Source organism: Salmo salar, chromosome 06 (genome assembly GCF_965601325.2).
Source record: "Salmo salar chromosome 06, fSalSal1, whole genome shotgun sequence".
Classification (NCBI taxonomy): Eukaryota; Metazoa; Chordata; class Actinopteri; order Salmoniformes; family Salmonidae; genus Salmo; species Salmo salar.
Window position 1 is genome coordinate 36,080,318 of NC_138296.1, and position 140,185 is coordinate 36,220,502.

At 43.7% G+C, this 140,185-nt stretch overlaps 10 protein-coding genes and 2 pseudogenes across 24 annotated transcripts; 11 read left to right on the top strand and 1 right to left on the bottom strand.

The window, feature by feature from the left end:
• Positions 1-3,280: 3,280 nt before the first annotated feature.
• LOC106607012 (phosphoinositide 3-kinase regulatory subunit 5-like) lies at positions 3,281-21,061 on the top strand (annotated as a pseudogene). Its single transcript, XR_014392528.1, has 16 exons — positions 3,281-3,311; positions 5,980-6,134; positions 6,256-6,324; positions 6,469-6,607; positions 6,945-7,014; positions 7,170-7,347; positions 9,806-9,974; positions 10,395-10,924; positions 11,382-11,507; positions 11,614-11,742; positions 13,475-13,563; positions 13,696-13,772; positions 13,870-13,963; positions 14,163-14,243; positions 18,438-18,550; positions 18,665-21,061. The product of XR_014392528.1 is annotated as a phosphoinositide 3-kinase regulatory subunit 5-like (transcript).
• Positions 21,062-21,226: 165 nt separating this feature from the next.
• On the top strand, positions 21,227-35,786 carry LOC106607060 (phosphoinositide 3-kinase regulatory subunit 6). Of its 5 annotated transcripts, none has more exons than XR_014392641.1 (20): positions 21,227-21,433; positions 24,654-24,742; positions 24,954-25,040; positions 25,200-25,291; positions 25,423-25,491; positions 27,379-27,514; positions 27,667-27,736; positions 28,021-28,198; positions 28,342-28,486; positions 30,992-31,078; positions 31,193-31,550; positions 31,830-31,923; positions 32,052-32,171; positions 32,352-32,462; positions 33,332-33,437; positions 33,550-33,618; positions 33,862-33,952; positions 34,049-34,101; positions 34,369-34,469; positions 34,622-34,685. XR_014392641.1 is itself a non-coding variant. In XM_014203630.3 (20 exons), exons 2-20 carry the CDS (start codon positions 24,706-24,708, stop codon positions 34,776-34,778), a joined length of 2,166 nt encoding a protein of 721 aa, XP_014059105.3. In that variant the 5' UTR covers positions 21,227-21,433; positions 24,654-24,705; the 3' UTR covers positions 34,779-35,786. The 5 variants fall into 5 exon arrangements, 4 of the variants coding, with proteins under 4 accessions (XP_014059105.3, XP_082832636.1, XP_082832635.1 ...); XM_014203630.3 differs by having other exon boundaries at positions 33,550-33,623; positions 34,622-35,786; XM_082976510.1 differs by having other exon boundaries at positions 32,355-32,462; positions 33,550-33,623; positions 34,622-35,786.
• Positions 35,787-40,998: 5,212 nt separating this feature from the next.
• Positions 40,999-43,800, top strand: LOC106607011 (major facilitator superfamily domain-containing protein 6-like). The gene is given in 3 exon segments (XM_082976145.1): positions 40,999-41,391; positions 41,543-41,813; positions 41,816-43,800. Coding segments are annotated over 3 exon segments (1,620 nt in total). The 3' UTR covers positions 42,772-43,800.
• Positions 43,801-44,690: 890 nt separating this feature from the next.
• LOC106607059 (bMERB domain-containing protein 1) lies at positions 44,691-56,172 on the top strand. 2 transcript variants are annotated; one of them, XM_014203626.3, is made up of 6 exons: positions 44,691-45,079; positions 49,539-49,659; positions 52,109-52,182; positions 53,268-53,382; positions 54,156-54,226; positions 54,386-56,172. In XM_014203626.3, the coding sequence occupies exons 1-6, from the start codon at positions 45,001-45,003 to the stop codon at positions 54,487-54,489; spliced, it is 564 nt and encodes a 187-aa protein (XP_014059101.1). In that variant the 5' UTR covers positions 44,691-45,000; the 3' UTR covers positions 54,490-56,172. The 2 variants fall into 2 exon arrangements, with proteins under 2 accessions (XP_014059101.1, XP_014059099.1); XM_014203624.3 differs by having other exon boundaries at positions 44,694-45,079; positions 49,536-49,659.
• Positions 56,173-61,829: 5,657 nt separating this feature from the next.
• LOC106607057 (target of Myb1 membrane trafficking protein) lies at positions 61,830-68,760 on the top strand. 5 transcript variants are annotated; one of them, XM_014203618.2, is made up of 16 exons: positions 61,830-61,953; positions 63,404-63,488; positions 63,595-63,673; positions 63,785-63,934; positions 64,050-64,184; positions 64,340-64,471; positions 64,730-64,846; positions 64,995-65,128; positions 65,212-65,239; positions 65,349-65,472; positions 65,562-65,625; positions 66,153-66,222; positions 66,572-66,640; positions 67,294-67,353; positions 67,595-67,634; positions 67,810-68,760. In XM_014203618.2, the coding sequence occupies exons 1-16, from the start codon at positions 61,902-61,904 to the stop codon at positions 67,905-67,907; spliced, it is 1,437 nt and encodes a 478-aa protein (XP_014059093.1). In that variant the 5' UTR covers positions 61,830-61,901; the 3' UTR covers positions 67,908-68,760. The 5 variants fall into 5 exon arrangements, with proteins under 5 accessions (XP_014059093.1, XP_014059094.1, XP_014059095.1 ...); XM_014203619.2 differs by having other exon boundaries at positions 64,739-64,846; XM_014203620.2 differs by lacking the exon at positions 66,572-66,640.
• A 19,560-nt stretch (positions 68,761-88,320) lies between these two features.
• On the top strand, positions 88,321-93,880 carry gcat (glycine C-acetyltransferase). The gene is made up of 9 exons (XM_014203534.3): positions 88,321-88,643; positions 89,362-89,492; positions 89,590-89,691; positions 89,824-89,970; positions 90,200-90,354; positions 90,506-90,588; positions 92,063-92,234; positions 92,802-92,923; positions 93,367-93,880. Exons 1-9 carry the CDS (start codon positions 88,424-88,426, stop codon positions 93,516-93,518), a joined length of 1,284 nt encoding a protein of 427 aa, XP_014059009.1. The 5' UTR covers positions 88,321-88,423; the 3' UTR covers positions 93,519-93,880.
• A 230-nt stretch (positions 93,881-94,110) lies between these two features.
• Positions 94,111-99,040, top strand: LOC106607002 (DNA replication licensing factor mcm5). Its single transcript, XM_014203533.3, has 14 exons — positions 94,111-94,428; positions 94,730-94,856; positions 95,061-95,189; positions 95,329-95,501; positions 95,632-95,787; positions 95,922-96,091; positions 96,190-96,361; positions 96,464-96,575; positions 96,801-96,944; positions 97,034-97,276; positions 97,553-97,665; positions 97,815-97,943; positions 98,040-98,310; positions 98,519-99,040. The coding sequence occupies exons 1-14, from the start codon at positions 94,259-94,261 to the stop codon at positions 98,618-98,620; spliced, it is 2,211 nt and encodes a 736-aa protein (XP_014059008.1). The 5' UTR covers positions 94,111-94,258; the 3' UTR covers positions 98,621-99,040.
• Positions 99,011-101,819, bottom strand: LOC106607056 (heme oxygenase). Its single transcript, XM_014203617.3, has 7 exons — positions 101,679-101,819; positions 101,521-101,572; positions 101,227-101,338; positions 100,837-101,052; positions 100,470-100,742; positions 99,467-99,515; positions 99,011-99,383 (listed from the first exon to the last, which is right to left on the bottom strand). The coding sequence occupies exons 2-7, from the start codon at positions 101,568-101,570 to the stop codon at positions 99,268-99,270; spliced, it is 816 nt and encodes a 271-aa protein (XP_014059092.1). The 5' UTR covers positions 101,571-101,572; positions 101,679-101,819; the 3' UTR covers positions 99,011-99,267.
• Positions 101,820-103,241: 1,422 nt separating this feature from the next.
• On the top strand, positions 103,242-110,015 carry LOC106607068 (FAD-dependent oxidoreductase domain-containing protein 2-like; annotated as a pseudogene). Its single transcript, XR_014392642.1, has 10 exons — positions 103,242-103,363; positions 103,790-104,006; positions 104,211-104,521; positions 104,640-104,891; positions 105,062-105,397; positions 105,576-105,742; positions 105,934-106,099; positions 106,453-106,670; positions 106,885-107,055; positions 107,341-110,015. The product of XR_014392642.1 is annotated as an FAD-dependent oxidoreductase domain-containing protein 2-like (transcript).
• A 494-nt stretch (positions 110,016-110,509) lies between these two features.
• On the top strand, positions 110,510-113,064 carry LOC106607054 (ankyrin repeat domain-containing protein 54). Of its 3 annotated transcripts, none has more exons than XM_045720326.2 (8): positions 110,510-110,600; positions 111,480-111,527; positions 111,641-111,739; positions 111,868-111,939; positions 112,106-112,153; positions 112,241-112,365; positions 112,461-112,568; positions 112,723-113,064. In XM_045720326.2, exons 1-8 carry the CDS (start codon positions 110,525-110,527, stop codon positions 112,795-112,797), a joined length of 651 nt encoding a protein of 216 aa, XP_045576282.1. In that variant the 5' UTR covers positions 110,510-110,524; the 3' UTR covers positions 112,798-113,064. The 3 variants fall into 3 exon arrangements, with proteins under 3 accessions (XP_045576282.1, XP_014059090.2, XP_082832637.1); XM_014203615.3 differs by having other exon boundaries at positions 110,540-111,178; XM_082976511.1 differs by lacking the exon at positions 112,723-113,064 and having other exon boundaries at positions 110,540-111,178; positions 112,228-112,365.
• A 228-nt stretch (positions 113,065-113,292) lies between these two features.
• Positions 113,293-118,853, top strand: LOC106607053 (HMG box-containing protein 4). The gene is made up of 13 exons (XM_014203614.3): positions 113,293-113,376; positions 114,107-114,188; positions 114,339-114,475; positions 114,563-114,638; positions 114,754-115,347; positions 115,482-115,685; positions 115,818-116,014; positions 116,238-116,319; positions 116,421-116,485; positions 116,629-116,728; positions 117,938-118,113; positions 118,292-118,414; positions 118,584-118,853. The coding sequence occupies exons 2-13, from the start codon at positions 114,152-114,154 to the stop codon at positions 118,626-118,628; spliced, it is 1,836 nt and encodes a 611-aa protein (XP_014059089.1). The 5' UTR covers positions 113,293-113,376; positions 114,107-114,151; the 3' UTR covers positions 118,629-118,853.
• Positions 118,854-120,377: 1,524 nt separating this feature from the next.
• Positions 120,378-124,156, top strand: LOC106607051 (GTPase IMAP family member 6). Of its 2 annotated transcripts, none has more exons than XM_014203612.3 (3): positions 120,378-120,529; positions 122,359-122,513; positions 122,620-124,156. In XM_014203612.3, exons 1-3 carry the CDS (start codon positions 120,424-120,426, stop codon positions 123,502-123,504), a joined length of 1,146 nt encoding a protein of 381 aa, XP_014059087.1. In that variant the 5' UTR covers positions 120,378-120,423; the 3' UTR covers positions 123,505-124,156. The 2 variants fall into 2 exon arrangements, with proteins under 2 accessions (XP_014059087.1, XP_014059088.1); XM_014203613.3 differs by lacking the exon at positions 120,378-120,529 and adding an exon at positions 121,422-121,700.
• The last annotated feature ends 16,029 nt before the right edge of the window (positions 124,157-140,185 follow it).

Below are 140,185 nucleotides of genomic sequence, written 5' to 3' on the forward strand. Positions count from 1 at the left end.
TTAAGTTTCAAAAGATTGCGACCCCCCCACCCTTTGCCTCACAATGGTTTGATCCACTGCCAGTTCCTTAGTTGGCAAGGTAACAGAGGGGTCTTATCTACTGTCTGAAAGGCACTCAATGAACGTAACTGACGTGAGGTTAATCTAGTCAATCGCGCACACACACTAGCTGAATATGCAGAGCTAGTGCGCAAATATGAACTATTAAGCTAGCTAGTACCTATTCCATTTATGTGGCGTCGTCAAAGATGGAATCTTTGCTATCGTCAATTTATTCCAAGATCAGCATGCAGATGATGTAAGTTAGTGCTTCAAAGTCCCTGTGATAAGGTTAGCGATAAACTGAAGTCCAAACTGAACAGAACTACACTCTCTTCTACCATTGTCTTAAATATATTTAATGGTCTCGTTGCAAAAGCTAAATTGTCGCAAGGGAACTTTTATTTATTTATTTTATTTCACCTTTATTTAACCCGGGTAGCAAAGATTATAGCAAACACCACTGAAACTGAATTGGTGCTCGCTAGCTTTGCAAATTCAGCTATTGTTGGAAGCCAGCCAATATGAAACAAACTATTTAAATTACAAAAGGTTGCAGCATATGTTGTGTAAATGGTGAACTCATATAGCTGTCAACTTTTGTCATTTTAATCCGTTTCACATTTGCTAGCTACCTTTTAGATCGAAGCCCAAATAGAATGATAGAAGATGATAGAAGCCCATCTCCTACTGTAAATAACCTACACACTGTGTATGTAGCCAGCCAGCCAGCCAGGTAGAAAAATGGCAGAAAAGTAAAAGACGGACATCAGAGTATTTTTCAATACACCAAAACGCATAGTAAGAACCCTAGTAGCCTAATATCTCAAAGACTAGTTGATAAAATGTTCATAAGAAAGAAATGAAATTCTAATGGAAATGTTTCACAATGATGTCATTAGGCAGAGCAGGCAACAGATGGCACACAGACAGCAGAGTTGGGGACAGATATGCAGGGACAGACTGGCAGAGACAGGGAGTCTCAGGTAAGTTTCTTGAGTCTTTGTTTGGCAACATTATGAAAGGTTCTCAATTTTTTTGACTTGTAAAATAGGAACATAATTGGAAAATGCCATGGATACCCCCACTCTCAACTTAAACTGGTGACTGAACTAAGATTTGTTAAATGCAATGGTATTGCTGTTGTGATTAGTTGTGTAGTTTTCGGTATTGGTAGTTAGGAGTACGGCAAACACCTTATTTCTTTGGTTCCTCAATATACATTTACCATATTACAATGTAGGCTATGTGTTACAGCACTACTTTTGGTGTCCCCCTCAGGAATTGCTCTTGAGAAAATTTCATGTAATTGTCCCCTCCAAAGTTGATATCAGATTTTCGCCCCTGATCTAGTTAAAACCCAGATATTGAGAGGAGCGAAATGCAAGACTTCAATCTCCAACAGTCACACACAGCGCATGTGCATGGGTTCGCTTCACGCTGCTCACAACGTACTAGCCAGGGCACCAAAACAGCAGAGCAATTGAGCCTCGCACTTCAACGATCTTAGTTGTTGCGGAAATTGACCCACTGCTGGTCATCACTAGTTACCACAGCCACAAAGTCATAATTATGGCTAAAACACCTCCTATTTTAAACCATACCATAACGTTAACCTGAACCTTAACCACACTGCTAATGTTATGACTAACCCTAACCTTAAATTAAGACCAAAAAGCAAATGTTTGTTTTCATGAATTTGTATAATATAGACAATTTTGACTTGACTGTGCTATCTTGTGGACACCCGCTATGCTGTTGATTTTCTCCATCTACTTCATATTTCATATCGCTGGGTCTAACTTTAAGGCTTCAAATATGCTTTACAGTTTCGGTTGACCAGAAGTTGTCAATGTTATGCAATTTTTCAGACATTATAATCTGTCCAATACTTAGATAGAAGTAGGCCTACTTAATAACTTTGACAAGCTGTCAATCTCTTGACAAGATGTCAAATGAGGTAAATGTATTTGAAATGCCCTGCCCTCATACCACCACAATGCCAACTACCTCCTCAACATGGCTTTCATTCAGTTCCTGTTTAGCTACACATGCTCACTTGACTTTGCATTTGGATCATCTATTTTCGTTTGGCCTGTGACAGCACACACAATGAAGGATGTGGTTCCTGTATTCGTTTCCCTTCCATTAGTGAGCCACAGCTGTATGGAAAAAAACTCTGGGATATTAAGCACTACTGAATGACACATACCCTTCAGGACAAGATTTAACAATCTTCACTCAAGTGTCTGGTCTACTGCTTTGATGAAATGTCAACAGGTCCTTTCTCCTAGAATAATTTAGACACTGTGCAAGAACTTGTTGGTGTGTGTCTTGACCCAAGACTTGGGAAAGGAAAATAATTGAGACTCAAGATTTAAGTTTAAACTGCAGTTGAGTGTGTGTGCAGTGTTGATACACTCTGTACCCAACAACAACACTGATCTCACCTCTGATGCAAACCAAGATCAGTCACTTAGATTTCTTAGAAAACGGGCCCATTTTGCTTGTGAAATTTCTAAAACTTCCAAAAAAAATAGCTGCAAAGGCAACGTGTTGCTAAAGCCTTCGTTTCCTGTTCCTGTTCCTCTTTCAACATATCATCGACACAATCTGTCAACAACAGTCTTAACCAAGTCACAAAATAATCGTTGTGGTGTTGCTTCATGTACTCCAACACACTCAGTTATTTTTGCTCCCAGTACAATGTTGTTGTCCCTGTGTTATGTGGGAGTCCTCCGGCCGGCACCATGGATTACAGGAACAGTGTCACAGGGTGACAATAGGGTGACACCTGCTTCCTCTGCTGAGGTTGGAAGTCTGGCCAGGGCCAGTACAGTAATGTCAAGTAGAAAATTGTCAGTAGAATAACCTTACGGAAGAGCTCAGAGACTTTCAACGTGGCACCGTCATAGGATGCCACCTTTCCAACAAGTCAGTTAGTCAAATTTCTGCCCAGCTAGAGCTGCCCCGGTCAACTGTAAGTGCTGTTATTGTGAAGTGGAAACGTCTAGGAGCAACAATGTCTCAGCCGCGCAGTGGTAGGCCACACAAGCTCATAGAACGGGACCGTTGAGTAGTGAAGCACGTAGCGCGTAAAAATTGTCTGTCCTCGGTTGCAACACTCACTACCGAGTTCCAAACTGCCTCTAGAAGCAACGTCAGCACAATAACTGTTCGTCGGGAGCTTCATGAAATGGGTTTCCATGGCTGAGCAGCCGCACACAAGCCTAAGATCACCATGCGTAATGCCAAGTGTCGGCCGGAGAGATGTAAAGCTCACTGCCATTCAACTCTAGAGTAGTGGAAACACGTTCTCTGGCGTTATGAATCACTCTTCACTATCTGGCAGTCCGACTGTAACGTGGGTCGTCTAAAGGAGACCAAGGCGCAGCGTGTATAGTGCTCATTCTTTTCTTTAATGATGAAACACTTAACAAAAACAACAAAATGACCACCAACAGTTCCGTCAGGTAACACATGGAAAACAGGCTGACTAAGTATGGCTTCCAATCAGAGACAACGATAGACAGCTGCCTCTGATTGGAAACCATACCTGGCCAAAACGTAGAAAACAAAAACATAGAAATAGAAATCTAGAAAACCCCACATAGAAACAGAAAACCAAAACCACCCAAAACACCCACCTGTCCCGCCCTGACCACTCACTATGGAAAATGACCTCTTACAAGGGTCAGGACGTGACACAGACGGACTAATCTGGCTTGGCGGATAGCAGGAGAACGATACCTGCCCCAATGCACGGTGCAAACTGTAAAGTTTGGTGGAGGAGGAAAAATGGTCTGGGGCTGTTTTTCATGGTTTGGGTTAGGCCCCTTAGTGCCAATGAAGGGAAATCTTAATGATACAGCATACAATGACATTCTAGACGATTATTTGCTTCCAAATATGTGGCAACAGTTTGGGGAAGGTCCTTTCCAGTATCAGCATGACAATTCCCCCCTTGCACAAAGCGAGGTCCATACAGAAATGTTTTGTCGAGATCGGTGTGGAAGAACTTGACTGGCATGCACAGAGCCCTGACCTCAACCCCATCGAACACCTAATCACCCAATAGCAGTGCCAGATCTCACTAATGCTCTTGTAGCTGAATGGAAGAAAGTCCCCGCAGCAATGTTTGAACATCTAGTGGAAAGCCTTTGCAAAAGAATGGAGGCTGTTATAGCAGCAAAGGGGGGACCAACTCTATATTAATGCCCATGATTTTGGAATGAGATGTTCGATGATCATGATCTCAGTATATATACACCTGTTCTGAATGGCCCCAGAGTCTGCAACAGCACTAAGCAAGGAGCACCACCAAGCAAGCAGCACCATGAAGATCAAGGAGTTCTCCAAACAGGTCAGGGACAAAGTTGCGGAGAAGTACAGATCAGGGTTGGGTTATAAAAAAATATCAGAAACTTTGAACATCCCACGGAACACCATTAAATACATTATTTTAAAAAAATTTAAGAATATGGCACCACAACAAACCTGCCAAGAGAGGGCCACCCACCAAAACTCATAGGACAGGCAAGAAGAGCATTAATCAGAGAGCAACAAAGAGACCAAAGATAACCGTGAAGGAGCTGCAAAGCTCCACAGCGGAGATTGGAGTATCTGTCCATAGGACCACTTTAAGCCATACACTCCACAGAGCTGTGCTTTACGGAAGAGTGGCCAGAAAAAAGCCATTGCTTAAATAAAAAAATAAGCAAACACGTTTGGTGTTCGCCAAAAGGCATGTGGGAGACTCCCCAAACATATGGAAGAAGGTACTCTGGTCAGATGAGACTAAAATTGAGCTTTTTGGCCATCAAGGAAAACACTATGTCTGGCACAAACCCAACACCTCTCATCACCCCGAGGTTACCATCCCCACAGTGAAGCGTGGTGGCAGCATCATGCTGTGGGTTTGCTGTTTCTCATCGGCAGGGACTGGGAAACTGGTCAGAATTGAAGGAATGATGGATGGTGCTAAATACAGGGAAATTCTTGAGGGAAACCTGTTTCAGGTTTCCAGAGATTTGAGTTTGGGACGGAGGTTCACCTTCCAGCAGGACAATGACCCTAAGCATACTGCTAAAGCAACACTCAAGTGGTTTAAGGGGAAACATTTAAATGTCTTGAAATGGCATAGTCAAAGCCCAGACCTCAATCCAATTGAGAATCTGTGGTATGACTTAAAGATTGCTGTACACCAGCAGGAACCCATCCAACTTGAAGGAGCTGGAGCAGTTTTGCCTTGAAGAATGGGCAAATCCCAGTGGCTAGATGTGTCAAGCTTATAGAGACATCCCAAGAGACTTGCAGCTGTAATTGCTGCAAAAGGTGGCTCTACAAAGTATTGACTTTGGGGGGGTGAATAGTTACGCATGCTCAAGTTTTCCGTTTTTTTTGTCTTATTTCTTGTTTGTTTCACAATAAAAAATATTTTGCATCTTCAAAGTGGTAGGCATGTTGTGTAATTCAAATGATACAAATCCCCAAAAATCTATTTTAATTCCAGGTTGTAAGGCAACAAAATAGGAAAAATGCCAAGGGGGGTGAATACTTTTGCAAGCCACTGTATATGGCCAAGGGCTGTTCTTACGTACGACGCGTCGCGGAGTGCCTGGATACAACCATTAGCCGTGGTATATTGGCCATATACCACAAACTCCCGAGGTGCCTTATTGCTATTATAAATTGGTTACCACTGTAATTAGAGCAGTAAAAGTAAGTGTTTTGTCATACCCATGGTATACGATCTCATATACCACGGCAGTCAGCCAATCAGCATTCAGGGATGGAACCACCCAGTTTGTAATGTGATATAAGTACTTTACATTTGTACACATCCCCTTAAATAAACTGGTATTAAATATGGATAGCACAGTGTCAATTGTATGTACACAGTGCGATTTTGGGGGATTTGACCACCATTCCTACTGAAAGGGGAGGTAAAGAGAGTATATTTGTCCTACATCGTGTGTTTGTCTGAGTGTTTTGCTGGCCTGTGCATAAACCGCTGGAGTTTAGAGGAACTAGTGAAGAGAGATCCACGAAACTTCATCATCCTGCTGCAGCAGATTCTGAGGAAAACACGGGAGGTATGGCTCTCCATGTAATAAACTGTTCTACATCTGTGTCATTTACTGTAGCTGTAATGTAACTGTAATGTAACACTAATGTAACTCTAATGTAGCTGTAATGTAATTCTATATTCTGTAGGTTCTAGAGCAGTCCCAGGATGAGCTGGTGGTCCCACTGGCCCTCCTGTTCTCTTCCACTCTTCTGCAGGTGAGCCCAGATACAGTAGACCGCCACAACACAGAAACTCATCATCACCAACCATGACCAGAAACCCACGTGTGGACAGTCTCAGTCCAGTCCAATGTACCGTAGTTCTCAGATGATCCAGTAAGTATCTCTCCTCTGTTTCAGACCCCTCACTTCTCCCCTGACTCTGGAGTGCTGCAGGAGGCCAGTGAGGTGTTCCACTGTTTCCTGTCCTGGTCAGAGCCCTGCTTCAGCGCCAGCCGACACCTGCTTTCCCTCACCCAGCAGGAGCTCAGGGAGCCAGGTATTGAACCCTAGACTCTATACAGCCTTCATGTTGGTCTGGGTCTCATTTCATCTGTCACTTGTCACTGTCCTGATTCAAGTTCCATTTTCTTCCACATGGAGGCACTATTGTTTAAACCAGGGCTCTCCAACACAACCATCCTGTAGGTTTTCACTCCAACCCTATTCTAGCACACCTGATTCTAATAATCAGCTGGTTGATAAACTGAATCAGGTTAGTTACTGGGGTTGGATCAAAAACCTACAGGAGGGTAGTTCTCCAGGGATAGGGTTGGAGAGCCCTGGTTTAAACAATACAAGAGGTAACACCATCCCTTATACTGTATTTCCACCAGGTATCTCATTTCAAAGACTAGTGAGAGAAGAACAGGGCTTGACCACCACCACCAATCACTCCAAAACTATGTAAGTCAACACAGGCCAACAAAGACCATCCGTGATTAAATCATTCAACATCGCTCCAACTTGAAACATTTAAACACAAACCACTGTTCTCCTCTTTGTTGTGTGTGTGCTCATAATGTATGTGTTCATATTGTGTGTGTGTGTGACTGTATTAGGACGGTATTGTTAATGAGCCCAGGCGAGGATGTCCCTCCCGAGCTCCTATCTGTCTCTGAGCAGCTGAGTGGTGTCTGTCACTCCCAAAGGGACACCTCCATCACCCTGATCAAACATGCCTTCCAGGCTGCCTTGGGGACCAAGTACCCCCTCCAGATACTGCATCATGCATTGCAGGTATGTCCTATTGTATGTGATTCCTAAATGATGTGTTCACAGTGTCACGTCTGCTCCCGCTCTTCCCACCCCTGCTCTTGAGGGCGCCAGGCTGCCCTGCATCACGCACTCCTGCCATTTATTACGCACACCTGCCTTCCCTCATCACGCACATCAGCGATATTGGACTCACCTGTTTATTACCTCCCCTATATTTGTCAGTTCCCCTGCTCTGTTCCCGGCTGCTGCATTAATTGTTTTTTGTTTGTGTTACTCATTTGCTGACGCTGTTCCTGTCTCATTCCATGTCCATTCCTTATTAAATGTTTGACTCCCCGTACCTGCTTCGTCTCTCCAGCGTCATTCCATGTGACAGAATGCAGCAGCCAACATACGAAGCATCGGGGAGTACTGGTGTTCCGGTTGGTGGTGACTTCGGGTCTGGGTCGCCACCGATGGAACCGGGGGTGCCTAGCCAGCTCGTCGGGCTTCCACGCCCTAGCTGGCTCGAGAGGTTTCCTTGCCCCGGTTGGCTCAGAGGGCACCCATCCCACGTCGGGCCTCAGCCGGATCGTCAGTTCTTGTTCGCCCAGCCGGCCCAGGAAGTTTTTTTGTTTTGTTGGTGACGTCGGGGTGGATTCCGCCGCCGATGGAACCGGGGGTGCCTAAGCCAGCCCGTCGGGCTTCCACATCCTAGCTGGCTCGAGAGGTTTCTTTGCCTCGGTTGGCTCGGCAGGTTTCCATCCCACATCACACTCCACTGGATCATAGGGCTCCCTCGCTGCAGTGGGATCGACAGGCGTCTTGCCTCAGCCGGATTGTTGGGCTTCCATGCCTCAGCCGGCTCGCCAGGCTCCCACACTCCTGCCGGTTCGTTGGGCTTCCACGCCCCAACCGGCTTGCCCAGCGCCCATGTCTCGGCCTGTTCGCCCAGGTGGCGCCCCTAGAGGGGGGGGGGGGGGTAAGGTCATGTCTGCTCCCGCTCTTCTCCCCCTGGCGCTTGAGGGCACCAGGCTGCCCTGCATCACGCACTCCTGCCATCTATTACGCACACCTGCTTCCCTCGTCATCAGCGATCAGCGCATCAGCGATATTGGACTCACCTGGACTCACTCATCACCTGTTTATTACCTCCCCTATATTTGTCAGTTCCCCTGCTCTGTTCCCCGCTGCTGCATTAATAGTTTTTTTCTGTATTACTCGTTTGCTGACGCTGTTCCTGTCTCGTTCCATGTCTGTTCCTTATTAAATGTTTGACTCGCCGTACCTGCTTCATCTCTCAAGCGTCATCCATTACATTACATTTACATTACATTTAAGTCATTTAGCAGACGCTCTTATCCAGAGCGACTTACAAATTGGTGCATTCACCTTATGATATCCAGTGGAACAACCACTTTACAATAGTGCATCTAAATCTTTTAAGGGGGGGGGGGGGGGTTAGAAGGATTACTTTATCCTATCCTAGGTATTCCTTAAAGAGGTGGGGTTTCAGGTGTCTCCGGAAGGTGGTGATTGACTCCGCTGTCCTGGCGTCGTGAGGGAGCTTGTTCCACCATTGGGGTGCCTGAGCAGCGAACAGTTTTGACTGGGCTGAGCGGGAACTGTGCTTCCTCAGAGGTAGGGGGGCCAGCAGGCCAGAGGTGGATGAACGCAGTGCCCTTGTTTGGGTGTAGGGCCTGATCAGAGCCTGAAGGTATGGAGGTGCCGTTCCCTTCACAGCTCCGTAGGCAATCACCAATCACCAAGCCAAACCATTACCTAGCATAACTATAGTTATTAGATAGCTATCAAAACATGTCACCTACTGTACACACACACACACACACGGTTATCTGACCAAATTATATGGGGTAGTAGTATTTACCATTTCTATTATTGTTTAATTGACATACACACTAACACGCTTTCAAACATGATTATTTGGGAAAGTTATCAGGGGTAGTAACTAGCATAATTTATATAACTATTTATTTCACACACACACACCTCATTGGCTAGGTAAGCAAGCTAGGCTAGCTAGTTAGCTAACGTTAACTAGCAACATCTAGCACAAGCTCACTACTAAACTGACCTGGCAATCCTACTATCGTGGACACTTGTCTCCAAGCAGCATTTTTCGTGTTTTATGTCCCTGTAGCTGTCAGCAGTTGTGTCAAAAAAGACAGGGTTTTGAAGATACTGCGAAAATGATTCTCTCCTCTATGTGTCCAACCACATGCGACCATCTGCAAAAGATCCCATGTGACACTTTACCTACTGTCACGTAGGTATTTCTATATGATTATCTGTACTCCAGGGTCATAAATTACCTTTTTCCATTAACCATTTTCTAGCTCCATGGTTTGTTAATGTATTTTGGGTTGTTCATTTTGGATTTATGCATATATGCATGGCGCACCAACACTACTGCAGATAATCTGTGTCATACATATACTGCTAGAAAACAGATTATACAAGATCTGTATTTGTCTAACAGTCAAAAGGACTAGAGGATCTGGAGCAGCTTATGACAGCAGTAACAGAGGCCCTGGAAACAGCAGCCTCTACACGGGACCCAGACACAGCCAGAGAGGGTCTACTGCAGAGCCTGAAGGGGCTGGTGGAGAGCATTGGCATGTCCCCTCCAGACTGCCATACAGGCCCTGGTGAGACAACTTTACTACATGCTTCATCATAATCTCACCATCTGAGGTGTTCCTGGAACAGATAAGCTGGTCAGCTTTGGGCAAACAGGACTGACTGGAGATGATTAGAGCGAGACAGATGAGGAAGTCAAATGTTGAGTAATGACTCTGAGAAACTCAGTGTCACATACAATGCTTGATCCTACTTGATCTGATTTAGTCTTGGTTCTTTCTCTTATTATTATGAAATGTCCATTCACTGACGCTGCCCTTAGCCAAATGTCACATGTACTCCTGGGATAAGGACAACATCGGTAATGAGATTTTCCCATTGCTTCTTTCTCCATATTCAAGACAGTATATTTCAACCCCATACTGTCAAATCTGTATAGCCTTTGTGTCTGTGGATTGTCAATGATGTAATTCTGTGTATTCATTCAGACATTTTAAATGACATTCTTCAGAGTGAGCTGGACCAGCTCCCAGTCTTTAACCTTTCCAGAGACAAGGAAGAGGAGGATGATGAAGATGAGGAAACAATAAAGAACCGATACACAGACCACCGGATCTCCACTGTGTCCACCTGCTCCAAAGACTCTATGTTCTCCAGCTACTCCCTGTCCTCCATCTTGCCTGTGCCCTCCACCCTATCTGAGTCTTCTGGGGTGGACAGTGACTTCAGCGAGGACTTGGAGACCGATGACAGCCAACCAGAGATCAGGATAAGACCCAAGTCAAAAGTCCACCTCAGCCAACGTTTCTCCATGATCTTCAAGTCCCAACGCAGCTCCTCCCTCTGCCGACGCGCACAGAGCATGGGCTCCCGTGGTGATGTCATTAGAGACGGCCCATCTGGGGCGCTGTTCAAGCGCTCCAAGTCCTTGCCTAGACAGGTCCGCCTGCCCCGCCTGCCCCGCAGTTCAGGGGTGCCTGCCCCCACCTCAGATGGACCGTTTCCCCAGAGTCACCACGTGTGTGGTGGCCCATCTTGAGTTGTGAAGAGGGGGATGGGGTGGAGATGTCCACCCTGGTCAGGGTGGTAGTGTTTGGGGGGGACCGGGAGGCTGGCCAGGGCCTACACTGACCTACAGCAGAGGGAGAGCAGGTGTCCTCGCCTCACCAGGGCCTACAGGCTGCAGTTCTACGTTGTCCCTGTGAAGAGGGGGAACCTGGGAGGTCCAGGAGGAGTGTCCACAGTGCCTGAGGGTCACCTAGGGAGTCTACTGAAATGCCCAACATCTATGGTGAGAATAGCCAGCTTCTTGGTTCTTCCAGAAGAGGATAAGAGCATTATCTACAGCTGACTTCATAGTTGTGTACAGAAGACAAAAACATTACGACATTCCATTAGATATGACAATGAGGGCATATAATCACTCCCTAACCCTAACTTTGTACAACTTATCTTATCTTTGCTATCACATCCAGAAGTCAAATGGAGTTATACTTGAGGACAGTACCACTGACATCGCCCAGTTGATAGGCATGACTGACCCGTGGTACAAACAGAGCGTGCTCAGTCTCCTCAGCCTGTCGTCTGATGTCCTGTGCCAGGTACCACAATTACAACTTCACCTGGGTTCCTTTTCAAACAGACCATCATGTGCCCTTTAATTACCCTAACTGGGGATTGTATTCCTATATGAATATAATTTCCCAGACAATTTCTAAAGAGGATTGTGACTCAGATAACAGCTCCTCTGAGCGCCTTCTCCTCCTGGCAGACCTGGTGCTGTATTACTGTTGAAATGCAGCACAGCCTGTTCTGATACAACTCTACCAGGCTGAGGTGAGCCCGGTCCTACTTTAACTAATACATACAGTACCAGTCAAAAGTTTGACAAACCTACTCATTCAAGGATTTTTCTTTATTTTTACTATTTTCTACATTGGAGAATAATAGTGAAGACATCAAAACTATGAAATAACACATATGGAATCATGTAGTAACCAAAGAAGTGTTAAACAAATCAAAAGATTCTTCAAAGTAGCCACCCTTTGCCTTGATGACAGCTTTGCACACTCTTGGCATTCTCTCAACCAGCTTCATGAGGTAGTCACCTGGAATGTATTTAAATTAACAGGTGTGCCTTGTTAAAAGTTAATTTGTTAATTACTATCCTTCTTAATGTGTTTAAGCCAATTAGTTGTGTCGTGACAAGGTAGGGGGGTATACAGAAGATAGCCCTATTTGGTAAAATACCAAGTCCATATTATGGCAAGAACTGAAGGTCAGTCAGTGCGGAAAATTTCAAGAACTTTGAAGGTTTCTTCAAGTGCAGTCGCAAAAACCATCAAGCGCTATGATGAAACTGGCTCTCATGAGGACCGCCACAGGAAAGGAAGACCAAGAGTTACCTCTGCTGCAGAGGATAAGTTCATTATAGTTACCAGCCTCAGAAAATGCAGCCCAGATAAATGCTTCAGAGTTCAAGTAACAGACACATCTCAACATCAACTGTTCAGAAGAGACTGCATGGATCAGGCCTTCATGGTCGAATTGCTGCAAAGAAACCACTACTAAAGGACACCAATAAGATGAAGAGACTTGCTTGGGCCAAGAAACACGAGCAATGGACATTAGACTGGTGCAAATCTGTCTTTTGGTCTGATGAGTACAAATTTGAGGTTTTTGGTTCCAGCAGCCTTGTCATTGTGAGACGCAGAGTAGGTGAATGGATTATCTCTGCATGTGTGGTTCCCACCGTGAAGCATGCATGGAGGAGAAGGTGTGATGGTGTGGGAGTGCTTTGCTGGTGACACCTTCAGTGATTTATTTAGAATTCAAGGCACACTTAACCAGAATGGCTATCACATCATTCTGCAGTGATACGCCATCCCATATGGTTTGCACTTAGTGGGAATATACTTGTTTTTCAACAGGACAATGACCCAACACACCTCCAGGCTGTGTAAGGGCTATTTGACAAAGGAGAGTGGTGGATTGCTGCATCAGATGACCTGGCCTCCACAATCACCCGACCTCAACCCAATTGAGATGGTTTGGGGTGAGTTGGACCGCAGAATGAAGGAAAAGCAGCCAACAAGTGCTCAGCGTATGTGGGAACTCCTTCAAGACTGTTGGAAAAGCATTACAGGTGAAGCTGGTTGAGAGAATGCCAAGAGTTTGCAAAGCTGTCATCAAGGCAAAGGGTGGCTACTCTGAATAATCTAAAATATAACATATATTTTTATTTGTTTAATACTTTTTGGTTACTACATGATTCCATATGTGTTATTTCATAGTTGTGATGTCTTCACTATTTTTCTACAATGTATGAAATAGTAAAAAATAAAGAAAAACCCTTAAATGAGTAGGTGTGTCCAAACTTTTGACTGGTACTGTATTTCAACACTGTATTCAGACACACTGTGAAACATTGTAGGATACAAGGAAATTCTATACAGGCATATCTGTCCATACCAGTAAATGGATGATTGAATTCACATGACTGATGTTTTTCACACCTACCATTCAAAGTGTATGCCATTCAAAGTACTTTAAATTATGTGTGTCATAGCTGACCCTGGCTGGGGGAGAGAAGAGAGGTGTTTATCCATTCCTTGGAGCTTGAACACACAGCAGGGACACGAGCCGTCAAAGCCATGGGTGAGTTTGCCCACCTCAAACACGCACACATATGCATGCACGTGCACAAAAACACACACACCACTCTCAAAGGTTATTTAACAGTGTATGTCCTTCTACTGTAATATCTAGTTATGATTGCCTCTGTTACAGGTGCAGCTAGCAAAAGGTTTGGGATTGATGGAGATCGTGAGGCCCTGCCATTAGCACTAGATGTTGTTTATAACAAGGTATTATATAGCACTTTTTCAAAAATACTAAGTAATCAACACAATTACAAAATTACTTGAGACATTATTTTCCAACCCTTCCATCATTCTCTTTTAGGTTTGTGTAAGTGGGAGGAGTCAAAGGACAGAAACAGACATGGTTTGCACCTCAATAAACTTGAGGAAAGCCTGCAAGGGACCTGAGCAGCTAGGTATGTGGCTTACCGCAAGCTTGGAAGAAGATTAATTGAGAAAGATGAACACAGAAATAAATGTAATATTTTACACATATGACTAAATATCTTTCTCTTGACATTAACTCCCATGAAATGTTATTTTAATCTTGGTAGTTCCTGTGCAGTTGTTAGAAAATATGACATGAACTACTCAAGATAATGTGTTTGTATCTAGATTCTAAAATGGAGAGTCTTCACTTGACAATGACAGAGGTGTTGAAGATAGAGCTCCAAATCCAAGAAAAACTACAATCAGGTGAAGTAGAGACACATTGCTTGACACCTGGGCATAAGAGACATAAGCGACCACTTAGGGGCCCCCCAACCCAGAAAAACTACACACACACACACACACACACACCGTACCAGTTAATAAAAGTTTGGACACCTACTCATTCCAGGGTTTTTCTTTCTTTTTACTATTTTCTACATTGTAGAATAATAGTGAAGACATCAAAACTATGAAATAACACATGGAATCATATAGTAACCAAAAAAGTGTTAAACAAATCAAGATATATTTTATATTTGAGGTTCTTCAAAGGAGCCACCCTTTGCCTTGTTGACAGCTTTGCACACTTTTGTCATTCTCTCAACCAGCTTCATGAGGTAGTCACCTGGAATGCATTTCAATTAACAAGTATGCCTTGTTAAAGTTAATTTGTGGAATTTCTTTGCTTAATGCGTTTGAGCCAATCAGTTGTTGTGACAAGGTAGGGTTGGTATACAGAAGAATTCAAGTCTCCTCTGAACAGTTGATGGTGATATGTTTCTGTTACTTGAACTCTTTGAAGCATTTATCTGGGCTGCCTTTTCTGAGGCTGGTAACTTTAATGAACTTATCCTCTGCAGCACAGGTAACTCTGGGCCTTCCTTTCCTGTGGCGGTCCTCATGAGAGACAGTTTCATCATAGCGCTTGATGGTTTTTGCGACTGCACTTTAAGAAACTTTTAAAGTTCTTGAAATGTTCCGCATTGACTAACCTTCATGTCTTAAAGTAATGATGGACTGTCGTTTCTCTTTGCTTATTTGAACTGTTCTTGCTATGATATGGACTTGGTCTGCTACCAAATAGGGCTATCTTCTGTATACCACACCTACCTTGTCACAACACAACTGATTGGCTCAAATGCATTAAGAAGGAAAGAAATTCCACAAATTAACTTTAACAAGGCATACCTGTTAATTGAAATGCATTCCAGGTGACTACCTCATGAAGCTGGTTGAGAGAATGCCAAGAGTGTGCAAAGCTGTCAACAAGGCAAAGGGTGGCTCCTTTGAAGAACCTCAACTATAAAATATATGTTGATTTGTGTCACGTCCTGACCCTTGTAAGAGGTAATTTTCTTTAGTAGATGGGTCAGGGCGTGACAGGGGGTGTTTGGTTGGTTTTCTTGTTTTCTATTTCTATGTTTTGTGTTCTAGGTTTTCTATTTCTGTTTTTTTTGGGGGGTTGATCTCCAATTGGAGGCAGCTGGTCCTTGTTGCCTCTGATTGGAGATCATATTTAAGTAGGGGGTTTTTCCTTTTGGGTTTGTGGGTTGTTCATTTTGAGTAGTGTGTTTTTTGTATTTCAAGTATTTGGTGTATCGCAACGTTTCACTATAAATTAAAAGATGTGGAACTACAACCATGCTGCGCGTTGGTCCGATCATTCTGACAGACGTGACAGAACAACCCACCACAAAAGGACCAAGCAGCATGGTAAGGAGTATCTGGAGGAATGGACTTGGGAGGACATTTTGGATGGAAAAGGACCTTGGAGGCAGGCTGGGGAGTATCGACGCCCGAAGGAGGAAATTGAAGAAGCAAAGAGGGAGCGACGATACTACGAGGCGCTATATCTACCAGTAGGCAAGGCGGAGCGGCAGAAAGAGCACTACGGAGCGGGCGTGCTGAGGAGCGAGTGGATGAACGAGCAATGGGTTATGGTGTGATGCGCAATATATCGCCCATACGCATTCACAACCCGGTGCGCTCGGTGCCAGCTCCTCACCGGTGTAGGGCGAGGATGGTCATTCAATCAGAAAGGAGTAGGCTTGCTCAGCATGCCCGGTCTCCAGTTCGCCTCCATAGCCCGGTACGTCCTGCTCCCTGCACTCGTCCTGAGGTGCGTGTTACCAGTCTGGCACCACCTAAGCCAGTTCCACGCATCAGACCTCCTGTGCGCATGCCCAGTCCGGAGTGTCCTGTTCCTGCTCCCTGCATTCGTCCTGAGGTGCGTGTTACCAGTCTGGCGCCACCCATGCCAGTACCACGCATCAGGATTCCAGTTCACATTCCCAGTCCAGAGCTTCCGGCGACAGTTCCCGGTCCAGAGCTTCCGGCGACAGTTCCCCGTCCAGAGCTTCCGGCGACAGTTCCCCGTCCAGAGCTTCCGGCGACAGTTCGCCGTCCAGAGCTTCCGGCCGTTTTTCAGTCCGGAACCTACTGAGACAGACCTTAGCCCGGAGCCTCCAGTGACGCTCCTCAGTCCGGAGCCTCCAGCGATGCCCGGAACCTTCAGCGGCAGCCTGCTTCCCGGATCCTCCAGCGGCGGTCTGCAGCACAGAGCTTCCGGTAATGATCTACAGTTCGATTCTTCTAATAATGATCCACAAGTCGGTGTTACAGAAGCGGAGGGATCTACAGTCCGGAACCTACTGAGACGGCCCACAGCCCGGAACCTACTGAGACGGCCCACAGCCCGGAACCTACTGAGACGGCCCACAGCCCGGAACCTACTGAGACGGCCCACAGCCCGGAACCTACTGAGACGGCCCGCAGTCCGGAACCTTCAGCGGCGGCCTGCAGCCCGGATCTCCAGCGGCGGTCTGCAGCACAGAGCTTCCGGTAATGATCTACAGTCCAATTCTTCTAATAATGATCCACAGGTCGGTGTTACAGAAGCGGAGGGATCTGCGGGCGGAACGGGGGTTACGCCCGGAGCCACCTCCGTTGCTGGAGGATCGGAGGGATAGGAAGGTTCTGGGTTTAGCACCAGAGCCGCCATAGACTATTGTCACCCTCCCTACCCTCCCCTTGCGTTTTTGTGGTTGTTTTGTTGTTTTTTTGTGTGCAGTCGGGGTCTGCACCTTTGGGGGGGTGTACTGTCACGTCCTGACCCTTGTAAGAGGTCATTTTCTATAGTAGATGTGACAGGGGGTGTTTGGTTGGTTTTCTTGTTTTCTATTTCTAGGTTTTGTGTTCTAGGTTTTCTATTTCTATGTTCTTGTTATTTGGGTTGATCTCCAATTGGAGGCAGCTGGTCCTCGTTGCCTCTGATTGGAGATCATATTTAAGTAGGGGCGTTTTCCTTTTGGGTTTGTGGGTTGTTAATTTTGAGTAGTGTGTTTTCATCTCTGCGTCATGTTTTGTTGTTTATTGTCTTTCAAGTATGTGGTGTATCGCAACGTTTCACTATAAATAAATAAAAAGATGTGGAACTACAACCAACCATCATTCTGACAGACGTGACAGATTTGTTTAACACTTTTTTGGTTACTACTGGATTCCATGTGTTATTTCATAGTTTTGATGTCTTCACTATTATTCTACAAAGTAGAAAATAGTAAAAACAAAGAGAAACCCTGGAATGAGTAGGTGTGTCCAAACTTAGAATACACAAGGTGCAATACCGAAATTTGGTTTTGCAAAAGCAATTTTTCTCTTGGTGCTGTATATCAGTTACTCAGTTTGATTGATAAATTAGTCTAGCCAGCTATCTAAACTTGTAGTAATCATGGTCGAATTCCGACCCTTTACTCGGGCCCCCATTGGTTCTGACGGTTCTGACTTAGCATATGTGGACAACTACAAATACCTAGGTGTCTGGCTAGACTATAAACTCTCCTTCCAGACTCATATTAAGCATCTCCAATCCAAAATTAAATCTAGAATCGGCTTCCTATTTCGCAACAAAGCCTCCTTCACTCACGCTGCCAAACATACCCTCGTAAAACTGACAATCCTACTGATCCTCGACTTCGGCGATGTCATTTACAAAATAGCCTCCAACACTCTACTCAGCAAACTGGATGCAGTCAATCGCAGTGCCATCTGTTTTGTCACCAAAGCTCCATATACCACCCACCACTACTAACAAATTGATATTGTTAGTCACTCTATCTCAGATATCATATTAACATGGCATAATTCATGGCAAAATGTGTAGAAATGCAGGAAATTAGCTTAAAAAAATGACAAATGTTTCTCCACCCTTTGGGAAAATGTGTAGAATTACAGGAAATTAGATCTAAAAATGCCAATTTTTCTTTCCACCACATGGCACAATTTGTAGAATTGTATGAAACTACAGATGTAGGATCTTAATTTGACTCTTTTGTTGCTGAGAATTGTCCTAACAGCACAGTTCATGGAAATTGAAAAAACATTGACCCACGAACAGTCATGTATAGTGGCTTACCTTGACTAACTCGTGTCCCTTTCATCCTTGACCTCTCCCCTCAGCATATCTCCAGGTCAGATGTGAAGGTGGACAAAGTTCAGGTGAGTGGTGGCAGTGGGACCACCTTCCCTGCGTGTCTGGACCAGGATGAGAAGATCATCCAAAGTGTCAACAGGTATTGTGTCAATTAAACCAACCACAGGCCTGATCATGTGCTGCCAATATACAGTATATTACAGAATTATTTTACATGACATGTTGCTGACCCAATAATTATTCTGTTGTGTAGGTGTGAGGTGTCATTGTGCTGTAAACCAGACGGCGGTTCTGACTGGAGGTCTCACAGGAGCCGACCTGGTCAGGTCCAGCCACTGCACCCCTTCTTCTGCTCCCTGCTCTGCCTGCCCATCACCTCCTTCTGTGGCTCTCAACCGTCATAAAACACTGGACCAGGCTACAATGTCCCTCTCCTAAACCACTCAGACATAAACACCCACATGATGTCCTGATAATAATGTATTCCATTTAGCATGAAGCTTTAATCCAAAGCAACATACAGTCATGTGTACATACAGTTGAAGTCGGAAGTTTACATACACCTTAGCCAAATACATTTCAACTCAGTTTTTCACAATTCCTGAAATGTAATCCTAGTAAAAAGGCCCTGTCTTAGGTCAGTTAGGATCACCACTTTATTTTAAGAATGTGAAATGTCAGAATAATTGTAGAGAGAATTATTAATTTCAGCTTTTATTTCTTTTATCACATTCCCAGTGGGTCGAAAGTTTACATACACTCAATTAGTATTTGGTAGCATTGCCTTTAAATTGTTTAACTTGGGTCAAATGTTTTGGGTAGCCTTCCACAAGCTTCCCACAATAAGTTGGGGGAATTTTGGCCCATTTCTCCTGAAAGAGCTGGTGTAACTGAGTCAGGTTTGTAGGCCTCCTTGCTCGCACATGCTTTTTAGTTCTGCCCACACATTTTCTATAGGATTGAGGTCAGGGCTTTGTGATGGCCACTCCAATACCTTGACATTGTTGTCCTTAAGCCATTTTGCCACAACTTTGGAAGTATGATTGGGGTCATTGTCCATTTGGAAGACCCATTTGCGACCAAGCTTTATCTTCCTGACTGATGTCATGAGATGTTGCTTCAATATATCCACATAATTTCCTTCCCCATGATGCCATGTATTTTGTGAAGTGCACCAGTCCCTCCTGCAGCAAAGCACCCCCACAACATGATGCTGCAACCCCTGTGCTTCACGGTTGGGATGGTGTTCTTCGGCTTGCAAGCCTCCCCCTTTTTCCTCCAAACATAACGATGGTCATTATGGCCAAACAGTTCTATTTTTGTTTCATCAGACCAGAGGACATTTCTCCAAAAAGTACAATCTTTGTCCCAATGTGCAGTTGCAAACTGTAGTCTGTCTTTTTTATGGCAGTTTTGGAGCAGTGGCTTCTTCCTTGCTGAGCGGCCTTTCAGGTTATATAAATATAGGACTCGTTTTACTGTGGATATAGATACTTTTGTACCTGTTTCTTCCAGCATCTTCACAAGGTCCTTTGCTGTTGTTCTGGGATTGATTTGCACTTTTCGCACCAAAGTACGTTCATCTCTAGGAGACAGAATGCGTCTCCTTCCTGAGCAGTATGATGGCTGCGTGGTCCCATGGTGATTATACTTGTGTACTATTGTTTGTACAGATGAACATGGTACCTTCAAGCATTTGGTAACTGCTCCCAAGGATGAACCAGACTTGTGGAGGTCTACAATTGTTATTCTGAGGTCTTTGCTGATTTCTTTTGATTTTCCCATGATGTCAAGCAAAGAGGCCCTGACATTGAAGGTAGGCCTTGAAATACATCCACAGGTACACCTTCAACTGACTCAAATGATGTCAATTGGCCTATCAGAAGCTTCTAAAGCCATGACATCATTTTCTGGAATTTTCCAAGCTGTTTAAAGGCACAGTCAACTTAGTGTATGTAAACTTCCGACCCACTGGAATTGTGATACAGTGAATTATAAGTGAAATAATCTGTCTGTAAACAATTGTTGGAAAGATTACTTGTGTCATGCACAAAGTAGATATCCTAACCGACTTGCCAAAACTATAATTTGTTAACAAGAAATTTGTGGAGTGTTTGGAAAACAAGTTTTAATGACTCCAACCTAAGTGTATGCAAACTTCCGACTTTAACTGTACATTTTATGTATGGTCCCAGGAATCAAACCCACTACCCTGGCATTACAAGTGCCATGCTCTACCAACTGAGCTACAGAGGAAGTTGTATTGTTTTGCTCATCTGGGGTTCTGTGTACTGTAATAGTCAACTCAGTCAAAAATATTTTGGCTGCATTATCTTTTCTCCTGTTTTATTTTTTTGACAACCTTGAGTGGATGCCTTGTGATGCATTGTACTTGTGTGAGGGTGTCTAGACTAGACAAAGGGGATTTTACTGTTGTGGTGCTGTGAGAAAATGTGTTTCACTCAGGATATTGTACAGTCACCATGGGCTTCCATGGGCATTGCTAGCAGTGCACTGTACATTTTTTGTCATTCTTATCATGTCTGAAGATTCATTCATTGAAATGTTCTCTATGCCATGAAGTCAACATTTTAATTTTTCAACTATGAATGGCCCTGTAGACTCCTCAGTCCTCATTGACAAGTGTATAACATGAATAAATACATCGATTTATTTAAATAAAGAAATCATATTTAACAGGATTCCATACTGTTGAATTTATTTTAGCTGAGCAATAACATGAAGGAAGTGAACATTGGGTCGCGCGTCAACTTGCCTACATATTACAAAGAAGGTGTGGCCAAATATACAGTTTAAGTTTCTGTAGCCTACTCGATTAGCCAGGAGGGCTGACGTGCGACCCACGGACCTAGAGAGGCTACATGATAGAATGTGGTTAATGAATTGTCTTTTTTACCAAACGTCCATCTACGAAAACAACGGTGTACCGTGTAGCTGCTGCTGTTCATCAGTCAATTCGTCCACATCCAGTGTCAGCGTACAGTGACAAAATGCAAGGCAGGTGCGTCTCTGTAGGATGGTTACTGTATCATTGTATTATAGGCTATACTGTAATAGTAAAGTGTATTTGTACCACCTGTAAAGCAGACTTTTGCGATAGTGTTGTAATAGTGATTGCTGCAATGTAGAGTTTGCTGTTTTTACATCTAGAACTCTAATACATATATGTTACTTTTAATGATCTCAGTCATAGATCACTGCACATTGATATCAATGTCACTGTTGCTTATGAGCAGTTTTTTGTAAATAGCCTAGGTCAGCAATAGTTTACATGTAGGCTTATGCTGAGCCAGTCAGCTGGGTTCTCTAGGGAGTTTATCACGCTAGGCTTGCTCTTTTGAAAGTTTACTTCAGTGACAAATTACTTAAAAGTTTTATACAATTAGACTAGGATTGATTGAAAGAAAGCAACTTGAAGTCAACTTTGAAAGTAGGAAACATTGCTAGCGCAACGACAGTGAATGATACTAAACTTGTATCTGGAATTTGGTGGAAGGAGGATTGACTGACTGTAATGTGTCATGCGTTCAGTATTCACATGTGCATTATGTCAATTGCATAGAGAACTCAATAGTTCTGAAAATCGTTGTCATAGCAGAGGAAGTCTCGCATTCATCCAGAAATCATTCTGATCTGTGTAGTTAATAAATATCTTCATTATTGGTCTTTCTGCCTTTCAGTTTGTCAGAGATTACTTCTCAGTTTATAACTAGTCGCCATGCTCTCTACACCCACACATTTCTGTAGACAGGAAACAGGTTAATTCTGGCCTCAAAGTGTGATCTGAGGAGGCTTACTGTCAGGGGCGAAAATCTGATATCAACTTTGGAGGGGACAATTACATTACATTTTCTCAAGAGCAATTCCTGAGGGGGACACCAAAAGTAGTGCTGTAACACATAGCCTACGTTTAATATGGTAAATGTATATTGAGGAACCAAAGAAATAAGGTGTTTGCCGTACTCCTAACTACCGGTACCCAAAACTACACAACTAATCACAACAGCAATACCATTGCCTTTAACAAATCTTAGTTCAGTCACCAGTTTAAGTTGAGAGTGGGGGTGTCCATGGCATTTTCCAATTATGTTCCTATTTTACAAGTCAAAAAAATGGAGAACCTTTCATAATGTTGCCAAACAAAGACTCAAGAAACTTACCTGAGACTCCCTGTCTCTGCCAGTCTGTCCCTGCATATCTGTCCCCAACTCTGCTGTCTGTGTGCCATCTGTTGCCTGCTCTGCCTAATGACATCATTGTGAAACATTTCCATTAGAATTTCATTTCTTTCTTATGAACATTTTATCAACTAGTCTTTGAGATATTAGGCTACTAGGGTTCTTACTTTGCGTTTTGGTGTACTGAAAAATACTCTGATGTCTGTCTTTTTTCTGCAATTTTTCTACCTGGTTGGCTACACACACACAGTATGTAGGTTATTTACAGTAGGAGATGGGCTTCTATCATCTTATCTTCTATCATTCTATATGGGCTTCTATCATCTTATCTTCTATCATTCTATATGGGCTTCGATCTAAAAGGTAGCTAGCTAGCAAATGTGAAACGGATTGCAGTGACAAGAGTTGACAGCTGTATGAGTTCACCATTTACACAACATATGCTGCAACCTTTTGTAATTTTAATCGTTTGTTTCATATTGGCTGGCTTCTAACAATAGCTGAATTTGCAAAGCTAGCGAGCACCAATTCAGTGGTGTTTGCTATAATCTTTGCTACCCGGGTTAAATAAAGGTGAAATAAAATATATAAATAAAAGTTCCCTTGCGACAATTTAGCTTTTGAAACGAGACCATTAAATATATTTAAAACAATGGTAGAAGAGAGTGTAGTTCTGTTCAGTTTATCGCTAACCTTATCACAGGGACTTTGAAGCACTAACTTACATGCATGCTGATCTTGGAATAAATTGACGATAGCAAAGATTCCATCTTTGACGACGCCACATAAATGGAATAGGTACTAGCTAGCTTAATAGTTAATATTTGCGCGCTAGCTCTGCATATTCAGCTAGTGTGTGTGCGCGATTGACTGGATTAACCTCACGTCAGTTACGTGCATTGAGTGCCTTTCAGACAGTAGATACGACCTCTACGTTACCTCGCAAGCTAAGGAACTGGCAGTGGATCAAACCATTGTGAGGCAAAGGGTGGGGGGGTTGCAATCTTTTGAAACTTAAAAACGAGCTATTAAGTGTCTATAATCAGCACAATTGCTTTCATTGCGTATTATTAATATTATTTAAATTACATAGTTATGTTTCAGTGATATATTGGGGGGGACAAATCATATTTTTCCCAGGATGGGGGGGTCGTGTCCCCCCGTCCCCCCCGGGATTTCCGCCCCTGCTTACTGTACTGTACGCTGTGTGTTGATGCGGAACGGCAGCATTAGACCGTTTTAGTTTGTATGAATGTAATAGGGGTTTTCGTGTACGTTTGTAAATCAATTCATCTTTATAATTTGTCTATATAGTTTCTCCCAAAGTGTCCCTGTATGTATCGACTTTGGTGTCTGATATGTTAGGTGTCTCTTATCAAGTGAATTATCAGAAAGTCTTCATGTTTTTATGAGTTGAGGAGAAGGCCCCCCACCTTCCGTTCCTTGGTTGTCTTAGAGTGCATTTGGAAAGTATTCAGACCCCTTGACTTTTTCCACGTTTTGTTACATTACAGCCTTACTCTAAAATGGATTAAATAGATTTTTCCCTCATCAATCTGCACATAATACCCCATAATGACAAAGCAAAAATAGTTTACAAAAAAATGTTTGCAAATGTATTGTAAATGTGAAATATCACATTTACATAAGACCCTTTACTCAGTCATTTGTTGAAGCACCTTTGGCAGCGATTACAGCATCATGTCTTCTTGGTTGTGACGCTACAAGCTTGGCACACCTGTATTTGGGATCCTCTCAAGCTCTGTCAAGTTGGATGGGGAGCGTCGCAGCACAGCTATTTTCAGGTCTTTCCACAAATGTTCAATCGAGTTCAAGTCCGGGCTCTGACTGGGCCACTCAAAGACATTCAGAGACTTGTCCCAAAGCCACTCCTGCATTGTCTTGGCTGTGTGCAATTTTTGAATAAGGCTGTAACATAACAAAATGTGGAAAAAGTAAAGGTGTCTGAATACTTTCCGAAAGCACTGTAAATCCACAGTATACAGTACATGTGGTGTCATCAACCTCTGCTCCTTTATCTAGGTGGGAGCCCATGATGCTGAAATGTGATGTTTGACCTCCAAATTCTCTTGGGATGAATAAGGAAACAACCCCATGGAACCCTCCAGTAGGTAAACGTTCACTTACTCAGTCTTTGATCTCATACAGTATTTAAATGATTTCTATATACTTTGCTCTTTACTGTTGTTTGTCCCTTTTAATGACTTGGGTAGACTGACGTCTAGTAGTAAGAATCCCCACACATAGGACCACTGTGTTTTTAAACAGAGCTGCTATCTTGTCAAAATATGACATTTGATGTTTATAACTCTATTATTGTAGCTGCCAGTATGTCGTCAGCAGTGGAGGCCAGTATGTACAACAGTATCCAGGCCATCCTCAGACAGGCTGCCTCCTCATGCAACAAAGGTACATTATCAGTGCATACAACAATAAAAAGTCAACGATTATCACATTGATCATTATGTGGCATAATTATCTATTATACAATATTAATAGTATTACACAATTTAATAGACTTGAGGACATTATGTGGTCAATTCAGCAGCCTTGTATGACTTCCTGAAGGTATGTTGAGGTGGACTCTTCATAAGAAGGTGGAGACCCATCCATCTAACAGTGTCTCACTGGTCAGGGTTCTGGTCAAAGAGCTAGAGAAGGTTGGTCTGACACTACTAGAGTATTCTGTTCTTGCAGAATGACACATGGCATGCCCTTTGTCTTCAGAAGTACAATTGGCCATTTTAATTGTCAGTTTGATGATGAAAGCTTCCTTCATTTGTTGATTCAGGTGGAGAGGCTTGACTATAAGATGCATGTCATTCCATTGCTTCACACTCTCAACTATGTTATTATTCAGGTCAGATTCATTTACCTTACCTTCATCTGAAATAACCTTGATCAGAGAGTAGCTGTCCTGTATTACTGACGTCTTGTTCACTGTGTTATTTCCACATACAGTGGGGGAAAAAGTATTTGATCCCCTGCTGATTTTGTATGTTTGCCCACTGACAAAGAAATGATCAGTCTATAATTTTTAATGTTAGGTTTATTTGAACAGTGAGAGACAGAATAACAACAAAAATATTGAGAAAAACGCATGTCAAAAATGTTATAAATTGATTTGCATTTTAATGAGGGAAATAAGTATTTGACCCCCTCTTAATCAGAAAGATTTCTGGCTCCCAGGTGTCTTTTATACAGGTAACGAGCTGAGATTAGGAGCACACTCTTAAAGGGAGTGCTCCTAACCACAGCTTGTTACCTGTATAAAAGACACCTGTCCACAGAAGCAATAAATCAATCCGATTCCAAACTCTCCACCATGGCCAAGACCAAAGAGCTCTCCAAGGATGTCAGGGACAAGATTGTAGACCTACACAAGGCTGGAATGGGCTACAAGACCATCGCCAAGCAGCTTGGTGAGAAGGTGACAACATTTGGTGCGATTATTCGCAAATGGAAGAAACACAAAAGAACTGTCAATATCCCTCGGCCTGGGGCTCCATGCAAGATCTCACCTCGTGGAGTTGCAATGATCATGAGAACGGTGAGGAATCCGCCCAGAACTACACGGGAGGATCTTGTCAATGATCTCAAGGCAGCTGGGACCATAGTCACCAAGAAAACAATTGGTAACACACTACACCGTGAAGGACTGAAATCCTGCAGCGCCCGCAAGGTCCCCCTGCTCAAGAATCCATATACATGCCCGTCTGAAGTTTGCCAATGAACATCTGAATGATTCAGAGGACAACTGGTGAAAGTGTTGTGGTCAGATGAGACCAAAATGGAGCTCTTTGGCATCAACTCAACTCGCCATGTTTGGAGGAGGAGGAATGCTGCCTATGACCCCAAGAACACCATCTCCACCGTCAAACATGGAAGTGGAAACATTATGCTTTGGGGGTGTTTTTCTGCTAAGGGGACAGGACAACTTCACCGCATCATTTGACGGGGCCATGTACCATCAAATCTTGGGTGAGAACCTCCTTCCCTCAGCCAGGGCATTGAAAATGGGTCGTGGATGGGTATTCCAGCATGACAATGACCCAAAACACACGTCCAAGGCAACAAAGGAGTGGCTCAAGAAGAAGCACATTAAGGTCCTGGAGTGGCCTAGCTAGTCTCCAGACCTTAATCCCATAGAAAATCTGTGGAGGGAGCTGAAGGTTCGAGTTGCCAAATGTCAGCCTCGAAACCTTAATGACTTGGAGAAGATCTGCAAAGAGGAGTGGGACAAAATCCCTCCTGAGATGTGTGCAAACCTGCTGGCCAACTACAAGAAACGTCTGACCTCTGTGATTGCCAACAAGGGTTTTGCCACCAAGTACTAAGTCATGTTTTGCAGAGGGGTCAAATACTTATTTCCCTCATTAAAATGTAAATCATTTTATAACATTTTTGACATGCGTTTTTCTGGATGTTTTGTTGTTATTCTGTCTATCACTGTTCATATAAACCTACCATTATAATTATAGACTGATCATTTCTTTGTAAGTGGGCAAACATACAAAATCAGCAGGGGACCAAATGCTTTTTTCCCTCACTGTATCATATATCCGTTGATTTCCTTGTTGATTTCCTGGTTATCTTTATCCTGCTGAGAATAATTATATTGTTCCTTGTTTGTTTTATTTTTGGATGCCCTATTCAAACTATGTGATGTTTGTTTTTACTTTCCAATCAGCTCTGATATATGTGTCTGATTGTGATGGCTGCTCTTTTTATTCCGGTGTATCGGCAGCAGTCTGGCCACATTCCATGTAACCTGTTTCAGAGAGTGTATGAGTGCTTCAAAAGGCTGCTAACACTTCCAGAGCCCTACTGTACTATCGCGCTGAGATACATGAGAAGCATAAAGATGGAGCAGATCACACCAGGTACTCATCACTAGCACTTTACATAGTGGCATGTACTGTAGCACAAGCACATTTTAATCATATGAATACAGTATACAGTTCTCCAAGCATTTATTTACCTTACACCCTTTGTTCTGCTAAAGCTCCCTCCCCTACAATAACTTCCTCCACAGGAGCTTTGTATCAGAGAAGGGTAATTGCTGAGCAGAGCCTAAGGAACAAACATTTTCCCCAGCAGGAAAAGTGAGTTTCAAACACCCACGAACACATATGCCATCAGAAGATATTTTACACTTCCCACTGAAGTCAGTTTGTAGTCACTAAGCAACAGCTGACTAATTTAATCATGGTCATTTCTCATAAGGTGAGGGTGGGGGTTTGTTTGCTTATGTGTGAGCTTGGGTGTCACTTTCCCTTTCACAAACTGATGCTTGTAAATGAGTACTTTCTCGTCAGCTACTCTGAGATGATGCTGTATCCACAATAGCTGTGCTGACTGGCTGCCCCTCTGACTGTGTCCACTGTAGGGTATTTGTGTTTGCAGACCCGGCTGTGTTCTCAGGGTCCCTGTGGCAGGCGGTGAGGGCAGACCTGGTGCTGGCCAGCCCCCAAAGTGACACACTGGCAAGACGGGTGCTACTGCACACTCTGCAGGCTGGACTGGTGAAGGCCTGTCATGGTCCCATACTGACTCAAGCTCTGGAGGTGAGGGAGGTCAATGGGCTGTGATGATATGAGACGTTTGGATTAATTGATTTCATATCTTGGTATTTGTGTGCATCAGATGGATAATGAAATCACGTGTGTGCCTGCGTGTGTGCGGGCGTGCATGTGTGTGTGTGCCGCAGGATCTAGGAGAAGATGTGGAGCACTACTTCCAGGAGGTGGTGTTAGCTGTAGAGCAGAGTATAGAGAACGGCGAGGCCGGCTATGACCAGTACCAGACCAGGCTACAGCACATCTACAATGACATCCTGACCTCTGCTAACCAAGGTGTGTGTAAAGGAGGATAGGGTTGGGTGGTATCCAGATTTTCCTAACGGCATGCCATCCTTATGGTATTACAGGTTTAGTACACAAGGGGGCACCAGAAAACCCATTGGGCGTCTATTACCGTAATGCTAACTAAATTAGCACAAGTCATAGCGAATTTCCATGAAGGCTGCTAGCTAAATATGCTAACAAGCGCAAACGAAAATAAACGAATTGCAAAGACAGGCAATCCAGCTCATAAAGTTATACATACAGTACCAGTCAAAAGTTTGGCACCTACTTATTCCATGGATTTTCTTTATTTTTACTATTTTCTACATTGTAGGATAGTAGTGAAGACATCAGAACTATGAAATAACACATATGGAATCAAGTAATAACCAAAAAAGTGTTCAACAAATCTAAATATATTTTATATTTGAGATTCTTCAAAGTAGCCACCCTTTGCCTTGATGAGAGCTTTGCACAATTTTGGCATTCTCTCAACCAGCTTCATGAGGTAGTCACCTGGAATGCATTTCAATTAACAGGTGTGCCTTGTTAAAAGTTCATTTGTGGAATTTCTTTCCTTCTTAATGCATTTGAGCCAATCAGTTGTGTTGTGACAAGGTAGGGTTGGTATACAGAAGATAGCCCTATTTGTTAAAAGACCAAATAGGGCAAGAACAGCTCAAATAAGCAAAGAGAAAAGACAGTCCATAATTACTTGAAGATATGAAGGTCAGTCAATCCGGAAAATGTCAAGAACTTTGAAAGTTTCTTAAAGTGCAGTTGCAAAAACCATCAAGCGCCATGATGAAACTGGCTCTCATGAGGACCGCCACAGGGAAGGAAGACCCAGAGTTACCTCTGCTGCGGAAGATATGCCCAAATAAATGCTTCACAGAGTTCAAGTAACAGACACATCTCAACATCAACTGTTCAGAGGAGACTGCGAGAATCAGGCCTTCATGGTCAAATGCCTGCAAAGAAACCACTACTAAAGTACACCAATAAGATGAAGAGACTTGCTTGGGCCAAGAAACACGAGCAATGGACATTAGACCGGTGGAAATCTGTCCTTTGGTCTGATGAGTCCAAATTTGAGAGCTTTGTTTCCAACTGCCGTGTCTTTGTGAGATGCAGAGTAGGTGAACAGATGATCTCTGCATGTGTGGTTCACACCGTGAAGCATGGAGGAGGAGGTGTGATGGTGTGGGGGTGCTTTGCTGGTTACACTGTCAATGATTATTTAGAATTCAAGGCACACTTAACCAGCATGGCTACCACAGCATTCTGCAGCAATACGCCATCCCATCTGGTTTTAATTTAGTGGGACTATAATTTGTTTTTCAACAGGACAATGACCCAACTCACCTCCAAGCTGTGTAAGGGCTATTTGACCAAGAAGGAGAGTGATGGAATGCTGCATCAGATGACCTGGCCTCCACAATCACCCAACCTCAACCCAATTGAGATGGTTTGGGATGAGTTGGACCGCAGAGTGAAGGAAAAGCAGCCAACAAGTGCTTAGCATAGAGTGGCTACTTCGAAGAATCTCAAATATAAAATGTATAGCGATTTTTTTTTTAACACTTCTTTGGTTACTACATGATTCCATATGTGTTATTTAATCGTTTTGATGTCTTCACTTTTATTCTACAATGTAGAAAATAGTAAAAATCAAGAAAAACCCTTGAATGAGTAGGTGTGTCCAAACTTTTGACTAGTACTGTATATAGGTAGGAGCTACCGAATGTCATTTTCGTGAGTTTGGACATTGTACAAGTGAATGTGAATGAGAGACGTGTAAATGAACAAAGTTTTGATGCATGCTTGTTTGAAGGAAGAACCGTTCTGGCTCTGGAGCAGACTGTGTCTGTGTGGAGTCTGGAGTTGCTAGGGCAATGGGCCTGCCTGCTCTGGTCAGAGAAGTGGGAAGAAGTAGTAGATAGCCAAGAACGTAGAGGAGAAAAAAACGCAAAGAAATCACAATAGCATTGGCAGCTGTACAGGTTTCTCAAACATGGCAGAACGCTAACACCATATGATTCCCTGTCACCTTCTTAATTCAGCCACTTACTTAGATAACTAGCAAGTTAAACTTAGGGGTCGCGTTAACAAAGAATTCTGCGTTTTTCACGAAGAAAATAAAAAACGCATAAGAAATACCTTGATGCGTTTTATAAACGCAGATATAAAATGCTTCTTAATGTCATTTCTGCTCGGCATCAGACTAATTTTGTGCTTCAGTTGCACTTCTCCACTTGGATGAGAATTCACAAAAGGGCATTCTATCAGCAGACAGCCTAATGTGTAGCTACCTTTCTCTGGTACTTTTCATTTTAGCCTACATTTCTCAGGTAAAATGCTAGAATAACTTTAAGCAAACATTAGGAAATGTAGCTGGCTACATTCTTTCTATGATAAGCATTAGAAATATGTTTTAAAAGACCTTGATTTTTAATACGTGACAAATAGGATATTCACTGTTTATTGTGTTATGTTCACTCTCTCTCTGTTCAGACCCAAAGGCCCGTGGCTCTCTTTCTAACACTCCATTGCCCTCTCCAAAGATTCACTTCCACCTGTGGACAAACGAAGAGGAGCTGTGTGAGTCAACATTAGAGAACCTTAGTTTCTAGGGTATTATAAAGACTTGAAAATTCTGTCAAATCAGACTAATAGATAGTGTGGCAATCTTGAACCTTTCATATTTTTCTATAGGGAATGAGCTGGTGAACTTCACCCTAAACGTTTCCACCTCTGAGCGGAACTCTATGTACCAGGAGGAGGAAGAGGAGGATGTTTCTAAGAGGGTTTCCCTCCTGTCTGTTGATAGTGGAATAGAGAAGGACCTGTCTGACATGGAGGAGCGGGAACAGAGGAATCCATTCACCCGGTCAGAGGGTTTCAGAGGGAGAATGAAGCCAGAAGATAAAATGGCTCTGGTACAGGAAAACATCAAGGGGCCCACCAGTAGCACCCCTCTCCCTAAAGAGGAGGGGAACCATACCGCACGCATAGTGATGATGGGAGACGACAGGGTGCTGGGGAGACTGGCCAAGGCGTATCACTCCATCCGGTAGGAAGTACTTCTACTGTTCCTTAATGTCCCTTAATACCTAGTCTCATCCTCATACATGTGAAATTCTGTTTTTATCCAAAGTGACTTACAGTCATGCGTGCATACATTTTTATGTATGGGTAGTGCTGGAAGTTGAACCCACTATCCTGGCGTTGCAAACACCATGCTCTACCAACTGATATACAGAGGACTACTGTACCCTGTAATTACACTGTAATTCTGTCATTTAGAAATGTGTGTGAACTGTTTTACAATGTGCATTGCTTTTGTGTGCAGAAAAAGGGAGGCAAAACATCACATCTTGACCAAGAGAGTGAACGTACAGATATACTACATCCCTGTCACTGATGAGTCTATCGTCAATTCACCTGTGAGCAATAATCCAGTCCAAAATCCAATAGTACCAATAATGTAAAATAAACATCCATCTCATGCTGCACATGTACAGTAACCGGTATGATTTGCTAGGTTATGGAACCAGTCTTTTCTCTTTTTCAGGAAAGCACATCACAAGTTGGAGACAGGTTGTCTCTAGCTTCGTTCTTAGGAAGGGTCGATCCCTGGTACGAAAGCAACATCAACAGTTTGGGAGCCATGATTCCAAAGCTGGCAGGAACGGTAATGAGTACTAATACATGCATTGTTTTATAAAGTCATCTAATTCTGATCATGATTGTCCAGAAAGATTCATCAAATGGGTTCAAGGATACCTAAATAGAAAGGGGTTTTAAGAGAGAACTAGACATCCAGTCATGTCACAGTGAGACCTAATACTGTGTCTACTATGTGCCGTTGCAGCAGTCCAGTCGCAGCAGGTCATCAGAACCCAATCACTTCCTTGTGGACGTCCTCTCCTACTACCTTCGCTGTGGCCTACAGCCTGTCCACTTCACACTCTACTCTGTCAAGGTCAGCTCCCAGAGATACATCCACATGTCATAGTCACGTGTGTGTTAGCAGCAGGATGATACACAAACATATGGCAGCCCATGAATAGTTCATACTGAAGAGTTCATAGCCCAGTATAACATAATGATGACGGTTATCATCAGGGGTTATATTGGGAATTTGGAGGTTGGAAAGCCCTACTTGATGAAGGGGGGGTTGGAGTTGAAGTTAGGGTTAAGGCTGGAGCTAGGGTTAAGTTTGTCGTTGAGGCTAGGTTTGGGGTTTAACCGGGATGTGGACATGAAGCTAGCATTATGGTTAGGGTTGAGGCTAGGTTTAGGGTTGAACTAGGATGTGGACATGGGGCTAGGATTAGGGTTGTGGTTGAGGCTAGGTTAAGGGTTGAACTGGGATGTAGACATGAAGCTAGGGTTAGGGTTGTGGTTGAGGGTTAGGGTTTAACAAGGATGTGGACATGAAGCTAGGGTTGTGGTTGAGGGTTAGGGTTTAACAAGGATGTGGACATGAAGCTAGGGTTAGGGTTGTGGTTGAGGGTTAGGGTTTAACAAGGATGTGGACATGAAGCTAGGGTTAGGGTTGTGGTTGAGGGTTAGGGTTTAACAAGGATGTGGACATGAAGCTAGGGTTAGGGTTGCTGTCATCCTAGGGTACCCAAGCCTTTATCCTAACCTTGGTTTATCATACGTTTTATCCTACTTTGTTCTTTGGACCTGTAAATTGCTGGAGTTTGGCTTTCCCTTTGACCCAAGGTGCAGGAGCCCTGCTTCGAGTAGCTCCGGCACAATTTAACCACTTGTTATTATTAAGAAAAAAACAACACAATTTCTCCCCAATTTGAGCTTGTTCTTGTTGCCCTATTGTGGTTTTAGATCTCTGTCTCTGGCCAGACTGGCAGCCCTGTGGACGAGGTGTTTGTGTCCCACCTGGATGCTGAGTTCCCGGAGTTTAAAACACTCAGAGAAAATCTAAGACAAGGTACTGTTGTCACAACTGTGAATGCAGCATGAACCGTGTTGTCAGGACAGGGACAGAAACTAAATTGTCCTGTTACTGCTTCTGTTGGTGATTGCATAATGTCTCTCTGCAGAGAGATCTAGTAGGCGACGAACCAGGAAGACACATGGAACCTGTGGAGCGGTGGTTTCTATGAATTACAGTAAGGTACTTTCTGAAGGCTTCCTTCACTATTTGTGTTATAGAGTATTTGATTAGTGGTTAGTGAATGTGTTCATGCTTGGTTAGTGTAGTCACGGTATCATTGTAATAATTTAGGAACAAGTAGTACACATTTAAATGAAAAGTAACAACTATGGAAATATCTAGATATCCTTTAAATCCGTACGGCATAATGTCTTAACTACAGTACCAAATGTGTATGTGTCTCAAATGCTTTCTGCAGGTCTCCTTGAGCAAACAAGAGGTTGTCCAGGGTATGTCAGTCATGACATGTGGAGTGGTCATCAGTGCAATATCACCCAATGAAACAGAAGGTTTGCATTACAACATGCAGTAACTACCTAGCTGTTCTCAATGGCAACTTGGTTTCATTACCTCAAATCAACAATTTGTCATCCCTACTTTCCCAGGTCTTGATTTCCTCACTGTCAATTTTGACAGTACAAATCCAAAATGCTGCACGGTAAGGATATTTCTGAATGTGTGATAATAAATCATTGAGACCCCAGTAACACCATATGGAAAAGTACTAAAACTGTCAGTCAGGCAACACACTGACAGATGTGGTTTCTTGATCTCATCCTCATGTCTCACCTCCAAAGTAGATTATTGATTAAGGCAATTATATATAATGGGTATGCATACAGTACTGCAGTTTGGAGTAACATCCCACAATGATTTTTGCTCCTAACCTATCAGGATATTTAATTTGACCATGCTATGTTGACAGGAGATCAGAACCCAAAACATTAAAATCAGAATCCTGGAGGATAAGACTTTCACTGTCTGTCTGGACAAAGACTGTCGCAGGAAATACACACATGTCCAAAGGTCAGAGATCACACTCATCAGCAATAGAATGCCATGATGCTCCACCATCTCTACTATTGATGAATACTATACAGTAGTTATTTGGTTGTCTTTTACAGAGAATTTCCCTGGGCTCAAACTGTAATAACTAAGTAACTAACACTCTTTTACAGCATTGAGATCTCTCCATGTTTGGATCCAGGGTATTGCCTCCAGACAAGTTCCAAGTCCAAGTTCAGTGTGGGAGAGGAGAGGGAGGTGGGGCTGAGCAAATACATGTGCAAGATCCTGCCTCTGCCAATCAACACCTTCACTGGCATCAACCACTGAGGGGATTTGATTATTTAGCCCGGGCTCTGTCCCGGGCGTGAGCCAGGTGCCCCGGTCTGGCCAACGGCGAAGTAAGCTAAAAAATAAAAGTGACGTCGGTTATGCACGTGGAGTAATGAGTAGGATTCACATACGAAATTTTGATTAAAAAGTGTTTTATCTGCCTTCCCAATGAAATCTAGTTTGAAAATTCTAACATATATTTTATGAAAAGAGATGTATGTATTTTTTATTGTATTTTATTATGATCCCCATTAGCTGTTGCAAAAGCAGCAGCTACTTTTCCTGGGTTCCACACAAAACACGAAACATTACATAATACAGAACATTAATAGACAAGAACAGCTCAAAGACAGAACTACATACATTTAAAAAAAAAGGCACATGTAGCCTACATATCCATGCATACACACAAACTATCTAGGTCAAATAGGGGAGAGGCGTTGTACCGCGAGGTGTTGCTTTATCTGTTTTTTTTAAACCAGGTTTGCTGTTTATTTGAGCAATATAAGATAATGGCTCTATATATAATACTGTATGCTTTCTTAAATTCGTTCTGGATTTGGGGACCGTGAAAAGACCCCTGGTGGCATGTCTGGTTGGGTACGTGTGTGTGTCAGTTGTGTGTAAGCTGACGGTGCAAACAATTTGGGATTTTCAACACAATGTTTCTTATAAAAAGAAGAAGTGATGCAGTCGGTCTCTCCTTTATATCAGCCCTCTGTGTCACGCCTGCTCCCACTCTTCCCCCCTGGCACTCGAGGGCGCCAGGCTCCCCAGCATTGCGCACTCCTGCCATCATCATTACACACACCTGCCTTTCCCCGTCACGCGCATCAGCGATTATTGGACTCACCTGGTCTCAATCACCTCTGTCATTACCATCCCTATATTTGTCTGGTTCCCCACTCTGTTCCCTGCTTCTGCATTAATTGTTGTTTGTCTTTGTTTACCCGTGTGCTGACACTGTTCCTGTTCTGTTCCTAATTAAATGTTTGACTCCCTGTACCTGCTTCTCATCTCCAGCGTCGGTCATTACACTCTGACTATAATAAAGAGCAAGACATGCCGCTCTGTGCTGGGCCATATGTTTTGACCATGACAGTTTACAATCTAAGGTACTGCCAAGTAATTTAGTCTCCTCAACTTGTTCAAAAGCCACACAATTCATTACCAGATTCAGCTGAGGTTTAGAACTTAGGGAATGATTTGTACCAAATACAATGCTCTTAGTTTTAAAGATGTTCAGGATCAGTTTATTATTGACCACCCAACAGACTGCAACTCTTTTTAGGGTTTCAGTGACTTCATTACCTGTGGTTGCTGATGTGTATATGGTTGAATCATCAGCATGGACACACATGCTTTGCTTAATGCCAGTGGCAGGTCATTGGTAAAAATAGAAAAGAGTGGAGGGCCTAGAGAGCTGCCCTGCGGTACAACACACAACACACTTTTACAAGCTCCCTCATGACGCCAGGACAGCGGAGTCAATCACCACCATCCGGAGACATCTGAAACCCCACCTCTTTAAGGAATACCTGGGATAGGATAAAGTAATCCTTCTAACCCACCCCCCCTCCAAAAAGAAAAAAAATATATAGATGTACTATTATAAAGTGGTTGTTCCACTGGATATCATAAGGTGAATGCACCAATTTGTAAGTTGCTCTGGATAAGAGCGTCTGCTAAATGATGTAAATGATATTAGAGAAGCTTCCATTAAAGAAACCCCTTTGAGTTGTATTAGATAGATAGCTCTGAATTCACAATATGGCAGAGGTTGAAAAGCCATAACACATACGTTTTTTTCAACAACAGGTTATGGTAAATAATATCAAAGGCTGAATGAAATCTAACAGTACAGCTCCCACAATCTTCTTATTATCAATTTCTTTCAACCAATTATCAGTCATTTGTGTCAGTGCAGTACATGTTGAATGCCCTTCTCTATAAGCATGCTGAAAGTCTGTTGTTAATTTGTTTACAGAGAAATAGCATTGTATTTGGTCAAACACATTTTTTCCCCCCAACAGTTTGCTAAGAGCTGGCAGCAAGTTTATAAGTCTGCTGTTAGAACCAGTAAAGGCCACGTTACCACTCTTGGGTATCTGAATTACCTTGGCTTCCCTCCAAGCCTGAGGACAAAGACTTTCCTCTATGCTCAGATTAAAGAGATGAAAGATTGGAGTGGCTATAGAACCAGCTACTATCCTCAGTAGCTTTCCATCCAAGTTGTCATTGCCAGGAAGTTTGTCTTTATTGATTGGTAACAATAATTTTCCACCTGTCCCACACTAACTTTACAAAATTCAAACTTACAATGCTTTTCTTTCATTCTTTTTTTATTTTTTATGCATGAATATGATGGCTCACTGTTCATTGTTGGCATTTCCTGCCTAAGTTTGCCCACTTAGCCAATGAAGTAATCATTAAAATAATTGCCAACATCGAATGGTTTTGTGCTGAATAAGTCATCTGATTCAATGAAAGATGGAGTTGAATTTGTCTTTCTGCCCATAATTGCATTTAAAGTCCTCCAAAATGTTTTATATCATTGATCTTGGCTTCATAATACAATTTGTTCTTCTTTTTGATGCGTTTAGTCACATCATTTCTCAGTTTGCAGTAAGTCAGATGTGCAGCCAGACTTATTAGCCACTCCTTTTTCCTCATCTCTTTCAACCATACAGTTTTTTCAATTCTTCATCAATCCATGGAGCCTTAACAGTTCTAACAGTCAGTTTCTTAATTAACTGTAACGGCTGTCGTTAGAGAAAGACCAAGGTGCAGCGGAGGATATGTTCATCTTGAATGAATTTTAATACAAAGAGAGAACACTTGACAAAATAAACAAAATGACAGCTGACAGTTCTGTCAGGAACTAACAACGAAACAGAAAGCACTAAACAGAAACAATCACCCACAAAAACCCAAAGGAAAACCAGGGTACTGTCGTGTCTTTGGCTATGCCGGATTAAGTGATATGACATGCTAACTTATAAAATGATTTCTCTGTAATTAATATTACCTGATTAAGCTAATCATGTAAATGTAATTAACTAGAAAGTCGGGGCACCACGGAAGAACGTTTATAGAGCCGTTATCTTCCGAATAAACTCTTAAAATACTTTGTAATATTTTACATCGATAGCAGTCAATATTAACCCTTATCTTATTTTCAGTCTCATAATGAAAGTTGTAAATTCTTGGCTATCTTCACGAACCCTGGCTAACAAGTTGAATCAGCAATACAAAATTGGGTTTAATTATTTATTTACTAAATACCTAACTAATCACACAGAATTACAAATACACAGAATACAATGATGTCATACAGAATTCACCCCTGGTGAACGGAACCTGTATGAAAGCTGGTTACACAAAGGAAAGGGGGTTGGGCTTGAATGAAAGAGCGGGAAGATTTAGGAACAAAGAAACAGCAGCTATGCTATCGTAAATACATTATCTTATGCATTCTAAATTACCGCCCATTTGTAAAAGGAAAATGCAATAAATATTTACTCTGAGCTGCGCTTCGGTAGATTGGTCGTAGATGCTGGCCGGGTTGGCCAACAGATCTTCCTGTTACTCGGAAGAATGTCTCTGGTGGTAAATTGGATACATGGTGGTATCTTCGTCCGTCTGTTAGACTGGATCCGTCGTCCGTCCTTTCCTAGCCCACGTATACAGCGGCCGCTGCTAACTCAACGGCTAGGAAGTAGCACTTCTGTAGTGAATAAGCTCAAAGTTCATACCAGTTCATACCATAGCTCACGCCGAGGTTGGCTTAGTTCTGTCCTTGACATGTGTGTCCTTCTAACGTAGAGGCTGCAGACCTCCCGTACTGGAACAACTGGTTATCTTTTCGTCAAAGGCTTATATAGTGGAGAGGGGGGAAGGATGTGTTTCATCGTTTATAACCCCTCCTCTTCACAGGGGTGGGCCACTGATCAAGCAGGGCACTTTCCTTATGAAAACCCAATTCTCTCATTTGGAAGCTAAAATTACATTTAATCTCCTAACAAACAATTTCAATATCAAACATTTCAATTGCATAACAATTCCATGTTACTCTGATAACTAGAGAGTGTATACTTTCTCAGGTACCGTTTATGTCGTCCTGTCATCAGTCATAATGTCTCAGATGACAAGCGAACTGACATACATACTCATTACGTTATCAAGCATATTTCCAACTGGTTTTATTACCAAAATATGGTTCCTTTCCCCATTTGTTTGATGTTCCCAGTCTCTCTATATTTAACAGGACAGCAGTCCTTCAGTAGGGTCAGTAAGAGAGGGGAAGGGAGAAAGGTATTTATGGGGGGGGGGGGGGTCATAAACCTTACCCACAGGCCAACGTCATGACAGTACTTATGTGTGACTCCGAATCAGCAACAACGAACTACAGCTGTGCCTGATTGGGAGCCACACACGGCCCAAAACAAAGAAATACAAAAACATAGAAAAATGAACATAGAACGCCCACCCAATGTAACACCCTGGCCTAACCAAAATAAAGAACAAAAACCCCTCTCTATGGCCAGGGAGTTACATTAACAGGTACATGTTTATCAATAATTGGAAGAAGCAATTTCATAAATTCATCAAGTGCAGCGTCATTAATCACATAAGACCAAAAATATATATTTTACATCATCCACATTAAAGTCACAGTAAAATATTTTGTATGATCTCTTATACACTATTTTAGGCCCAGGTTTTGGAACTTTGGCTTTGCTGGATATAGCCACTATATTGTGATCACTGCATCCAATGGGTACCGATACAGGTTTAGAACAAAGTTCTACAGTATTAGTAAAAATGTGATCAATACATGTGGATGATCTTGTTCCTGTAGTGTTTGTAAACACCCTGGTTGTTTGTTTCTGAGTGATGCAACATGTGCCTAGTAGACAACATGACGGCGCAGATTACTGTTCAATTTGAGAATTGCGCTCATTCCCATTCACGTCATGGGCCATAGACAGGTGCACTGTGGTTCAGCTTAATCGATGCCAATGCCCAGTAGTGTGGGCGGGGTTCAACAGGTACAGTACATTTTTTAGAGCTGTCACTCCTGTCTAAAAAGTGCAGAGATATTCTTGAAACACAACTAACGTATGTAATTTTCTGTAACACAGCATACTGACTGTATAAAGACATGTTTATCAGTTGTATATTTCCTTGCAAATTCCTGATGGACAGTCCAGTGAATTGTTGATGTTTTGAATGTACTTCATTTGGATTACTTTCTACAGTGCTTGTTTGCAATAAATGTTCTGTTTACACTATGCTATTAAAGGAAGGCACTGTGTTAGTAAACACAGAGGAAGTTACTTCTTACATCTTACCCGATTAAAATGTTTAGAATGAATAACATAGTTTTGACTGTGTGGATATTTTGTATTAATAAACTATGAGTTCATTTAATCATGTAGCGCTGGACAAACTCACTACCTGAGCTGTTTCTTTTTATTTGACCTGTCTCGCGTAGTTGTCATCCTCACGCCCTGAGGGCGCTGCAGACAAACAGCTTAATGCGTCTGCAGGTGTACGACAACTGCTTTTTCAACTACGGAGAGGTGATATCAGGTGGTATGCGCTTGTGACAACTGTCAAGAACCATGTAAGAGACGTAAAAAGTCCGAGACAAAATGTCCGAGCACAAAGAATAACCATACGTTAATTAAAGCACTTTCAAAAACCATAAGTTGTGTAAAACAGTTTACTGTAAAAGATGACGTGCTTCGGTTGAAACAGGTGCATTGACTAGCCTCTAACACCAGCTGCGCTGAACATTTGATTCATCGTTTTGACGGTAAACCATTGTAGCCTACTGATGTTAGTGGTTGTTTTTGACTATTGAATTAGCTTACAGTTTTTTATTGAAGGTTTGATTAGGGGCATATGGCCCATTATATCTTTATTTTCAGTGATTTCAGTAATTCTTCGAATATGGGCATTTGTTAGTTAAGTAAAAACAAATATGATTACAGCCTTAATGTTAAATATGATTGCTATGTACCTATTCTTGATTTTAAGCTATAATGCATTATTTACCAGGTATTCAAACATTAACCAAATAGTAAATGTACATGTTAGCTACTGTTTGGAATATGTTTATAAGGATTTCTATACATATTTGTATTTATTCACAGTGTGTGCTCTGTATGAAGATAGTCTGCGAGAAAGCGAGTTCACTTGGCTGGCAGCCATGAAGAGGAACAAGCAGATCAACATTAAGGGTGCTCTAGCCCTCGCCAGCACCTTCCACTTCCTGTATTCTTGTGACAGAGCCTGCATCCTCCCTTTCCTCACCCTGTACCTCAGATACCTGGGCCTCACTCCCTCCATGACGGGCCTTCTCATGAGCACCAAGCATCTCATCTCCCTGGTCTGGAGCCCTCTGGCCAGCTTTCTGTCCAAACACTACAACAAGAAGAGGGCAGTGATTACAGGGTCTCTGGTCTGTTCAGCAGGGGCAGCCCTCGTCCTCCTGCTCATCCCATCCACAGGCGTCGAGACGCTGACCAGTCACTGCAACATCTCTCACCTCAGTGTGAGCCCCACTGAAGAGCTGAGTGACTTTGTGCGTGTTGTTGGCAGTGTAATGCCTACCACCCACACTACCATTGTGTCCCAGTCAGCAGCACATGAATCTTCACCTACGGAGACAACCAGTTACACTGTGTCTTCTGCTGTTTCAATGAGCAAAGCCACAACCTACACACTTCAGCTGCAACATTCCAACAATGTGACTTCTCAATGGTCACAATGTATCTGTGGCCAACCACAGTAAAGGAGGGAAGAGAAATGGCTTAGAGTCCCACCACGGTGCCTCCGACACTTTACCCACAGTGAGGAGGGTTAGCAGGTCAGTAGAAAAGGAGAGGCAGCAGCAGAGGGAGAAGGATGAGGCCAGCTTAGAGTTCCTGGGCAGCTTCAAAGTTATGGACGTCCAACACCAGCTCTTCTTCATGCTCCTCATCGTGGTGTCGATATGGGAGCTGATGGCCGCCCCTCTGGAGTGGACGATGGGCTGTATGAGTATTTGGATTTTGTGGATGCCTCTGATCGCTATAGTAGCACAGGAGTGTGGGGGCTGCTTGGGGCAGTGTGTGGGGTGAGTGGTGCAGGACTGCTGGTGAGCCACCTGGACTGCCTCATTGGCTCACACACACCCAGGGGAGCTGTCCACTTCTTCTCCTATGTATCTGTGACAACTCTGGCCGTGCCTGTGGTGGCCTTCCTGCCCCTCTACCTAAACAAGAAGCGTAGTCGCTCCACTGGGCTCTTCAAAGCTTTACAGCTGGTGCGAGGGGACCTACGTGCCCTGCTGTGTGCTGCCACTGCCTTCCTAATGGGGCTGGCGGGGTTTGCGGTGGATGACTTCCTGCTGTGGCAGATGCAGGACCATGGGAGCAGCGAGCTGCACATGGGCCTCTCTTTAGCCGTAGCGTTGCTCTCCCGGGCCGCCTTCCCTCTGCTGAGTGGCCGGGTGTCGAAGCTCCTGAGCCCAGGCAGGGTGCTGCTGGTGGGGACGGCCTGCCTGGCCCTGCAGTGCCTCTACTACTCCTTCCTGTGGGGCCCCTGGGCTGCAATACCTGTCCAGGTGCTGAGCTGCTTCAGCAGTGGCGCCCTCTGGTGGGCAGTGCAGGTGCAGTGTGAGGACGTGGCCACGCCGGGCACAGAGAGGAGCGTGAGGAGGGTCTACCAGGCCCTCTCTCTGGACCTGGGGGCAGGGCTGGGCAGCATGGCCGGGGGGTTTGTTGTCCACAGGTTTGGGGTATCTGTGCTATTCAGAGGCATAGCGGTGATGCTGCTCCTGTGGTGCCTGGTTCTGCCCCTGCTCCAGTGGAAAGCCCCACACCAACGCAGGATCAACTACTCCCGCCTCGTCGCTGCTGACACCAGTGAAGTGAGTGAATCAGAGTCGGAGCAGGAGACAGACTGCCTGGAGAAAGTCCTGGAGGATGACGAGCAATAATAACATGGGCAGGAGTATAAATCATTAGACCTAAGGAACAATATGCAACATAATGGAAGGATGACATTATCAATTCTGCTCCTGGACGATTCCACCACCACTTACAGACATGTCACTCTTCATTTAGTCTGCCTTCTTGCTGCTCCACAAACTGCTAAGTGAATCTGTCCCTGGCTGGTTTAATTGAAAACCCAGTATTGCTTTTTAATTCTCTTTACGGCAGCTTTATTCATTTAGTGCTAATGCTCTAGCATTCCCCACCTGCCCAGAAGGCATTTAGCATTCTTCAGTTAAACTAAACACGTGGACTGCAAGCCTCACTATTGCACTGGAGGTTGATCCACTGTGAATGCAGAGTGATGATAAACTGTCATTTGCATAAGCTATCAAGAAACTCTGGATAGCAAATAACGGAGAAGAATTAGGTGTGGGCAGGTGACTGTGCGAGTGCTTATGAGTGTTACTACAGTCCACGTTAGGCAGCTTTACTGTCTGTAACATAAGGCCTCTTGAGTGCAGGTGTGGTCTTTGGGCGAGACAAAACCCTGGACTAACAGACTCATCCTGTATGTGTGGTTTAGCCTGCTCTCACATTACAAAGATACTTACTCTCTTGAGTCCACTGTGAAAATTTTGTTTTGTTCAACTGTAGTAGAACTCACCCCTTGGGTCAGTTTCCTAACTAAACATGAAGTGCCTCTTGTGTGGGGGAAGTATTTGAAGCTATCTGTGGTTGGTTGCTGAACTTGTAGGTTAGATGGTGTTTGCTAAACCTGTATTTCAAAGGATGTTTGCCAAACTTGCCACAGGTGACATGGCCCATTTTGACCTGACTGTTATTTCAGAATATCAGCCAGAGACACTAATATAGTTTAGCACCTCTCCCTGAAACCTTTGTCTAATTTACAATGCTTGGAGTGGATATAACAATACATTACATACAGTGGTTGATATACATGTCCAATGACTAGTAGTATATCAATAAAAATATGAGTATTATTGTGCCTTGAAGACATTCTCAAATATTGATGACTGCCATTACAATACCTTTTGTTTATCTAATGTTTGTAGTCTGTTTATTGATACATTGTAAGTCAATGCAGTGGACAGTATATGTCAATACCTCATAACAGCATAGTGTCAAACATCAGAAAATGTCTTGTAGTGTTTTTAAACAACACAAGCAGGAAACCCAATGCCTCTTGTGTCAATATCAATACGCCTCTTAATGTAACAAAGCAAAAGTCAGCAGTATGTGGAACTCCTCTTGAATCTTTGTATTTGGCCTTGTCTGTCATGACTCATGCCTGGAGAACAGTCAGTTGAGTGATAAGGAGCTGTCAGCCTGAGCAGGCGCCATAAGTAAAATATTTGTTTTCCAACAGTACCAGTCGGTCCCAGACGGTGGTCCTTCTGTTCAAGTCCACCTCATACTGTTGACTTACTCACGCACTATCCTGACCTTATCAGCCAGAGATAAAAAATAATTTTTGTGGGGGGGGGGGGATTGTCACCTCATGAAATTGACTGAACTCTTTTATATTTGTATCTGTCTGTGTACTGTAGACCTATAGGATACTGCTCTCTACTGATGACTTTAGTCTGAAGTCCCTGTGTGTACACAGCTGCTGGATCAGCTTATAGGGTACGTGACGCTGCCCTGGGCTTGGAGTGCTTCCACCTACTGGCCAGAGGCAGCACCTGCTGCCAGCCCAGTCTCTCCAGACCAGACAGAGCTGGCTGACAGCCCCATTCAGTGAACATGGATGATGCTTCCTATACAGCAGCACCATCTGCTCCCTCCTCGCCAGTCAGTCCTCAAGGGCCCTGCAGGATGAAATCATGTCAGCTCCAGCATAAACTCAATCAGGCATGGAAAATGAATGGTGGAAGCTGATATCACATGTGAATGTTATTCATTTTTTGAGGTGGGGGAATATTGATCCCCTCCATAACCTTACCTTTGCAAGTCACAAGGTGGCGCTTCACGTTATACTTCAGTCATTTGACTCGAGCTGTATCCGTGGTGCTGAAATCACACTGTATTCTGCAAATACACAGCCGACGTTCAACATGTATTCTCCACGTGGTGATGGTGTTACGTTATGGCCACGTAAATAAATAGGCTGCGCCGTGTAATTACATTTTCAAATAGGCTAAAGTAGGCTAAGGGTATCTATCTGCTACTGATTTATCATTATCAAGCCTGAAGTCGTTCAAACCGAAGAAATGGAAGAAGAGCGAAAATCCTCCAAACAATATGGGTCTTTGGAACGAAGCAAATTGGATGGAAAAGCCGATAAGAAGGGTGAGCCTTTGTAAAATGCTTAATTATATACAGTACATAGCATAGAAAGTTGTATATATGCGGGCTGCCTTTTTATAATCTATTCTACTGTGAGTTTGTTTTGCATGAGGATAAATTGAGTTTGATAGAACGTGGTGCTGAAATCTTAACGTTTAAGTCTATTTTCTTTACAAAAATCCAATATGTTTTGTGATTTGGAGACTTTATGAAGATTATATGATACTCAAACTGAGCTCCATCTATACATTGAATACTTGCAGTAATTCAGATTAGATGAACGTGTTGTCATATTCTTCATGGCTATAAGGCTCAAAATGTTACTCTGGTCCATGTGCTGATCATAAAATGAAACACTTGACTGGGATAAGGACACTCATTGGTGAGTGGAATGGAGTAGTGATCTGATATTATTGTGTAATGTCTGTTTTCTTCTTCTGTACTAGTAGAATCATTTCATGAACATAGACCATGGATAATGTTACTGCATTTAGGAGTAAACGCCATAACGGGAAGACTCGTGACGAAAGATAGATCGGTCTGAGAGTGAGAATAATTTTCTGAAAAGAACTTGGTGCAACAAGGCATAGAACAGAGCGTGCAGAAGGCAGGGGAGTACACTTTAAAATTACATCTGAAGACTGGGGGCGGCAAGGCGACCTAAAGAGCGACTTTGCTTTGAATTAGTAGGCAAAATGATGGAAATCGAGGGTGTTTGAGCTGAGGTTGAGGAAGTCTTTTTTTTTTACTTCCTCTTAGTGTTTTTGGTATGCAGAGGGGCTCAGTAGAGTGGACTGGTATCCTAAAAGAAGACGTGAAACTGCTGTCCTTACTCATTGTGTTACTCTGTCTCTACAGGTACCGTGTGAGGATATGACTCACCTTCGCCTCTAGCTGTGACTCTTCACAGGTGACACAGGGAGAGACAGTGATGAGTCTCTAAAAAGGCGAACAGGAACGGAGTGTAGCCAGCCACACACAGAGCCCTGGTAAAGCTCTGGTAATCCAAAATGACATTTTGAAATCCAATTGTGAGGAGCAATTTTCACAATAGGGGCAGAATATTGCCTCCGGGGAAAGGCATACACAGCATGCAACCCACGATCAAAACACAGACGTCAAGCTTGAACTGAGGATTTCTTCCAAATGCGTAATTAGTGAAGATCCATTGAAAAAAAAATATCAGGAGCTGCTAAAACGTAAATGATAATGTGTGTGTTTAATGGCATTAGCCTTGTTATCCCTGGTGATTTGGCCTTTGTTTTCACTTAATGTTGTCTTTTCTGACAAGGTGAAGTAATTAAGAGCCAATTGCAGCACTGTTGGAGGAGTCATAGCTGGTGTGTGAGGAGGCTGCAGGATGAACAGTAGTGATGCGTTACTGGGCTTTCAGTGGGCTGCAGGATTACGTAGTGGTGAGGAGTCTACCTGGGCTTTCTGGGCTGCAGGATTACATAGTGGTGAGGAGTCTACCTGGGCTTTCTGGGCTGCAGGATTACATAGTGGTGAGGAGTCTACCTGGGCTTTCTGGGCTGCAGGATTACGTAGTGGTGAGGAGTCTACCTGGGCTTTCTGGGCTGCAGGATTACGTAGTGGTGAGGAGTCTACCTGGGCTTTCTGGGCTGCAGGATTACGTAGTGGTGAGGAGTCTACCTGGGCTTTCAGTGGGCTGCAGGATTACGTAGTGGTGAGGAGTCTACCTGGGCTTTCAGTGGGCTGCAGGATTACATAGTGGTGAGGAGTCTACCTGGGATTTCTGGAGGTCAGAGGGAGTTGACTCTTCAGGGCAGTTCACTATGGGAGGTGTCTTGAGTTGCCTCATTAAACTAATGTTAACTAAGAACACAATAGCATTGGATCAGAAAAGCCCCTCTGTAACAATAGACTAAAGAAGGACATCTCAGCCTTTAATCCAAAACTGAGATCCGAGTCATTTGTCATCATCAAGCTGCCTCAAATTCCCCTCGCCATCATGTTCAATTCTTTCACTCATCCCCAGCCAGTGTAATGCAAGTCTGTAGAGCGTTACACTGAGCAATGGATGGTTTATTCCAATTCTCCAACCCATCGTCTGTTGTAGGATGGAACATGTCTAGACCAAATGAAGAGGAATCTACATGATTATCAGTTATTGTAAACTAGTCCTAATGCCAAATGATTTATTGTTGTAGTTGCCCAATATACATTCATGCACCAGTTAGTGTATGCATAGTTTACATATGTATAGTGTTTGACAGTTCTAAGCCATTGCAGGTTGAGATGACTATAATGGAGATTATATTCAGTGTGTCATAACATCTTGGGAAACTAGGATCTCCTCACGGATACCAATCACAGCGCTTCACAGACTATGACCAATGAAACAGACCGGCCCCCTCCTGGCACCACTGCCAAATTAGGAAATGTTAATGAGACTGCACGAGTCTACTCAACTGATGACCTTAACCAGTTCATTATAGATTCTAGAAATGCACTAGTTCATGGGTGTTCAGCATCTCTTTCCTACTATAATTGTCACTGATTCTCAGTCTTCTTTCTCATTGTCTGAGATTATTTCTCATTGTTCATGAAACTCTGACATGTATCAATATCCTGAATTCAACTGTTTAGCGAGAGCTGCCGTCATGCCATCCCAATCTCAGCACCACTGAGTCTCTGCCCAGCCTGGCAGTGTGCCACTCAGAAAGGCACGTTCCCTCCATGCTGTCCCACTGGGGGAGGCAACCCAGGAAGCGTGCTGCACACATGCTGTAATTAAGGCAGGCTGAAGACACACACTCACCACCATGCACCCACCCACCCACCCACCACTTATGTTGCTGCCATACTTTTTACTATTGTTGTTGTTGTTGTTATTATTTATCCTGGTACCAGTCACTTTCTCATAATCTCTGCCTACATGTACATATCTACCTCAATACTCCAGTATCCCTGTACATTGTACATTTGGTACTGGCACTGACCCTGTATATAGCTTATTTATTTTTTCTCATGTTTTGTTTTAGTTTTTTCTTAGTTATACTATTTTGATATTGAATACTTCACTGTTGGGTAGGGCAAGTTAAGCATTTCACTGTATTTGTGCATGTGACAAATAAAACTTAACTTGAAAAGACAGGAGTTCTGTTCTGGCCTCTCTTCTATGACACGATCATGTTGTGCTGGGATAGGTGGCGCGAGCAGAATAAGGACTCATTTGTTCCCATTTTCCTGCTGATGCACAGTACTATGTCAATTTAGCAGGAGAATAACTTGTTAATACACTACATGACCAAAAGTATGTGGACACCTGCTGGTCGAACATCTCATTCCATTTCATCTCATTAATATGGAGGTGGTCCCCCTTTGCTGCTATAGCAGCCTCCACTCTTCTGGGAAGGCTTTCGACTAGATATTGGAATACTGTTGCAGGGACTTGCTTCCATTCAGCCACAAGAGCATTAGTGAGGTCGGGCACTGATTTTTGGCAATTAGGCCTGTTTGATGGGGTTGAGGTCAGGGCTCTGTGTAGGCCAGTCAAGTTCTTCTACACCTCAACAAACCATTTCTGTATGGACCTCGCTTTGTGCTGAAACAGGAAAGGGCCTTCCCCAAACTGTTGCCATAAATTTGAAAGCACAGAATCATCTAGAATGTCATTGTATGCTGTAGCATTAAGATTTCCCTTCACTGGAACTAAGGGGCTTAGCCGAACCATGAAAAACAGCCACAGACAATTATTCCTCCTCCACCAAACTTTACAGTTGGAACTATGCATTGGGGCAGGTAGCATTCTCCTGGCATCCGCCAAACCCAGTTTTGTCCGTCAGACTGCCAGATGGTGAAATGTGATTCATCACTTCAGAGAACTCGTTTCCACTGTTCCAGAGTCCAATGGCAGTGAGCTTTACACCACTCCAGCCGATGTTTGGCATTGCACATGGTGATCTTAGGCTTGTGTGCGGCTGCTCAGCCATGAAACCCCATATCATGAAGATCCCAACGAACAGTTATTGTGCTGACGTTGCTTCCAGAGGCAGTTTGGAACTCGGTAGTGAGTGCTGCAACCGAGGACAGACGATTTTTGCGCATTATGAGCTTCAGCACTTGCCGGTCCTGTTCTGTGAGCCTGTGTGGCCTACCACTTCGCGGCTGAGGCGTTGTTGCTCCTAGACGTTTCCACTTCACAATAACAGCACTTATAGTTGACCGGAGCAGCTCTAGCTGGGCAGAAATTTGACGAACTGACTTGTTGGAAAAGTGGCACCCTATGATGGTGCCACGTTGTAAGTCACTGAGCTCTTCAGTATGGGCCATTCTACTGCCAATGTTTGTCTATGGAGATTGTATGGCTGTGTGCTCGATTTTATACACCTGTCAGCAGTGGGTGTGGATGAAATATCCGAATCCACTAATTTGAAGGTGTGTCCACATACTTTTTTATATATAGTGTATCTTTGTTTTCTTGTTTCCCTTCCAGCAGAGGAAGACATTGTCTCAATGGCGGACTCCACCATCACAATAGATCACATTGAAGGGGAGCTTTTCAGAATCGAGCGGATACGGGATGTTCTAGTACGGAGGGAATCAGAACTAAGATACATGTGAGCATTTTTTAAATAACTATCCAATCACACCAACACTCAGTTTCTGACATCTTTTGGTGATTTATCAAAGCCCTCTAGTATGAGGTAGAAGAACAGGATACACATTTTGGGCCTTTTCAGTCTCACACATAACATCCATGCCCTGGCTCCTTGTGGAATGGGTTGTGGTTGAACTGTAGTAGGTTTTCACAGGGCTCATTAGAGTTCCACAGTGATCCCCTCGGACTTGGTGACGCTCCACATATGACAGCATCTAGCAATTGTGCATGAAGGCGAATACTGTGTAGAGGACAGCAGCGCTTTGCCTGCTGTCCTATTAGTCTACCAGCTCAGCTCCTACACTTGTCTCATCACTGCACATGGACTTAGTTCTAAAAACAAAGGGTTTTATATTCTTCTCTGTCCGATCCCCTTGGCTGTAATGTTTCTTCTTCATTATTGTGACATGTGCAGGGGAAAGAGGGGAGAGACTCAGAGAAAAGATAATGATGCTGGGTATGGGGAGGTCCAGTTTCTGGGGAGATGTGCACCGATGCATACAGTAGGCTACATTCTCACTGTTCCTCCTCAAGACCTTTCTGGGTTGGAGCTTACATATAAGAAACCCTTTAATCGAAGTAAAACATCCTATGGGATTTCTGTGAGAATCGGTATGATTACTGAACACTAACCCTACTCTACACTAACAATAATCACTATTGGCCTGGTAAACAACCGCACTTCCGCTCACCGTTAAGTAGATGAGCACAGCGGCACAGAGAGAGCTTTTCTCACTTCTTACTGTATCTGTGATTCCTTCTATTTCATCTCCAGGAACAGGAGCATATTGACGCCAGTTGCTGGAGAGCTCAAGGTCTTTTCAAGGCTGACCACAGCTCTAACAGAGAGAAACTGAACAGTGATAGCATAATACCTTTGTTCATGTGGAAAAGTAATTACTGTTAGGTTTCTGATGTGTAAAGTAGCTTGTTTCCTTATCTACTTAGGTGGAAGTGAAATTAAAAACGAATAACATGACATGGTTTACTTATGGAATGAAATGAGAGCTCTCATTTGCATGCAGTGCATTAGGTGTATGCAGTTCAGCGTGTATTCTTTAATGCTGTAGGCACCACAAGGTGCTTTATTGTGAAGGTGTAATGCCGGGGTGCAGCTTCAGACACAATGACAGGGCAATACAAAGGGAATCCATATTAAAGCACGTACACAATTTCCATGCAAATAAGCTGTGATGCAGCTAATGTATTGGTCATGAAGTGGCTTGAAGATAATAACACATTTCCTGTGCTTAAAGGGCTTGGGGGCATGTTTATCTTGGAGTTAATTTTCCTCTTATTGTCTGATGGAAAAGCCCAGTTATCCAGAGTCTCAGTGTCTGACCAGTATTGTTTACTTAAACCTCCCTACCTGAGTCAATTAGTGAAATGAGATATGATGCAGCTGCAGCTCAGATAGATGGGGAGTGACTCATTCTCAGAGGCCCTGTGGCATCCGAGTTAATTCAGCTAATAAACCCTCAGCCAACAATCATTTCAGTCCACCTGAGAAGAGGAGAAAGCTAATTTAGTTCGCCATTTCCACTGAAGTGGTTTCTGTCTGTAGGATAGGCTAATATGGTTATTGCTATCATGTTTATGTTTACCAAGCTGAAATGGGAAATCGCTTAAATTCTATAGCGTTACATTCTACTATGTATTTGGCCATTTAAATGTACTGTGTTCGAATCGCTTGTGGAGTCACAAAATGTTATTTTTAAATAAAACTCATTATCTCTACACTCAACTAGAGAATCTCTCCCAGTCTCCTAGCTCTGCCTGTCAGACAGTTTTTTCACTCGGCAGCAATTATTTTTTAATTGCTATAATTCGCTGTCATTATATTGACCACGTTCTAATAGAGGAGTTATTGCAGAAGCTGAGAGCTTGAGGAAAGTTATGCCTCAGTAGACAGGACAACTCCAGGGTTGTCTGGCACATTGTGGTCCCAGGGGAAGGGTGATCACATCAGAAGGTCCTCTATGTCACAACCCTTATTACTGCCCAGCAGGATCTGTCTGTCTGTCCTTAAGTGTTAACCCTAGTGTGGGGTTATACATGCAAGCCACAGTGTCTTCAGAGAGACCACTCAACACTGGAGCCAGCATGATTGTATTTTTAAGACTACAATCTCTCCATCCTCTGTATTGAAGCATTCTGTATGGGTTTCAATTGTTCTGTCAATAAGAGCAATTAGGATTGATTCCTGAGTGTCAGACTAAGTGTGGTACAGGGAGAAGAACAGCCACTGTACTGACAGTCGATACGTGACAGGATCCAATTCTCACCTAGTCCTGGGTTCTCTTCCCCTGGGTCATACTAAACGGCTGTGAAGATAGATTGCCTTTGAAGTATATCAATGTGGTTTATGATTGAGAATGAAATAGATTCCTAAATTCTTTCCCCCTCAGGATGGATGACATTCAGCTTTGTAAGGAAATCACACGGCTGAAAAAAGAACTTCAGAAGCTAGTGTCTGTTTCAGGTAGGCTACCATACACTCTTAGAACAAAGGGTTCCAAAAGGGTTCTTCGGCTGTCCCCATAAGAGAACCCTTTTTGGTTCCAGGTTTAACCGTTTTGATTTCCAAGTAGAACCCTCTGTGGAAAGGGTTCTACATGGAACACAAAAGGGTTCTACCTGTGACCAAAAAGGTTCTATCTGGAACCAAAAAGGGTTCTTCAAAGGGTTCTCCTATGGGGACAGCCAAAGAACCCTTTTGGTTTCTAGATGGCATCTTTTCTGTGTGTGGTGACTCTCTCTGTGTGAGGTGAGGTGTTCAATTCTGTAATGGTTTTCTTAGAGAAGTGGAGGAGTCAGGCGCAGGACACAGGGATAAAGGTAAACAAACGTGTTTACTAAAATTATCAATCAATCTTCTCATCAAAAAATACATAGTTTGGAGAAACACCTCCAACTACACAAAACAGACAAACAATCACCGACAAGACAAACAGGAAATGCAGAGGTTTAAATAATGAACATAATTAGGGAAAATCAAAACAGGTGTACACAATAAAGACAAAACCAAACGAACAGTGAAACATCGATCGGTGGCTAGTAAGCCGGTGACGTCGACCGCCGAACGCCGCCCGAACAAGGAGAGGGGTCGACTTCGGCGGGAGTCGTGACAAATTCACATTATAGAGAGCACACACACTCGCTGTGCGAGAAAATGAGGGAATATCTGCATCAAAAGGGCTTATGGTCCAGGTAGTGCTCTAGGAAAGCCAATAATTAAAGATTTGCAGGACAGACAAGCAGAAGATTTGGAGCACAACATCCTTATCTCAGTTTATCATTTCAATGTTTCAGCCCCCTCTGAATTATCTCACATTTGGTAGGTTAGATCCATTGGTAATGCTATCCACGCCACTTTCTCAGTATTATTACAGGAACACCATGCACAGTGGTTACAGATCCATCAGCCTAAATTTTATTTGCCTGGTGCTTAATCTTGAACTGGAGCTGTATGAATGCTTAATGATTCCTAACATCTATGATTACTATATGAACTGTCTGTGACTGCTGTATGACCACTCCATGACTATACTGTCTGTATGACTCCAGACACAGACAAATCCAATGAGGACCGGCAGAGGGAGGAGGAACTGCTGCAGCAGATCCACAAGCTGGTGGAGACCAGGGACTTCCTGGTGGATGACGTGGAGTTTGAGAGGCTCAGGTGAGTGCTGCCATGATCTTAAAGGCAAGGAGGGTTGGGCCATCATGTTCTTAAAGGCAAGGGCTACCGTAACTATCCATGTTGCCGAAGTAGCATCTAGTGACTATTAATATTGGTGACTCAGTCATTGTCACCTCTGAGCCATACTGTATCGGAGCCAGTTGGGGAACATTCTTCCATGTCACTGTCAATGTGAATTAAACCCACGCGATCGATCTGTTGAGGTGGATTTAAAAGGGTATTTTTCACTTCTGTGGTTTATAGAGTATTGTATTCTCTCTAGAGGCTGGGCTGAGCGTTGTGTGTTGCTCAGTGTATATTTAGTGTAAATGACAGTGAGTCACACAGAGAAAGCAAGCCCCTTCCACATTGCATTTGTTTACAGCGCTAAATTAGCTGTCTTGCATGTCAGGCATCCCTGCTTATGACTACAAGTCTGAGTGACACTTTTGACAGCTCTCAGAAAGGTGGGTGATATGTGGGAAGCAGATACTTAATAATTTACAGTAAAGTGATGTTGACAGTTGAAAATCATGAAGAGAAAATGATACATTGTTAAAGTGAATTCACACCATCCACACATGTGAACAAATGTCGGAGGTGTTTGTGTATGCCTCTTTGTCTCTATCCAGTTGTTTGGTTGGTTATTTGTTTATTTTGTGTGTGTGCATGCTTATGTATCACTGTGTTTTATGGCAACAGTGGCTGTGAAAGATATAGGAAGATTTTACCCTTTGTTAACTGTGCACATACCACTAAATCTCCTTCAACAGGGAGAGAGAGGAGGACAAAGAAATGGCTGATTTCTTGCAGTCTAAATTCCCAAAGACCTCGAAGAAAAAAGGTATGAGCAAATGTGTTACCATGGTGCTGTGTAGTCAAGGTTCAAATATGAAGCTTCCTTTTGTGCAGTTAGTCCAAGACGCATTGAATGAACCAAGTTAAAATATGATAACATTAACAATGCTGATGAGGATGATAATGATGTCTCTTTTATTCCCAGACGTCACCTCCAAAGCCCAGCAGACTTCGTCCACTCCCTTCGTCACCAAAACCGGTCTCACCCTTCTGAAGGAGTGCTGCGGCTTCACATGCTCTGTCATGTAGACTCCCTGCCCTGTGGAGAGACAGAGACACTTTGTTGGTTTCTGGATGGGGTTATTTGTGTTGAGCGGGCAGACAGCGCTCTCATACTTCGACTATAACCCTAAACATATGTACAGTGATGGTTGGGACTGTGTTCCCATCAATGAATCTATTGCTGGGTCATTGCACCAATTTAGTGCATTTTGAGAAGTGTAACTTGGTCAAAAAAAAACTTTCGATTTCATCACATTTTTACATTCTGTCATATAAATGACTGAGTCAAGTAGGCTATATATATATGACATATATATAGCCTACTTGACTCAGCCAAGTCCATAAATCAACACATATCTTCTTCATCCCCATGGTTAAAATAAGTCTTCTGGTCTGTGACCATGTTTCAATTAACAAACAGAGGTACTATCCTTTGGACAGAGTGAAAATGACAACAGAACGTTTCCATTCTGATACATTCTTTTTATCTGTAGCAAATGTGGGTCAGCTCCTGGAAATGACTATCTGGCCACCCTTGGATGGTTGGTGTATATTACAAATAAGGAAAGCTGTCTGTAAAACCTGTAGTGTGATTTGACACGGTGAGTGACTACGTTTAAAAGCTCTGCAGCAGGAGAGTCATTGAGCACCAGGTTAATGGCAATTATCTTATTCAAATAGACCCTGTCCAATTAAAGTAATTAGACAGTATTATGTGTAGCTATGACTGCAATTATCCCTCTTTAATGCATTAGAGCTTGACACTTCATTCCCATGGGCATTGTCTACACAGCTATGACTAGCAAACCTCACTCTGTCTCTTGGTGACATTTTACATGGTCACGGCTAACTATGACACTGCTTAACCTTGCTAAAGGCCACTGCTTGCTTGGCTTCCATGCCAGGTGAAAAAAGGAGCTAAAATAGATCCTCCTCTCTGTCATTTGGCCCCTTGGTATCTCCCCTCTGGACTAGCTACTTTACTATGGTAGCTACCCTGTTATTAGCTGTGTCTGATTCCAGGAAAGTCACCAGAATTATATTCAGCTCTCTGCTTTCACAATTGTAATATTATTTCAGTTTCAAATGCCATGTTTTGCTTTTTTTGTTCCCCATTACCTTCTATTATGCTGATTGGTCTGATGGGAATTTCTGTTGTTTGCAATTTGCGATACTTGTACATTTTTGTGACAGTAGAGGTAAATGTGTGATAGTGAAAACCATGTACTGTGAACGTGGCTTTGACAAATATCTCAGAGTATCAAGGACAACTTTCCAAGCAGAATGGAGATCAGAATTTCTCCCCTTTGAATGAGATAATATGCCTTGAAACCAACTGTCTGCTGCTTATTCTATTACAAAACACTCTTTAACCTGACATCTATCAATGAGCACAGTCTGCTCAATGTAACAGCTCATTCACAATGCTCTGTATGTTTGTTTAATTGTCTACAACGGTTTAATCCAAACTGTGTGGAAAACTGAACATGTATTTTCACATTTATGATCCTAATGGCCATGAGAGTTGATTGTGATTAGGCTACTTGTTATTATGTTTTGTGGCTTAGAATGTCAGAACTTCTGGTTGTAAATATTGTATTGGTTTAGCGTGCTTGTCTAATTAAAGAGTTGTAATGTAGGTTTATTCTATGTAGAATAATAATATGTAATGTAGGTTTATTCTATTATTAAACCATTATTATTAAATAACTGTTTAAATCTGGACTGTTTAAATCTGGACTGTATTACCCCCAAGCCAGGTAAAAGCTTGTGCAAGGATATTGTAAGCTGGTTATAAGGAGCTAAATTGATTTATTTCAAGATCATGTACATCTTTACCCTAATTGAATCTTGTGCTTTCTGTACTCTCATCTCTATGAATCACTACGCTAACAAATGCTTTGTGTTATCAAGTGAGTGTGATAATTAGGCTGTTTTTTTTCCTTCTCTTCCACGCTCACATCTCAGAGACATGGGTGGGCGTCGAGAGCATGGGAAACAAAGACACAGGAGCCAGTGGAGGCTGCCTAGGGGAGAACGGCTCATAATAATGGCCGGAACGGAGCAAATGGAAACCATGTGTTTGATGTATTTGATACCATTCCACTGATTCAGTTCCAGTTAGTACCACGAGCCCGTCCTCCCCAGTTAAGGTGCCACCAACCTCCTGTGACAGGAGCGTTACTGAACTGTCACCACAAAGTAAATGTAATGCGTGGGGTTTGGGCTTTAACATCTAACCTATTACAAAGAGCATTCTGCCACATGCGTGTGCAACTGTCATGACAACGGCCCATGATGGGAGCGATGGTGTTGCTCTACACTAGTGAGAACCAAGTGTTTGTATTTTCGCTCCAGAGCACGTTCCTCCTCACATAACCCTAACCCTGCACTGCGCTGCGCACACAGATGACTCATCCAAGGGACTCAGGGGGAGATGGATTGTGATCCACTGGCTTTTTCTTTCTCTGAAATCCTTCACTCCATAGCAAGTCCACCACTGGGGGACCATCTGCAAAGGAAAGCTGATCCTAACAAATAATAATACACACTGCTTCAGAATGGGAAAACTGTCAATTGACAATACAGTAGCCTATACGCTGTTCAAGAGTTTGGTTTACTGGACCTAATGATATGGGTGTTTTAGATGTAATTATTGTTTTGCAAGATATCGTTGTGGATTGAAGATACTTGAAGACTCAATCATTTCTGTGGCATTTACCTGACAGCTGAGAGAAAGGCACAGCCGGTTGCAAATTACCAGACTGCGTCAGTGAAGACACCTCACTGCATTTCATTTGCAGGCCCAAAAAACATATAATCAAGCAGCTGCACAGAGAGAATTCAGACACATTACTTCCAACCCACCCTAATTGGAAGCTGCTGATTCTCAGCTAGCTCGTTCTCATATGCGGCGTGGGCCGAGACATTAAACAATCCCTGCACAAAAGATAACACGCCTTACCAATTAGGGACCATTTCTGGCAAACACATTTTTCTCTTTTTCTTTCTTCCTCCTGCACTGCTCTCGCCACCTGGACTTCCCCTCTGGTTGTGAGTTGTTATGACCGAAAAGCTCAAAGCAGGTCCAGACAAATCAATTCCTTGTAAATACAACCCCATAGTCAGGGCTGTATGCTCCCCTGCTGTATGTATTTTGTTCCCTTGACAAATGATTTTGACATTTACACAAGTGAAAGTAAATAAGAGATCTCAGTGTGCATATCAGATATGGAGAGAGATGGCACATTGGGAGGGATCAGGAGGCTGCCCACTGGAAGCTGTTGGTGGAGTGGAGGAATATCTCAGGCCTCTCACAAAGGGCCAGAAGAATAACCCAGCATGCCTTAATAACATGCGTCCTGCTCCAACTGGATGCAGCCACTCTTCACAGTTTTGTTCCCTAGCAACATGTCACCTTGCCTTTCAATGTAATGTTGTTGTTATTGACGAATGTAGAAATGAAGGCTGTGAGATTATTCTTATTATAATTGAAAGCATGGTGTTAGAGATAGCATGCTGAGGTGAGGTGGTTTAAGTTAACAATAGAGGTGTTAGAATCTAAGTCAACATCATATCAAATTCATATTCTTTACAACATTAATCCATTAATAACTTAAGCACTGTGCGTTTAGTGACATTAAAGAAATTAAGTATAGGTTCATAATGGCATCTCAATTATATATAAAGGGCATTTGAATCATGTGGTTTTGCAAATTTGCCTAGGAAGCATAGGTGAACACAAGTTGCAAGAGATGGCCTTTCCAACCTTGCATGTTGCTGCCTGTCTTTCTACTGTATCTCCATTGACCTGTGCCCTGTGACTGTGACTGGTCTAATTGAATTCATTAGTGGAGGATAAGAAAACTGTTGAAGTGTGACAATGGTTGATAAGAGCTGTAAAAGAAAACTTCCATGGAATTGTGTTATCTGACTCAGGGTTGAGGAAGAGTTGATGAGAGTTGAGACCCTTTCCTCTATCACATTCTAAGCATTTCTGCAACCTTTTCTTGATCAACTTGAACAGTATTTATATTCTGAAAAGAATCTCAACCGGATGATCTAGTGTACAACAGCTAAATAATGATCTTCAATGTATCAAGTTACTGTCGATTAAGTCTCAGTTCCCAGTTCAATATGTGATGTGCAAGATCTTGTAAACCATTGGCTCAATAACCGGAGATAGGAGAAATTACATTGGCCAGACATTGACTTGCTTCCAAATTGCATGGAATCTGTTTATATTTTCTATTCATCTTTATCACATTGACAGTGATGATGTGACATAATTTTATGTGACATTTCTGTCTATTGGCTCAGAGCTGGGCTCAGTATTGGTGACCACTGGCATTTTGCAGTCCCTGTATTGAACCCATGAGCTTCCTCTGAGAGAAGAAATCATGCTGTGCCAGCGACTGTCTTTCAGCTGTGGATGACAGGTTCATGTAGGCTGGCTATTGGTTCACTGCAGTGGTCACCAAGACTTTGCATTGGAACACACTGGTACCCTTCCATACAAGAAAGACTATTTCTCACACCCATTGTTCAATATAAGATAGCATGGGCCACCATGATTCAAGGGCTTATCACTCCCTAAACATTTTTATACCAACATTGACTAATAAGAATTCCCCATTGCATTATGATTATGGTATACAAAGGCCATAATGGTTAATTCTCTCTGTAATCATCCAGATAGTTTTTGTTGGTGTTAATTTCATGGGTACAGATCAGTGGAGGCTGCTGAGGGGAGGACGGCTCATAATAATGGCTGAACAGCAAATGGAATGGCATCAAACACATGGAAACCATGTATTTAATGTATTTGATACCCTTCCACTCATTCCACTCGAGTCCTTACCATGTCTGCCCCAATTAAGGTGCCACCAACCTCCTTTGGTACAGTTGAAAAAACCACTTGAAATACACATATTGTATGTGGAGCAAAATGTCACAGTGAATGGCCAGTGCCTTTTCAGTCTCTGTGCTGTGGAACCCAGTGATGTCAGAAAGCCCCTGGGTGTGACAGGCCAGCAGCAGAGAAGAGCACAGTGATGGTTACCCTGATTCTCTCTTTACTCCCAGACTCATGAGACCATTAATGAACAAAACAACTATTTCAGGTGCAACACAGCAACTCACATATGATGACCACAGACAGTGACCATCTCTCAAACACTATCTTCTGCATGTTCAATATTCACACTTACACATACAGTTACCGGCTCTAAAACACTCTCGCAACCTCAAAGCACCTGCAACCAAATCAGTCACACACAGAAAGATATGACATTTTTATTAGTAATATTATGGCATCATATCTGTGAGGTACAGAACAGTAAAGGCAGAGACGGTGAGAGTAACACCTCAAAAGTGTTTTCATTTCCATCTCACATGAGTTATTCTGAGTCACTCCTAGCAACTTTGCGGCATAACAAGTCAATTATTGGGCTTTTCTCCTGCATATCTCACCATCCTCTTTAAGGAAGAAAACAACATTTAAGGAATGTCATTTGCAGGTTATTTACTTTAAATGCGCAAACTATTCAATATTTTAGCTATGCTATGACATTACAATGCCATAGCATCCACAGTACATATTATTTGTTCTTTTGTTGCACATATTCTCATTACTATCTAAAAATACTGGAATAAAATAATATAGACGTGTCTATAACTCCTTATAGGGCACAGTAAATGAAGTGAAATAGCCTATGTGAAATGGAAACCATACCATAACATAACTAGTGACTGACTGACTAGTAAATCTAACATCTCTGCCATAACCCTAACATGTACATGATCTATAATAAAACAGTGCGACCCGGTGGCAGAAAACTGAATTAGTTGAAATTGCTGTAAAGCACAGAGCCGACAATATTGTTACTTTAAAGTTTACATGACTCAAAAAAACAATAACACAATTAGTGGATTCGGCTATTTCAGCCACACCCGTTGCTGACAGGTGTATAAAATTGAGCACACAGCCATGTAATCTCCATACACAAACATTGGCAGTAGAAAGGCCTTAAAGAAGAGCTCAGTGACTTTCAACGTCGCACCACCACAGGATGCCACCTTTCCAACAAGTCAGTTTGTTAAATTTCTGCCCTGCTAGAGCTGCCCCGGTCAACTGTAAGTGCTGTTATTGTGAAGTGGAAATGTCTAGGAGCAACAACGGCTCAGCTGCAAAGTGGTAGGCCACACAAGCTCACAGAACAGGACCGCAGTGTTGAAGCGCGTAATGTGTAAAAATTGTCTATTCTCGGTTGCAACACTCACTACATAGTTCCAAACTGCCTCTGGAAGCAATGTCAGCACAAGTACTGTTCGTCGGGAGCTTCATGAAATAGGTTTACATGGCCGAGCAGCAGCACATAAGCCTAAGATCATTATGCGCAATGCCAAGCGTTGCCGCAAATGGACTCAGGAGAAGTCGAAACGCTTTCTCTGGAGTGATGAATCACGTTTCACCATCTGGCAGTCCGACGGATGAATCTGGGTTTGGTGGGTGCCAGTAGAACGTTACCTGCCCCAATGCATACTGCCAATTGTAAAGTTTGGTGGAGGAGGAATAATGGTCTGGGGCTGTTTTTCATGGTTCAGGCTAGGCCCCTTAGTTCCAGTGAAGGGAAATCTTAACGCTACAGGATACAATCACATCCTGGACAATTCTGTGCTTCCAACTTTGTGGCAACAATTTGTGGAATGTTCTTTCCTGTTTCAGCATGACAATGCCCCCATGCACAAAGCGAGGTCCATACAGAAATGGTTTCTCAAGGTCGGTGTGGAAGAGCTTGACCGGCCTGCACAGAGCCCTGACCTCAACCCATCGAACACCTTTGGAATGAATTGGAACGCCGACTGTGAGCCAGGCCTAATTGCCCAACACCAGTGCCTGACCTCACTAACGCTCTTGTGCCTGAATGGAAGCAAGTTCCAGCAGCAATGTTCCAACATCTAGTGGAAAGCCTTCCCAGAAGAGTGGAGGCTGTTATAGCAGCAAAGGGGGGAACAACTCCATATTAATGCTCATGATTTTGGAACGAGATGTTCGACGAGCAGGTGTCCACATACTTTTGGTCATGTAGTGTAGCTTCATAGTCCACGTATTTTGATGGCTGGGGTAGAATGTGAAGATGGTTTATCGTTTAGTCCATAGCTAAATCGTTTTTTTGTCCCTCTTTGTGCAAATGTTCTGGTGGCCCTATTGTAGGCTACCCTATCATTCTGAATGTATTAATATGGTCTCATTTTATGCAATGTATAAATTCCCAATTACTAGACAATAAAGTCCAGTGAATGTAACTTTCACTTTAACAGATGACGTAACCTAATTTAATTCAATTTGTGCTGCTTCAGTTTTTTGCGAGAACTCCTCTGCTGTGGAAACGACGGAAGCGCAGTTCTGGATTTTGGTTTGACTGGTAGAAAGAAGGATGGAGTTTCTGACAGGGAACCCGTTTACTACACCGGTGGGTCAGCGAATAGGTAATTGTTACATTTTAACTAATAAAGTAGGTTTATAGTGTTTTGACAGGTGAGTTTGTAGATAGTTTACATTGTTGCATCGGACATGACTCGCTACAAGACATTGGTAGGCTACTGTTGGAAAACAGATACAATCACTCCATAAAACGCCACTAGATAATCTGTAGGCTATCGAAAGGGAAATTGGCGTCATTGGTTATGTATTTAATAAGAAACGAAACTGTGACAATTGCTTGCTTATAGTTAGTTAATTGATCAAGATTGACAGTGCAAGAAGAGATTAGATCATGCTATTACTTGACTGACACTTGCACCGCACAATAATACCCTAGAGGCGGGTTTACAGTGTTTTAATCCTCAATTTAATTGGCCAGTTTGGGTATTGTTGGTGGTCTATAGACCAATCGTTTGGCAAGCTCTGGGTGGGGCGGTGAAAAGTTGTTCCCTTCCTTCGTGACCTAATTTTAATAAAGGAGAATTTATTAAAGGTCCAATGCAGCCATTTTTATCTCGATATCAAATAATTTCCGTGTAACCATGCAGTACCTTACTGTGAATGTTTTAAATTAAAATTGTCTAAAATAAACTAAATGTACTTCTTAGCAAAGAGCAATTTCTCAAGCAATAATTTTGCTAGGAGTGGGAGAAGACAACTGAAAACTAGCTGTTATTTATTTGCGGAGGTTTGGAACACTTTCTTATTGGTATATTAACTAATTTACCAGGTAGACCGAAACTACATCCCACCAAAACAGGCAACAATTTCAGGAAGACTTCTCAAACATCTCTTACACTAAAAAGTCATTATCATTTTCACAATAGTACACTGTATTATTTCCACCTAATAGTGTGACAATATCAAACACAGACAAATCACATTTTTGACTGCACTGGGCCTCTAAGAAATAATGGAATAACGTGCATACTGTAGATGTTTCATAGTGAGTAACATTGCTGATTTAATAATTAATCTGCTTGCCAACTTGATTTTATGTAGACTACAAGTGGCCTACTATTTTATCTTATAAGCTTGAAAACTCCCCCTGTGATGTAATTGTTTTCCATCTATAATCTGCCTATTTTAATGTATATGACCACAATGAGACAGTACAAGTAGGAGAGGTTGTTCTCCTTTCTCAACTGAGCTAAATCCTGTTTCTATCCCCTCCCTTTCAGAGGAATGAAGACAGAACATTTAAATTGTTTAATAAACGTCTGCCAAGGAACCTAATGCTGGTCACATGAACCATTCAGTTAGATGGAGAAAGAATGAGTTTGACTAACAAACAGGGATTTAACTCGCATGGATGAGTAGAGGCATCAGCAAAGCAGGCTAATAAACAACTATTGAGAGTTGTGTGTTATGAGGCAGAGACCGTTTCACAGTGACTGTCTTCCAGATAATTTTATGCAAAATGAAGTGCAATGTCTCAATTGTTTTTGTTCTCAGAATATGCAACCAGCTCCAGTCTGCAGTCGGAGGACTGGGCCCTCAACATGGACATCTGTGACATCATCAACGAGACAGAAGAGGGGTGTGTATCCTCTGTTGACATAATGGACTGTTTTTTTTTCCTTTGACAGCTTACTGTATTGTGCTCTTGTTGTTTGAAGTTGATCGTTTACCTACAATGATTACAGGCCTAGAGATGCATACAAAGCAATAAAGAAGAGGATTGTTGGAAACAAGAACTTCAGAGAGGTCATGCTGGCATTGACTGTGAGTGTCACATTTACCTCTCTCATTCACCATACTTTTTCCTTTTCTTCATGAACTTGTAACCTAACTTTCTTTCTCTCTCCATCTTTCTTATGTCATGTTGGTTTTCAGGTACTGGAAGCGTGTGTGAAGAACTGTGGCCACAGGTTCCATGTACTAGTCTCAACCAGGGAGTTTGTTGAGGGGGTTCTGGTCAGGTCCATCTTACCCAAAAACAATCCCCCTCTGGTCCTGCATGACAGAGTGCTCAGCCTTATACAGGTTAGAGATGGCATTGGTACTCATTCCTTCAGTAAGTCACAGAGCTGTGTTGGAATTGACAGCTAGCTATTGTCGGGTGTGTGCTGTTTATGATGCGTGTTTGTCTATGGTTCAGGCATGGGCAGACGCATTCCGCAGCTCGCCAGCTCTGACGGGCGTGGTCTCTGTGTACGAGGACCTGAGACGGAAAGGACTGGAGTTCCCCATGACTGAACTAGACGGATACTCCCCCATTCACACTCCAAATAGGGTATACCTTCAAACAATGACTGGTGAAAATGCATGCATTTCCTCACTGACAAATACAGAGTACAACTTTCTGCTAAACCTCTCTAAAGCTGTTTTAACTCCCTACTCCCTAACACTAGTCTCTAATTCAATTGGTCCCTGTGCTCTGCCCACCAGACTGTGCCTGATAACGGGCCTACTGTCACTGTATCTGCTGCACCCTCATCCCCCAGGCCTGTCCCCATATCATCACAGCTTTCTGCATCCCAACAGAGCGAGCAGAGACCCCTCACCTTCACACCTTATCAGGTGATTGGAATGCTCACGTCATACAGGGGCCTCTAAAATGGCATGGCTTTTATTTTAGTAACACAACTATCTTTTGCATGCAGGCTGAATTCAGTCCAGGGCATTACTGTAAAATCCAATTACCTTGTGCACTGGATGTTTCAGTTACTTGTTTCACATTCAGAATTTCTAATAAAAGTTGATGCTTTACAGTATTATGCCAACCCCACCCCACACAATTTAGCATATGAGTGCTGATGCCATTGACTCCAATTCCAGGTTAAAAAGTTGAAGACCGACCTGGGAGTGGTTCGAGGTAACCTGACAGTGATGTCAGATATGATGTCTCAACTGGATCCAGCAACAGCCAAGCATTCAGACACCGAGCTGCTTCAGGTTAGTTGGTTCGCTCGCTGGGCTCTCTCTATGGCTGTCCATCCATGGCTGTGACACATGTCATCTGTTTGTATCCATCTCTCTTTTGTCCATTGCTGTCTTTCTGCTGATTCTCTGTATCTCCTGCTTTCTCTCTCTCTGTCAGTAGGAGTTGTATGCAGCATGTAAAGACATGCAGGATACGATAATGGAGCTGGTCCCAAGACTCAGTGAGGAGAAACTGACAGAGGAGCTGCTGGTTGCCAATGATGAGATCAATGCCACATTCACTCGCTACCAGAGGTATTGTCCTAAATGATCAACATGAGATGCAGTCAATAATTCCTGCTATGATAGCAGTATGATTTTCATTATTTCCTTTCCAGGTTTCAGAGACAAAGAGCTACACAGCAGGTAAGTGTTTTTTCTTAAGGATCTGTGGTCCTTTACCCTTATCACAAATGCATGTTTGGATGAGAAATATGTACTGTTCAACTTCTTCACATTTTTCTCAATCGCCTAGAGCCCGACCTACATCAACCTTATTGACCTCAGTGCAGCAATCAAGCCTGTTGTTACAGCTCCCACCCACAGCCATCTCAGCCGATCAACAGTGGACACAGTGTCTAGTCAGATGGCAGGACTCAGTAAGTAACTACAGTGTTCCTCAATCTGATAGAGGTTCTCAATGTGTCTCTATGGTACAATGAATTATCTTACCCTGTTTTCCACATAGGTATGAGGGAATTCGATGAATTTGCACAGAACAGGAGCATCTCACAGACACAACCGAGACCGAGGTAATAGACAGCTCCAACAAAAGTCCAGGTTTTGCTTCCATGGTCGACTTGATTGTTCAGACTCATAGCAAGAGTGAGCGGGAGCTTACTAAAGCACGTCTCAAGACTTTCTCCTGGCTTACTACGGTATAACAAATGGACTAGTGCTGTGGTTGTCTTGTCACTCCCTGGCTTGTTTAGGTTATAACAGTCCTGCTCCAGCTAAGGTGGTGCACTAGTCTAGACCGGAAGTGAACCTGACTGGCTCAGGATGGATACTTATCTCTCTCAAGATATTTGTGCCATTCATTCTGTCAATAAGGATTATGAATGGAGTCTGACATGAACTGCAAGCTTACATGGCTAGTGAGAAAACTGCAAACATTTGCAATACAAATGTTGAAGGAATGTTCCTCCACTGTATTTGGTTTTCCAATAAAGTTGTTCATACTTTGGCCAATGGTTACTTGTGGAGATGGCTATTATTCTACAACTGTATGTAGACTGTAAACTGCATAATTTTGTAAGCAGTGAAATGTGTGTTTCAGTGAGAGGACTGAAGGTGTTGCCGACAGTCTGGCTCAAGCACAGAACACCAGATTACAGAACACTGGAACGGTCAGTAACCCCAGAATTATTTAACCCAGGACAGATTTGAAAGGATGTTTGTTTAGGAAGGGCATTGCTTGTGACCATGGAGTCCTTATGCCCTGTGGAGTGTCACTAATATGTACAATAACCCAGTGTCTTAGTTAATGTGTAGGTCTGCCCTGCCTCTGTATGTGTAAACAATGTTCTGTGTCCTGCCACATATCCATGTGCAAAATTGGCAATTTTGTTAGTGCTATAAGATTGTCTGTCTGTGTCTCTGTTTTGTCTCCTTGTTCATAACCCAATTGTTTTGTGTTATTGCATACATGTCTACCGGTATCTTTGTTCATAAATAAAAATGCCGATCTGTGTAAAGGGTGACAGCCCAGACTCCACCCCCCTCAGCTCCTCGACACAGTTTGATTGGATGACGGAAAAGGGAATGGTGGGTCTGATTGGCTGGCACAGTGCCATTCCTTTTGCATTCTACCCCTGGGGCTTATGCTGGGATGTTTTGCATTCAAGCCTGTTTAGTGTGTGTTTTAATGAATGATTGTTTCCTTCCGTCTTTGTACTGAGATGGTTGTAGGATCTTTTTTCCGGTGTGCCTGATCTGGTTATTTTTAGCTTACTTTGATTTTTGCATTCATGTGTTGATTGTTCAGTGTTCATTTCTGAAACTGATAGATGGTGTGTATTGGCACATCTTAAAGGGATACTTCTGGATTTTGGCAATGAGGCCCTTTGTCTACTTCCCCAGAGTCAGATGAACTTGTGAACACCATTTTTGTCTGTGTCCAAAATGGCCTCATTGCCAAAATCTCCAAGTATCCCTTTTAAATCATAACTCTGCTTGCTAATTTACTCCCACTCTGTTTTGTTTTCCCTGCTGTAACTTTGGTGTGGTGGATGGATCCCTTGTTTCCCCTGTCTAAAATAAACTGGTTTCAATCAGAATACTAGGGGTCAGCATGCTTGAATGGTGGTTATGTGTAGATTGCCCAAGAAAAATGTAATGGTACTCTAGAATCTGGTCGTCACAAGAAAACAGTGGCTTACAGTAAATCCTGACAGTAACCTCTTGCCTAACTCCCCCAGATCCCTGTGAGTCAGACATCTGTGATGGATGACATTGAGAAGTGGCTGGATGTGGACGAGGTGGGTCACTGTTAGCATTCACTCAATGTCATGGTATACAAGCAGAGTCGAACTTGGTTCCATGTTATACCAGTGCCATTCCTTGCACCCCCTCTCTAATTTGGTTTTATGGACTTTATGCTTTACCCCAGCAAATGTAACATTCCTGGATTCTTGAACATATATTCAATTTTGTTTGGACATGTGACTTTTGACGTGAACACAACAGTCATGGCTTTCATGTGTGTTATGTGTATCACAGGAGGACGACATGGCTGATTCAGAGGGTGTGACAAGTGAGGGTGAGCTTCTATTTCTTAGTTCCTCATCCAGCTCTCATCCACTCCCTGGGTATCGCTATGTAGATCCAACAACAGTTTAGTTTGCTTTCTTGAACTGTTACAAAGTCCTGAGTAATCCCTTTTTGAGACCAACAAAGCCCACCTAAGGCAACTTCTCCTTCTCCCTCCTGTTTAGAGTTTGACAGGTTTCTGGCAGAAAGAGCGAGAGCAGCGGAGCGACTCCCGTCCCTGAAAGCTTCTTCTCATGACGACAACAACCACCCAGAGTCATAGGCCAAGCCGCAACCTGTCACATAACCAATGCCATTTTCCCAAATAGTGTGAGAGGACTGAACTGGCTGAATGTATGATTGGCACATACAGTGAGTAAATGACTGGTGGGAACAACAACTCCTGACAATAGGGTTGTGCTACTGACACTCAGGTACACTACAGAACTACTTTATGTTCAACTCTCATGGGTTAAGGTCTTCATGTACTATGTTTAATATATATTGTTATGTTAAGGCTAAATTAACTTGGACCAAGTGTTTTTAACTTACACTAAAAGAGTGCTTTATGATAAGAACTTAAGTCGTCCAGTGCCACTATGGATATCCAGTTGATGAGGCTGGTGGGAGGAGCTATAGGAGGATTGGCTTATTATAATGGCTGGAATGGAGTCAAACATGTGGTTTCCTTATGTTTGGTACTGTTCCCTTTATTCCGTTCTAGACATTATAATGAGCCTGTCCTAGTATAGCTCCTCCCACCAGCCTCTGGTATGGCTGCGGATACAAACATTTGCACAATTATTAAGTTTAATTCCTGTTATGTTTCTTAGAAGAGAATGGAATATGCCCAATATTTTCAGATGAACATTGAATGGTGTGCATTCCAGAAAATGCAGGCATGATAAACACAATGTTAGTAGATTGCAATAAGCTAAAATGAGGGGAAATGAATTATGTGATGCTCATGATGAATCCCATTTGTAATACAGAACACTTTTAGGAAGAGCAATATGAACCTAATTGTTTCTGGAGTACTTGAAGTTTATCAAATGTTACACAATGTCAGTCAAGATCTTGTTCTCAACTGGCCTACCTGGTTAAATAAAGGTGAAATGAAATACATTAAACACAGATGAAGTCTGAAAGATAGTTTGCTTTTATTCACTCTGGGAGATGGGGTGCTTAGTGTGTGGTCTGATTTCATGGTTCTGCAAATATGACTGATTTCTGTGTTTTGAGAAATTGGTATACCATAATTCCACTAGTCTGTGACTGTGAATAACACAAAGGTTTTGCAATTTCCAATGTCATTTAAAAAAGCATGTTGAATCTGTCAAGTACTTACAGAAGTGATAATGCTTTTGTCATATCAACTTTAAAAGGTGTCTGAAGAAACTGGGATGCCATAACTTTTATACGGAACAGCGACGGGCTAAGAGGAGTTCCAAACAGCTGGGGCAAGGGGAAGTTGAACTATGTATTTTTTTCCTTATATAAGGAATTGATACGTTCAACGTTTCAACGTTTTAAAAACGAAAGTGCCTAAAACCAAAGTATGGAAGAGGCAATTTAGAAATGTGTTGTGAAGCATAAACTAGGCCAATGTTTGGTTCTCTGAAATACTGCATTTTGATCTGTAAATCTCTGTTCTGCATGGTATCTAAACTATACTGAACTAAAATATAAATTACAATTTCAACAATTTTACTGAGTGTAAAGGGATTTATAAGTTTGAATATAATGATTAAATAATTCTACCCTGAGACTTAACTATTAGGGATATGGTCTATATAGCATGTAGAATGAGTAACTAAAGGGTTAAGCATAAGTCTAACTAGGTTGGACTAGGATAAGAGAGGAATGGGTGTCTGTGTGTTTACTTAAACACCAAGAACTGTTAAACTGTGGTTGACCTGCCCTAGCTTGAACTCTGAGGGTTTAAGATATGAGAGGGAGTCTCCCTCAAGGTTTCCCTAATCTCAGAGGAATGAAACTGTCGGCGGGGTAATGATCTACAGTGTTAAGAGATCTGGGGCCTTAATGTTAGTGTGTATGTGTGTGTGTGTGTGAATACGGAGCCTGGTATATAATGATGTCTCTGTACAATGGACTTCAGAGCGCCCTCGTGAATAAACACTTCTGATTCTTGTAATCTGGGCCTCTGTCTGTTTCATTCAACCAGAATCTTACACATTCTGGGTGGCAGACTGAGAATTTTAATTGAAGTTAACATTGAGAACATAATTCTCATAACAACTGGTCCTTCGAGCCGGATCCAAAAATCTGTCCCTGTCTTCTTAAGGTAACACGCCGAAAATCGTGCACGGGCGGGTCATTGACTCGTAAATAAAAGACCTGTCCCCTGAAATTGGGGTTCCATAACAGGCCGGTATATATCTAAGGTCGACAGAGATGGTGACGGAATCCAACCTACATTGCTTTTCCCAGCCTACAAGACGAAGGTTAGTAAATCTTTATTCACGGATTTGGGGAATTGACGTCTGGGCTACATTCAGAGGAATATTTGAATGATTCTTGTGTGGTTTGGACATTGATCTCTAGATCTAATTGGGCATTCTAACCTGGTGACCTATCTTTAGAATGTTGTGTAGAGAACCCTGATATAGGTAGTATTCTATGCAATTGGAAAATAGGAATTGAGTGTAGAAGCCACCTAGGGATTGTTAACCTGTTTAGGATAGGGGGCAGTATTTTCACGGCCGGATAAAAAACATACCCGATTTAATCTGGTTATTACTCCTGCCCAGAAACTAGAATATGCATATAATTGTTTGATTTGGATAGAAAACACTCTAAAGTGTCTAAAACTGTTTGAATGGTGTCTGTGAGTATAACAGAACTCATATGGTAGGCCAAAACCTGAGAAGATTCTATACAGGAAGTGCCCACTCTGACCATTTCTTGGCCTTCTATAGCCTCTTTATGGAAAACAGAGGATCTCTACTGTAACGTGACATTTTCTAAGGCTCCCATAGGCTCTCAGAAGGCGCCAGAACGGGGAATGATGACTCTGCAGTCCCTGTGCGAAAAACAGTACCGCATTTGGATAGTGGTCGATCTGAGAACAATGAAACGGGTGAGCGCGTGCACGTGAAGAGGCCATTTTACATTTTCAGTCTTTGAACGAAAACAACGTCTCCTGGTCGGAATATTATCGGTATTTTACGAGAAAAATCGCATAAAAATTGATTTTAAACAGCGTTTGACATGCTTCGAAGTACGGTAATGGAATATTTTGAATTTTTTTGTCACGATATGCGCCGGTGCGTCACCCTTCGGATAGTGTCTTGAACGCAAGAACAAAACGCCGCTATTTGGATATAACTATGGATTATTTGGAACCAAAACAACTTTGGGTGTACAGTAGAAGTCCTGGGAGTGCATTCTGACGAAGAACAGCAAAGGTAATCCAATTTTTCTTATAGTAAATCTGAGTTTGGTGAGTGCCAAACTTGGTGGGTGTCAAAATAGCTAGCCATGATGGCTGGGCTATCTACTCAGAATATTGCAAAATGTGCTTTCACCGAAAAGCTATTTTAAAATCTGACATAGCGATTGCATAAAGGAGTTCTGTATCTATAATTCTTAAAATAATTGTTATGTTTTTTGTGAACGTTTATCGTGAGTAATTTAGTAAATTCACCGGAAGTTTCGGTGGGTATGCTAGTTCTGAACGTCACATGCTAATGTAAAAAGCTGGTTTTTGATATAAATATGAACTTGATTGAACAAAACATGCATGTATTGTATAACATAATGTCCTAGGAGTGTCATCTGATGAAGATCATCAAAGGTTAGTGCTGCATTTAGCTGTGGTTTTGGTTTTTGTGACATTATATGCTAGCTTGAAAAATGGGTGTGTGAATATTTCTGGCTGGGTACTCTCCTGACATAATCTAATGTTTTGTTTTTGCTGTAAACCCTTTTTGAAATCGGACAATGTGGTTAGATAAAGGAGAGACTTGTCTTTAAAATGGTGTAAAATAGTCATATGTTTGAAAAATTGAAGTTTTGGGATTTTTGAGGAGTTTGTAATTCACGCCACGCCCTATCATTGGATATTGGAGCGGTGTTCCGCTAGCGGAACATCTACATGTAAGAGGTTTAAGTCCTCAGTGACTTTGTCCGAAATGACCTAGGGTATCTGCACTACCGGTGTAAACTAGCTAATATTGAGCTCTAAGAGAACGATTAGTTAAACCTGATCAAGGATATATTAGCAATTGAGTAAGAGAGTGAAAAGCACATACACATAGATTGTGAGAAGGTGAGCATAGAGTGTGAGCACACACATAGAGAGTAGTAGCAACACATAGACACATTGGCAAATTTCCATGGGGGTAAGAAGATAATTGCGTGTGAGATATATATATTGATCAGTCGAAAGCCATAACAACAGAAAAATGGGCTGTTGACCAGGGCCTTACAACCTCTGGGAAATACCTTATCGTTGGATGGAACCAGACGATAGAAAGTGTTTCAATTGCAATAAGACAGGACATTTCGCTCAAGAAGGTAAGGCTCCCTGTAAACATTGTGACCGAGTAGGACAAAACCACCAAAATTGCAACTCTAAGCAATAGCATTGGTGGTTCAGAGGTAGAATCCTTGCCTACCATGCGGGAGACCTGGGTTTGTTTCCCAGCCTATGCATCAGTGGATTCAAATTTGAGTTACTGATTGTCATTCAACTGTTGATATGTTTTGCCTGGAAAGATACGGTTGTTAGTGTTTGTTTAAGATATAAACCGAACGTTTTGATAGCTTTTTTAGTTTAAATTGAAAGACTAATTCATTCAAAATAATAGCGAGACGAATTCGATAAAGTACGTTGTCTGTTGTCTAAAAGGCCTGCTGAGAGGACATATAGAGAATGGGAGTTGAATTTAAATAACTGAATCAAGGAAGAGACAGTTACCTAAATCGAATGAATTATAATAAGCGGATAGGTGATTGCGATAGAGTTGTACCCACCGAAATGTGTTTTTTTATACTAAAAGAGTTGAAGAAGTATTTTATACATTTGGCGATTTACATGGTACTCTTAAAAGTTTTGGACATTTCATAAGTGTGAAGCCGAAAGAGAAGAAAAAGTTGTGAAATTTGCTTTTAATCTTACGATAGAGATAAGGCAGAACGTTGTTTGAGTAGAGGTTATATTTTTGCCCACTGGGAAGAATAGGAGAGTTGGTTGTACGCACTGGACTATATTTGGCGGTAAGGGATTGAGTTCTGAATAGTAGGATCGTAAAAGTTTTTGATAGTTTCTGGTTATTGATTCTTGGTTTCATGGTTTACTAACACTAGTGAATTGAACAGGAAGTTAATGTATTCTAACATTATAATTGGTTTCCATTACGTGGAACAATGTCAGGTTAGTAAAGTGAATTGCAGGTTGAGTTAATTTTATTTTACAGGGACAGTGCACATTAATCACAGTTGTGTGGGTATAATGGCAGGGTATTCCTATCAAACACTTTGAGAGCCTGTTTGCAGACAGACTGAAGGGGTTTTAATGTTGTAAAGCAAGCTTGGGTCAATTTAGTCAAGTAGTATGTTAACTAGAAAATTTCATAGATTTGAAGTAAAGTATTGTATCCAAGGGTAGCGCATGTTCAATTAAGTACACATAACCATTGAGGAAGTTTAAAACTAATGATTGGAGGGAGTACAGTGGAATTATTATTAGGTTTTGTTTTGTAGTCAACTTTTGGGTTTCTGAATCGGTATAGTATAATGAAATGCTGACCAAGTGGTTGTGTTTTTTTCTCTACGAAAATGAGTGCTTCATTGGAACATCTTTGGAATGTTTCCTAGAGACACGATATCTTAAAGGGGTATAGACACATGGTATTTTAGAAGTTTTGTTTTCTGAGTTTTAAGTAAATACGTGAATTATTTTGGATAAAGGTATGTTTTGGGAACCTGGGATACAACATGTAGAAAATGGTTGACGGTTTTTCTTTAATTTGTCTAAGATAGTAAGAAACACTTCTGTGAAGGGGTGGTATGACTTTTGACCTCTATCATGGCATTCCTTTGTGGTCTGATCAGCCTCATGGGAGGGCCATTTGGATAGTGAATTTAATGTCATTTGAGGTACTGATTTTAAGGAAATTAGATATCTGATAATTATGATGGAGTTTAGAGTTCTTAGACATATTAGTAATTTAAGCATATGAGAAGGCAGTGTATTAAATTTAACCCAACAAGGCTGTGAAATTGATATAATAGTATTATTATATTTTGTTGTTGAATAAGTTAATAATGGAAGACTTAGGTTAATTATTTAGGACATATTCTAAGCCAACAGGACAGGGATATATGACATCTGTGGTGATCCAGGATCATAGAGAGTATCGAGATAAATTTAAGTAGCTATGGAATAATCTCAGAGATTACTACTAGAGACATGTTGATTTTTCTAAAAACCATGAGAGCCAACAGGGGAACAGGGAGACATTTAGTCAATATTTGGAAACAACCCATATTTGATACTGACTGTTATAAGAAGAGAGCGACAGACAGATAGTTTGAGGGCAGACGGAGAAGTCCTCCCCCGCACTGCTGGGACCTTGATGGTTTGGGAGTAGTAGGAAGAAAGGAGGGGGGCCAGGAGGAGGAGAAGATAGAAGTGACACAGAATGGTTAGATAACCTGTTGAATGTGGCTGTCACCCCCACAGAAAAGCCGAGGCCATAAAATAGATTTCTCCCACCTTTGAATACTTGTTAGAGGGGGGTGTAATTAGAGAAGGAGATGCACAATGCAATTCTCCAATGTTTTGGTAAAGAAAGCAGCCCCGAAGTATGACTGAAGAATGTTATATATACTCATCTACTATAAGGAGTGATTTAGAGTGGGGGGGGGGGGTGGCAGTACGGGTAGTTGAGGATTCTGTTACAAGGGGAATGGTAACCACTTCTGGTAAACCTATTACACATGCCCAGTTGATTTTGAATTTAGTAGATGCTGTACTTTTACCGGAAAAGATAGCTATTTGTAAGTGTGAGGCACTCTAAGGGAACGGATAAAATTAGCAAGGGCAACAGGAAAGCTGATGAGGAAGCAAAAAAGGCCGGTCTTAAACCACAGCCATTTAAACAGCAGTTGTTAAAAGAAGAAGTGAACATAGACAAAACGGTATTACAGAACTGTCAAACTAGAGCACCAGTTAAGGAGATTTCAAAATGGGAAAAGTTAGGAGCGGTCTATACAGATGGGATTTGGTACAGGGATAAGTTACCCATACTACCAAAGTCATTGTTCAGATATGCAGCAATATTGATATATGGGCAAAGCCATGTATCAACAAGGGGGATGATGGAAATAATTACGGAACACTTCGTAGCATACGGAATTACAAATTACTTAAAAAAAAAATTGTACAAGATGTGTTATTTGTGCATAGAATAATCATCAAGGTAGAGGAAGAGCACCACTGGGAGAATAATCCCCAGGTAGAATATCCATTCCAACAATTAGAAATGGACTTCATTGATATATGTTATAACCTATTCCAAAGTGAGGGAAAGGAGGGTGTTTAGCAATAGCAGATAAGAATAGTAAATGGGTAGAAGCATTCCCAACTTACTTGGCGGACACAATTAGGGTAGCTAAAATATTAGTTCAAGATATTATCCTTAGAGTTGGTTTACTAGGATCTATTTATTTAAGCAATGGATTACATTTCAGCTAATCAGGTAGACCATATAGAAATGCCAGAGTTAGAGAGACCAGAACAGGTAGACATAGAAGTTGAAGATATGCTAGCAGAACACATGAGAAGACTGTTTGTTAACCAAGCCCGTATGTCCAAGATTTTGTGTCTAACAGGTGAATTACAGGAGAAGGTGATTCACTCATTCCAACCAGGAGACTGGGTCTGGGTCCAATCACTAAAGAAAAAGGACTGGAAGCAGCCACGGTGGAAGGGGCCATACCAAGTGCTTCTGGTGACAGCCTTCGCCGTAAGGATAGCTGAAAGAGCTACCTGGGTTCATATCACACATTGCAGGAGGGTAAGACACACTGACACTGTCGAACAATCACAGAGTTAGGAGAAGAACCGAATACCAATAAGGTTCGGGGGTTACCTCTCTAAAAAAGATTCCCTAACCCGCTCGATCCTCACTGTGTGCGTTCATAGAAGTGAAAGTATGGGTTGTTCTCTAGCCAATGATATGTTCTCCGGGAAGGGGTGGGGCTTTACAGGGGTACTGGTCAGTCTGAGCTGTCTGATTGTGGGAGCCATATTCCTAATACAGCATGAACCACTCGAGAAGCCAGAAGGTGGTAACTTGACCCATAGTGTCGAAGATGAGGAGTTTGTATTACTAAAGTACAAAAGGTCACTTAATCTGGATAAAAAGGAAGTGGAAGTAGAGTTAGGGAAGGAAGTCTCAGTTGAGTTCTATGTAGATCAAATAGGGTCCCTAACCTCATGGAAATCTAGGATTCTGACTTCATGGGGAAGATATCTATGTAGATCCCCGTGTAACTCATGGAAGCAGGTCATAGCTCACACAGAGAGAGAGGGCTATGTCAATCCACACACCCAATATAAAAACAGATGGAGCATAGTAAAAATCAGGGTGTTTGACTGTAATCCGGAACAAGGGAAGTATTGTTTAAAGTTACGAATTACCATCAAAGGCGTAAAGCAAGAGGATTTTGGGTTATGGTATGTGGGATTTGACCAGACTTTGGGTGACACTATGGTACCATTCAGGGTAGCCGAGGTCAAAACAGATGGTTCTATGACTAGCCAGGATACAAGCAATACCCCTGATAAAATGGACATCCCACGTGGAGTCATTCAGAGTCAAGGACCGGTGAGGATAGTTCAAACTAAAGATCTTAACGAAGTTATAGAGGTAGAAACAGGGTTCGCGGATATTAATTTATGGATGGAGTGGATCCAATATACAGCAAGGTCTATGGCTAAGGAAGAATGTTATGCCTGTGGAACAGCCAAACCCCAATTAACGACTACACCATTCCCATTTGAGGGAACTAATTCACCTAGAGGGGTAGCGTGTATGGTAAAGCTTTTCATGAAAGTAGGAATGCCTGACAATGATAGCTGTACTGATCTACATTATTTGTATCCCTATGTGCCTATTAGATCTAGGCTTCCCCCCTTCGTAGTGGCAGGAGGAGACTATTACTGTTTGGCCTGGTACAATACTCATGGGAGAGACGTGGGAGAGGTGGCAAGATGTAACAGGACTGAAAATGTTACTACTGATGAGACTATGAGGGATCTGACAGGATGGTTTGAGATCCGAGGACTTCAGTAAGATTGAGAAGCCAAGAGCTGATGTCTGGTGGTTGTGTGGGGGAGTGAAACTGTGGCCGAATTTACCTATGAATTGGACAGGTATTTGTGCATTGGTACAGTTAGGCATGCCTTTCAACCTTATTCAACACAAAGACCTAGAGCAAGGTAGAAGAGAGAGGAGGAGTGCTCCATCAGGGTCCTTCGACGATAGAGTATACATTGATAGTATTGGGGTTCCACGAGGGGTGCCAGATGAATTTAAAGCAAGAAACCAAATATTAGCATGGTTAGAATCAAGCATTTTCTGGTGGTCCACCTTAAATAAGAATGTGGATTGGATAAATGATATCTATTATAATCAACAGCGCTTCATCAACTATACTAGAGATGCGATATTAGCCGAACAGATGGAGGCCACTAGTTTGATGGTTCTGCAGAATAGAATAGTATTAGATATATTGCTGGCTGAGAAGGGGTGTGTGTGTGTGTGATATTCGGGTCAATGTGCTGTACTTTCATCCCAAATAACACAGCTCCAGATGGATCAGTGACCAAGGCCCTGGCTGGTTTAACCACATTGGCAAATGAGTTAGCAAAGAACTCTGGGGTGGAGACTTCCCTGACAGGGTGGTTCGATAGTATGTTTGGGAAATGGAAAATTTTTGGAATCACTGTGTTATGGGCTGTTTTCACCTGTATGAGTGTGTTATTGGTGAGTGGTTGTTTTTTGATTCCCTTGTGTGAGAGGTTTGATTAATAGGACTCTGGAGAGATCGATGATGCAACAGATGGTGAGATACGGAATGATCCCAAGTTCAGACCAGTGGGACGACACATGCCTGCAGCCGAGCCTGGTCGAGGATTCATTCAATTACGAGGAGCCAATGTTTGATGAGACTATCTTCAATGTTTAGATTGATTGTTCCTTTCATGAAGATTATGATAAAAATCCTAACCGGAAGAGTTATAATTGGATGTAGGACTAGGACAATCATTGATGAGTATCGAATGTAAATACATGTATTAGTTTTGTTTATTCTTATGTAACATTTATGTTTCCATATAGAGTTCGATGTATCAGAGTGTATTATTTAGTCATTAGGGGTGGATTGTAAAGGGATTTATATGTTTGGATGTAATGATTAAATAATTCTACCGGGAGACTTAACTATTAGGGATATGGTCTATATAGCATGTAGAATGAGTAACTAAAGGGTTAAACATAAGTCTAACTAGGTTGGACTAGGATAAGAGAGGAATGGGTGTCTGTGTGTTTAACCTCTCTATCCACGGTTCACACTATTCAACAGCCAGTGAAAAATCAGAGCGCCAAATTCAAAACCACAAAATGTCATAACTCAAAGTTCTCAAACATACGACTATTTTACACCATTTTAAAGATACACGTCTTCTTAATGTAACCACATTGTCCGATTCCACAAAGGCTTTACGGCGAAAGCATAAAGTTAGATTATGTTAGGACAGTTCCAACACAAGAAAAACCACACAACCATTTTCCTAGCAAGGACAGGTGTCACAAAACCAGAAAACCAGCTACAATTCTGCGCTAACCTTTGACAATCTTCATCAGTTGACACTCCTAGGACATCATGTTACACAATACATGCATTTTTTGTTCGATCAAGTTCATATTTATATCCAAAAACAGCATTTTACATTGCCGCGTGATATTCCGAAAATATTTTGCCTCCAATACTGCCAGTGAATCAGCACAACAATTTACAAAAAAACTCATCATAAACATTGATAAAATATTAAACTGTTATTCAAAGAATTATAGACGAACATCTCCTTTATGCAACCGCTGTGACAGATTTCAAAAAAGCTTCACGGGGAAAGCACACTTTGCAATAATCTGAGTACTGCGCTCAGAAAAAGACATCAAGCAATACAGATACCCGCCATTTTGGAGTCATCTAAAATCATAAATAGCATTAGAAATATTCACTTACCTTTGATGATCTTCATCAGAAGGCACTTCCAGGGATCCCAGGTCCACAATAAATGCTGTTTTGTTTGATAAAGTCATTACATTACATTTAAGTCATTTAGCAGACGCTCTTATCCAGAGCGACTTACAAATTGGTGCATTCACCTTATGATATCCAGTGGAACAACCACTTTACAATAGTGCATCTAAATCTTTTAAGGGGGGGTTAGAAGGATTACTTTATCCTATCCTAGGTATTCCTTAAAGAGGTGGGGTTTCAGGTGTCTCCGGAAGGTGGTGATTGACTCCGCTGTCCTGGCGTCGTGAGGGAGCTTGTTCCACCATTGGGGTGCCAGAGCAGCGAACAGTTTTGACTGGGCTGAGCGGGAACTGTGCTTCCTCAGAGGTAGGGAGGCGAGCAGGCCAGAGGTGGATGAACGCAGTGCCCTTGTTTGAGTGTAGGGCCTGATCAGAGCCTGAAGGTATGGAGGTGCCGTTCCCCTCACAGCTCCGTAGGCAAGCACCATGGTCTTGTAGCGGATGCGAGCTTCAACTGGAAGCCAGTGGAGAGAGCGGAGGAGCGGGGTGACGTGAGATAACTTGGGAAGGTTGAACACCAGACGGGCTGCGGCGTTCTGGATGAGTTGTAGGGGTTTAATGGCACAGGCAGCGAGCCCAGCCAACAGCGAGTTGCAGTAATCCAGACGGGAGATGACAAGTGCCTGGATTAGGACCTGCTCCGCTTCCTGTGTGAGGCAGGGTCGTACTCTGCGAATGTTGTAGAGCATGATCCTACAGGATCGGGTCACCGCCTTGATGTTAGTGGAGAACGACAGGGTGTTGTCCAGGGTCACGCCAAGGTTCTTAGCACTCTGGGAGGAGGACACAATGGAGTTGTCAACCGTGATGGCGAGATCATGGAACGGGCAGTCCTTCCCCGGGAGGAAGAGCAGCTCCGTCTTGCCGAGGTTCAGCTTGAGGTGGTGATCCGTCATCCACACTGATATGTCTGCCAGACATGCAGAGATGCGATTCGCCATCTGGTTATCAGAAGGGGGAAAGGAGAAGATTAATTGTGTGTCGTCTGCATAGCAATGATAGGAGAGACCATGTGAGGATATGACAGAGCCAAGTGACTTGGTGTATAGCGAGAATAGGAGAGGGCCTAGAACAGAGCCCTGGGGGACACCAGTGGTGAGAGCATAATTTATGTCCAAATAGCTCCTTGTTGTTTGTGCATTCAGTAAGCTACTCCAAGTGTAAGAAGCGCGGCCAAAATGTCATGACGAAAAGTTAAAAAAGTTAGATTTATGTTCGTTCAAACATGTCAAACGTTGTATAGCATCAATCTTTAGGGTCTTTTTAACTTAGAACTTCAATAATATTCCAACCGGACGATTCCAGTGTCTTGAAAAACGTTTTGGAACACAGCTACCCCTCATGTAAATGCGCGCCAATGAACTCATGTGCTTTCCTGAGTCAACAACTTCCAACTTCCTCTGTTTGCTCTCTGTTCACCAGAGACGCCTCAAACAACTTTCTAAAGACTGTTGCCATCTAGTGGAAGCCGTAGGAAGTGCAAAATGAACCCTAAGTCACTGTGTGTTCGATAGGCAATGACTTGAAAGGACTACAAGCACCAGATTTCCCACTTCCTGGTTAGATTTATCTCAGGTTTTTGCCTGCCATATGAGTTCTGTTATACTCACAGACATCATTCAAACCTTTTTAGAAACTTCAGAGTGTTTTCTATCCAAATCTACTAATAATATGCGTATTCTAGTTCCTGGGCCCGAGTAGTAGGCTGTTTAATCTGGGTACGTTTTTCATCCGGCCGTGAAAATACTGCCCCCTACCCAAGAGAGGTTAAGTAAACACCAAGAACTGTTAAACTGTGGTTGACCTGCCCTAGCTTGAACTCTGAGGGTTTAAGATATGAGAGGGAGTCTCCCTCAAGGTTTCCCTAATCTCAGAGGAATGAAACTGTCGGCTGGGTAATGATCTACAGTGTTAAGAGATCTGGGGCCTTAATGTTTGTGTGTATGTGTGTGCGGAAGAAAGGAGTGAACTATAAAAATGATGTCTCTGTACAATGGACTTCAGAGCGCCCTCGTGAATAAACACTTCTGATTCTTGTAATCTGGGCCTCTGTCTGTTTCATTCAACCAGAATCTTACACATTCTGGGTGGCAGACTGAGTATTTTAATTGAAGTTAACATTGAGAACATAATTCTCATAACACTGAGTTACAATTCATATGGAAATCAGTAAATTGAATTAAATGTAATTAGGCACTAATCTATGGATATCACATGAATGGGCAGGGGTGCAACCATGGGTGGGCCTGGGAGGGCATAGGTCCACCCACTTGGGAGCCAGGCCCAGCCAATCAGCATGATTGTTTTCCCCCCACAAAAGGGTTTTATTACAGACAGAAATACTCCTCAGTTTCATCAGGTGGCTGGAGTCAGACGATCCCGCAGGTGAAGACACCGGATGTGGAGGTCCTGGGCTGGCGTGGTTACACGTTGTCTGCAGTTGTGAGGCCGGTTCGACGTACTGCCAAATTCTCTAAAATGATGTTGGAAGTGTCTTATGGTAGAGAAAGGAACATTCAATTATCTGGCAACAGCTCTGGTGGACATTCCTGAAGTCAGCATGCTGATTGCATGTTCCCTCAACTGGAAACCTCTGTGGCATTGTGTTGTGACACAAAACTGCACATTTTTGTGTCCTTTTGTCCCCAGCAAAGGAGAAATGCTCACTAACAGGGATGTGAACAAATTTGTGCTCAAAATTTGAGAGAATTTCTGGGATCTTTTATTTCAGTTCATGAAACATAGGACCAACACGTGTTGTTTATATTGTAATGACCCGGCTGGGTCATAAAGGGAAAAGAGACGGACTCTAGGTGTGCAGGTCAGAACACAGGTTTATTCCTAAACTGGGCTATTGTTCAGGCCACAGCCCACGCCGCTAAATGCCGAACGTACACAATTATACCATGTCGAGTTAAGGGTCACTCCCATAGGAACAGATCAAGGCCCCGAACAGAAAAAGAAAGAAGATGAGACAGTAATCCCTATTTATGCATTTCCAAATCCCGCGGGATTACCCATCATACCCCCCCAACCTTTCCCTCTGTCCTGACATATCTAACTCCTGCTAGTAGCCATGAGAACCATAACACACCCACAAACACAGAACACAATACCGGGTCGTTACATAGCCCCCCCCCCTTTCTAAACCCTAGCCCCTAGGGTTACACAACAAAATCCTTAAAACGACCCGGAGGTCGCATCAGTCTCTTGGGCCTCCCCGTGGCTCTCACCGGTGAACCCCCAGAACACTCATCTGCCCCAATGTCATTTCCAGCGCCCTCCGAAGAAGCAGCCCCCATCCCAGGCTCAGGTTGCGCTAGAGTCTCCTCGTTAGACTGTTCCCGTGGGCTCACATCAGAGACCTCACTCCCATTTCCTACTGTTTTCCTCCCTCTGTAGGGTGCCAATCGGTCCCGGTGGACCACCACCTTCCTGCTCCGTGGGGGGACCTCCACCCGGTACGTCACCTCCCCCACTCTCTCTATCACCAGACACGGCCCCACCCATGCACTGTCCAGCTTTGGGCACCGCCCCTTCTTGCGCATGGGGTTGTGAAGCCACACACATTCTCCCGCTCCAAAGTGCCTCCCCCTAGCGCGCGAGTCGTAGTGGCGCTTTTGGCGCACCCCTGCGTTCTCGAGTTGCTCTCTTGCGAAGGTGTGAGCCGCTTCTAACCGGTTCTGCAGATGACACACATAGTTCGGGCCAGGCAAAACCCCGTCGTCATTATCAGGAGGGTGGCCAAACGTCAGTTCGGCTGGGGTGCGCAACTCACGACCTAACATTAGTAGCGCTGGGGAGCACGCAGTCGATTCTTGAACAGCCGACCTACATGCCATAAGAATAAACGGTAAGTGGGTGTCCCAATCTCTCTGGTGTTTTGAGGTAACGATGGCCAGCTGCTGTGCTAATGTTCTGTTAAATCTTTCCACCAGCCCATCACTCTGGGGGTGAAGCGGAGTAGTGCGCGTCTTCTCCGCGCCTAACCGTCTACACAACTCTGAGAACACCCGTGACTCGAAGTTTCTCCCCTGGTCGCTGTGAATAGACTGTGGCACCCCAAACCGACTGATTATTCCCCCCACCTATGCATCAGCTACTGTCTCTGCCTCCTGGTCTGGGAGAGCGTAAGCCTCCGGCCACTTGGTGAAGTAGTCCATAGCGGTTAGAATCCACCTGTTACCGCTGTCTGTGGTTGGGAACGGCCCCACTATGTCTACCCCCAGTCTCTCCATGGGCTCCCCTACTGGGAATTGTTGCAGGAGGGCGTGTGACTGACCTGGAGGTCCTTTTTTAGCAGCACACTCGTCGCACTGCCTACAAAAGTCCTCAACATCCCTCCTGTGCCTGGCCCAATAGAAGCCTTTACGCACGTGCTTTAACGTTTTGGAGACCCCAAAATGCCCTGTGCCAACTCCCCCATGAAGCTGCTGTAACACGTTCCCCTGCAGCCTTTTGGGCACCACTACCTGCCACATAATTTCTCCAGTCGCTGGCTTTTTCCACCCCCTCTGGAGCACTCCCTCAGCCACTCTAAGGACTGTGAATTTAGCCCACAGTCCCTTGGTGACTGGTGATAGAGGGGCTACTTTCCCCCACGGCGGTCGTCTTCTCTCTTCCACCCACCGCAGCACAGGACGCAGCTCTGCGTCCTCCTCCTGGCGACGCCTCCACTCCCCAACGTCCACAGCCTCAAGCTCCCGGCGCTCTGTCACACTCAGCTGACTCACCGTGGCGGTGACTCCCTCCTCCCTGCACAGTTCTCTCTCTCGCTCCACCCGTTTGGCGCAGTACCCACAGCCATCCTCAGCACACGGGCGGCGGGACAAGGCGTCTGCATTGCTGTGGCGAAGGCCGGCTCTGTGCTCCACCTGGAAGTCGTAGGGTTGCAGCTCCTCCAGCCAGCGGGCAATCTGACCCTCTGGCTCCTTGAAGGAGAGAAGCCACTGCAGGGCGGAGTGATCCGTCCGGACCACAAACGGCAGGCCCCCCAGGTAGTACTTGAAATGGCGTACTGCTGCCACGACAGCCAAAAGCTCTCTCCTTGTCACGCAGAAGCATTTTTCAGCCTTATCAAAAGTTCTGCTGTAATAAGCTACTACGTGTTCCCCATCAGGACCACGCTGAGCCAGCACAGCCCCCAAACCCTCATTGCTTGCGTCGGTGTCCAGGATGAACGGACGGTTCGGGTCTGGTGAGGCCAGGACAGGGGCCTCCATCAGGGCACGTTTGAGGGCCTCAAACGCCCGCTGGTGCTCTTCGGTCCACTGAAAAACAGTGTCCTCCTTGAGAAGGTGGTTCAAAGGAGCCGCTACCCCCGCAAACCCCTTCACAAACCTACGATAGTAGGATGCCAGCCCCAGGAAGCTCTTAACCTCTTTTTTTCCCCCTGGAACTGGCCACCCCCTCACACCCTCTACTTTGTCTGGCATCGTGCTGATGCCCTCACCACCCAGCTGATGCCCCAGGAACGCCACCTCCCTTTGCATGAAATGGCACTTTCCCGGATGTAATTTTAGCCCCACCCCCGAGATCCTCTCCAACACTCGCCTAATTGCCCCCAGTGCCCCCTCAAACGATGTGCCGTGCACCAATATGTCGTCTAGGTACACAACACACTCGTCTCTCGGAACCCCCGCCAGCACTCTGTCCATGAGCCTCTCAAAGGTGGCAGGAGCATTACAGAGCCCGAAGCACAGCACCTTGAACTGCCAATGGCCCCTATCTGTGGAGAAGGCCGTTTTTTCACGTGCCCCTGGCGAGAGGGGCACCTGCCAGTAGCCACTGCGCAGATCAAGGGAGGAGAACCACGAGGACCCTCTCATGTGGTCTAGCGACTCATCAATCCTCGGTAGGGGATAAGAGTCTTTAGTGGTGACAGAATTTAGGCCCCTGTAGTCAACACAAAACCTAAGTTTACCCCCTTTCTTAGGCACCATGACGACCGGCGCGGACCATGGGCTATCTGATGGCTCAATGAAATCAGCCCGCAACATGTCAACAATAGCTGTGTCTGCTGCTTCCCTCCTGGCAAGGGGAATATGACGGGGCCGAATTTTAATGGGTTGGGCGTCCCCAGTGTCTATTTCGTGCTGAACTAGGTGCGTTTGTCCTACCTCATCTTCCCCCCAAGCGAAGCTATCTTTAAAGTCCAACAGCAGCTGCTTTAACTGTCTCTGTTGTCTCTCATCCAGACCCTGACAGTTCTTCAGCCACACAGCCTCGATGGCGTCGATAGCTTCCTCTTTCCCCCCGTCGGGCTGATGGGGTGAAGGAGCCAGTGTGTTTTGGGCTACTGAGCTGCCTGTGCTTGCACCATGATGGGGAGTGAAGGCCGTCGCCGCCGGAGACAGCTGCTGGAATGGCACAACGACCAAGGGAGCAGCCGGGATGACCGGTGGAGTTTCTGCAAGCTTGGAGGAAGACGGAGGGACAGCCCTGCCCCCTGCTGGCCCTCCCGAAGGCGACATTCCCACTGCGGGCCCCCCCGACAGCCTCAAAGTGCCCGACGCTAAGTCCAACTGAGCCCCACAGTTTTTCAAAAAGTCCATTCCCAGTATACAGGGGTCCTGCACCGCTGCTACCCACGCCGGACACCCCACAGTTCTCCCCCCCACAGTCACAGATAGCTGACACTTCCCTAACATGGGGGCTAGCTCCCCCGTGACAGTCCGTAGCTGGACAAGGGTCGGCTCCACCCGCACCCCAACAGGTAGTATGTCTGGTCTCACCAGGGTTACTGTAGAGCCCGTGTCGACCAGGGCCAAACATTCCACCCCCTCTACCTTGACGATGACATTGCAGAAGTCCCCAACGGTGGTACGTCCCACCACAACTACCGGACTAGGAAACACGGCGGCAGCTACACCCTGGGGGAGCAGGTCCCCACCCTCTTGTCTGCGCTGCTGGGTACCTCTTTTGCTTACAGTGGGTTCGGGGGCGGGGGGGTGGGTCCGCACTGCCCCCTGCGCGAGAACCCGCCGTCGTTTCCCTGGTGACGGTGGAATCTGCCACACTCCCGCTGAATGTGGCCAGGCTGGCCACAACCCCAGCAGACAATAGGAGTTGAGCTGACACTGCGACGCTGCCTGGAGCCCCTCTCCATGACAAGCCCAACTCGTCGACCCACTCTGGTTTCATGACCCCGGGCACCCCAGCCACTGCTGCTCTCACCTCTGGTTGACTGGCGACTTCCACTCTCACTCCCTCACCCCAGATCAGCTCCCTCTTCCTGGCTATCTCCACTGCAGCCCGCAGAGATGGTGGGTCCGCCATCTGAACATGCTTACCCAGTTCGGTGGAAGAGAGCGCTCTCATAAAACTGTCCCGTGCCAGCTCGTCTTGCACCCCAATCGGCATAGTTGCATAAGCCCGCCTGGTCAGGCTCAGAATACCACTTGCCAACGCCTTTAATGATTCCCCCTGAAGTCTCTTTTTGTTACTCAGTTCAATCCGCAGCATGTTGGGCTGCGCGTCGCTGCCGAAACGACCCCCCAATGCCTCCACTAGCGCACCGTAGTCGCCCCTCTCATCCGGGGCTAGCGTTAACAGGCATTCCGACGCCTCCTCTGCCAGGCTCAGGGCAAGCTGTAACGCTTTCGTCTCGTCAGACCACCTCCCGGCTCTAGCCAACAACTCGAATTGAGTGAAAAAAACGTCCCATTTACCTTGTCCATTGAACTTTGGTAGTTTAGCCGCTACCGTGGCTAATGGCAATAGGCCGCTGCCATCTCTGTTTACATAAGCAGGCCCTGCCATTTCCGCACCCGGTGACGTCGATATCCCCGTCGCCGTGACATCTGCTCTCGAGCGGTGTGAAGGAAAACCCGCCAGTTCTGCCATCTTGCTGACTGACAATTTAACTCCCGCCATGTGGCCCTCCAGCTCTTCTACGGCAGTCGCCGCCCGACCCTCCCGACCGGGTACCCCCGAGCCCACAACGGACACATTGTCCGACTCTTCCTTAATTTTCCGCCTCGCCCCAAGCATCATGACCGTAGATGCGAGTCACGCTAAAGCCAACCCGGCCTATACTGAACAGCTAACTCGCCTGGTCTCGATCCCGTAGTTCAAAAGCACTTCTGACGCCAATGTAATGACCCGGCTGGGTCATAAAGAGAAAAGAGACGGACTCTAGGTGTGCAGGTCAGAACACAGGTTTATTCCTAAACTGGGCTATTGTTCAGGCCACAGCCCACGCCGCTAAATGCCGAACGTACACAATTATACCATGTCGAGTTAAGGGTCACTCCCATAGGAACAGATCAAGGCCCCGAACAGAAAAAGAAAGAAGATGAGACAGTAATCCCTATTTATGCATTTCCAAATCCCGCGGGATTACCCATCATACCCCCCCAACCTTTCCCTCTGTCCTGACATATTTAACCCCTGCTAGTAGCCATGAGAACCATAACACACCCACAAACACAGAACACAATACCGGGTCGTTACAATATTTTTGTTCAGTATAAATCAAGATTGCTGCCTTGGCCTTTTTAAGAATAAGCTGTTTACCTCCATCTCTGTATCCTGTGTACAAGTAGGACTTTTATTTATTTAACCTTTATTTAACTAGGCAAGTCAGTCAAGAACAAATTCTTATTTACAATGACAGCCTACCGCGGCCAAATCTGGACGACACTGGGCCAATTGTGCGCTGCCCTATGGGACTCCGAATCATGGATTTAGAGGCTGCTTTGTTTATTTTGTTGCTAATCTTCTTTTATCAGTGGTGTGGTTTTCTACAGGTTTAATTGAAAATTAAAATGTTTTATTTGAAGTAGACTACTTTCTGTTACTTGCAAATTAAATGTGCGAACCCCGCTTATCGGACAACTGGCCATGTGAAACGAACTCGCCCAGAGTGTGGCTATACCAAGGAGTTTCTAAACCCAGAAGGGCAACATCGCGAGACTTCCAGGCCGGGATTTGGGTTTTGAGAAGTAAAACATTTTCTCGAAATCTGAAGGTACAACCTTGATTCGAGCCTATGTGTTAAGTAGTTTAACATGTTATTACTCCAACCTCGTGAAAGTGACAAACTGAAACGCTTTTATTTTCGTCAAAAACTATTTTACATCGAAGGAGTGCCTTTGATTTGACTGCCTGCACATGCGTAGTTAGGCGCCAGATGACCACTAAGACCCGATAACGTGTTTCTACGCATGAGCTTAGCCAGCAAACGTCGCCTACAAGTGTGATTGGGGACAGGATAAACTATCTTCCTACTGTACTGTCTTTGGCTATATGTTTAGAGACTTGGTTAGATTCAGAAAGCACCTCTATCCTCCCATCGCTTCTGATTGGTGCTCCATGATATGCCCACGTGCGTTACATATCACTCTGACGTCACTCACATTATTTTTGGCCACGCCTTACGTTGTTATCCTATCTAGTCACAACCGTTAACTGCTTGGAAAGATTTTGACAGAAATTCACCATGCCTCTTCGAACAGCTGTCCGTTATCTTAGTGCGCCAATAAGAGATATTTTGAGACCCTCAACTACCACCTCCAACCGGGGCTGTGCAGCTATCGCGGAGGCTAGATCGGTGCTGGAGCATGAACTTGAAACGATCCGAACTGGTGGAACGTGGAAAGGAGAAAGAGTAATCACGTCCAAGCAGGGTCCTCATATCAACGTGGATGGCAGTCGTGGCGGTGAGTAGCCTGACGTTATAGTTAGGGGTCAGCTCACCAACTTTCAATTATATTGATTTGCCTACCTATGTATTGCTGTCCTTAAGTGACATGAAAAACATGGCAAAAGTTGGCACCGTGGAATTTAAGTCTAGCCTACCCACGTTGTCTAACCAGGTCGAATTTGTTGCATACAGCTAAGAGTTGTATCAAGCTAAGTTAGCTAGCAAGTTTACCTACTAGCTTAGTCTTGTTCGCCCCCATCTGAACTTCGCGGAAATTCATCTTAGCCTGGTGGTGTTGGGGTAGCTAGCTACATGACCGAGACTTGCCCTACTTGGCAACTGGAAGTTATATGTGTGCTTAGTGTTATCGTGATTTGTGGTGGCTGCTGGTGTTGCTAAACCCATATTTCTGCCACCAATGTAACTACTAAATTGTTACTGTTCACTTTTGTGTACCAGAGAAAGACTGACCCCTAGTGCTGATTTATGAATGGCTTATTGACTGCACGTCCTCTCGTGTACAGCTGGCACTCTACTGTATTTGCCAGTAAGTACACAATGGTTAGAAATCCCTCACTCATACTCCCTCCAGCAGTCATGCAAGGTCACTGTGGTAATTGTTACTGGTAAATCAAGCTTTCTCTGGCAGTTGGGTCAGTATTGTTATGGGGTGCATGTCCTCTGGAGAACTGGCTTATATATGCTTACCTATTGTTTCTCTCTCTCCCATACAGATATATTGAATTTCTGCGCAAACAACTATCTGGGCCTCTCCAGCCATCCCCAGGTAGTGGAGGCAGGGATAGAGGCCTTGAAGAAGTATGGTGCTGGGCTGAGCTCAGTGAGATTCATCTGTGGCACACAGGTAACCTAAAGACTGCTTGCTGAAGTGGTTCTGTGTGAGTTCACATTACTCTGTGGTTGTGTCTCCTCTCATTCTCGTATTACCATATGATCCACAGGATATTCACAAAGATCTGGAGCAGAAGCTGGCTCAGTTCCATGAGCGTGAGGACTGCATCCTATATGCCAGCTGTTTTGACGCCAACGCAGGGCTATTTGAGGTTTGTGATTCTTGAATACATTAACATGTGATTAACTGTTTTATACATTCTGTTGTATGGTCTGTCTTTACCGTTTCTGTGCCACTGTATTAAACAGGCCTAAAGTAGTAATGCACTCTTTTTCTACATCAGGTTCTGTTGGGCCCTGACGATGCAGTTCTTTCTGATGAGCTGAATCATGCCTCTATTATTGATGGGATCAGATTGTGTCGGGCCAAGAGGTTCAGATACAAACACATGGACCTGAATGACTTGGAGACCCAGCTGAAAGAGTCCCAGGTAAAGAGAGTTCTATACCTTCAGCCATTACACATATTTCTTAGAATATGATTGCACAGTGTCTTTTTTTAATTAAGGGCTCCACTTTTCATGAAGCTTATTGTGCAGAATCCTCTTGAAATGAAGCTTGAAACCATAGTGATGGGTAAATAAAGGTTGCTGAATTGGTTTTTAGTGTTAATGGGCTGTGTTTGCGTCACTGGTCATCATGGCTCCCTGTCCCCCTCAGTCATCTCGTCTACGCCTCGTTGTCACGGATGGTGTGTTCTCCATGGATGGTGACATGGCTCCATTGAAGGGGATCTGTGACCTGGCAGAGCAGTATGGAGCCATGGTCTTCATTGACGAATGCCATGCTACAGGCTTCATGGGCCCACGAGGCAGGTGAGTGACGGTCCGGGTGGAGAGAAAAAAGGACCGATGGAGAAATTATGATAGAACTTTAATGATGTAATTATGCCTAGGAAAACTAAAAAGGATGATGGTTTCGTAGCCAATTATGTCGACCAATAGTGTTATTACATTTTGTTTGCAGAGGCACAGATGAGCTCCTGGGAGTGATGGACAGGGTTCACATTGTCAACTCTACTTTGGGAAAAGCACTGGGAGGTGCAGCTGGTAGGTTTCCCTCTGTTTTGACTCATATATGGAGTTGCATAACGGTACTGTATGTTCTCAATTCTCATGAAATGTCACTATTGACAATGTAGGCTGTGTAATTGAACTCCATAAATGGATGACAAAACTAACTTGAAAATATACATTGATACAGGGTATTTGGAAAGTATTCAGACCCCTTGACTTTTTCCACATTTTGTTGTGTTACAGCCTTATTCTAAAATAGTTTTTTTTTTTTAATACTGTAGTAAATTAATTTGATTGGACATGATTTGGAAAGGCACACACCTGTCTATATAAGGTCCCACAGTTGACATTGATTGTCAGAGCAAAAACTAAGCCATGCGGTCGAAGGAATTGTCCGTAGAGCTCGAGACAGGATTGTGTTGAGGCACAGATCTGGGGAAGGGTACCAAAAAATGTCTGCAGCATTGAAGGTCCCCAAGAACTCTGTGGCCTCCATCATTCTTAAATAGAAAATGTTTAGAACCATCAAGACTCTTCCTAGAGCTGGTCTCCTGGCCAAACTGAGCAATCAGGGGAGAAGGACCTTGGTCAGGGAGGTGACCAAGAACCTGATGGTCACTCTGACAGAGCTCCAGAGTTCCTCTGTGGAGATGGGAGAACCTTCCAGAAGGACAACCATCTCTGCAGCACTCCACCAATCAGGTCTGTATGGTAGAGTGGCCAGACGGAAGCCACTCCTCAGTAAAAAGCGCATGACAGCCCTCATGGAGTTTGCCAAAAGGCACCTAAAGACTCTCAGACCATGAGAAACAAGATTCTCTGGTCTGATGACACCAAGATTGAACTCTTTAGCGTGAATGCCAAATGTCACGTCTGGAGGAAACCTGGCACCATCCCTACGGTGAAGCATGGTGGTGGCAGCATCATGCTGTGGGGATGTTTTTCAGCGGCAGAGACTGGGAGACTTGTCAGGATCGAGGGAAAGGTAAACGGAGCAAAATACAGTGAGATCCTTGATGAAAACCTGCTCCAGAGCGCTCAGGACCTCCGACTGGATAACGACCCAAGCACACAGCCAAGACAACGCAGAAGTGGCTTTGGGACAAGTCTCTAATTGTCCTTGAGTGGCCCAGCCAGAGCCCGGACTTGAACTCGATTGAACATCTCTGGAGAGACCTGAAAATAGCTGTGCAGCGACGCTCCCCATCCAACCTGACAGAGCTTGAGAGCATCTGCAGAGTAGAATGGGAGAAACTCCCCAAACACAGGTATGCCAAGCTTGTAGCGTCATACCCAAGAAGACTCAATGTTGTAATCGCTGCCAAATATGCTTCAATAGAGTACTGAGTGAAGGGTCTGAATACTTATGTAAATGTGATATTTCAGATTTTTTTTTTGGGGGGGGGGGGCTGTAACGAAACAAAATGTGGAAAAAGTCAAGGGATCTGAATACTTTCTGAATACACTGTATAAGGTGGATATGGCTTTTCTATCTGTTTTTTCTCAGGTGGGTACACAGTGGGTCCTAAACCTCTGATTGACCTGCTGAGGCAGCGCTCTCGTCCGTACCTCTTCTCCAACTCCCTACCCCCTCCCGTCGTGGGCTGCGCTACCCGGGCTGTCGAGCTGCTCCTCACTTCCAATGAGATTGCTCAGAGTGTCGGGGACAAAACCATGAGGTGGGAATCGGGGAAGGGACTGGGGCCTCTGTTTTGGTGAATGTGGTAGACTAAGCTTATGGAACGGTTAACATAGGACCACAGACAAAAACAGATAAGCCTTTTTGTGTTGGTCTTTGTGAAAAATGCGTATGAGCAAAATCATGAATGGGACATGTTTGAAAAGAGCAATTGAATGACCTTGAGATTGACTAGTCTCTTGTGCTGAAAAAGTGACAAGATCTGTGTTTATTCTGCATTCAACACTTTTTTTGCTTGTTTCATCTCTTATCTGGACTGTGTCCTTCACAGGAGGTTGCTGGCACATTTAATTGGGGAGGATGGGCTCGTGGTAATGGCTGGAGTGGAATGGTATCAACCATTCCATTTGCTCCGTTCCAGACATTATTATGAGCTGTCCTCTGCTCAGCAGCCTCCACTGGTGTCCTTCCACACATGTTTACAGTTTCAAGAGCACTACATGTTTCCCAGAGAACCCAGTTAGCAACAATGAAAGTTGAAGGCATGATATTGTATAAGGAACAGGTGCCATTTCTGTAATGTCATTATTCTCTCCCTCTCTCGTAGGTTCAGAAACAAAATGACCGATGCTGGGTTCACCATCTCGGGCTCTGACCACCCTATCTGTCCTGTGATGCTGGGGGATGCCAGACTAGCCTCTCTGATGGCTGATGACATGCTGAAACTAGGTGAGACTGCAGTTCAGGCTGAATATGAATGGAGCACAAGCACATTTCAAGCATGATCAAACATTACAACACAATCTGTATATTGGTTTGAAATACTCTATGGATTTTTTGTCCACTCATTTTATAGAATTGAACTATTTTTGAAAAGCTTGATCAAAAATATTTCTGTGGAATTACAAATGAATGGACACACATCAACCTGTAGAGGGAGACAGTGATACACTCATTGATATTTTGTATTCAACAATTTTGTCTCACAAAATGGGAGCTGACAACAATCATAGACCTAATAGTTTATTAGCTGCAAACTACACTGCTTGAATACTAGGGCTGGAAAAAAATATTAATTTGAATCAGGGCTCCAATCTGACCTTTCTTGAAGAACCGTAGTCTTCAGTGTTATGTCTATCTAATACAAGTACCCATTATTCTGTCTCCCACAGGAGTGTATGTGATCGGGTTCTCCTACCCAGTGGTACCAAAGGGCAAAGCCAGAATCCGGGTCCAGATTTCAGCGGCCCACACTGACCAGGACATTGACCGCGCTGTGGATGCTTTCATACAGACAGGCAGGAAGCATGGAGTTGTGTCTTAAATAGAAGAACTTGCAGATCATTTTGCTGCCAATAAGCAAGTTAAAAAGACAAGCAGCTTACAGAGTTTGGACTGTGGTTACAGGTTACACAGGAGGCCTATGAATGACAGTGCGACAAAGATCATTTGTTACATACAGGGTAATGTAATACAGATGAAGCTCAATTGTGGTCAATGCTATTTGTGTTGCTTTTGTGTTGCATTTGAATGAAATAAAATACTTTTAACAAAACGTTGGTATTTTCCAATGGAGCTAGCTAGATATGGTTGTAATACTGGGTAAGCTAAAATATATTTTAAAGTCTTGTTTTTATTTAGAGCAATAAACGTGTGCTTGCATCAACAGTAACTTTGTAAACACAACGAACAGTGTTATTCCAGTTTGTTGTAACGCCACCACAATGTAATGTCCCTGGCTTGGTCATATATATATTTTTTTTATCCCTGTTCTTTTCCCGCCACAAACTCTTGCAAGTCCCACCCTTCTACAAGCGGGACACGCCTCCTGAAAAGTATTCAGCCAATCATTATCACTCGTCGATCATATCTCCCAATGGCAAAGCGTCACCGTTCGACCTCTCGGGAAAGTGACGATATTTATTTGCCGCGAAAGACTCCGCGTGGAATTTATTGTCCACAGAAGATCATTGGCGTCAATCACCAAAAACGTGCTTTTAGGATTATTGCACTTTGCGCACGCAAACATAATTTTCAGCACTTTGTAGATATAATCGGTGCATTATGTCTGGTTTCGACGACCCTGGAGTTTATTACAGTGACAGCTTCGGCGGGGGAGATGGACCCGGGGATGAAGGTGGAGTGAAACGGAGCCAGATCAAGAAACGATTCCGTGAATTTCTTCGGCAGTTCAGAGTTGGGACCGATCGCACCGGTTTCACCTATAAATACAGGTAAGATCGAGATTGTATGAAGTGCCACGAAGTCATTGTCGATGGTTACCGCCGGTTGGTGTGATGTTCCACAAATGCCCAACGTTAAGTTAGCTAACTAGCCAGTTACTGTAACGTTAGCTAACTAACTACCACTGATCACCACAATGTTCTTGAAGGAATAAAGTTTGACTCTTCAAGGTCCTGTGATTGAGTTTGTAGGTCGTTTTTGTTTGCCCTATGATTATATTCGCGTTCTGTTTTTAGCTATTTTCTATATCTTATTGTTCATGTTGTATTGTTGACCTGTTCTGCTGTGTAGAGATGACCTTAAGAGACACTACACCCTGGGGGAGTACTGGGTGGAGGTGGAGATGGAAGACCTGGCCAGCTTTGATGAGGATCTGTCAGACTGCCTGTACAAGCAGCCCTCTGAGAACCAGCCGCTGGTGAGACGATTGAATAGACTAATAACAGACAAATAATTTGAGGAGTTTTAATTGGGGCAATTGCAGGCTCAATTATTCATGGATTAGATGGATTCCTATATTTTCTGTTGCTGATCGTATCATACTGATCTTATATTCTATTTGGCAAATAATTATATCAGAAAATGATCCCTTTAAACTGAGCCCTGACATTATGATTGACAGCTGGAGGAGGCTGCCCAGGAGGTGGCTGACGAGGTGACCCGTCCCAGGCCCCTGGGAGAGGAGACAGTGCAGGAAATCCAGGTCATGCTGAAGAGTGATGCCCATCCTGCCTCCATCCGCAACCTCAAGGTAGGTCTCTGAGGATGCAATGCTGGGCCTTTCACCTTTCAGTTGGTTCATGTAGAAGGTGGCATGAAAGATGTCCCTCAATTTCCCATCCATTTAACATGCCATGACTCTGAAGTCTCCATCTCTTTCTCTCTGGTAGTCGGAGCAGGTGTCCAGGCTGGTGAAGGTCCCTGGAATCGTCATCTCTGCCACGGCTGTGAGGGCCAAGGCTACCAGGGTGTGTTTGCAGTGTCGTGGCTGTCGCGCCGTCATCAGTAACATCTCCCTGCCCCCAGGCCTGCAGGGCTACGCTCTTCCCCGAAAGTGCAACACGTGAGTGCAACCCTCTGAGTTGAGTGTTGGTGTATACTCCAGTGCATGAAAAAATGCAGTAAGTCATCGTGTGTGAAATCATCTGCTTTATCATCATGTGTGATTTCATTCTTAAACATCTCTCTCTCAGTGAGCAGGCAGGCAGGGTGAGGTGTCCTATAGATCCCTACTTCATCATTCCAGACCGTTGTGTCTGTGTGGACTTCCAGACCCTCCGTCTGCAGGAGTCTCCAGATGCTGTGCCACACGGAGAGATGCCCCGCCACCTGCAGCTCTACTGTGACAGGTAACACACACAGCATCATCTGTGTGCCTCAATATTCCAAATTAAGTACAATTAACACATGCCCAAAATACAGAATGCAAAGTGAGTCCGATGAGTACATACCACATTACAGCTCATGTTCTGCCTCCCCTCAGGTACCTGTGTGACCGTGTGGTCCCTGGGAACAGAGTGACCATCATGGGGATCTACTCCATCAAGAAGGTGGCCCAAGCTAAGGGCAAGGGCAGAGATAAAAGTGCAGGCGTGGGCATCCGCTCCTCCTACCTCCGTGTGGTGGGCATTCAGCAGGACACAGAGGGAGCAGGTAGGCACGATAAGGCCACTAGAGGTTAGATTACTTATCCAACATTATGTCCTATGTGGGGATAGTACTATAGATATAAAGCTATCTTTTTCTCTCAGGTCGCGGGGCCACAGGGTCAGTCTCCCCTCAGGAAGAGGAGGAGCTGAGAGCGTTGGCCTCCTCCCCCGACGTCTACGGCTCCCTCGCCCGTTCCCTCGCTCCTTCCATCTACGGCAGTGATGACCTGAAAAAGGCCATCGCCTGCCTGCTGTTCGGCGGCTCCAGGAAGAGGTGAGTCATAACCATTGGAAATGGCATGTAGAATCCGAATAGATTTTTGATGTGCGTACATTTCTCTCCAGTGTGTATGTATAATGACCTTTCCTGTCTCAGGCTGCCTGACGGGCTGACCCGTAGAGGAGACATCAACTTGTTAATGCTGGGAGACCCCGGTACTGCCAAGTCTCAGCTGCTCAAGTTTGTGGAGAGGTGCTCTCCCATTGGGGTAAGGATGGGCTTGATGAATATATATATGTGTGTGTATATTCCAAGATTAATTGAAAAAAATATATATTTCAGAGCAATCATGACACTCCCTCAACATAGATTTAAACCGGAATTACAAAGATGGATTCCAGAAGTTTAATTTGCTGACAATTAATTTATCAGCATGCTAGTGACCCCTATCGAAAGCGCTAACCCGTATCTTCCCTCTCTCTCCCTCTGTCAGGTGTATACCTCAGGTAAAGGCAGCAGTGCTGCTGGTCTGACGGCCTCTGTCCTGAGGGACCCCGTCACCCGTGGCTTCATCATGGAGGGAGGAGCCATGGTGCTGGCTGACGGTGGGGTGGTGTGCATCGATGAGTTTGACAAGGTAAGGAAACATGGACCGAAGTACATCAATTGCTGAATACCTGACTAGCTTGTTTGCAGACTCTTAACTGTGACTCTCCTTCCTCTCAGATGAGAGAGGATGACCGAGTAGCCATCCATGAAGCCATGGAACAACAGACCATCTCCATTGCCAAGGCTGGCATCACCACCACCCTGAACTCCCGCTGCTCGGTGCTGGCCGCTGCTAACTCTGTGTTTGGCCGTTGGGACGACACCAAGGGAGAGGACAACATCGACTTCATGCCTACCATCTTGTCCCGTTTTGACATGATCTTTATCATCAAGGACATCCACGACCATCAGAGAGACATGGTGAGGGAACACTGTGTGGCTCAGTTGGTAGAGCATGGTGTTTGCAATGCCAGGGTTGTGGGTTCGATTCCCACGGGGGACCAGTACGGAGAGAAAATGTATGAAATGTATGCATTCACTACTGGATAAGAGCGTCTGCTAAATGACTAAAATGTAAATGTAACACACTTTAGTCTGTTCTGGGTTTGTGTGTGGGGGAAGGTTAATGCACAGGGATACTGAACACGGCCCAGGCTAGCGCAGTGTTAACACTATTGACCATCTTTTCTCTCTCAGACTCTGGCCCGCCACGTGATGAACGTCCATCTCAGTGCTCATACTCAGACAGAGGGTGTGGAGGGAGAGATCACACTGGCCACACTGAAGAAGTACATTGCCTATGCCAGAACGTGAGTCTTAAGAAATCCTTTATTTCTGCAGATTTATTCTGTGTATGTTAGATTGAGTTCATGCACTCTACTTGCAGAGAAACAATACTACACACTAGTATGTACACATTGAGGGATTTGGTTTGTAACGGTCAAATGTGCCATGACAGGAAATGCGGCCCACGTCTCTCTGCGGCGGCAGCTGAAAAGCTAAAGAACAGATACGTGGTGATGAGGAGTGGAGCGAGGGAACATGAGAGGGAGAGCGACAGGAGAGCCTCCATCCCCATCACTGTCAGGTACCTATATGATACTTCACCTGCCAACATCATTACCAGTCAGGATACCGTCCATCTGCTGTGTCATAACGCTTGGTTCTCCGTGGTCCCCTGCAGGCAGCTGGAGGCGGTGGTGCGTATCTCTGAGTCCTTGGCCAAGATGAAGCTGCAGGCCGTGGCTGGAGAGGAGGAGGTGGACGAGGCCCTGCGGCTCTTCCAGGTGTCCACACTGGACGCTGCGCTGTCCGGCAGCCTCTCTGGTGTGGAGGGCTTCACCACTCAGGAGGACCAGGAGATGATTTCCCGTGTTGAGAAGCAGCTGAAGAGACGCTTTGCCATTGGCTCCCAGGTGTCCGAGCACAGCATCGTCCAGGACTTCACCAAGCAGGTCAGTTACACTAGTCTACTTTGAACATATACTGTGATGAACAGAGACGGGACCACTTGATCAATTACATGAAAGTACTTTGGGCATTGGAACGTTTGGCCCTTTGTCTATATGATTCAGTGCTGTCCTCAGTTGGCCTACGTGTTGCCCTGTAGCCTGTTTACCTGTCCACTGACCAGAATCTCTCTCTACCCTCTCCCATATACAGAAGTATCCAGAGCAGGCCATCTACAAGGTCCTTCACCTGATGATGAGGAGGGGAGAGCTGCAGCACCGCATGCAGAGGAAGGTGCTCTACAGAGTCAAGTAGTCTCTCAAAAAGATGCACACGCACAAAGGTTAAGTCACGATGGGCTTTGTAAATAGGAGAAGGGACAGGCGTCTCCTCAATTCACTCTTCCTCACAAGCCAGTGGACATCTTCATGAAGTCACGTCGATACGTCTTCATCCTAGACCGTGGTCCGCCTACAGAGCCACTGATGTCTACCTTTTCATGTGTTGCTTTGCCAAGTTCAGCCAACAGTTATTTGCTGTTCTATTGCTCTCATAAGTATTTTGGTGTCTATTATTTTTAGTCTAAACAAATGATGTTATGGAGGCAATTTGGATGAACTGTATTGTTGAATTGTTTGGGGTAAGAAAAGTGATATGAGAATGCCCTAAAGATTGTTAACGTTAAATCATTAATTGTGTAAGGTATTGAAAATAAAAAGCAAACTTCTTTATTTAGACATTTCTAATGTTGAAATGGTGTGCATAATCTTTAATGAAACATACTATGTACACAGAATTGCAATTAATACAGCATGTCAATTTTCATTGTAAGATTGCCTTAAGCATTTAAAAAAGTACAGTCATGACAAAGTGCTGTAAGTGCACACACCCTTAGGTGGTCATGATTACTGAAGTGATTCTGTCAACTACATAAACATTATTTAAGGACTTAATTCAAGGCTTTAGAATACATAGATACCCATCCCGACTGTTGCTAAAGCAACACAAATACCCAGTGACAACTGCACGATGGACAAAGAGGGGATGATAGCTGACGTCTTGGCCTTTTCTTGGTCCCCTGCAAAAGCAAAATAATACCTTTTTATAACACAAGGCGGGTGAAAGATCACATTTCCAATCAGCATATGAGCTTGTACTTACCATAGGCTTCCTCTGTGACACTCAACATTTTCTGTAGATCATTGAAGACCTGTACGAGAAATAAGACCGGATGTCTTCATTGAACAAGACGTACACAATAAGAAGTTCACACTGCATCGTTCACTAGACCTTCCCAGTTTCACTTCCTCTGCACAGTTATGTTTAGCTAGTTTTAATGTCACATGCACAAGTATAGTGAAATGCCTTTCTTGTAAACCCAACAATGCAGTAATCAATAAGAATATAATATGAAAAATAACAAAGAACAAAAACACGAGAGAAAGTAATAAGAACACGAGAAGCATACTATATACAGGATCAGTCAGATCCAGAACCATATTTAAAATGTGGATGGATACTGGAGTGATATCGGTAGATATGTGTAGGTATATATGATAAACAGAGTAGCAGCACTGTAATTGATGATTGTATGTGAGTGCGTGTGTGTAGAGTCAGTATAAATGTATGTGCATATTATTTGTAAGTGAGCAAATTATGGAGTGAGTGTTTGTGTCTGTGTTGGAGTAGCAGTGTGTGAGTGTCCATAGAGACAGTGCAAAAATAAAATACAAGGGTCAACTCAGTCTGTGTAGCCATTTTGTTAGCTATTTAGTTAGCTATTTAGCAGTCTTATGGCTTGGGTTTAGAAGCTGTTTAGGAGCCTGTTGGATGCACCGTTACCGCTTGCAGTGCGGAAGCAGAGAGAACGGTATAGGACTTGGGTGGCTGGAGTCTAACGATTTTCCTGGCCCTCCTTTCACACTGCCTGATATAGAGGTCCTGAATGGCAGGGAACTCGGCCTCAGTGACGTACTGGGCTGTCCGCACCAACTTCTGTAGCGCCATGCTTGCCATGCCAAGCAGTGATGCAGCCAGTCAAGATGCTCTCAATGGTACAGCTGTATAACTTTTCATAGTGACCTTTCGTTACTGTATTAGTTCCCATAACCTATATTCTTACCCAGTTTGCTTCCACCCTTCCTCCCTCTTCCCTTTCACTCACCTGGATGTTGAGTTCGAAGGCCATGATAGCCTCCTCCAGCACCCCCTCCCTCTCCTCCTTGGTCAGCTCGATGCTGTTCATTCTGCTCCTGTACAGCTGCTTGAAGCGGTTAGGGCTTGACACTCCGGGGAAGGAGAAAAACGACAGTCCCTCTCCGCTGCTTAACCCAATTGATTTCTGGGTAATCTTCCCCAAAATTTGTCCTCCTGACAGGTCACCTAGGTAACGGGTGTAGGCGTGGGCCACCAGCAATTTAGGATTGCCTTCACCAATCTGGAGAGGGAGACAAGTAAATTGTTATTACTAAGCAGGTACACAATTAAGATAGTGTGCCTACCCTGCATGTTGGTATATCTATAGCCTGTACCTTGCGAAGTCTCTGTGTATATCTGTGTGTTGCAGCAGGAATGATGACTCTCTTTCGCCACTCCTGTCCAAAGAAGTGTTCCAGATCTCTCTCTAGTGTCTCCAGTCGGGCCAGTTCCTGGGGGAAGTATATCGGTGCGACACCTGGGTGGGAAGCATTTCTGTCCATCTCCTCTTCCAGTGCTTTGTAGATCTCGTAGAGGGAACACAGAAGAAGCTGCCATGGAAAAGAGGGGTTACAGATTAATACTTAGTGCACAGTGAGTGCTCATTTTCCATGACTATGTAGAAAGTTAAACAAAATACATTCTAGGTAGTTCATATTATGAAAACCACTGTAAATTATTTTGGCAAGTGGTTTTTAATTAACTCTCAGATTGGCTTTTCTCACCTTGTACTGCGGAAGAGTTATCTGTCCCTTCTGATAGCTCAGCATCAGTTGGGTGTTTTCTGCCCTGACATGGATCTCTTTAGTCGCTGCTTTTATCTGTTCTGACAAATCACTGAGGAGAGATGGAGGACATCCTGATTTACCCGAGTACAGTAAATGTGAGCACAGAGTTTGCAGTTAGTAATTGTGTTCTGTATGTTCAATACCTTTACCTTTCCATATATCAGCCCTGACCTGGTCTGAAATACAATAATCTAGTCAACATATCAACCGTTCATTACAAAAGGACTGTACCTGCCAGGGTTCTGCATATCATCTTTCCGTGCTGAGTTGACTGTCTCCATGTCTGTAATCCAGAATTTTTTATATGGTGGTTATAACATTATTACCCAAATGTGACCAACTGTTACAGTTTATTAAGAAACAAGTCAGTGAAAGAGTTGATCATTTACCTGTGGGGTAGTTCCTTGTTGATGTCTTGTTATACAGCTGGTAAACAAAAGCTGCCTCCTCAAACGAGTTTAGAGTTGCTGTGTCCTCTTTGACCTGTGAGCCAGTCTTTATATTTGACTCCCTCGCCTTCTCTCCCGATGTTTCTCAGCTAAATCAAATGGGAAGTGAGAGTGTTGTCTCATTTCCCTTATGCTGAAGCTTAACATGACAGGGCAGATTTACCAGTGAGGGGAGAGCATGAGTGAGCAGATGGAATGGTAGAAATCATTAAACATAGAGTCACATGAACCACAGGCAGTGAGTGTGTTCCTTCTGCTATTGAGGGAGAGTATGTTGACTACAGGTGAGAACAAAGTTATAAACACTGAGTGTACAAAACATTACGAACACCTTCCTAATATTGAGTTGCACCCCCTTTTGCCCTCAGAACAGCCTCAATTCTACAAGGTGTTGAAAGCGTTCCACAGGGATGCTGGCCCATGTTGATTCCAATGCTTTCCACAGTTGTGTCAAGTTGGCTGGATGTCCTTTGGGTGGAGGACCCTTCTTGATACACACAGGAAACTGTTGAGTGTGAAAAACCCAGCAGTGTTGCAGTTCTTGACACACTCAAACTGGTGCGCATGGCACCTACTACCATACCCCGTTCAAAGGCACGTAAAACTTTTGTCTTGCGCATTCCCCATCTGAATGGCGTACATAAACTCTCCTTCTTTAACCTGTCTCCTCCCCTTCATCTACACCGATTGAAGTGGATTTAACAGGTAATATCAATAAGCGATCATAGCTTTCACCTGGAATGTCATGTTTCTAATGTTTTGTGCTCTCAGTGTATGTACCTTTTAGTTTTCTGAAGATGAATCAGAATAACAAGAGTGATTCAATATGCTGACTTAACTGCAGGCAGGACCCAATGGTTAAATTAATCCAATTTAATCTCTCCCATTGTGTTCGTTGAACTTTGTGTTGGTACAAAGTTTCAGCCACAAATGACTAACTGCAGGTCAAAATTCATTTCAGGGGAATACATTGTAAACTCTTGTCCTCAACATATGATTTACCTTACATTTGTCTATTATCCATCTATTGATCTATTACCAATCTATAGATAACCTGATTCAACAGGTTTCAACAAAATAGAGAAGAGGGATACCATGACTCGACATAAATGTATGTTGCAGTTGTAGAAGGCAAAAATAAGAGCAATTTCTAGGCATGAGAATTTTATGAATAGTTAATTGTGTTTATGATAATATAATAATATGCATGCTATGTTTCACTTAATTAACATTTTATAATGATTAGTATGTCTTTCACCAAAACATTATCAAACTACTACAATTATCTCAAAATCTCAAAAATTGCAACATTACAAAGTTTATAACACTGTAATAAAGAAGGTCAAATGTGTTACTTTGGCTACATGATACTTTTGTATTAAAAGCATGGAACACTTCTACTACATCGCTTTAAGTATTATCACGCCCTCTATTTTACACACAAGCTCTTATTGGCCAGAATAGAGCAACGTTTATTGGTCAGAATACTGAGGTATGCTGGAGTGTCCTGTCAAGGGATGTAGCTCCGTTATGAAATTCAGACTATAGGTTGTTGGAGAGTTTTATTTACAGACCAAATGCAAAATGATATGGGATTAGATGAGAGGGAACCACTGCAGTGAAAGGTAAAACATCCTACTTTAATAGATATGCTGTGTATTTTGTGCTCGTGGAGCGCTTCTCAACCAGCGGTCTAGTGCAGCTGCATCTCCTCATCTCGAGTTATGATGTGGGGCCAGAGTTTCAAGGCGAGCACGGGGATACACCCCATGAAGGCCCGCTATTGTCGTACTTTCTCTGTTCTTCCACTCATTTGAACAATGCTATCTGATATGTCATTTCAATTGACCATCTTATGTTGGTAAAGCCATTGAAAAGAGTTGCATAACTTTGGCAATAATATGGTTGCTGCTTGTCAGTGGATATTTTCAGATTGCAGCTTTCAAAACTTAAATTTGCTGTTGATTATTGTCACCAGGGTATTGCAATGACCTTCACTAAACCCACTCTCCCACCATTAAATGCCTTCATTGCCTTTTACTCATTCATAGGTCATGGATTCCCCTATCCTTCTTCTACTAGCCCTCCTGGTCGCCCTGGTCCAATGTTTTCCTGATGACTACCACAGTCACAACAGCACCCGTCACCATGACTACTGTGTGCATGGAGCCCGGCCGCGGGCCTTCAGATGGGTCACTTTCTCTCCAAGAGTCAGACAGATTACATCATCTTGGAGAGGAACTCAGGGCCAGGGAGCTTCTTCAATATGTGAGTGGCTCTGTAGTAATGGGTGTGGACTATATCGGGTATTGCACTTGCTGAATCAATTTTCCAACTCAGCAAAGTATTTTGTGACAGTGAAACAATGATGCAACTTTCTCTATTGCCCTGCTCATAGAAATATGTCCTGACCTACACCATGTACATGAACATGTGTTGTATCTCATGGATGTTTTTTTTCTCCCTTTAAAGATACCCTCGACACAGGAAACTCATCAGCATCAACAAGATCTACACAGGGAGGCGGAACCGCAAGTTCAACCTTCGTCACGATTGGAACTCCCTCCTGAGTGACAGGCCCGACCTGCTGCTTCAGCGAGTCAGCCGGGAGCTCTACCCAGACGCAGACTCATTTCCCGCTACCTCTCTATGTATGTGAAGGAGCTGGGGCTGAAGGTCCAGTATGGGGTGGACATCGGGACGATCAGGGCCTCAGAGTCTGAATCTCCTAGAGGCAGGGGATACATACTGACTGACCAGCATGGACTGGACTATACATGCAGGTACTGTGTTATATCTATACACATATCTAATGTAAAAGGTTGGAAATATGGAACAATTCTCCACTGTGCATACCATTAAAGAGATGATTCTCTCTCTCTCTGTCTCTCTTACCCACAGAGTCCTCCTGGTGTCCACAGGACTGTGGGATCCTCAGAAGGTCCAGTTTGAGGGCTCAGATCTGGTGGAGGGCTATGAGTCCATCCCTGTGGACCCAGAGGAGTATAAGGACCAGGCCGTGCTGATCCTGGGTAAGGGGAACTCAGCATTTGAAACAGCTCAGAGCATCCTGGGTCGGGCCAGCCGGATCCATCTCTACAGCCCGAGCCCGGTCCGCCTAGCCTGGCAGACACACTACGTCGGAGACCTCAGGTACTGAGAGGCATCATCAGGTTTTGACCGATATTGGCCTCCTACCAATTGTTCTTTCTTTTGTTTCACTGATTTAGTACTCCTGCAGCAGTGTTTTAGATCGGAGTATGTTGCTATCCGCTTAGCATCATCTGTTCATATCAAAGTGAACTATTTCCTCTCTTCCACAGAGCTGTGAACAATGAGCTGCTAGACACGTACCAGCTAAAGTCCCTTGATGGGCTGGTGGAGGGAGGCCTTGAGGACATTGCTATCATCAGAAATGGAGAGGATGCAAAGAAGCGCTCAGGCAGAAAGCAGAAGTGCAGATCCAGTGGGCAGGAAAAGCGTGGCAAGTTGTTCCTTACTCTAGCTGAGCTACTGGACAGTTCGGATGGGAAGAACAGTTCAAAGGTCACAGCGACAAACCTACCTGTGTACCACAATGACAACTTCTCTCTCCGCCAGCCATATGATCGTGTGATCCGCTGCCTGGGGTTCCGGTTCAACTTCAGCATCTTTGATGGGTATGTAAATGATCATTTTAAAGTGACATGTCTTTACATAATGCGTAAAGAGTTCTGTTAAAGTTATTGTTTTCTATGGAAGTGGTGGATCTTCTGTTTTACCATTTTCATTGGAAAAGCCGTGCTGTTTCAGTCAGATAATGTCAGTCTGTCCTAATGATTCCATTAATCTCTCCAGCTCGGCCCGCCCACCAAGCAGTGAGGGTGCCAGGGGGCGGTTGCCAGGGGTGACAGCCTGGTACGAGGGGCGGGGAACCCCAGACCTTTTTGTTCTGGGGACGGCTGCCCACTCAAGAGACTATCGCTCTTCTGCAGGGGGGTTCATCCATGGCTTCCGATACACAGGTAACCATTCAAACTGCTGGTATTACAACGTAGACAAGAGTAAATCTGACTTCTGTATAGTTAGTAACTGCCTGTAAAGGGGGGGAAACTTTGAAATTACAAATTTGTCTATAAAATAATGTTTTTATAGACAAAATGTGTTTGTTTTTTTACTATTTATTGTTGTAACTTTGTTATGTGTTCCACCCTAGTGCGTGCTGTACATAGAGTCCTTGAGCTGCGTTACCATAGCAACTCCTGGCTAGCAATCAAACTGTCAATCAGTCAGCTGCAGTCCTGGCTGTTGAGGAGGGTCAATGAGGCCTCCGGACCGTACCAAATGTTTGGGGTACTTGGAGACATCATTTTACTAAGAGGGTAAGTAGTGCTGAACCCCTGTGCACATTTTTCTTCATGATTATTGTCCCTCATGGTAATTTACCTTTCTCTACAATCTCACATTGATTGATTGCCTATAGATATCCCGATTTATGTTCACTAAGGCTGTGTTTACACAGGCAGCCAAATTCGGATAATTTTTTTTATCAATCTGTATTTTGACCAATCTGAGCAGCTCTGAAAACGATCTGATGTGAAAAGATCTGATGTGATTGGTAAAAATACCAATTTGTGTAAAAAAGGTCAGAATTGGGATGCCTGTGTAAACGCAGCCTAAATTAATGCATTTGTGAACCAGTTTAACTTTGAATAATCTTCTCCTTTCATGTCAGCTGTCACTGTGAGTATCTGGAGGAGTTTTCCCTCCAGGCCCTGCCCCAGTTCTCTTCTCTGTCTGGCCACCAGCTCTCCAAGCATGGGCTGCTGGTTCTGGTTCTACAGTACGGGCTGAACCGCACAGACTCACTGGGCCCAGGCAGGGCAGAGTCAGAGTGGACCCGTGCTTAGAGGTCCAACTTCCTCCACCCTGTTCTATACTACTACGACACTGGTGAGTGTGAGAATGTTAAAAACCTTATGAAGAGTACAAAACAGTTTGGCCTTATGGTTGTGTTAAAGACTAAGTTAAGTAATGACATTCAAATGAAGAGTATGTCTGTGTATAGTACAAGGCATCTTTGTGGTATGACGCCAGCACTCAAACCTACATATGTATGTAAAAACAAATACATGTTATTCTTTCATTTGTCTGCCATCCTTAACAGAGAGGGACATGAGACACCGTCCTGTTGGCTGGCCACTGCCACGGCCCAAGGCAGTGCATCACATGATCGAGGACTTCTTGACTGAGTGGGATGGGCCCATCTCCCACAGCCAGCCATTGCGGCGCTTCCTGGAACACTGTCTCCACACTGACCTCAGGGCCTTCTATGCAGGTAGAGCATGTCCTCAACTGATCCCTCATTACAACACCTTATTATACTAGGGTATATATGCCCTTAGGATATGTCCTTTATATTTCCATATACAGTACCTCCTACTCATCTTTTTATATCACACATGATTTGTTTGTTCACTTGTCACATACTTTCATACAGGATCTGTGTTATTACTGTTTTATTACTGTTTCATTACAGTTCTGCCCACTCAGTTAATGAGACATTTTATTACTTGATTACTGTTTTACAATGTGTAAAACTGAACTTGTTTCTTTTCCCCAGAGTCATGCTTCCGCTTTTCCCTTACCAATCGAAAGCCACCCCTGTTTTGTCGTCAGGGATACCTGAGGAAGCATGGGGTTGTTAGGAATAGTCAGCTGTGGCAGCATGCCCATGAAGCTGGGCTAATGCCTGGAGGACAGGACTCTGCATCCCCAGACACAGACCCAGCGTTCCCTGATTACTTTACACGAGCTGGAGCCTCAGTGTCCTCTGCAATAAACCTTGACTTCTGGTTGTTTACCCAAGGATCCCAAAACTAAGCCTATGACAGTTTTGATGTCCCAAGACATTCTCTACCTCCCATTATAATGTCCATGAATATATACAGTATATACAGAGTCTACAAAACATTAAGAACACCTTCCTAATATTGAGTTGCACCCCCCTCACTCCCCCTCCCACTCCCTCTTTTGCCCTCAGAACAGCCTCAATTTGTCGGGGCATGGACTCTATAAGGTGTTGAAAGCATTCCACAGGGATGCTGGCCCATGTTGACTCCAATGCTTCCTACAGTTGTGTCAAGTTGGCTAGATATCCTTTGGGTGGTTGACCATTCTTGATACACCCAGGAAACTGTTGGGTGTGAAAAACCCAGCAGTGTTGCAGTTATTGACACAAACCAGTGCGCCTGGTACCTACTACCATACCCCGTTCAAAGGCACTTAAATCTTTTGTCTTGCCCATTCATCTTCTGAATGGAACACATACACAATCCATGTCTCAATGCTTAAAAATCCTTCTTTAACCTGTCTCCTCCCCTTCATCTACACTGATTAAAGTGGGTTTAACAAGTGACACCAATAAGTGTGTCATGGAAAGAGCAGGTGTTCTTAATGTTTTGTACACTCAGTTTGTATGTACAGTACCAGTCAAAAGTTTGGACACACCTACTCATTCCAGGGTTTTTCTTAATTTTTTACTATTTTCTAAATTTTACAATAATAGGGAAGACATCAAAACTATGAAATAACACATGGAATCATGTAGTAACCAAACATTTGTTAAACAAATCAAAATATATTTTATATTTCAGATTCTTCAAAGTAGCCACCCTTTGCCTTGATGACAGCTTTGCACACTCTTGGCATTCTTTCAGCCAGCTTCATGAGGTAGTCACCTGGAATGCATTTCAATTAACAGGTGTGCCTTGTTAAAGGTTAATTTGTGGGATTTCTTTGCTTAATGCATTTGAGCCAATCAGTTGTGTTGTGACAAGGTATGGTTGGTATAGAAGATAGCCCTATTTGGTAAAAGACCAAGTCCATATTATGGCAAGAACAGGTCAAATAAGCAAATTACAGTCCATCGTTACTTTAAGACATGAAGGTCAGTCAATATGGAACATATCAAGAACTTTGAAAGTTTCTTGAAGTGCAGTCGCAAAAACCAAGAGCTATGATGAAACTGGCTCTCATGTGGACCATCACAGGGAAGGAAGACCCAGAGTTATCTCTGCTGCAGAGGATAAGTTAATTAGATTTACCATCCTCAGAAATCGGCAATTAACTGCACCTCAGATTGCAGCCCAAGTAAATGCTTCACAGAGTTCAAGTAACAGACTCATCTCGACATCAACTGTTCAGAGTAGACTGTGTGAATCAGGCCATTGTCGAATTGCTGCACAGAAACCACTACTAAAGGACACCAATAGGAAGAAGACACTTGCTTGGACCAAGAAACACGAGCAATGGACATTAGACTGGTGGAAATCTGTACTTTGGTCTGATTTGGAGATTTTTGGTTCCAACTGCCGTGTCTTTGTGAGACGCAGAGTAGGTGAACGGATGATCTCCGCATGTGTGGTTCCCACCATGAAGCATGGAGGAGGAGGTATGATGGTGCGGGGGTGCTTTGCTGGTGACACTGTCAGTGATTTATTTTCGAATTCAAGGCCCACTTAACCAGCATGGCTACCACAGCATTCTGCAGCGATACACCATCCCATCTGATTTGCACTTAGTGGGACTATCGTTTGTTTTTTAACAGGACAATGACCAAAAACACACCTCCAGGCTGTGTAAGGGCTATTTGACCAAGAAGAAGAGTGACGGAGTGCTGCATAAGATGACCTGGCCTCCACAATCAGCCGACCTCAACCCAATTGAGATGGTTTGGGATGAGTTAGATAGGAGAGTGAAGGAAAAGCAGCCAACAAGTGCTCAGCATATGTGGGAACTCCTTCTAGACTGTTGGAAAAGCATTCCAGGTGACTACCTCATGAAGCTGGTTGAGAGAATGCCCAGAGTGTGCAAAGCTGTCATCAAGGCAAAGGGGGGCTACTTTGAAGAATCTAAAATCTATTTTTATATTTGTAGCACTTTTTTGGTTACTACATGACTCCATATGTGTTATTTCATAGTTTTCATGTCTTCACTATTATTGTACAATGTAGAAAATAGTAAAAATAAAGAAAAACCCTTGAATGAGTAGGTGTCCAAACTTTGACTATATATTCCAAATATTTTGGTTGAACAACCATCCTGATTCCTCCTGAGAGTTGACTGCTTATCCCATTTTATTCCTTAAATCATATTTATATATTACACTAAATTGTGGCATGTTTTATATGATGGAACTTTAGACTTGAATGTGTGTACAACATTATGGGTGATGTTGGGTTTTAATTACATTGTGATCTATGAATTATGCATTATTTATTTTTTTATACTATTTGTGTAGGCCTACTACTGTTATTTATCTGATAACTTTATTTTCTGTTGTAACAGATGTAAGACATTAAAGAGAGAGAACATAATGCTCAGATGTTTCCATGTTTTTGAAGTATTATACAGCATACACGGTTATGTGCAAATAATATTTCTAGAATTTCTTCACTCTAAATTGTATCTGTTTTCAAGATTTCTTGAGTGTAACAGCATCCATGATTTTATTCATAATATCAAATTTGATGAAAGATATTCAATGTTCCTTGCTATCCGGGATCCTTGGGACGACGAGGGTTAAGGTTATGGTCCCAAGGAGCTCACGTAGAACTAACCCGGTATTGAATACGGCAGCACACATCCCGCCTGTCCTGCTTGCTCATTTGCTTCTTTTGCACGGGGGTGGGTGCTTTGTTTCGAGAGAACGAACAACGTAGTCTCTGATTGGTAAAAATCATTGTCAACGTTTCTCTTTACAATAGGACCGCCTTTTACTGCTTGTTCTCGTGATAATTGAAATTATGAAACAGGAGACATTTTGGTTCTTGTCACAGGGACGGATCTTGAATTCAAAGCATGATCATATGAGCCACAATGGTAAATATGCGTAGAATCGTTTCTGTATTGATGTTCTAGAGCCAGCGATGTCAACGGAGTAAATAAACGACGTATTCAAAGTTGCAAGTCAGTTCATCAACATAAATGACTCGTTTCGTAGCTCCTAGCACTGGCTTGCGAACGAGGTTCATTTTGAAGAGAGAAACACCAAAATACATTTCCACATGAGTCTGTGAACATGGACGGGTGGAGTCCAATTGTTGCAACAGCTTCTGACGATGAACGTTCAAGCTCCGAGGGTGAATACACGGTGGAGACTGGACCAAAAGAAGCGGAGGAGAAAGAGGGTGAACTAAAGATAAATGATGAGAGGATGGATGGAGGTGCTACTGAGGGATTTGGGATGACTGGTTTTGGAGAGGGCACCGTGAGATTGAGTCGTACAGGACAGACCGCTGAACAAGAACTTCGGTACCTCCACTTGCTATGGGAACCTAGTCGAGTTGGATCAGGGGCGGGTGTGGCGAGCAGCAAACCCGGGAAGGTGACAGGGTGTAGAGCGAGGCGACAAGGGAGAGCCCGGCGAAATGTGGGGCCCATTGGAAAAGATATTTATGGTACAGAAATTCCACACTCAAAATTGGAGAGAAAAAATAGTGTTGATGGAGAGAGTTGGCCGTGAATTCCACACCCAATCATGAGGTGTGAATAGTGTAAAGCTGTCTGAATGTTGCAGAGGGACTGGGATGTCATGCAAGGCATCTGCCTATGGCTCTTGAACTTTGACAAACGTATCATCAGTATGCATTATACTAGCCTAATACATCAGACGGTGATAGGCATGTCAACACTCAAAGCACAGAGTTTAGCATTCTACCTGATTACCTAACCTGTGGCTTGTTTGTTCATTCTCTCTAGCGGTGAGGAGGTTTCGAGAGGCTGCCAATGGCAACGACATTGATACAGGTAGGCACTGAAGAGAACTACTGGAACATCAACTACTGTGAGACTCAACAAGACTAAGTAATATATGCTATGTCTTTCAGGTGTTTAATGTTTCTGTCTCTTTTTTTATCCAGTGCGCAGGCTTCTTCTAGAAGACATAGACCCTTGTGCAGCAGATGACAAAGGAAGAACAGCCCTCCACTTCTCCTCCTGTAATGGCAACGAGAGCATCGGTAAGTCAAAGTGTGAAGTGCAAGGGGCTCATGATTCATTACTCAACAGTAATGACATTGTTATGAACTGATAATAATCACAGCAGCATTACTGTGAACAGATGATTAACTTATCCCCTTCCTTCCAGTGCAACTTCTTCTGAGCTACGGCGCTGACCCTAACCAGCGGGATGGCCTTGGGAACACCCCTCTCCATCTGGGTAAGAACAACACATGGCACCGAAAGTATAGCATTTAGTTCAGGGATGTACAACATTGCTACTTTAGGTCCCAATGGCAGAAAAGTAAAAGATGAACATTTTATTTTGATTTAACTTTTCCATGTCTGAAAAATGTATATTTTCCACAATCTTTCCACTTCTGCAGCGGCCTGTACCAACCACGTGCCTGTAATCACGACATTGCTGAGAGGAGGTGAGATGCCAAACTGTATGAACACACATGGACATTCATACTGTACACCTGCTAAGGGTAACTTGTTAATTTAGTTTTTCTGTTCAGGAGCACGTGTGGATGCCCTAGACCGAGCAGGAAGGACCCCCCTGCACCTGGCACGCTCCAAACTCAACATCCTGCAGGAAGGAGACTCAAGGAGTATAGAAACTCTTAGAGGGGAGGTCACACAGGTAATAAGGGGTTATTACAACAGCACTATGTAAACATTAGTATACCAACATTTATTTGGTGCAGTCTGAAATTCTCTCTCTCCATGGCTCTGTAGATCATTCAGATGCTGAGGGAGTACCTGAATGTGATGGGACAGAGTGAGGCCAGAGAGAGACTGGATCATATCTCAACACAGCTGCAGCACACACGCACCAAAGAACAGGTAAGACACATTTGTGTTTAACTCACTCTCTCTCTCACACACACACACACACACACACACACACACACACACACACCTGATTTTTGGTATCATTCTTATTACAAGAATGAATGAGTCTTCATAGGTGACAATTATGGCTTCTCTTCTGTTTCAGGTTGATGAGGTAACCGACTTGCTGGCCAGCTTCACGTCACTCAGTCTACAGAAGCAGAATTTGGGGGATAGGTAGAGGGGGCTCTCTTTGTGGATACATTCTTCTGTTTACGGCAGAGTAATGGGCATACTACTGTGATAAAGTAAATAAAAAATATCTTTATGAACTCATTACCCTTGACTGTTATGTTGGTCTTCCTCTCAGCATCTTTGTGTCACTGCCTTTTTTCTGTTGCCTTGCATGTGTTGTACATGAATGTTTACTGTAAAAAATTAATCATGGTCGTTGTTGTAAATGGTTGTAACAATCTGAGTTAATGGATTAATAAAATGTTTGGAAATATTTGTTGCCTCTGTTTTATAAGAAAAGGCGGTGTAACATCAATATGCATTGTCAGTTAATGTAGTTATCATTATCCATTCATAGAATTAATACATGAAAAGTAATTGTTACATATTGGTTACAATATCTTCAAATTAATAGACGCAATGTATATTTCCAGCCAATTGACATTGTGCACTACAATAACGTACACGATTTCATTGTTCTGATTCGCTACATCACAGTCAAGTCCCTCCCCCTGCCGACACGCATCGTTCTAGACTGATATCAAAGATGGCGACTGGAACCGCGTAAATTGGGGAATCCGGAGAGGTAGTAAAATTACATATAATTGTACATTTCTTCTCTCTTTGCGACAGTAAAATTAACATATTCTCACCTCAGCATGCTAAACAGAATTTATGAACCAAATGCATGAATATTACTTTCTTTGTCCGTTCAGACTTACATAGGCCTAGCTGCACCAGAAGCCACGGACTGCTATTGCAGTACCTTCCGGATAACCCAGCACATAATCAGCAATACGAGTTAGAAGAGGTTCCAAATGTTGGGAGTTAGGGACTCTCAGCTAATGGAAGGGGGTGTGTTTGTGTATTTTTTCGAAAGTAGGCGGGAATTTATCCTTCAATTGCCTAAACACACTTCAGTTTTGCAATGTATCTATTATTACTACAGGCTCAAGCATGCCATTTATCAGTGTATACTGTTATCCAAACTTTAAGGACAGACATCAATTACAGAAATTGAATGTCCTCTCTTATCAACCATATGTGGTGGCGAGTTGTAACAAGTCACTTCTTGCTTTTTTGAAGGGGCTTATTCAGTTTGATCAATTTGGTGTTAAGATATTTCTTTATTGTTGTCTGTCTCTTATTTTTTTACATCCTTCCATTCTTCCATTCACAGTGAAATGTAAATATCCTGTATTTTGCAGTAAAACTGCTCCAAGTCACAAGTTGCTTGTCTGTTATGTTGGCTGAGTCAGTGGCTGATGTTTCCTCCATATCCTTATGACTGTGTTCTAATATCTTGCAATTGTTAGTGACACAGTGAGACGAGCAAGTCTGTTGAGGAGAAAAGAGAGATCATGGCTTTTGAGGACATCAAGAAGAAAGGAGTAGTTGGTAATTTGTGCCAGTTCTTTCCTCTAGTATCTCTTATGTTCTTTTGAAGAAATCTGTCAATAATTTAGTTATTAAAAGTCATCATCATCATTCCAATTGTCATGCAATGCCTGAAGTTCCCAGTGTGCATTACAACTCCCTCTTTCTCAGAGGTAGGGATGGAAGGGGAAGTGGGCCTTGTGGCTGGTCGCAGTCAGAGAGAGAAGAGGAGATCATACAAGGACCTGCTCAGAGAGGAGGAGGAGATTGCTGCACAGGTCCGCAAGTCCTCCAAGAAACGGCCCAAGGTAACAGCAGAACACTGGTTTCAAAAGGTAGTGCCATGTAGTTTCTGTTGGTTGTAAATTTTGTCAAATCATGACTTCTTCATTTAGGACTCAGAACTTTTCTTATTGGGAGGGGACTCCCACAAGAAGAAGAAAAAGCACAGTGAAGACTACTATTACAGAGGTAAAGGAGGAAGGAATTCTGCTCTGTCAATAAAAAATATTGAATTATTTGCGTGAATTTTATGCTGAACCGATTCATTATGTTCTCACTCTCCCTTCACTATGTTCTTTACCAGACCAGCAAGGCTCAGGCCCACCTCCCCACAAGAAGAAGCGAAAGTCGTCGGACCACTCCCCTTCCCTGTCCTCCTCGTCTTCCTCCCATCCCACAGACACAGCCATGGGGCTCCTACAGGCCATCACCTCCCCTATGGCCACCGGCTCAGACCCGAGCCCACACCTGCACAAGAAGCCCTCCTACCCCTCCTTCTCTTCCTCCCACTTCTCCAAAGACCGCAAACGTGATGGGAGCACAGGAGGAAGCAAAGGCAGCCATTCCTCTCATTCCCGCCCTATGTCCTCATCCTCCTCTTCCAAAAAGCACTCCTCCTCCAAGTCGTCGTCTCTGTTCCATGGTGGTACCGGTACCCCTAAAGGAGATCTCCTGAACATACGTGAGCCGGATGGGCTGAGGATGAAGCTCATGGTCTCGCCTAAGGAGAAGGCCGAAGGAGAGAGCTTTCCCTTCCCTCCCCACTCCTCCTCATCCTCAAAAGGGGGGATAAAAAAGGATAAGGACAGAGACCGGAAGCAGCTCTCTAAAGTCCCCAAGAAGATGCAGCAGAGCCGAGATCCACTGCCTGTTGTGGGGAAAGAAGTGGAGGTGGAGGGTAAGAGCGCCTTTGGCAAGATTTATTTCTATGAGAGACATTATTAGAAACACATTTGTCTGTGCACTAAACAACTTTTCCTGTATTTGTGTTGATTCCTGCATGAACCTTATGTCCTCTCTTTCTTGTGTCAGGGCACTACGGTGGGGGTATGGGGGGAGACAGCTCCTCCTCAGGGGGTGAACTGGAGGCAGGAGAGCTGGTGATAGACGACTCGTACAAGCATCTGTCAAAGAAAAAGAAGAAGAGCAAGAAAAGCAAGAAGAAAAAGGAGAAAGAGAAGGACAGGGAGAAAGACAAAGGCGGGAGAGAGAAGAAGCACAGCAAAGGATCAGGAGGTGATTAGAAGCTTTTGGAACGCTGCCTCTAGTCTGCCTTAGTCCTATTGCAGAAAGATGTTTAACATTGGTTACTTCAACAGTTACTTGAATTATGCATTCTAATATGTGCTCCTTGTATGCTTTCTCCAGGGGACCCATCGAGAGGCCACACCCATACCCATGGCTCAGCCAATCACTCTGCAGCTGGTGGAATGTATGCCATGGGGGCCCCCATCCCTACTCCCATCCTTACTCACCATCATCAAAGTAATGAAGTAGCAATGATGGAGAAGAAGAAAAAGAAGGAGGAGAGGGAAAGGGAAAAGCATGAGAAGGAGAAAGATAAGGTAAGAGCCGAAACAGATTGGTAGTTTAGGCTTTTAGACAGTGCTTCCTGCATTTTGTACAGTGTGTGTATATATATATATATCAAATCAAATTGTATTGGTCACATACAAAGATTTAGCAGATGTTATTGCGGGTGTAGCGAAATGCTTATATACATACATACATACATACATACATACATACATACATACATACACTCTGCTCATCTCCTTTCTCTCTCAGCCCAAGAAGAAGAACACAACAGCATACCAGGTGTTCTGTAAAGAGTACAGGGTCAACATCAATGCAGAGCAGCCGGGACTAGGTGGGCAGAGTTATCCCTTTTTTATAATTACATTGTAACTATTAATGATTGTGGTACATATCTTATACAAAACCTAGAGAAAGACTTTACTGTGTTTGCAGTGTTCGGGGAGCTGAGCAAAAAGTTGGCAGAGGTGTGGAAACAGCTCCCAGAAAAAGATAAACTGGTAAGTTTCACTTGAAATGGCCAATTTAAGAAGAGATTTGATTGATAATTCTGATAAACATTTGAAATCAATTTAAGAATGGCCCGCCAGCACTATGCTATGAGTCATGGTCCATGGCCTAAATTACTTCTATATACACATAGGTGTGGAAGCAGAAAGCTCAGTACCTGCAGCACAAGCAGAACAAAGCTGAGGCCACCACAGTCAAACGCAAGAGCTCCACAGATGGAGTCAAAAGCAAAGGTAAGAGCTAGAGATGCATGATAAATCTGTGAGCATATCAGAATCGAACAATATTAGCTAAAAATGCCAACATCGGCATCGGCCCAATGTCTAGTTTAACACTGACGTGCAAAACCGGTTTCAAAGCTGACGTGCTTACCTATATAACGTGAGTAGATGACGTAATGACCCCATGAAAAATACAGCGCTACACAGAACAAAAGCAGAAAAATACTAAGCGCACACTTCCAACAACTAAACCAGTTCAAGTCCAGCAGTCATTTGAAAGAGTAAGAACAGCGAGACAACTCAAAAGCGAAATCCATTAATGCCAAGATAATGGAATTCATTATGCTACTTGCTATGGGCGTCACGACTGACATTTGGACCAGCGATGTCAGCCCCATGAGAATGTTGAGTCTGACAGCACAGTGTGTCAACGCGGTATTGCATGCTCAAGAATGTGCTGGTTCTCATACCACTGCTTCCATTTCAATGGCACTTGAGAACATGTTTGAATCTTGGAAACATGAACACACCCCTAGTGCCATTCGAACAACTGACTGGAGAAATAAGGTAATCAACTGCGTCTGCAGCAGATACCCTCTGTCATGGCATTGAAACGTCTGCTCAACAAAACTGCCCACACCGACCGTGGGGTTATAACTTAGGCCGTGAACAAGCGATTCTCTCTGAGCTTCTTTACTGTGTCACCACCACACTCGTTGCTAGCTACAAGGACCGCTACTTTGATGCAGACAAACAGGGATTACGTGAAATGTAACAACGCTGGGCCAATTGTGCGCTGCCCTATGGGACAACCAATCACAACCCGGTTGTGATACAGCTTGGATTCGAACCAGTGACTGTAGTGTTGCCTCTTGCACTGAGATGCAGTGCCTTAGACCACTGCATCTATGTGTGTGCGTTAACTATTTAACTGTACTAAAATGCTTAAAAGGCTGCTAAAATGTTAAATATCGGTATCGTTTTTTTTTTGCAAGGAAAATATCAGTTATCGGTATCGGCCAAAAATGTGATATCGGCGCATCCCTAGTAAGAGCCCATCTGCAGCCACATTGGCCTTGCAGCTCTATCAGCGTTGACAGTGATTACAAGTCAATCAGTAGTCCTGTCCCTTCTCTATGCTGCTTTATCTCTCTCTCAGTAGCCCACAGGACACTCATGGTCAGTTGGTCACTGCGTGTGGTGTATTTGTGTGTGTCTCAGGCTCTATGAAGGGCATGGGGCTGGGAGCAGGGCTGGTGTCCCCCAACCGGGCGTCTGTGGGTGTGTCCCTGTCACCAGCACGGGTCCCTGATGTCGACCCCATCGATGCGGCCGCCCACCTGCAGCTACTGGGAGAGTCCCTGTCCCTCATCGGCCACCGATTACAGGAGACAGAGGTACACACACACACACCAACCAACAATTCCCTGTATCTTTTAACTTAGCTGTTGTGTCCAAACTTACTCTCTTCACCTACAACAGAAATGTCTCATTTTCACATTCATATGAGTAAAGACTGAACAAATATTTGTGTGTGACCACTAGACTAACTGCCTCTGCTCTCACTTCACTCAGGGGATGGTGGCGGTGTCAGGCAGTCTCTCTGTACTGCTGGACTCCATCTTGTGTGCCCTTGGACCCCTGACCTGCCTCACAGCACAGATCCCCCAGCTCAACGGATGTCCCCGCCAAGTCTTGGTAAATCAATCACACCTTGCCATCTATTTGAAATGTTGTTCTGAAAGGTTTCATCTCCCACTTGGGCTGTAAAGTAAAAATGTGGCTATAGTGACAGCACATTGTGTGACAGCAAGTATGTTGCATAAGGCCAGCCTGAAACATCTCTCTCCCTTTATGTCTCTTTCAGTCCAACACCTTGGACAACATTGCCTACATCATGCCAGGGCTGTGAAGCCAACAGAAACATTCCTTTCCCATCTACTGAGTGTCCTCGCCGTGAAGTAAAACATTTGGAGTGAGAGTGCCCATTATAGAAGCGTGGCTTGGGATGCAGACTATTATTTATGCAGCAAGGCATTGGAAAATGTGGATATTAATACTTTCAACATGTTTTTAAAATGTATTTTAAAATGTGTTCATTCTTCTTTTTTTTTCTTTTTTTTTTTTTTACTGAAACCTATTTTAATGAAAACTATTTTCTTTCCCTCTGGCATGTCTGTTAGCATCTTCAGATTTAACTGTATGTTCTTGTGTGAATGTGTGCGGGCGTGTGTGTTTTCTATGTGTATACAGTATCTCCAGAGGATAGTTTTTACTCAAAAGGACAAGCCAGGGCCCAAGTCTACCATTGTTCCTCTTCCATCAACATACCATGAAAATAATATATTTGACAACTATTCATGTTTGTTTTACCAGTTAATTACATAATGACTTGCTCTTTTGTATATATGCTATTTTACTGAGTATTAAGGTTTAGATTTTGATTGTAGAATGAAATTTGTATACGGTAGAAATATTTTGAGGCAACTGCAATCAAACTACTGTTGTGGGTTTTGCAGCTTTTGAAGCACAAAGCTGTAAGCCACATTTTCATTAATACATTTCTTCCTGAGTATACAGTATGGAAATGTTGACAATAAAAATGACAGTGTCAACATGCAGACTTATGACTGGTATGTACCAGCCACCTTATTTCAACTACAGCTGTTGTTCTGACACCTACACAAACCAATGACTGAATAAGGCTTATATTTATTGTAACAAACCATTGTAGTGTATCAAGATAATTTACATTTTAAGGCCAGTTATACCTACAACTGAAATTGCTATTTTTAAGTGAGTAAAGTGAATTGTACATGAACTGCAGCAGGTGCCTGCAGTGGCGGTTCTAGACCATTTCAATTGGGGGGGCCAAGTTGGGGCCAGTTGTACTGTTAGAGGGGCCAGTTACATTAGACGTTATATCATATCGTTTTGGTACGATACTGTTGTGTTCCGCCTAAAGCCGTCCCTCTAGAAAATGTGTGGGTTAAATTTAGTGTTCCGCGTTGCCACTACGGATGTAAAAAAATAACGATAGCAAAAATTAGTTATGTAAAAATTATTTCATACTCCACATTTAGGGGGGGCACAAGGGGTTCCAAAATTGTTGTCACAGGGGCTGCGTGATTAACTTCGTGTTCATACGTGTTAGAAATTGCAAGACCGTTTGGTGATACTGATGATTTGTCGCCACAAATGGTTTATTTACATGGCAAGATAAGCGAACTAACATAACTGGCTAGGATAATAAACGTGTCAGGTTAGGAGAACGAGGTCAAGGTTACGCCTCGATCACACTGGCAGTGTAGTATTTTGGTTCACCAGAAGTACATTTCCGATGGAACGCTGCGTTTGACTAGCAACATTGCGTTACAGAGGCAGTTGCTGTGCATTATATGTGGAGCATACGTTGGATTTATTGAACATAGACGGCCTGACAGAAATGGTAGCAGAAGGTGAATGTTTAACTTTTGTTGCACACACATCCAGATGATGCTGCGTACCATTTTGCGCTTGACTGTTGGTGTGATCGGTGCGTTATGAAAAGGGCTCAGTTACAACGTTACGTTGTCAAGAACTGTTGTCCCCGATGCAACCACTAGATAGAGCTGTAGGCCTACTCCATCTAGTCAAACCGGTAGAAACGAAAACAAACCATTTTTGGCGACCAATCACTGTGTATATGAAGATGGCGACATAACACAATGGTCTTCAACCTGTTCTTACCCAAGGACCGCCTTCCAGCCAAATCGGTGTTGAGGGACCCCCATCCTATATTAGCACCCGAAAAATATCACGTCTTATCATCAGGTGAATGAAGTAATCAACATTTTAAAATGAATATATTTGGTAAATCGTTTTTCATTATTTTGACCACACATTTGGAAGAGGAAGTGTAAACTCTAGCATATCATATTAGGTAGAACGGTAACACATTTTCGCTAACTGGTTAAACAAAGGTTAGCCATGTCTTGTCAAACATTTATGTCCAAATCACAAAAGCTTACCAGAAAGCCAGTGGCACTTCTGCACTGGTGGCCTATTTGCAAATGCTTTTTCAAAGCCTATGTCAGACACTCTAGTGAGTGTAATTCCAAAGACAGTGTCATTTTGTATAATTTTGACCTGCACTGTTGGAGCTTGAAGTTTAAGGATTTCACTGTACCCTGCAATTACATCTGCGACTGTAACCGATGTGAAATGGCTAGCTAGTTAGCGGTGGTGCGCGCTAATAGCGTTTCAATCGGGTGACGTCACTCGCTCTGAGACCTTGAAGTAGTTGTTCCCCTTGCTCTGCAAGGGCCGCAGCTTTTGTGGCGCGATGGGTAACGATGCTTCGTGGGTGACTGTTGTTGATGTGTGCAGAGGGTCCCTGGTTAAAGCCCAGGTTGGGGCGAGGAGAGGGACGGAAGCTATACTGTTACACGACCATGTCATTGTGATGAATAAACTGAGAAATAAAACTGACGTCATTGTATGTAGTCGTTCAAAATTCGTTTATTCTGTTGTTGATAGCAGTATTCTTAAAAACATTGAAATACAAATATTTAAATTCGCGGACCTCCGGTTGAATACCCCTGACATAATATAATGCACATCCCTTTCAGTTCTGGAAGATTATCGGTCTACACAGAGAATGTGCTCACGGGAGATTCGATTTTTTGGAAGTTTGAGCAAGTATGCCATGAACATATTGATTTGAATGTTGATGCATAATTGAAGAAGTCAGCCTACTTTACTTTTTGTCACTGCATCAAAAGACACTACAAAAACGTAGTAGGCTAAAACCTGCTTTTCTTGAAGAGCATTGACTGTACGGCTACGCCCTGAAGACTGCAGAAGCACACCGCACAGACTGATCCTTCTTCTAATGAGTCAGGACGTAGGCACGAGGAAGTTGACTAGGGTTCATACTAAATACGGCAATAATATCTGGCAATATCGCACAATCAAGAGATGGCATCAGGTCCCACACAAACAGGTACATGTAGCCTACCAATTATTCACGCAGGTTCCAGGAAGTGTAGACTTTGACTTCGCGTTTGTTTACGACTATTTCATACTCGCTTGTGCGCCGTTAACTCGCCACAAACGCACTTTACGGCCTGTCAGTTTTTAGAACTTGAGGGAGGCTGTCTCCGCATTTCGTTTGAGCTGTCTGTCCTTTGGAATTAGATGAAACGTGTTTACATCGTATGCTACATTTTATAGCCCAGGGTTTCCCAAACTCGGTCATGTGGCACGTTTTGGGTTTTTGCCCTAACACTGTACAGATGATTCAAATAATCAAAGCTTGATGATGAGTTTGTTATTTGAATCAGCTGTGTAGTGCTAGGGCCAAAAACAAAACGGACCGAGTGTGGGAAACCCTGGTATAGCCTATGAGATGTTTCGTGATTCGAGTTCGTTCTATTCATATATTTTTTTGTCTCAAAGGAAAAATATGTACAATGTCTCCATTGTTACAATACATATTTTGGCAGAACTTTCAGACATACAAAAGTCTTTGCTTATTGAACAGTACTAATGTAAACGGAAAATGAAAGCAGAGATCAGATGACCGAAGCTTGTGATGTGTGCGGGCTACTAAATCCTCCCTTTCTAAGAACACTCCATCTCCTCGCCTTGTCCCAATGCAGAGCTGAGGCTGGTCCTGCTCGGCCGGGCAAGAGCAGGACAGAGTGCAGCTGGAAACGCCATACTGGGCCGCCAGGCTTTCCTTACCCAGACTGCCAGTGAGCCAGCTGTCACTCAGGAATGTGAGAAGCACAGAGGAACCATTGCAGGGAGATGGGTAAGATACTTTGTTGAGTCTTTAAAAGGACAGTAGCCTACACACTGATCAGATGACTTAAATGTCAACCAGAGGATCTAATATTACACACTGTTTTTGCCTGCAGGTATCAGTGGTAGTCGCCCAAGACTGGTTCTGCTCAGAGCGCCCCCCGGAGGAGGTGAGGCACCATGTCTCCTCTTGCGTGGCCCTGTCCGCCCCGGGGCCTCATGCCTTCCTGCTGTGTGTCCCTGTGGACCGGCCGGCTGACATGGAGCTGCGGGCCCTGGAGGCCCTGGAGAAGGTTTTTGGCCCCACTGCAGTCAGTGGACACACCCTGGTCCTCTTCACCCACACAGACCAGATGGTTCTAGGACAACAGCTGGACGAGTACATCGCCACCAGACGTAAAGACCTGCTGGAGCTGGTGGTGATGTGTGGAGACCGCTATCACTCTCTGGAGAGGAGGAGTAGAGGAGAGAAGGATGAGAGGGAGAGTGTGGAAGAGCTGCTGGAGAAGGTTGAACAGACTGTAAAAGAGAGCGGGGTGGAGTTCTACAGCTGCCCCCTCTACCAGGAGGCTGAGGCCAGGGTGAGAGAGAAGCAGGCAGAGATAGTGCGGCAGATAAGAGAGGGAGGTGGAGGGGGAGAGGAGCTAGATGAAGAGGTGCCCTCCTCAGCCTCACCTCCAGAGCAAGAGCTAGACGATGAAGAGATGGCAAGAGTTAGGGAGGAGGCAGAGAGGAGTGTGCACAACCTGAACATAGACACCGAGGGTATTACCTCTCTTTCTCCTGCCTCCTCCTCTCCCTCATTTATCTTGTCCTTGTGGCAGGGGTTGACAGGGTGGCTGAGGAGGCTGCCCAAGATGCTGAGGATGGAGTCTCTGCTGGGGGCTTTCGTTGGCCTGTTTGTAGGTGGGCCCGTTGGGCGGATGCTGGGGGCCACTGTGGGCTCTGTAGCCACTGAAGTGGGGAGAAGGAAGACCCCGAAGACAGTGAAAAACAAATAATGGCAATGGGATCCATATCTCCAGTTATTAACCTTAAAGGGACATTTCACCATTTTTCAACTTCATATTCATCACCTCCAGCACCACCCCAATATCAACATATGTGAAAATTGTGTATTTCTGTTCTGTAGTAAAAAAGATTGAGAAAGATAAGTGTTTCCAATGACATCATCAAACATTTTGTATTTAATGCCTACTCACAATTAGTCATAATCATCTTCCTATTTTTTACTACAAAACATAGGAACGCACCATTTTCACATATGTTGATGCTGGGGTGGTGCTGGAAATGGTGACTATGAAGTAGAACAATTTTTGTTTCCCTTTGCTATTTCACTGCATCTACATTTTATTGAGCATTGTGCAATTGCCTTGTATTTGACCAACGTAGAGTCCTCACAATACTTGTTATAATATTTGTTATTTCACTGCTGGCATGCCTATTTTGTCTGGTCATATTTTCAAAACCAATTATTATAGAAGGTATGGTAGGGTCTACGAAAAACTTCAAATAAAGGGGAAGTTACATACATGATCCACTTGGTGGAGACATTGACCAAAACATTGAAGTTGAACATTCAATATTTGTGCTCAACTGAAAACAAATACCTTACTGCTAACTGAAGGAAATAAAATACAATTTCCAAGGCAATTTGTTGTGTCCTGTATATGTCACACAGTTGATACTTTTAAAACATACAATTACACATTTCCCTCAGACTGAATTTGGTCATTTATTGCCAACATTTTCAAGCACTTTATTTAGGAGTTGAGTATAGGCTACTTTTTGAAATGAAGATTTTCACATGATGCATGATAGATAACGGAGACCTCCGCTATAGACGGACCATCTGCAGCAGTGTGTGTTAGCTGAGGACAATTGCTGGAGCGTGTAGAGGGCGTTAATAATAGTGGTGATGAGTGTGGAGTCCTAAGTGAAAGTGCCTCTGACTTTGGAAAACACTGAAGCACTGCTCTCAAAGCTTCATCTCTTTTCTCTTTATGCAAAAGAGTAGGTTACGGGTTTGACATTGATGTAATTGATACTCTGTTAAAACCATCAGTCAAACCCATCTTTACATCTCTCTCTTTAAGTTTCTCTCCCTCTCTCTCTAAGCTGACAGAGACCCTGCCTGTGGAACAGCTAGGCGTTTCCGAATGTGGGTGGTCCGCCGAGGGAGGGAGAGAGAGAATTAGTCCGGCTCTCATGTTTCCCGAAAAGAGAGGGAGGAAAGGAACGAGAAAGAGAGTGGGGAGAGAGCGAGAAAGAGGAGAGAGTGAATACGTGTGCGCAAGCGAGAGAAAGAGAGTGAAAAAGAGAGAGAACATGCTCTGGGATTACATCTGTCTTCCAGATGTGGCCTCCACAGTTGTCTGAAACAGGAAAAAAAGAAAGTTTAAAAGTAAAGGAAAATTGGTGCTAAACAGTTTTTTATTGTTAAGGATTACGCATACAGTACAGTGCGGACTACAGTATAGCGGTCTACATTGAACCAGGGTATGATGCCAGTTCATTCCTTATGAAACTGCAATGAAATGACGTGGTGCACCCGTCCAGTAGACCCCTTGAAGATAATGCATATAAAAAAGAACACCTGTCCAAATATTGTTCTGTCTTATTGGATATGCATCAGCGAGAGGACAGTGAGTAATGATAGAGGGAGATAAGAAGAAAGAATAAGAATGGATGAGAGAAGGGTGGAAAGCAGGGAGATGGATTTCCATAGGCAGATAATGTGAGCTGAGGCAACCATGCCGTTAGGCCTAAATCAGAGGGAGGCTGTATCTCGTCTGTGTAGACAGTTGTGGCCCAGGGTTGGTCCTCAGAGGCTGAAGCCTCATCAGGACGGCAAAGGATGCAGAGTTGATTTGTGCCTGTATGCATAACCAACGCCAAAAATCTGAACAAACAACTCATGGAATCACTAGTGACCCATCATTAACACAACGGCTGTAACTTCTGAAGCTCTCCCTCAGAGCAAAAATGTTGTTCTAAGGACCTTGTGGTCCCCCATTGAAGTGGGGGCAGCAATATTTTTTTGTTATCATTGCGCAAACCAAAGGAAAATAAACAGGATGACACACTTTTTCCTCCACCGCAGACAAGGCCTCTCCCTTTGCTAGCTTACGCAGCACTCACCGTAAACTACTCAAAATATCAACAGGACAGGACTGATTACAACCACAGTATACCCTCTAATACACATCAAATACTGTCTGGTCTCTTTGTGGTTTGTTGAGAAGAACATCTGAATAAAAATACAGCAGGCTACAAAAGCATTGGCTAAATGAATCTGGACCATATAAAAAGAGACGGTTTCATCCCTGGAGGTAATCACAGAGGAAATAACAAATACTACGCGTGCCAACCCGAATTTACAAAAATACGTTTTGAGAAAGGTAGACAGAAACGTTTATAAAAAATGTGGGCTAATAATGTGGTGATATGGTGTGTTTAGATATTAGAAAGGCCTTTTGATGGTGGCTAGCCTACTGGGTGGGTAGCAAGTGGTATGCCAACTTGGAAATTCAAGGTTGATTGTTACTTTGCATCATACAATATTTTGCTTTGCATATAGCGAGGCATACTGTTATAATTATATCGCAGCCCATGCTGTTCCACTTCCAACAGAGCAAGGCCTAAAAAGTTAGGTCCAGCGGCCTGCCTGCCTGCTCTCCTCTCTCCTCACCAAGTGTTCTCCATGGCACAGGCTCTAAGTCCACTCATCTTTTTCCTATTAGTGCTGTTTTCATGTTCCTTCCTGTAGCGTGAGCGTGTGTGTGTCTGCAATTGTTTACGGAGCACTGTGAGGAGCTAACATTTGCCCTATCCGTGTGTGGGTTGGTGCGACAACTCATAAAGCCAAGATGAAAGCTTCGGCCAAGTTAGCAAATAATAATGCAAGGAAGATGTGTCCATTGTAACGGCGCATTGAAGGGTTTGAAGATGTTTATAGCTGGCTGGCAATATTCAAGTAGTTGACGTTGAATGGTAGTGTCAGTTTATTGCTTCATGAGGTGATATGTCATGCCAAACACATGATTTACTATTATGGCTTTTGACATTTTTTACCTTAGAAGTTACCTCTGTCAATAATCACATGGAACAGTTAACATAGAACTTCCAAATTAATCCGTATATTTCAGTCTCTAGACCATTTGACACTGCTATGATTGGTAAAGCATGCAATACATATTCTGTAGCTATTAAAAAAATGTATTATAATGCACAACTGAAAGCAAGGACAGCACTAATTTTCTTAGAGGAGTACAATTAGTGCATGATTTCACGCAAATCAATGTAAGTGTCAGGACAAAGAAGAGACCACAGCCAACATGATTGTAGGCCTACAATCACGTACATCTGCCGAGGTTAGGGGAGCTAGCACAATCCAGTGGACGGACGGACGCACGCATGCACACAGCCAGCCTCACATGCATCAACAGCTGGACTGATGTTTAGGATGGGAGAAGCACGACTGGGTGGAAGTGGACTGGTGCAGTCAGCCAATATGAGAGTCACCATTCATCCCCTCACACATTGCTGGCCTGCCTTGGACCTGAGCCAGATGTAGAGCGGAAGCTAGCGGAGAGGGACGAAGATGGAGACAGAAGAGGGGGAGTGTAGCGAAAGAGAAATTAAGAGAGAGAATTAGGAAGTTATTTTTGAACTTTTGTGAGTGTAATGTTCACTGTTTTTTATTGTAATGTAAACATGTTTCCCATGCCAATAAAGCCCCTTGAATTGAATTGAATTGAGAGAGAGAGAGAGAGAGAGAGAGAGAGAGAGAGAGAGAGAGAGAGAGAGAGAGAGAGAGAGATGTTCGGAATCTGTCAGGAGGAGTGTACAGTATGTGGTCCTACTGTGAGATGTTTTATGTGTGTGAGAGCGGTACCACAGGAAGGAAGAGGGGTGTGGATGGACAAGAGGCAATTACATAAGGAGGAGGAGGAGGCAAAACTGAGCCATCTTAAAAAGACATCCAAGCCAAATTTCCCAACAGCTTTGGAAAGAGTTTTAAAAAGAGTTATCTGTGTTGCAGTGAAAGTTTTAGAACTTGGGATAAAGGGCTGGGAGGACTGGGTTGTTGTTTGTGTGACAGTTCTTAAGGGTTTGTGGTTTTACACCACACCTACAAAAGCCAGTGCTTGAGAATTTACAGGAGGGGAGGGGCCTGACTCCGGACTAATGACGACTCACTATGGGCTGAGGGTGCTGGATGGTCCCAGAGCTGGCCATAACTGATGAATAGTGTGGTCCACACTAACTGACATGCGCCGTTGGCTATAAGTGGGTGCGGTGAGCAGAGCCTTTTGAAGCTGGGTCCGTGGGCTGTGTTTGAACCATCAGCAGAGACCCTACTCGCTGTAATGGACACCAACCTGTGGTTTGATCAGGGGCTCCGGCAGGCCAAAACAAGCACACACTTTCCTCCAATTGTATTACTGGGCTTGGGGGAGGTGATGGTATTATTTCTGCTACAACACTGGTTTAATTCAAGGCAGATTTGACCCCAGCCTCACTTCTCCAGTTCAACTCATTGGATCAAGTCATAATCCTGCCTCAATCACATGAATAAGACACAGAGGGGCGATGCACTCGTTCTTACCGCATACGTCAAATGTCACTCTGGTCCACATGCAAGTCATGTGGCTCATGATGATACCATTTCATCTGAAAGTTGAGGGAGCTTAACAGAGATCTACAGAGACGAAAGGAGAAGACAGACAAGTAGGACGAATGGTGCCACGCCACATTGACACAGAATCAACTTGGAGCTCTGTGGCTCTGCTGTTTGCACAGATCCACAACCCAGCCCAAGATTCAGTGGATTACACGCTGTCCATGCCTTTTTACAATGCTGAAGTTACTTGGTGGCAAGTTGATGTATTAACATGGCAAGTACTTGTCCACCAGAGGCAATGTGAGAGCCTGTTAACATCTAGTAAACCATGAGCTACGGTTTGACGTGTCGTACTTGGTATTCATATTTGACTGTTTAGAAACGGGGGACCATTATTCTGGAGAAATTCTGAAGGTTGCGTTGCCACAACCACACATAGGCCTACTGTAGGCCTACACTGCACCCGATAAACTAGTGGCTGACCCATCACACCTCTTCACAGGAATAATGCACCAAACCGTCCCTAAACAGCAGAGCCTTATGAGGCGTTTACTGTGAGCTATGACTAAACTAAGGCATCTTCGAGCACTCTGCGAAACATCCAAATTCCACCCCAGAAATACAGGCCTTTCTCCAAAACACATAATAACTCCTGTTCAAAGGCCCTATCTTGTACTATCATTTCAAAGGGGCCAAACACAAAACATACTCACACTCAACCTTGAGCTAGCTAATGAGAATGGGGCCCGGGCGAGGCAGGCTTTTCCAGTGACTGCGCAGCAGGCAGCGGATAGCAGCGGTTGTGGTTGCGGTTGGTTGCCGTTTGGTGTGTGACTCGGTCCGGCTCCCACGCAGTTGAAACCAGGGGTCCCGGAGCGGCGGGTGCTACTGAGGCCCCTGATCCTCGCGAGGGATCTGAGTTTGAAATGAGAGACAGGCCGTCGGCACTCAGGGACGGCCCTCTGATTTGTTCTGTGGTTCCTTTGATAGCATGCATCCTACAGAAGAGAGGGAAACATTCAAAGATGACAGAGACAGGTCTTGGGGAAAACAGGTTTTAATCCATGGAGCTTCAATTGCTGCACTTCGGTCACAGCCTCCCCAGAGAGGGCAGGGGAGTCAAGCTGAGAGTGATAAGCTAATATAACGTACAGTTAAAACACAATAACGTACAGTTTCTGACAGCAATTAGAATAGTATTCTCTTTAAAGAGATTGAAGGGGATCTTAAGCGCTTACAAATTTGTAACATATTGTACGAATTGGAATTCATAACACATCATACAAATTGCATTTATTTATTTATTTGCAGGACCCAACCCAGTAAGCAAAATGACGTTAGACGTCTTTTCCAGACGAAGTAAACATTATATCACAATAATCATTTTAAATATAGGAAGAGGAGCCAGCTGAAGAACGCAACAGAATAATTAGTATTGCTCCAATTTGCCACACATACACTTACAGTATGTTAGCTTTATCAGAATCTTTCAAACTGACAGTCCAACCTTCAAAATAAACCAACAGACCACTTATTGTTTAGTTCAATGCACTGACTGTACTGATAATAGCATCTGCTGAATGACCAAAATTGAAATGCAAAAACAAACAGTTGCAAAGCATGCTTGGTATTATTCTAATGAGCTCCACCCCCCAAACAAGTACACATTTGGTTGGTGCTGACCAGATCCAAATCTGAACAAATCATAGACGTCTAGGCTATATTTCACAAGTTTGAATATCACTGTACAGTATGGCACAGTTTAGTACAGTAGAGTAGAGTAGAGAGTACAGCACAGTACATTTCGGTACCAAACAGTACAGTTTAATTCAGTAGAGCACAGTACAGTTTAGTTCAGTAGAGTAGAGTAGCCTACATTAGAGTAAAGTACAGTAGGGTACAACCCTGTACACCATACTTTACTGTACTCTAGTGTGCTCTACTGTATTGTACTCTACTCTACTGCACTCTACTCTACTTTTATTTACTGTACTGTGTACTGTAATGTACTGTAGGTACTCTGCTGTGCTCTAATGTATTGTATTGTGCTATGCTGTCCAAACTTGTGAAACATAGATGTCTATGATTGGGCCAAATCAAGGCTGGTCCGGACCGGACCAAATCTTAACAAATTATAGACGTCTATGTTTGGGCCAAATAAAGGCAGGTCCGGACCGGATCAAAAATCAACGTCCTTGGACGTTGAAATCAAAGTTGGTTGGGACTGCACCAAAAAAAGTGCTTAGTGGGAACATATCATACGAAATGGATGAAGTTGTACACAAAATGTACATTTTGTATTGGTAGTACTGGGCTCCTAACTTCTAAAAGATAGAAGCAAAACACAAAATGAAGGAATACCAGAAAATATTTTGACATCAATTGAGATATAGCCTATATTGGGCCTAGTGCTTTTTACACAATGAAGAAACCGAATATTCCACAAATTACTTTCAATGAGAGGTATTTGTATCAACATTATAGCTGTTTATAATAACCATATTAGCCCATCACTGGCTATAGTGAATGATAATTCTTCACATTTCACAGATGAAACGTCCAAGCTGCAACTGCATGCCAACCATTTTATCTCAATCAGTTTCATGGGAATATGCATTTAGATTTTCTCGAATGATGAGTGAATTTTAGAGCAGATGGTGTTATCGAGCTACAGCCTACCTGTATTTTGTTTCAATCAAAACACATATTTAGCCTTGTGGCGCATGCTGTTGAGTTATGAGATCCTTTATTAAACGATCACCATTCTGAGAAGTTCCGGAGCTGAAACAACGGTAGAGGGAAGCGTAATCATTACAAGAAATTCAAATTCCAGGTTGCACAGCAAAATATTTAGGAGCATCTGCGACCAAAATGGCTGACTTTAGAGTCCTGGTGGTACACCAATTCTGCCCAATTTTTGGGGACCCGCTTTGGCTCGTGACCGCTACTTTCAAATCTACTGGCTGAAATTATACAAAACCTCTGTAGCGTCACTTTAAGGCAACATTCTAAATACATTATTGGTGATAGTCAATAATCAATATGGTAGTAATCTGTCATTCCTGATTTTGTCAAATAAAATTTCACCCTGATGTCCATGCTTTGGCACGTTCATTTTGGTCACATTTAAATCAATGTGTCAGTCTGAGATAAAGCGTTTGCAAGACTGCCATGAAAATATGAAAATATAATCTAAACATGATCTAAAGAAAATGTTTAATCCCTCACACAGCATATTCCTACACAAATGTGTTTCAGTTTGTGCATGGTTTGTTTAAAGGCGTGGGCTTGAGAGAGAAATCAGTGTGAGAGACAAACCGTGAGAGAAACAGACAGATCGGGGCTACTTTGATGTGCTTCGGTGCTGGGTGCTGCTAGGAATAGATGCTAGATAGAAAAAAAGCACACATCGCAGATTCAATGGACAAATGTCTGTCTACAGACCACTACAGTAGAGCTGTGTGTGTGTCGCACAATAACTCACAAGAGACTCACACTCATCCATGTGTGCAGACTCAAGTTGTCAATCACGTGAACTGAAAAAAAAGAAAAGAAGAAAAAACCTTTTTCTCCCAAATATCCTCAAGCGAGGCAGACAACCGACACGCCTTTAAAGGGAATCAAAACAGCCTCCACCACATTTCAATCTTTGTTGTATTATGTTCCCTCCAGAAGGAGAAGGAAAAGTAGTATTTGTGTGATCAGAAATCTGCGACCAATATGCTCCCCATATGTCTGACTTTAGCGTTGTGTCTTTCAACTCCGGTCTTGTTTTTGTTTTGGAGGAATTTGGCTTTTCTGCACATATCTAGTTATCTATTCTTTGCTCTTATATACCCAGGGTATTAAGTGAAGCCTGTCTTTGTGTGGATGCTGACAGCCCATCACTTAGCAGTGACTGTATGGTTTGCTTTATCAATAGCACATACAGCAGTATTAGGAAAAAGGGCCTAAATGGGGCCATAGGCCTACATTAGACACAGACAGAGCCCTGTAAACAGATCATGTAGAACTGCAGTTCAGATATGAAGCACATCAAGAAACGTCAATGTTTTTTCAATCTACATTCCAAGATTACTTCATTTCCATCACACCGCCAGACTAGAGTTGCAGCCAACATCTGAACACTTCATCATTCATTGAAATATTACAGACACTAAGTTCAGTAACTCACAGCCATAGTTTGAAAAATTCATCTGTGTATTCACGTCTATTGCCATGACTCAACGTGGTTCAACATGGTCTCTGTACAACAGTAATTATCTATGAGGCTGTCATATTTATTTGCCTAGTAATTTTAGACTGCTGAAGTTGGTAGGTCAGTGTGCACGTTGCGTCGTGTAGATTGTTAGATCGTGTCAGATTGAAGAAGTAACAGATTGTGTTGATTTTTCCTTATTTGAGGCAGGGTGGTCCCGCTACAGCCTAGTGTCTGGGACTGTCACAACAACGTGACCCCTGAACATTTCCAACACACACTCACCCCTGTCCCATCTGTAGGGCGAGGGAGCAATCCTCCCCAATAACAAAGCTGCCATTGACACTGACCCTAACCTCCTTCCTCCACCCCTCCATCCCCCTGGTCCTCATCACCCTCCCACGTTGCCTGCCCGGGCGCAGTGCTGGGCTGGCCATAGGGCCCCGGAATGCGGTTCAGGTGGAGAGCTGTGCTGTTTCCAATTAGCAGGGTATAAATTAGCATTGCTCTCTCCTGTCTCCTCTCCAAACATTGCTGTCTCCCCATTCTTTTTGACCCCTCCACACGTCACTCTTGCTCTGACCTCCCCTCTGCCACTCCGCCACATAAATTTCCTCTCTTTATGGCTCTTGTCTGCAGCCCCTGCACTACCTTCTCTCATGCTCAGTGTGGTTAACGTGCAGTGCATTTGGTATAAAGTTCTTTGTCGTCGGTCAATGAGTGTATAAATCCAGTGTTTTATATTTGAGTCTGAAAGGATATATACCTCCCAGGTTTACTGTAACTCTGCTCAAGTCCTGTACAGAGGACAAGGACAAAGACGGACTCATATATAGTTTCTGTCTGCAATCCAGTATACTGTATGTTGGGTCATATTAATATTCAATTACAAAAGTAGAATGTGCAAAATGTGAAACTGGACTAGTTACAACATATTTGCGAGCTCTTTTTCCACAGGTCAGTCTGTTAAATGGAGTGTTATTTTTCCACAGGTCAGTCTGTTAAATGGAGTGCTCTTTTTCCACAGGTCAGTCTGTTAAATGGAGTGCTCTTTTTCCACAGGTCAGTCTGTTAAATGGAGTGCTCTTTTTCCACAGGTCAGTCTGTTAAATGGAGTGCTCTTTTTCCACAGGTCAGTCTGTTAAATGGAGTGTTATTTTTCCAGGGCAAATAGATCAGGCTCAGTGTAGCCAAGTAGGACCTGAGGTCAACCTGGCACTAAGGGTTCACATCTGTTTAAATAAATCCTCCACGGTGCCATCAGCAGTATAAACACACACACACACACACACACGCACAAAAAACACACACGTAGAGAAACACACACAGTGATAGTTTTTCATCATTAACTTTTTTCACATTCCCGCTTTTGGCACCTGTCATCCCTATATTTTTTTATTTTGTTTTTTACGAGCGTGGGCTGCCGTTACTGAGAACACAGCACATGGGAGGGAAATTTACAGAGCGTGTCCTCCCCAGACCGCGCACGTTCGCAGGGATCAAATGCTCCCAAGGTGTCCTACTTATAACTCTATATTTTCCCTCTGCCAGACCCCCCCCCCCACTTCCACTGCACTCTTTTATAGAGCCCGAGACCTCCGCTTGCCCTCTGAGATCTCACTTTATGAGCCCCAGCTCATCCCTTGACTTGTAGAGAAAACAAGACCGAAGCAGCCTTTTATAGGGCTGCTGGGGAAAAGACAGGGGAAAGGCCCAAAAAAAGAGAAAGTATGGTTTAGTCTCCTGCTCCCTGCGCATCAGAAGGAGACATGGGGAGGGTGATAGAGGGAGGGAAAGAGAGAACGAAGAGGGAAGAACTGCGGAGAAGAGAGGAGCAGTTTGCTGAGGAAGTGGTCATGCTGTGTTTTGCAGCAGCCTGCCACCAGTGTCTGCACCAGCGACCAGACCAGCATCCCCTCTTCAACTGGCATTCCCTCCATTCAGCTGACCGGGAGGGTGAGGGGGGTGAGGATGCAGAGAAAAAGAGAGAGAACAGAGACGAGGGAGTGAACTCTCCTCCCTGACACAGGCTCACTCGTGGGCTCCCTCCTCCGCAGGAGTCCCGTGCCTCTTTAGATAAACACAGCGGATCAGTTAACAGCTTTCACCTCCCTCACTCCCTCTATCCCTCCTTCCCTCCTTCCCTCTCCAGATGTTTGGCCCATGCAGCCGAGTGCACCCAGGGCTGAGGAGTGGAGATCTCCAGCATCGATTGGAATGCTGCTCCTCCATCCATCTCCATCAGTGGAGACGCCATTTGTTTGACTTGAGATGTGATTGTGTTTTCCCTTCCCCACACCTGCAGCTTCCTCTGGACCTACCCTGAGACCTATGATCAATCGCATTGACTTGGGAAAATAGTAGCAGAGCAGCTGCAGCCCCATGCTTTATGAGTTCTGCCTGTGGTTCCAGGCAACCTGTGGATGAACAACATCCTGAGCACAGTTTAATTATCAAAGTGTTATTCCCATCAGGCTAAACCCAGGAACACATTTTATGTTCCTCTTATATTCTTGCAATGGAGTTATCAGGCTCTACCCCATCTGTTTTAAGCTGTTGCTCTCGCTTCCCTTTCTGCACTGCTGCGACTTTGTGTCATTCAACAGACTGTGTTTTATATGGATTAAATGCTCCTCTAACTCTGTCTTATCATGCACCAGGCCCAACCTCATTAGTCAATAGCGCTCCGCAACTGGTAGTAGGGAGTTCTGAAGAGACGGCCCAAACTTAGCAGTGCTCATTTCAACACGGTGGGCTACCCTGTTGTTCAAATCCTCTCAAGCTGTTCCAGACATCTGACAACCGCTACTTTTATTTATTGACTTCATTTTGCTCAGAGGGCAGGTTTTACTTCTCCCCGAGTGATGCAGAGTTAATGTAGAGCTGTGCACTGCAAGTGTTTTTTCTCTCCCCTTTAAACCGTACTTAAGCGTTTAAACACTCTGGGTAATGACGTGATGTTGTGGAAGTGAAAAACCATGCCGGATTAAAAAAAAGACAAACATCCCTGCAGGCTTTCCTTGAGAAGAGAGGAAGCCATCGAGGAGAGGATGAGAGAGAGGAGGACCCTGTTAATCAAAATGAATGAGCACCTCTTAGGGCCCTTGTGTCGACTGAGCTAGGAGCGCTCAGAAACCCCTGGGCTGAGTCACTGCTTGCTCAGAGTGTGAAGAGAGAACCAGATTCTCTCCCACACACAGACAAGATATCACCCCAACCAATTCTAGGTTTCTGTTGTATTAATTGTTTTCTCTTCTTTGCTTACTTTTCCAACATGTTGAATATTTATATGGACGTCATATTTTGTCAGTGTATCCCTTTAGAAATGATTAAATAGTCTATTTATGATGAAGAACTCTTCTCTCACATTCGTCAGCACAACGAGGGAGGACTTCAGTTGGCATCTGATAGATCCTCCCGGAAATTGGAACGATCACATATCAAATGTATCTTAACCAGCATTTTTACCTTTCGCCAGTTGGTTTTAAATTCCACAAACTCCACTGCTGCTCTACTGTCAAAAGTAAGAGTCTGCTATGAAAATGAAAGTAACAGACATACAATGGTGATTCCATACTGCATTTCAAACACAATGTTTGTGTATGCAATTTAAAAACAAGAGTTACTTGGAGTGAGCACATATTACAATGATCAATGAATTAAAAGAGCTCTGATTGTTGGCAGAAGCTCAGAAGGGAGGGTTTCAGTTTCCCCAAGTTATTATTACATAAATGCCTTTTGAGTATGGAGATCATCATGTTTTGCTGTGTCTGTTTTCCTTTGGATGCATTGAAGTGATTCTCCCTACTGTAGCTCTACTGCCTTATAGAATGCCTCCCCAGAGCAGCTTTTTCAAATTTGGGGCTTGCGACACTCAGCCAAAAGCCGCAAATTACCCCCCTCTAGCAGCAGCGAATTAGGAACAATTTTGTGTTTGCTATAAAAAAAAAACAGGGTAGAGAGAAGCAAGGGGAAATGTAGCTTACACCAGGGACCACCAACGGAGGCAACATGGGATGAACAGCTCGCTGGCCGACAGATTGGGTGGCAGGGCGGTGCTTTTACGCTTACTCTCTAATCTCTGATCATCACAGCAATCAGCTTTATCACATCACTGCTACATAGTATAACACAACATTCATTACATACAGTAAGAATTACTGGACTTATGTTACTGTTCCATGGTTTACAAGCCTTTGAATTAGCTTTGTAATTTCCCCAACCCAGACCTGCAGCACTGATCAAATAAGGCTTTTGCTCCAACACCAGCACCCTCAAGGATGCAGTGACTTTGTTGACATTGTGTAGCAAAGGGTGAGAGATATGAGGTGCCAATTCAATGGATGTACTCTCTTTATGTCATTGATGCCATTCTCTTCAGTAGAGGGAGAGGGCTAGGTTTGGCTTCCCTGCTATGCGGTTGGTCTGAGCACCAACGTAAAAAGGTTTTTTTTCTTATTTTTTACAAAGCGTGAGGTTTGGCTCGCCTGCCTAATCTGCTTCGATTGAGCCAGTCCATGTTTTTCCCATTCTGGCAACATTTTCAATGCCCTTTTAAAATCCACTTCCAAGTTGTAATATGCCACTGCAGACGTTACTTAGAGAAGGAAGAAAACCAAAACTGGAGAGAGAGGGGGTTATAGGAGGGACCTATCCCCTACTGTTACCCTTTAACTTCAGAGTTTCCAAACTTCATCACGTCTCCATGGTGATGTCTGGTGGAGCAGGCAGGCCACTCTGTCTTGCTCAGAGATCAGTTGGCCAGAGCAGACCATGGCCAGGTTGGGGTTACTGAGTTATTCTCGTTAAGCCATAGGCCTACTACAACTGTAATCAGAGACCGGCTAGCCTGACCCCACTCTGACATGTCTTGGACCAGATGTTAATTGTGCTTCCTGCTTCTTTTTGATTAAATGACAGCAGATTTTAGTCTTTGTTTGTATGGCTAATGGTGCTCATTTGGGCAATAAGCGGTTTAGGGGCTGCTGTGGGTGACATCACCCCTCAGTGCCTTTGATCTGAGCTCTCTGAGGATACGCTAGCTAGTGTTTCTTGTTGGCCACGGTTGTGCTAGGGTTAGAGCTGTTGGTCCATACCTGGGGTCTGGACTTGATGACGACAAGAAGGTAGAGTACATGATATTGCTCGATTCTTGTTGCCCAATCATTGGGCACATTGGGTAGAGCTCTCTTCACCCACCAGCCCTAAGAGGTGCCAGGCTGCAGGAAAATGGTGAGGGCATGAGGTCGCCAGCTGGGACGCAGCAGGGTACCAGGAAGATTGAAGGGGGGCATTGGGAAGAGTAGGGGGGTCATGACCAAATGCCACCCATTGAACTGCATAATGGCTGCATTAGAGGGCCTGTCTTTTTGTCTCACAGATGTTATAATGAGGCTGATTCGATTAACAATAAAACCCAGAGCGCAACTGCGGATATTTTGATGTTGTTTGCGGGAATATTTTTGATCTTGGTGTTTCGTGAGAGAAGTTGGGTAGTTATTCTGGAATATAGAGGGAGTCAGTGGGTGGAGGGTGTGGTTAGTCAATTCATGGGTATAGAGGCAAAGTCCATTAGGGTTCTATGATTAACACCAGGAAATATAAGTCTCCACACCAACTCTAAGAACTTCACCCTTGTCTTATCAGGCACCTATCAGACCCCATGCCTACTTGTCTTTTCCTGTCTTGCAATCTCTTTATCTCCATCTCTGTAAAGCCTTCTCCCTCCCTCTCTCTACCCCTCTCTCCCTCTTTTTCTCCCTCCCTCTCTCTACCCCTCTCTCCCTCTTTTTCTCCCTCCCTCTCTCTACCCCTCTCCCTCTTTTTCTCCCTTCCTCTCTCTACCCCTCTCTCCCTCTTTTTCTCCCTCCCTCTCTCTACCCCTCTTTCCCTCTTTTTCTCCCTTCCTCTCTCTACCCCTCTCTCCCTCTTTTTCTCCCTCCCTCTCTCTACCCCTCTCTCCCTCTTTTTCTCCCTCCCTCTCTCTACCCCTCTCTCCCTCTTTTTCTCCCTCCCTCTCTCTACCCCTCTCTCCCTCTTTTTCTCCCTTCCTCTCTCTACCCCTCTCTCCCTCTTTTTCTCCCTCCCTCTCTCTACCCCTCTCTCCCTCTTTTTCTCCCTCCCTCTCTCTACCCCTCTCTCCCTCTTTAACTCCCTCCCTTTCTCTACCCAGCTCGCCCTATTTTTCTCCCTCCCTCTCTCTCTCAGCACGTGGCTAAGGTGTGAGATCATTCTCCTTCTGGGTGGCTTTCCTGTTATATGTCACTGTCATCTGCTGGCACCGAGGGTTGGGGGGGGTCCCTTTTCCGAAAACACACCGCACTGCCCTCCACCGCGCCACACACACAAATTCTTGGGCACGAAACTGGAGAATGGTGCACCAACGCAGCACCCTTTTTACTGGGCCTGGCAGGGTGAAGCACAGACCGGTGAAGCAGGGGAGAGAGGGAGACGCGGAGGGTGGAAGATATATAATTGAATAACTCTCAAAAGCGGGGCAGCAGGGATCAGCCATGCCAGGAAAAGCAAACGCCAACAAGCCGGGCCTGTGGAAGTCAGCCATTAAAGTGAGAGGAGAAAACCTCCGCTCTGATCAGCCACAGCACAGGGCTAGCTTTTTAAAGGCTAACTCAAAATGCCACCTACTTACTGTAGCTTCCCCCTCTATACATTGATACTACCACCCCCTCAATTCTGATCACTGTAGCCAACAGATAATCCCTTTGAAATTGTGCTGCACTTAAATGCTTGTATTGTCTTTGGTCTCTTTCAATCAGTTTCAATTCAATCAGTTTAAGTAACTTACAAACCACTATCAACAGTTCAGGAAAATAAAAACATTCAAGGGAACTCATTCCAAATGATGCATTTCAAATGTAGGAATAACATGTAGGAATAACATTGAAACATTGTTTTTCCTCTAATGACTGAATTAGCTAAGGCTATCCCACAATGCACCACTCTCTGCACCGTGATCTGGCTGTGGAAAGGAAGAAAGGGGAGGGTGGGTGTTGGAGGAAAGAGTTTACCTTGCCTGTTTGGCTTGGCCTTAATAATGCTAGAATGAAAGCATGGCATAGCAACCGTGTTAAGCATGAATGGACTTCTGACTAAATCGACAGACTTTTCCCAGGAAATGGCCTCTACATCAGAGGGAAGATGTGAGTTGCGATAAGTCATAACTGATAATCCACGTGGAACTGAGTAGAAACCTGGAGCGGTAACAGGGCACGCATCACTGATGGGAGTCACATAAACCTACATTCATCAAGTTCATAGTGTTATGAATAACCATAATGTGACAGCGACTGGAGTCTTCTGTAGTGACGTATTCAATTTAAGGCCCAGTGTCATTGTTGTTACAATTACTGAGCCCTTTTACATATTTCATTTCTAAATGAATTGGCAGTCTCAAGGAACATTCTTTCACATGCCATTTAATAACAAGAACAAAAGTGAGACTATAAGAGAGAGAATGTAGGAGAGAGGTGGTGCTGACCAGGGGTTAATGCAACAGGTCTCCACTGACAGAAAAAGAGGAGGTAGTAACAGTTTCTCTCACATCCTGTTAGACACCCATCTTGAAGGAAATAAAATAAAGTCAAACACAACCGATTATTGGCAAGTTTCTTCCTCCCTTACGACAGGGATGGAGAAGTCATGTATGATAAAGGACAGCTGAGCACACATACGAGAGGACATACATGCACCGTTTCTGTCTTGCTTGTTTTGTCAAGTGCAGTGACTTTCCCCGCAGATAAATGTCACTCCTTTCTCTCTCTGTCAATCAACAGCACTCCTCGGCTTTTCTGATAGTTTGTTTGTCTCTTTCTCTATTTGTTCTTGATAAAAGAGGGTT

What these genes read in the sequence shown, in the direction of transcription:
- LOC106607059 (XM_014203624.3), top strand. Translation starts at nt 45,001, where the DNA reads ATGGAAGAAGAGCGAAAATCCTCCAAACAATATGGGTCTTTGGAACGA. An exon ending in GTGGAGTTTGAGAGGCTCAG is followed by an intron (nt 53,383 to 54,155) that starts GTGAGTGCTGCC and finishes CTCCTTCAACAG; the next exon opens with GGAGAGAGAGGAGGACAAAG. An exon ending in AAAGACCTCGAAGAAAAAAG is followed by an intron (nt 54,227 to 54,385) that starts GTATGAGCAAAT and finishes TTTTATTCCCAG; the next exon opens with ACGTCACCTCCAAAGCCCAG.
- LOC106607051 (XM_014203612.3), top strand. Translation starts at nt 120,424, where the DNA reads ATGGTCTTCAACCTGTTCTTACCCAAGGACCGCCTTCCAGCCAAATCG. An exon ending in ATATCACGTCTTATCATCAG is followed by an intron (nt 120,530 to 122,358) that starts GTGAATGAAGTA and finishes GTCCCAATGCAG; the next exon opens with AGCTGAGGCTGGTCCTGCTC. An exon ending in GAACCATTGCAGGGAGATGG is followed by an intron (nt 122,514 to 122,619) that starts GTAAGATACTTT and finishes TTTTGCCTGCAG; the next exon opens with GTATCAGTGGTAGTCGCCCA.
- LOC106607056 (XM_014203617.3), bottom strand. Translation starts at nt 101,570, where the DNA reads ATGGAGACAGTCAACTCAGCACGGAAAGATGATATGCAGAACCCTGGC. An exon ending in ATACACAGAGACTTCGCAAG is followed by an intron (nt 100,743 to 100,836) that starts GTACAGGCTATA and finishes CTCCCTCTCCAG; the next exon opens with ATTGGTGAAGGCAATCCTAA. An exon ending in CCTTCGAACTCAACATCCAG is followed by an intron (nt 99,516 to 100,469) that starts GTGAGTGAAAGG and finishes TTTCTCGTACAG; the next exon opens with GTCTTCAATGATCTACAGAA.
- LOC106607054 (XM_014203615.3), top strand. Translation starts at nt 110,800, where the DNA reads ATGGACGGGTGGAGTCCAATTGTTGCAACAGCTTCTGACGATGAACGT. An exon ending in TAATGGCAACGAGAGCATCG is followed by an intron (nt 111,740 to 111,867) that starts GTAAGTCAAAGT and finishes CCTTCCTTCCAG; the next exon opens with TGCAACTTCTTCTGAGCTAC. An exon ending in GAACACCCCTCTCCATCTGG is followed by an intron (nt 111,940 to 112,105) that starts GTAAGAACAACA and finishes CCACTTCTGCAG; the next exon opens with CGGCCTGTACCAACCACGTG.
- LOC106607057 (XM_014203618.2), top strand. Translation starts at nt 61,902, where the DNA reads ATGGAGTTTCTGACAGGGAACCCGTTTACTACACCGGTGGGTCAGCGA. An exon ending in TCACCTTCACACCTTATCAG is followed by an intron (nt 64,472 to 64,729) that starts GTGATTGGAATG and finishes CTCCAATTCCAG; the next exon opens with GTTAAAAAGTTGAAGACCGA. An exon ending in ACATTCACTCGCTACCAGAG is followed by an intron (nt 65,129 to 65,211) that starts GTATTGTCCTAA and finishes TTTCCTTTCCAG; the next exon opens with GTTTCAGAGACAAAGAGCTA.
- gcat (XM_014203534.3), top strand. Translation starts at nt 88,424, where the DNA reads ATGCCTCTTCGAACAGCTGTCCGTTATCTTAGTGCGCCAATAAGAGAT. An exon ending in CCCAGCTGAAAGAGTCCCAG is followed by an intron (nt 89,971 to 90,199) that starts GTAAAGAGAGTT and finishes TGTCCCCCTCAG; the next exon opens with TCATCTCGTCTACGCCTCGT. An exon ending in TTCATGGGCCCACGAGGCAG is followed by an intron (nt 90,355 to 90,505) that starts GTGAGTGACGGT and finishes TTTTGTTTGCAG; the next exon opens with AGGCACAGATGAGCTCCTGG.
- LOC106607002 (XM_014203533.3), top strand. Translation starts at nt 94,259, where the DNA reads ATGTCTGGTTTCGACGACCCTGGAGTTTATTACAGTGACAGCTTCGGC. An exon ending in AGAGGTGCTCTCCCATTGGG is followed by an intron (nt 96,576 to 96,800) that starts GTAAGGATGGGC and finishes TCCCTCTGTCAG; the next exon opens with GTGTATACCTCAGGTAAAGG. An exon ending in TCCATCCCCATCACTGTCAG is followed by an intron (nt 97,944 to 98,039) that starts GTACCTATATGA and finishes GGTCCCCTGCAG; the next exon opens with GCAGCTGGAGGCGGTGGTGC.
- LOC106607053 (XM_014203614.3), top strand. Translation starts at nt 114,152, where the DNA reads ATGGCTTTTGAGGACATCAAGAAGAAAGGAGTAGTTG. An exon ending in TGCAGAGCAGCCGGGACTAG is followed by an intron (nt 116,320 to 116,420) that starts GTGGGCAGAGTT and finishes CTGTGTTTGCAG; the next exon opens with TGTTCGGGGAGCTGAGCAAA. An exon ending in GATGTCCCCGCCAAGTCTTG is followed by an intron (nt 118,415 to 118,583) that starts GTAAATCAATCA and finishes TGTCTCTTTCAG; the next exon opens with TCCAACACCTTGGACAACAT.
- LOC106607060 (XM_014203630.3), top strand. Translation starts at nt 24,706, where the DNA reads ATGAATAAGGAAACAACCCCATGGAACCCTCCAGTAG. An exon ending in CCCATGGAACCCTCCAGTAG is followed by an intron (nt 24,743 to 24,953) that starts GTAAACGTTCAC and finishes CTATTATTGTAG; the next exon opens with CTGCCAGTATGTCGTCAGCA. An exon ending in AAGGCGTATCACTCCATCCG is followed by an intron (nt 31,551 to 31,829) that starts GTAGGAAGTACT and finishes TTTTGTGTGCAG; the next exon opens with AAAAAGGGAGGCAAAACATC.